Source organism: Ctenopharyngodon idella, chromosome 5 (genome assembly GCF_019924925.1).
Source record: "Ctenopharyngodon idella isolate HZGC_01 chromosome 5, HZGC01, whole genome shotgun sequence".
NCBI lineage: Eukaryota > Metazoa > Chordata > Actinopteri > Cypriniformes > Xenocyprididae > Ctenopharyngodon > Ctenopharyngodon idella.
In genome coordinates this window covers 5,227,022-5,371,200 of record NC_067224.1, presented here as the reverse complement: position 1 = coordinate 5,371,200, position 144,179 = coordinate 5,227,022, and the positions used below count along the sequence as shown (strand labels likewise).

Here is a 144,179-nt window from a genome sequence, read left to right as displayed (position 1 = left end):
TTACATGAAAAGTTAAATGTATGAATCAGTGAACTTAAACATTTCAAGTTACGACAATTAAAATGTATAAAATCTAGCAGTTCTGCTTACTTAAACTTTGAATTTTTTAACTTAAAAATTTTGAGGCAACTGATTTTGCCAACTTATTGGGGTTTGCTGGACATAAAAAAATATATACAGTATGTGTGTGTCCTTGTATACATGGTTGTTGAGTACATGATTGTGTATAATGAAATGGGTATTACAGCATAAACATGGTTACTTCCTGTGTCCTTGTAAACCCAATGGTTTAGAAAAAAACTGCTTTTTTTGTTTTGTTTTTTTAAATTCAATTAAAAAAAAAGGTTTTCTGTGATGGGTAGGTTTAGGGGTAGGGCGATAGAAAATATGGTTTGTACAGTATAAAAACCATTACGCCTATGGAATGTCCTCACAATTCACAAAAAAAAAAAAAAGTGTGTGTGTGTGTGTGTGTGTTAACATATGCCCCATCGTTAACATAGGCTAACATATGCCCCATCTGATTTCAATAAACAGTGGTCATCTGTCCATCTCTTTGTCACTGAGGTCTCCTGCCCCCAACAAGACTTTTACAACTTATACTTGCCCCTCCCACCCACCTTCTGCTGTCCCAGCAAAACTGGTCAATATTCTCATTCTGTTACCCCACTCTCCCATCTGAGCACACATTCCCTCAAAATACTCCCCCATAACCCCCTAAACCAACAATGGATCAATAAAGCTACACCACTCACACCACTCTGCCTCATATTACACACACACACACACACACACACACATACACACACTCCTATTCAAAGCCAAATCAATATCTACTCATCAATGTCCTGATATGTTTTTAACTCTTTTTGTCTGCAGAACCGCCTCCTGTCAATAGCCCTGCTCCCTATTCCCTGTCTGGCAAATATCACGCTGTGTCCTGGATTTGGTCGATTAAAGGTTTTGTTTAAATTCCGCCTGGAGAGGGACAGTCACTTAAATAACAATACAACCCCCCAAATAAGGGATTACTGCCATACTGGGAGTTTAACTCAGCACTATCCATGTTCGATTCTGTCCCTTTCATTTTAATACTTCCTAAAACAAGTTTTTCATACACCTTCATACATACTCATACATACTGTAATTTGCATAGTTTGTGCCACGGACATGAATGATACATCAAATCATGTGGTTTGTTGAGAAGAAATACAGTTACTTCACAAAAACCCAAATTCTTTGGCCCTGACACAAAATGACCAGCTAACATCATTTCACTAATCATATCATCAGCACATGGGAAAGTGTGAACGAGTACTAGTCGGGTGGAATCACTATCATTCTGATAGGATTATAAGAGCAGACTGATTGCTATAAAAGGTGGGCAGAAGTGCTTCCAATCATTGTGTTCTTGTGTCAGCAATGGTTACCTACAAAGAAAGATGTGCAGCCATCAAAGCATCAAAATGGCCTCACATGCTGCAAAGAATATTGTACCTGAAAGAATCATTTACAGGATCATCAAGAATTTCAAGGAGAGAGGTTGCAGTGAAGAAGGCTTCAGGATGTCACAAAATGTCCAGGACTGTCTCCTCCTCAGAAGTCAGCAACAGAGTCATGTCACCACCAGTGCAGAGCTTGCTCAAAATTGGCAGCAGGTAGGTTTAAGTGCATCTGCACGCACAGTGAGGCCAAGACTTTTGGACAACAGCCTGGTGTCAAGAATGGTAGCAAAGAAGCCACTTCTCTCCAAGAAAAACGTCAAGGACAGACTATAATTCTGCAGGAAGTACAAGGTTTGCACAGTAGAAGATTGGTGCAAAGTTAATTTCTCTAATGAAGCCCCCATCCGACTGTTTGGGACATCTGGAAAATCAACTGTCTGAACGCTACCATGAGTCCTGTGTTGTGTCAGCAGTGAAGCATCCTAAGACCATCCAGTGTGGGGTTGCTTTTCATCCAAAGGGACTGGCTCTCTCACAATTCTGCCCAAAACACTGCCATGAATAAAGAATGGTATCAAAATGTCCTCGAAGAGCAACTTCTCCCAACAACTTCTCTCAACAACTTCTTGTCCTCCAAGCACTAATAAGGCAAGAATGGATCGCCATCAGTCAGGATTTGGCCCCAGAAGCTGATATTCAGCATGCCAGAGTGAATTGCAGAGGTTATGAAGAAGAAGGGTCAATACTGTAAATAGTGACTTTTTGAATATATATTGAATATTTTTGCCAATAAAAGCCTTTAAAACATATGAAATGCTTATCATTGTTTTCCAGTATACCATAGAAACATGTTAACAAAATAATGTACAAATACTGAAGCAGCAAACTTTTCAAAACACAAAATTTATGTTGCTACCAACACTTTTGGCCACAGCTGTACAGTTTTTCACTGCTAATTCATCTGCCACTTGGTAGAAGCTAGTTAAATTAGGCTGATGCCATAGGAAGGTTGTCAAAAGCAATTATCCTTTATTAAATACAGGTTTTTTTACTGTGTTCCTGCAAGTCAATACTTGAGGGAATCTCATTTGACCAGTGATCATTTAAAGTGCCTGTATTTTAAAGGTTCCTAAGTTTGTTTTAGAGGTCACCTACAATGGTTTTACATGCATCTAAGGTCAAAAATACTTATATTCTCTCATAATATACGTTGCAGCATTGCCTCTTTTCTTACAGTGTCTGAAAGGATTTGGTCTCTCTAAACCCCTCATTTCTAAGCACCTACTCTGCTCTGATTGGTCAGATGAACCAGTCCGTTGTGATTGGTCCACCGCTTACAGTGTGTGTCGGAAATGAAACACCCATTACCATATCTGAATTTCAGATATTCCTCAGCAAATACAGTGATCCGAATAGTAGCGATGGCGTTGGTTTTACTGTAGTAATTCGAGCCAGAGTCCTCATCCTTTGGAAGTACATGTAAAGTGGAAAATCTTTTGCAGCGTAGAAAACAGCATTTTCTCAACATGCCCACAACATCAATCAAACCCTTCCAGAACTACAGTGTTTGACAATGAATACCATAGGCTGGCATTATGCAAATTTGTTGCAAACCTACATATGTTTGTGCAGTATGTAAAACTGGAATTACTGATGACTCATTTCAGGCAGTTCAGAATCACTTCTTTCATTTAAAAGACAATAACTCAATTTATTGTGCACTTTGATCTTTGAAACTTTGCAGACCTTTTACATTCACAAACAGCTATATAATTTGTATCTAGTTTGTATATAATTTGTAGCTATATAATTTGTATCTATTTGTATTTGTATACACTCCATGAAAGGTAATATCTCAAAAAGTATAATAACTTTAACATTTATTGTCATCTGAAATCTGAGATGTCAGAAATGCCAAACACTACAACTGTCCTCGATCTGATCTAGTTGCTTGGCACGAGTAAGAAAGTAACAGTATGTCAGAGTTAAAGAGAGAGCTCTGGTATTAGACTATTTAAGTGATTAACCTACTTTATTTTTCACAGCAGAAAACAACCTGGGTAACAAATTACAGTAAGCAGTTGTAAAGTACACATGTAAAGTTACATGATATTACAACCCATTAAACACAAGTACATGTTACCGAGATGTCTGTGAGAGAAAGTATCATCTGAAAAACATTGTATTCTAATTGAGCATCACATTTGTGTAAATACACATCTGAAACCTCTCATTTCATTTAAACGCAGCTAATACAATCTTGCGTCCCTGATATCGACTGTATTTTTAATGAAATCAGAGGACGTCAGTATGAATGGTAGGCCTATGTTATTATTGCTGAAGTTTGTCTTGTTTGCTAAATGAATTTTGTACAATAAGATAATAAACAGACAAGATTTCTCAAATCGATACTTATTTATGTGGTGAAAAGCTGTGTAATAAGTGGGACGATTGCACATTAAATGTCTGTCTTGATTGAACGTGTTCATTTGTCTTGCATTGGCTCAAAACTGCTAGAAACTGTTTTTCCTTGCGAAAGATTTTAGTTCAGTTAGCTAGTAAAATACTTCAACTCAAATCAATATTTTGTGTTTAATTATTTACTTATGTGGCAAGTAGCCATGTAATAAGCAGGATAATATACATCCAAATGGTTGTTATCGCAAAATAAACCCCTTCAGCGTGATATAAGACGCCTCCACTTTATTTTGTCATAACAATTGGCTGGATGTACATTATCCCTTACATAATAACCAGCATTAAATTACTATCAACCATTGACAAGAATTTAGAAAGTCTGCATTGCAACAACGGTACCCTAAACGAGTGCCTAGATAGCTAATGGAATCTCTATTAACCAGTTGTCTCCGTGGACTAGGTGACGTTAGCCATTTTCAGAGCAAGTTTTACATTTTGATGAAAAATTACAAAGACAATTTTTCCCTTTGGAATAACATACACTGATGAATCATTCACAGGAAATTGTTTCAAGAAAGTCAGTTGGGTCCATTTTGATTTCATGCTGACTTCAGTGAGAGAAACACTACAACATTAAAAAATGCTCAGTGACTGAGATGAGGCTTAAAAATCGATACTCATTCATAATGGTGTTGACACACAGCAAACACAGAGCATGATTTATTAATCTAAGGCTTGATAATATGACATGTCAAATCCATATCAGTGTTTGAGAACTGTTGACTAAGAAGAATCTAAATATTTAAAGGCTGCTCTTTCAGATCTCAGGAAAATTAGAGATCTCATGTTATGTTTCATTTAACCATGAATGTCGTCCCAGGTGTTTCTCCTAAAAATCCTTTAACAAAAAAATGTGTGTGCAAAAAGATTAATGTGCATAACAAAGCTCAATTAGATTTCTGACATCTTGACAAATCTGAGCATTGTTGCCATTGCTGAGACGGCTTTTGAAGCTTTAGAGGAGATAAGCGATATCACTGGGGTGGGTGGGAGGATGAGGTGGTCTCTAATGATAAAAACTAAGAAGCAAGAGGCTCCATTTAATCTTTATATGTAGTCTCTCTGCTATTTTGGAAAAAAGGATGAACTAAGGGATAGTAGAAGGTACTTTTGACAGGTTACTATATTCATAGCAGAGATTCACAGTACTTTCAGACCTACACTGTTTTCAAATCCTTTAGGACTTGTCAAACGGCTAAAGCGCTTCCATCTCTATTGACTAATTTAGAGGAATCCTATAAACGCTTGTCAGTGCTACCTAGCTTGACGACACCTCAATTAGCTCCTTAATCAGCACCCACAGCCTGACCTCCACTATCTTTAGCCTGTAATGATGGGATTTCTGAGAGTTAGGTTGCTACAAGTCAGCTTATTTGACTTCCTGACACCAGTCCAAAATCAACAGACGATGCTACAAAGAAGGCGAACGAAGAGTTCATCCTGCACATTCTTAAAAGTCCATCACATGGACTTACTTTCCAATCATTCAAGTGATGATGCAGACTATATTTTTACATTTTCTGAGGCTGTAACCACCATAGACCTTGAGGGGGATGCATCCGCTTTTGATATCTAGATTAGTAGTCAATATGGGTTTTTCAATGACCATTTCTTTAAACTTTACCTTAGGTATTCTGAGTAATTGTTATGCTGTTGCTGGTTCTGGGTGGCTGCTAGGTTGTTGCAAGGGTGGTCGACACAGCATTGCTATGCGATTCTTAAGGTGTTCTATGTGTAAACTTCTTCAACAAGCCACATAATTTTAGGTATCAGATTTGAGGTATACATGAGCAAGATTTCTGCAATCCACCTTATTCCTCACAAGCCTATGTAACCCCTCCTGTTTGAATCGCCGCTCTAAGCGGGACTCGAACCCAGATCCACTGGCATGGGAGTCGGGCTCTCTAACAAAGAGGCTTAAGACCGCAGTATCTAGACGCCAGAGCACCTCTTGAGATCAGAGGAGTGAGGTTTACACGCACAGCTCTTATGTCCGTTACACCTACTGTGTTTTGAATTATGGGTGGCACTTCCGGTTTGGTGAACTTCCATTCAAAAAGACTGAAACAAATCATTTCAAATCATAAGGTTGCCCTACAAATAAAGCTTATCTGCAAGTTTGACTGAATGAGCTGTCAATTTTCCTTCATGTTTTATTTTCAGACATCATGAGAATAACGTAACGCTTGGTTTTTCAACATGACATGTTTTAACAAGAATATCTATGGCAAGAGCTCTTTTCAGTCGCTGCATTCTTTTCCTCATGATTATTTACTTTTTTCCCTTTGCATTCCACTGTAATAGAATGAAAAAGGACAACATATACTGCACATTTGTGGCCCGTTCTTCCGATGTAATTTACAATATAACCCATTAATAATTCACTGGAATGCACGAAGAATCTCTCGTTTGTCTCCTCAAATCCTCACGTCTCTTTCAAGGTTTGTTTTCACAGGTAAATACAATTTATTATCTGTCAAAATGACGGAAATCACTTTGAAATAGTATCACGCAATGTTGAAGTTACTGAACATTTTTAATTAAGCCAACGTATGTTACATAATACAGATATATTGCTACAGTGATATTTTACTCGTCTGTGATTGCTGTAGAAAGAATCATGCTTTTGGGGTTATTCATGGTTTCTTAAATGAACCTTGTTGATGCTTTTACACTTTTAAATGCCCTTTTAATGTTCGATGGTTGAAGGATGAGTAGAATAATGTCTTCTCATTGTACCCAGTTTTAAAAAAAAACATATTATTGCATTCATAGAGCGAGCCTTTCATTGATTGTTTACAGCTTAACGGAAGTTACACCCATAATTCGCAATGGGGCATAGGAATAAGGTGGATATGATTTAAATATATCGCTAACATTAGCAATTTCTAGCAGCTAGCTGTTACTATGCATTTGTGGTAATTAGTTAGCACAAATGGTATCGTGGGGTTGTCTTGCCAATAGGGCGGTCTGTGGCATTTAGACCTGGGCCTGTGTCCAGTGAGACTGCCAGAAGGGATTGCAGCAGCTTTTCCAATTAAAGCCTGGCTACTACCCCTCTCGCCTCACCTTGGAATACACACAAAATAATGCTGAGAAATCCGTAAACAAAGACACACAGGACACAGTAAACGTATAAAGCTGAGAGAATTCGAAAACGACATGCACACAAACGCACATACTCAGATGTGGTATTAAAGACCAATCAAAGGTTTGATTACAAAAGCCTGTGTAGAATGTTGAGGCGACGCCCATGACTGAGGTGGCCCACAGATATTCCCCTCCCTGTTGTGCATTAGTGCTGATTTATGAGTCTGTTATTTGTCTAATCCTGTGGACCGTGTCCCTCTGAACCAGTAAAAAAAAGAGGGATTACATCCTTATTGTGGTCACACAAACACACTACACTCCTCGAGTGCTTTTTTACAGCCATCACTGGTGCAGAGGGGAATTGGGCCTGGTCCACAGCTGACACAAGGGCTCCTACACATCCACCCATCCAGCCATGACACGCAGAGATGACTCAAATGCACACTCATACACCAGAACCCAGCAACTGAGACGCACTGAATCAGCAAGATTCCTAGTGTCATCTAAACATGCCATTTCATGACAGTATGAGACAGCACCCCTACTGCTTTTAGGATATATTAAGTGAAAATTCTGACATCATTTATGTACATTACAGACCCTCATCTCATTAATATCAACCATTGTTCTTCCTTCCAAGGAAAACAAAATGAGATGTTTAGCAGAATGTCCAAACTGCTAGCTTTGCACAAATGACACATGAATGCTACAGCAAGGGTGATTTCAAAACAAATGGCATACATTTCGGTCTATTGTGTTGATTCAGGAGATATAAATATAGCATATAAATCATTTGGACTGCCTTTTTGGAGCTTGAAAGCCCCAGTCCCCATTCACTTTAATTTTCTGGAAAAGATCTGCTTGGACATATTTCCGCCTAACATCTCGTTTGGCGTTCCATGAGTAAGAAAGTCTTTGGATAAACTATTACTTTATAAAGAAAGCTGTAGTAATACCAGGGATTTTTTCCCAACAAAACCATGGTGGTTGTACCATGTAAAACCATCACTGCACCTACTTCTTTTGTAAGGGAAAGACCTCCAGTGAAGGTAGTCATAAGCCAGTCGTCTGATTGCCGTTTATTTTGTTTCATGATGACAGGTTCAAACTTTTCCCATTGTACCGTTGAGTTTTTCGCTGGTTAATAAATTCTGATGTCACACTGTGCTGCAGTGTATAGAGTCCAGTAACACATCACACTCTGAATCACACACAATGAGAAGGATAAAATTGGTCATAGTGAAAGCAAATGGTCTCCAGGGGCAAGTCCGTATACCCCACTCCCCCCATCCACCCGCCCAAAGTGCTCTGCGAGCCTGTTTCATTGTGTCTCTTTGGCACATGCTGCACTACAGCAAATTCAGGATGGGTCTTATACTTCACACTCACACACGCTGCAACCTCCTGAGTATTAGAGAAGAGTACCCTACAATTTGAATCTCCCAGAGACAATAAAGTTTCGCTCACATTTGCTCATCTGAATAGTTTAAAAAAAAAAAAAAACACACAATTTGGAATTAATCCAAAATTATCCTAATAGGAATTTCTTGTGAGATTATAAAATAACATATTTTAAATCAGATCTTTTAGAAGACATACCGTAGCTCCCAACAAGACTATTAGGATTCCTAATAGGATAAAATTTAAAAAATATTTTAAGGATTTTAAAACTCCTATAGCTTCCTTTGTGATTTCTCTTAACTGTCCAGTAACAAGACATCATTCCATTACAGTTGTAATAAAAATTACACATCTAACAGGACATAATATCTTAATTGATTCTTAAGAGGATTCTTTTTTGATCCCATTAGTAGAAATCCTGTACACATTCCTATATAATTTTTTGACAAGGGCAAACTGTTCCTGGTAAAACTCGAGAATGAAATATGAAATATATTATACTATTTTTTACTATTAGCCTATAATTTGGTTTATTATCATTTATGTTGATGTATTTTATAGGATATATATATATATATATATATATATATATATATATATATATATATATATATATATATAAATGCTGCCTCGAACCTTGAACCACCTGACTGTTCACCCACTAACATCCCCAAAAATCTGTCTCTATACTTCTGACATTAAAGTAACTCACTAAACGTTAGCATAACTACATGAAATACGTTTCGATCAACACGTTTTTCTTTTAAAGTAAAAGTCTACCGGCGTTTGACTTACCAGTGGTACAGTGCGCTGTTGCTGCTGCTGCTGCTGTGTGAGTGTGTGTGGGTGGGCGTGGATGCTGCAGGATCGCGCTGCGCTCCGTGTCTTTGTCTGCCGCTTCAGCTGCTGCTCTGCCTGCGATGCCTCCCTACCGGCACACCGCGCGGTCCTAGCGCCGCCCAACACACGCCCACTGAGTACAGTCGACGCCTACTGCAGGCTGCGTCCAGAAACATCTGCATTCATGTGTTAATACACTGTTAACGAGTCATAACCTCAACTTGAAGCCGAATGTGTTAGAGTTAAAGACGTAATTGACTGTTGACTACACAATTATTGATTATATACTTAATACTGCTCACTATTTTCAATCAATAGTTTGTGGAAAAGTATGTAAACATTTCACAAGAATGCTACATTGTGTGTTTAATTAAAAAAGTTCAGTTATCATCTTAATTGTTATTTGGAGTAATTTACCTAAAACGGCATGAGGGTGAGTGTAAATGAGTGTAAATAGACTTTTTTTTTAGTCTGTCACTTTAATAGAACTGCTAATGAGTCAACAGAACCTAACCTTGTAGTGGATTGCTCTGCAATCAATGTTCAGAATAGAATAATTACAGTGTACTGAAAATTAGCACATTGTGCGCCTATATATATTTGATTTTTCCTCTTGTGTGTATAAGAAATCGCCAGCAAAGCGACTTTAGTGACAAAAGAACTGACATCTTTTTTGAGATAAAGAACTGAAATGAGTTTGAAAGGAGCTACTATAAACATTTACATCATTACATCATTTCCTGTTTGCAACAATGGAAGAAACAAAGGGAGATTCTGGGGAAAACTGACAAAATTTTTATTCCTTGATCTAGTTTAAACCCATTTTTTGCATATTGGTTGCTATTTACCTTCATTTACATGAGCAATCCTGACAAAATTTGAATTCCTTGATCTAGTTTAGACCTATGTTTGCATACTGGCCACCTCAGTGAACTTGAGCGATATACTATGCTCATACCAAGCATCTTTTCACATTATTTTCAACACAGATAAATGCTTAAATTTCATGCCATTGATTTTTTTTTATTTGGTATTTTAGCACAGCTGAAATTCTGTATTCATCATCATCCAGCACCAGAACTTGTATATTTTGCAATACATTTAAAATTTGAATGACCAAGACAATTTGATCCAATTTTGATACTCGAGTTGCTTTATAAAATAGATATACATTACTTTGAATTGACCAACATTATTTTCCAGCACTGCCTTAACTCACCAGAGCTTCACAGGTTGCCACTGGAGTCCTCTTCCACTCCTCCATGACGACATCACAGAGCTGGTGGATGTTAGAGACTTTGCGCTCCTCCATCTTCTGTTTGAGGATGCCCCACAGATGCTCAATAGCGTTTAGGTCTGGAGACATGCTTGGCCAGTCCATCACCTTTACCCTCAGCTTCTTTAGCAAGGCAGTGGTCGTCTCGGAGGTGTGTTTGGGGTCGTTATCATATTGGAATACTGCCCTGCCGCCCAGTCTCGGAAGGTAGGGGATCATGCTCTGCTTCAGTATGTCACAGTACATGTTGGCATTCATGATTCCCTCAATGAACTGTAGCTCCCCAGTGCCGGCAGCACTCATGCAGCCCCAGACCATGACACTCCCACCACCATGCTTGACTGTAGTCAAGACACACTTGTCTTTGTACTCCTCACCTGGTTGCCTCCACACACGCTTGACACCATCTGAACCAAATAAGTTCATCATGGTCTCATCAGACCACAGGACATAGTTCCAGTAATCCATGTCTTTAGTCTGCTTGTCTTCAGCAAACTGTTTGCGGGCTTTCTTGTGCATAATCTTTAGAAGAGGCTTCCTTCTGGGACAACAGCCATGCAGACCAATTTGATGCAGTGTGCGGCGTATGGTCTGAGCACTGACAGGCTGACCCCCCACCCCTTCAACCTCTGCAGCAATGCCGGAAGCACTCATACGTCTATTTCCCAAACACAACCTCTGGATATGACGCTGAGCACGTGCACTCAACTTCTTTGGTCGACCATGGTGAGGCCTGTTCTGAGTGGAACCTGTCCTGTTAAACCGCTGTATGGTCTTGGCCACCGTGCTGCAGCTCAGTTTCAGGGTCTTGGCAATCTTCTTATAGCCTATGCCATCTTTATGTAGAGCAACAATTCTTTTTTTCAGATCCTCAGAGAGTTCTTTGCCATGAGGTGCCATGTTGAACTTCCAGTGACCAGTATGAGAGAGTGAGAGCGATAACACCAAATTTAATACACCTGCTCCCCATTCACACCTGAGACCTTGTAACACTAACGAGTCACATGACACCGGGGAGAGAAAATGGCTAATTGGGCCCAATTTGAACATTTTCACTTAGGGGTGTACTCACTTTTGTGGCCAGCGGTTTAGACATTAATGGCTGTGTGCTGAGTTATTTTGAGGGGACAGCAAATTTACACTGTTATACAAGCTGTACACTCACTACTTTACATTGTAGCAAAGTGTCATTTCTTCAGTGTTGTCACATGAAAAGATATAATAAAATATTTACAAAAGTCTGAGGGGTGTACTCACTTCTGTGAGATGCTGTACATTACTTTGAATTGATAAACTTACAAATAACAATATTACAGTAAAATATAAAATAAAACTAATCACTTTGTACATTGCATTAAACAGCATAAGAAATGTAACATTTGGCACAGAATGGCATGAAAAAATAATGAGATATTACAACAACAAAAGTGACTTATGTTTTCTTTGTCATGAACCGCATAACAATTGTTTTTATCTTTAATAAAGTATTGAAAGGACAATCTATGTCTACCACTGTATTGTCTATCTGGTAATAATTGGGTTTTAGAATTCATGAATAAGACTGTCTAGACATAGTAATTAGAAAGAAATCGCTTTAAAATCTAGTCAGTAATTAGTAACCAGTTACATTATTAGAGCAGCTTTCTGAATTCAACACTTTAGAAAATGTTTTTTATCATTATATCTACAGTACATTTACATGAGTTTTACCATTTTTAAAAAAATAAAATAAAAATACATTATGTAAAAATGCAATAAAAAGTTAACTTTGGCACCACCTAGATATTAATGTACTTTTATTTATTCAATTTTAAAAATGAATTTAGACTAGGCTGATATTTTTACATGTATGCCAGCACAAATACACCCATATACACTTGAAATCTTTTTTTTTTCTTTGAAGAGTCAGTAACTGTAAAACCTGCTGTGGGTTATAGGACACAGTCATTCATTGCTCATTGTACAGATCTATGACCACTTCAAAGATTCAAAGATTTGGACCAAAGAATTGAGCAAACACAAGTCCTGTGATGTGTCAAAACGATAATGCATAATAATGAAAGAAAATTAACTACGCAACATTATAACCTATAACCTGTCACATACACACACACACACACTTAACCATTTTAGTGACAACAACAGTCTGTGTGCACATTATTGGATTCATGCCAAGGTTAGCACAGTTGCTATTAGAAACCACAGTTGGATGACACACTCATTACTCATTATTTATGTCTACTGACAACACAAAAACTGTGTGACATTACTGAGTTTGAGTATGATGGGAATTAAGTAGCGCAACCCCAAAACATCATGGGCAGGTTTGTGTGTCTGCATGTGTCTCTAATATATGATGACAGTGTGTGTTTGTGATGAGAAAGACCATTCGCATCAGTTCCTGACTCTTGACCTACCTGTGCTTTAGAATTTTGTCATACCGACACACGCCTCAATAAAAATAATAGCCAAAAGAAGAGGCTTTGCCTATTCCAGCAATGTCATTCTGACACATGAAAGCTTATCCCCGTCCCTTCTAATGAGGTTTAATTGTCTCATCTTCTCTTGATTCACAATGAAAATAATGAAGAAGAACAGACAATAATGAACACACACTCACTGGACATATTTAAGCATTTAAGTGTGCTAATTATTTTGTGGCATGTCTAAGGCGGTGTTAAGATACAATTGTTTGAACTGGTGGTTTGCATTAAAATGATTTTATGAATTTTTTTTCTCTTAATTCCAGATGTAGCAATGGGATGATGTAGTTGGCTTGAAATGGGTTGTGTTAAACTCCATTTTTAGACATACGCTTGCAAACTTCCCTAAGTACTTGCCCTCTGGGAATCCCTGCCACCAGTTTGAAGTGCGTTCAATTTTATTTGGACAGACCCTAGATTAATTGTGGTCATTAATACCCACAAGTGATCAAGGGCTTAGAGCGTTTTATTTAAACACATAGCAAGGGTTCCATCAGTAGTGGGCAATCGTGTAATGTAAGCAATGAGCAATGATGTATATCCGAATAAACAAGACAGAGGGAAGTTAGAGGGCATAATAAAGTGGAGTTAAACACAGCCAAGTATGGCGCGTTTAAGTAACTAAATGGCAAATCATATACATTTTATGTGTAATTTATCTACAGTTTGTCATTCTCATGCTGCTACAAAGAATGATGGGAAATTTATTTATTTTTTCATGCAAGCCTGTCTCCTCACTAACTGGCTAAATGAAAAGTATTTTCAGGTAAGATTCATGGCTACTTTTAATCAATTAAACTGTACAGTGAGCAACTTAAATGTCATCAATAATAATTTGCTTCCACCATGATGATGTATTGACATGTCCCCAAAGTCGGGGCTCAAAGAAAACACAAAACAACACAAACCTCACACACTGTAAAAAGTAATACGCTATATCTACTCCATAAAATTTTGGCAACAGATTACAAGCAATATCATTAATTAAATTCAACAAATAGAATTGAGTTGGAATTAATCAAATTAATTCCGTAAATGTCCACCATTTAAAACGAGTAAAATTTAAACAAAAATATCTGAATAACAGACAGCATTGAAGACACTTGATGATAACAAGCAGAATCACTGAAGGAAAGACAAACACAAGGATTAACAGAGGTTTAGATGTTGATGTTGATTTTATTGAAAATGTTTGGTCGCCATTATGGTTATCAGTGTTTCATTTAGTTGGGCAATTTGACTATTTGCTTTTTATGTCAGTTTGTGGTTTTTGTAATGGTGCTAATTTTACACATTTTAAATAGTTGACTTTAGTATAAATATAGACTTTAATAGTATTGCTTGTAATCTGTTGCCACAATTAGATTGAGTCGATAGAGCGTATTACTTTATACAGTGCATGTTCCAAAGTGTGTCAGAACACAATTTATAACAAAATATGGGTTGCAGTCTCAAGGGTAACAGACATTAGTGTAAATTATCTTCTTCTGTGGTCAGTTTTCTCTTTCAGGTAAAGTACTATCATGGCAGAGCAGCAATTTAAAGACAGGTCTTGCTGAGCAAATTAGCAGTAAAGTTCAAATTAGCAGTCATCATTTACTCCACCCTCACGACGTTCTATATGACATTCTATATGACTTTCTTTTTTCTTGTAACACACACAAAAAAAGATTTTTTTACTGTTTTTTTTTTTTTTTTTCCCTCCATACATTGAAAGTCAATGAGGTCCAAAAACAACTGGATGAGTCAGAAAAAAATTACAGAAGTAACCTGTCTGGTAACAGGAGCTATTGTTTCTGCCACTGAATAAAAATAAAAAAGGTAATTGTGACTTTTTTATCTCACAGTTATGACTTTTTTTTTCTTGCAATTCTGAGTTTACATCTTGCAATTCTGACTTTGTTATCTCAAAATGGCTTGATATAAACTCGCAATTGCAAGAAATAAAGTCAGAATTGTCAGATATAAACTCACTTTTCTCAGAATTGCAAGTTTATATCATAATTCTGACTTTATAACATAATTGTTATAAAGTCAGAATTACGAGATATAAAGTCAGAATTGTGTGATATAAAGTCAAAATTGCGTGTTATAAAGTCAGAATTGTGAGATACATGCTTGCAATTCTGTTTTTTCTCAGAATTGTATTTGAGAATTGCGAGTTATAAAGTTAGAATTGTAAGTTATGAAGTCGGAATTGTGAGATATAAACTTGCAATTGTGAAGAAAAAAAAAGTCAGAATTGCTTTATAAAATTAAGGTTGAACCACTGTACTCACGTGTATTTTAACAATGTCTTTAGTACCTTTCTGGGCATTGAAAGTGGTAATTAAATTTCTGTCTATAGAGGGGTCAGAGAGCTCTCGGATTTCATCAAAAGTATCTTAATTTGTGTTAAGAAGATGAACGAAGGTCTTACGGGTGTGGAACGACATGAGGGTGAGTAATTAATGACAGAAATTTAATTTTTGGGTGAACTAACACTTTAACAACAGCATCAACTCTCTATGTTTACACAACAATGACGTACTAAAAACGGAAAAGATTTCCTTTGCTTTTTTTTCCATGTACAGATGACAACGTTGTCAAAATGATCCCCTTTCACAAGGATCCACAAAAATGATTAAAAAAAACGCTGTATTCAGCTGCCAGGAAATGGTCAGGAAATGGCCATTTACACAACGGTGTTGTGTAAATGACCCCTTAAAGGGCAAAGGCCCTTAGAACAGGCCACTTAAAATTCTTAAAAATATGTTTTATCGGCTGGAAAAAAATGATATCGTTACCATGTGTTGTATCGTTATATTTGTGGTGTGGACTTCCCTATTCTCATAGAATTACAAAGATTATTAAAACTGAATAGTTAGGTGATTGAGCCTTAAGATTAAAAACAACAAAAGCGAGCCACCCAAAGGTGTTTCAGTATGATATTATCTCTTTTCATAAACTACTCCTCATTTCTAGTGGCTCCAAAAGGTCTCTGTTGGATCTTCTGGGTGGGGCGATCTGTTTTTGGATGCCTCTCTCTGCCTCTTCAGTCTTCAGCTGTCCCTGCATTCTCAGCCTCTTGAACCCAGCTCATATCACACATTACTCTGATTCAAGCTGACCACAATCGCTATCACACTTCCACACAGCTGCTGCCCTCTCAATGAAAGTTGCTGATATTTCTTCCTGTAGCAAGGTACAAAATATTAATTGAATATTGATTGCATTTTCTAAAGACAATGTGATTGGTTCTAGGGTTTTGTGGGTGGTTACCAGGTTGTTGCTATGTTGTTCATATGGGTTTTTCACATGTGGCTCTGTGGTTACTAGGGCACTAGGTTGCAAGTTCCTGAGATGGGCGGTCCATAAACTTTAAACATGGCGGAGGGGAGAATGATTGCTGCTGTGACTGCTATTCTTTATTAGTTTTTTCCACAACAGCTACATCGCCTTGTTTTGTCTTTAAAGTAGTGCATATTTACAAATATGAATAATCATTTGAAGCATATTGTATGTTTTATACACAGTGAAAATAGCCTGTATTTGACCCAAAATTCCAGAATTGTCAGCGAGCGGACTATCTAGATAGCGTGATGAATGTTTATATGGTTGTCTATGAACGGGGCTCTAAATATAATTTTGTCTTTAATAAGATTTTCACAATAAATAGGAAAGAATAAATCTAGTGTCCTCCATGATTCCTGTTCTTTCCAACAACAAAGCACTTGAATGTGGCAAGCTCGTAATTACGACTTCAGAAGTGGGAAGTAGGAAATATCTGATAGCATGTGAAGGAAGCATTAGCATATTGCTATCAGTGCTGCCCCAACCCATGTCCACCCCTGAAAAACTCTGGCCACTACACTGGGCCCCTAATCCGTCGAGGCCATGTTAATTGTTTATATTTGACATAGAATAATATTTTAAGGTCTACAGATATTATCAGACTGTTTTTCTAAATATATCAGAGGCATGATTAATATATTCACGCTGTAATTACAATCTTTGGAAACAATGAATGTTTTTTTACAGTGCATGTGTAACGGGGGCCAGCTGATAAGGGCTGTGCAGTAACTCCCTCGATCTGGAAAAGTGCACTAGCGACTGATGTAGTCTGTAGTCCTCAGTGCCCCAGTTAATGTTTGAGCTCTTCTTAAAGCGGCCTGAGTGGAACCGATTGCATTGGTGCCATGACCCGAATGGTAGTTAGGTGTACAAAACATTTTTTAGGTAACTTAAATACTGTGCCTCTTGTGGTAACAACTAATTAATAATTAATTTTTATCCAAGTCAAACATTTAATATGATTATATCAGCCTTAACAATTTAGTTAGCATACATCAAAGGAAGTAATTTCCATGGGTCCAATGAGTTACCACCAGTTGCTATGCATTGCTAGGATGTTTTAAGTCAAAAGAGCACACCTCCTGATCCTGAGATATTTTTCTTTTAGCTTGTCTTTGTCAAATAAATGCAAACTGAAATATAGCTGCAAGCAGTACATAAGGAGCAGAGCACAAAACAGCCATGAGTTATGCAAGCATGGCTGGGAGCATCAGAACAACTGCAACAATGAGTAATTAAAGATATTTTTATATTATTTTATCTAAAAAAATATGAATATAATCAATAGTAATATTATTTAATTGCTTATGAATTTGACCATTATGTGGCACTGTTGTTGTTGTGTGAGGTGACAATGACAAATGCAAAGTTTGGTGTCAATATGCCAAAGCGTTGGAAAGTTACAGCCTCAGAGTCACATTGGCATCATGCCATCACATTTATTGATGCGTTATTTGAGAACGGTTCGGTCAATCAAAAAGATTTGAATGGCCTTTTGCCGGCGTGGTCTGAAGATGATTTGATCCGAATTTGGTGAAAATCGGACAAAGGATCTTGAAGGAGTTCAAAAAGTAGGTTTTCAATGAAATTCAAAATGGCAGACAGCAAGTTCGACCGACATTGCATAAATCGTTATTCTCGGTATGACTCAAGAAATCTATCAAGACAAGTTTCATTAAAATAGGCAAAAATAATCAAAAGTTATTATCATTTTTTGAAATTTTATTACACATTCTGACCAGAAAGTGGTGCTGTTCCAAAACTTTTTGAGTACCTTCAGGGCATGATCCCAATAATACATACAGAGTTTCGTAACAATACGCTAATGCGTTAGCAAAATATAGCATTTTACAACAAAATTCAAAATGGCTGACACACAAAATGGCCGATTTTGTTTCTAGACCTGATGATTAAAGAGTTATTAACATAAACATGAGTGCAAATTCATGTTGGTGGCACAAGAGGGATTGAATTGGAGACTCTAAATTTGCTGTGGTTAATAATCAGACTGTCCTTTATCTGTGTGCCAAATTTCATAACTTTCCCTCAAGCGGTTCTATGGGCTGCCATATACTCAAAAGCAAAAGAAGAAGAAGAAGAAGAAGAAGAAGAAGACATAGACGACTAATGGATATAATAGGTGCCCCTAATGATCCCTCCACCATTGTGGGCTGGCTGTACGTGATTGCAATGCCACAAGTCTCTATGAAATTCTGGTCTCATTTTTATCATCCACCAAATGAAAATTATGACTAAGTAGAAGAAGTAGAAGTAGAAGCAACTCTCTTAGGCTGCATTTCGATTGACAAGGATCCTACAAAGTGTTGACTGCTCCATACTCACTGAGCAGGGCATATCTGTTCACTTTATCTGACAAAATGCATTTATCTGCAACACCCTGCAACGCCATCAAGCAACTTGTGAAACTTGATGAAAAATGTGTATATTAGGACTTTCATGTATGATGACATATTATACTTAGGTAATTAAATGTACATATAATATTAATTACTATACTTTCAAATAAATAAATGGACATAATACATCCACATGTATTTATATAAATTATATAATATATTTAAATATAAATATTTAAATAAAGTGATAAATGTTTTAAAAATTAAGTGATAAATGGTCTGAATAACTGTGTTAACCATTGCATTTTGTGTGCTTTATACCTGCAAACAACTAACATTAAACAAACTCATTAAAAACATGGTGGACTGGGCATACAGTATATGTTCCCTACTATTGGGAATCTCACTTATGGCTTATGCTTTCACCATTAACTACATACAGACAATAGAGGAACAGTTGGGGGTAAAAGATTTAACCAGAATAAAGAGGACAGGGATTGAGGAAGTAAATACTTGAACAAAGGCGATGGGTTGGGGGGTTGAATAGAGGAAAAGAGGGGGGAGATTTGGATCTAAGGGTCTCAGCAGGCTCTCAGCAGGCTGTATGTCCTAAACGCAACACGTGCCACACTTCTTCCATAACCTCTGTTTCTAGACTACAGCCGGTTGCCCATCTCACTCCACAGTCTGCTGCCATTAGCATCAGTCTCACCGCTTAGCCTGATTCAACATGACAACTATGAGCTTTAAACACAACAGTGTGAATGCTTTAGTTTTACCACAATGGTTTATAGGAAGTATGAGATGTGTTGCATTTAAATTGCCTCGATTCTTTCTTGTGATTTTTTCTTTTCTTCTGACATACAGTAGGAAGGACATAAAAAGCTCAGTGGTTTCTCCTAGATAGAAATGAGATTAAAAAGAGATTACAATTTAGCACTTTAGTCTCAACAATGCCTCAAACTGTGCTCAGATTTGTTACCGCAGTCAAGTCAAAAGTCAAGATTTTATTATTAACTCAGACATTTCTCTGAGCTAAATGATGTGTGTCATTTTTATTTCTCCTAATGAATTTTGGGACAACCATTTGAGATAAGTCTCCTGAGCTTTGAAAGAGCAACCAAGCAATACAATTTTCCTTCCGGGAAATTTCTCATAAGAAAACCATCTTTAAAGGGGCCATGAACTGCATTTTTTTTTTTTTTAATTTATAAAGTTTCCTGAGGCGTTTGCCATATAATGTTAGCAGGGCTTGACAAATGCAGGTGGATTTCAGCAGTGGTGTGTAACACAGTCAGTCCTACTAGCCACTTTGGCAGGTTGAATTTTATATATACATTTTTCAATTTTATTCTTTTAAAATGGCATCTGAAATAATAAACGTAGTGTTGTCAAAAACATTGATTTTTCTTTACATATCAATACTGAAATCTTTTTGAATATCTTCTGAATATTGTTGGTGTTGCAGGGCTTAAATTTCGGCGAGGGACTGCGCGTATTGCACATAATACCCGCAGATTAGGCTTACACCCAAAGTGTGTGCACATCAAGCCACCTCTCAGTACTAAATTGAGTACTTTTTCACTGCTTATTGTGCTTAAACAGTCAAATACACAAAATAATGTCAAAAAATCGGTCTTGGTGAGTATTCACGTAAACAGTTATGTTTTACGTGAACAATATAATGGATCCGTGCATCAGGTCTTAAAGTGACAGCAGTCTAATAAACCTGCTGCCAAATTGTGAGATAACATTAAAGATATTTATATGGCAGTTTTTCCCCATGGTATCAATGTCAAAATTGTGGCCAGTGAAAATGCTGAGTGGCTAGTAACTTTGGAAAACCACTAGCCACAGTGGCTGATGAGCAAAAAAGTTAATGTCAAGCCCTGAATGTTAGTAGGTTTTTGAAATCAAAAACTGTCATGATTTAGAAACTTCCCTGATTTTCACTCTCTGATTTAAACACTGCTTAAAGGGGTGTGTCTCCTTTAAAACTTCAGTGTAAACGCTCTCTGTTATGTTTGGGTAACATCTTTTTATTTGAAATAGTCTAAGTATTACATCTTGAAAAGCATTCATTTTTAAAGCGTTATGTTTAGATCTACTCCCACTGCATAAAAGGTTGCAGCACTGAGCATTATAGCCGATCACAGTCTATTTAGCACACAAATGCACAAAGTGCGTCTGACTGTACACGAGTCCCTACTTTTGAAAAAGCACTGATCACAGATTAGGCATTAGAATTAACACGGTTACTTACATGTTACAGCATTACTGTCACATCCATATCTTTCCATAAAAGTCTCTTTGCAAAGCCTGCATCAAATTGCGACTGGTTTACCAAAGAATTCACAGTGAAATGAAAGAAAACAAACACATAATCCTCTACTGACACATTTACATAGTTGAAAATAAATTGCAACTTTTTGAAGATTAGGATCCTTAGGAAGGTAATGTTATTTAATGTTATGTTAATGTTATATATGTTACATACCATTTAATGTTATGTTACATAATGTCACGTTATGTTACTGTGCAGGCAGTCTTATGCTGATGTATTCATCTCTATTCCGTAAGTAGAAAACTAGTCATTTTGTCAGCTTGGTTTTAATAAAAGCTGTTTTTTGACTAACAAGGAAGTTTGGAATTTTGAAAATTACAATTATAATTATAGTACAATAACCTCTTATCAAAAGATCAATGAAAATTTGATTCATGACAATAATTATACTAAATGGAGATTAAATGCTTAAATTTCCTGCTTCCTCACCTTTTTTTTCTGAGAAAAACACGTTCTCACATGTAATCTCACATCAATTGTATAAGGTCACCGTGATTTTGCCATTTAAGATGTATTTTGTTGATCCTGGAACAACATTCCTGTCCAAAAATATAGTGCTAACCCTACCCCTAAACTTAACTCTACCCATAACTTATCCCTAAAATCAGAGGGAAATGATAGATTGCCTAAATGAGAATGGAGCAGAAGCCCCTAACCCTTGTTGTAAGCCTAAACTTGACATAAACAGCAAACTTGTTCCAGGATCATGTTGTACTTATTGAAATCACATTCACCAATTAGGTCACACTATACTCTTACCATTTATCAACAATATCTCGTTTGAATCTCTTTTTATAGTATCTCTTCTAATGCATTTCAGGTGAAACATCAGTGACAAAGCTGATACTTAAATGAGACATAACTGAGATCTCTAATAATAAGTCTCCTGCTTTGAAAGAGCACCTCAAGTCAAGTCGTTTGTTTTCATGGTTCAATATAATATATAATATTAATTAAACTTCTACCAACCCATGTGAATTAAAGACGACTGTAAAGGACAGACCTACAGCTGGTGTTTTTGGAAACATATGGAACCACCAGTATATAGACTGGTAGTGTATGTGCATGTGTGTGTTACTGTGGCGTCTGGTTAAGGAAGATATAAACAGATGATAGGAGGTGGCAGCAGATGTCTGGGCGGTGGGGTGTGGGCGACAGGAAAGAGAAAGAGAGAAAGAAAGAGAGAGAGAGAGAATAAGAGCTAAACAGGGAGGGGCAAACGAGAAACAGGAGGACATCCAGAGTGACAGAGCACCAGCATGAAGCAGCTGACCCAGACGCAGTGGCGCTCAGTCAGGTGTGCACAGTGCTCACTGCAGGAGCTGTGGAGCCCCCATATGGCAGACAGGACAAGTGATGCCACTTAAAATCAATTTAATACTCCATCTGTATATGACATTACAAAATATACATATGTGACACATGTTAAGATTTCCTTCAAAATCAAATTGCAGATTCGAGAGTATGGGTGGAAAGATCCTAATACAAAGTTACAAGGACATTTCACAGCCCACATGGTGCAAAGGGAAGTGATTTTTAATGTGAAGTGTCAGTTTGAACAAATGCAGACTGTCATTTTTGGCAAGGACAGAACTATGTCAGACTATATTGTTATTGCTGAATTGCACCAATACAAAATGTAAATAAATAATGTATATTTATAATCTATACTAAATTATAGTTCTATTGTCCTTGATTAAGGTGTACTGCCATTTGTACTGACAAGCATTTAGGGTAAACTCAAATATACTTTTATGTCATTTCTATTAAAACTTGTATGTCATTTTGTTCATTTTAGCTAATGTAAGCATTACTACGGTGGCCCAGTAGTGCACAACACAACAATATTTAAAAAGCAAACATAAGTTCACAACGCAATGGAATAAAGCCACAACACAATGAAATTGAGCCACAACAAAACGAAAATGCTCCCATCCACTAGGGGGCTCTCAGAGCTCAGTAAAGTTAGTTTTCCTTGCCAATGTTCTATAGAGTCGGCAGTGATTATTTTTAACAGTGTGTAACCACTGTATATCGACATGAAATATTAATTCAAAATCACCTACGTGCACATAGCTTCATATTTATACCTGTGAATGATTTGACGCGCTACCACGGCGCATGATGAAGGGAATGTCTACCAATTCTACCAAGTGGTTAAAACGTATAATTTGTATTCATTCAAATTACTTTTAACATTTAAAAACAGACGTGTTCAAATTCCAAGACTGTCGACTTTATAGAACACTGGCAAGGGAAACTAACTTTACCAAGCTCTGAGAGCCCCCAAGTGGTCAGGAGCATTTCCGTTGCTTTGTGGCTTGTTTCTGTTGTGTTGTGAACTTATGTTTGCCTTTTTAATTTCGTTGTGTTATGCACTACTGGGCCACCGTACGTTACTATTTCTAAACAAAATTTTTCAAAAAAAAGATGTGTATGCTACGGTTTAAATTCATCATGAGCTCAAATCTGATCCTATTTACTTATGAATTATTAGTTTGTGTGTGTATGTGTGTGTGTGAGTGTGTGTATATATATATATATATATATATATATATATATAATACATGAATTCAAATACTTTTAGGGTCACTGTATGTAGGTTTCTGTCATTTTACATACTCATTCTCACTTTTACATTCTCTATCTTTGACACATTTGCGCACATACAAATAAGCACACATATGAGGATGCTGAGTCATATTTCCTGGAAAGGATGATCGGCTCATGAGGATGGGATAAAGGGGAACATACCAACCATTCTGAGACTCTTACCGACAAATGAGTGTTCAGGAAAACAGCTGTGTCTACTTTGTTTATATATGCTTGTACTGTATGATAGATCGAGTGTAATAAAGTCTCATTGCACGTTATTATGTGAACTCTCTGTGTGAACACACACTCTTTGCTGTTTCAAATAAAGCCCTGTGGACTTTAAACAGAATAGATATATTTTATCATATCACTATCAGATGATATGATAAAACCATGGTATGGAAAGATTACCACCATAATTATATGCTAGATACTTCAAAACATACAATAGTTTTACCACGGTATGCCAAAGTCAAACAGTACTTTTTGATATTATTATTATTATTTACATTTATTTAATAGATTAATCAAACAATATATCATAATATATATATATATATATATAGTTTTGATTGCACAGGGAATTGATTAAATCATGAAAAGTGGTCTCTATGTGGCAATTGTTTGGTGAGACAGAAAAATGAGTGACGTCAGATGAAAAATGAGAGGCGAAATGAGTTAATATACTGTATTTTGGTGAATGATTATAAAAGCAAACTTTTTTTCTTTGTAATAATATGCACTGATGAATATCCACGACTATTAACTAATGAAGGGGTGTGGTGGGCAACTTCACAGGGAATAATGAAAAATGAGAACAGGAAAGGGATGAAGGCACGGAGGGGGAGGTTAAACGAAAGACATGACCTGGATTTCTTTTATCTGCTGTTCCATTGTCATGGTTACGGGACGCAGAGTGTCTTTTGTGTGGATCGAAATGAAGGTTTGCGGGAGAGAGCAACCGTTTAATGAGAGATCTCTGGAAAACCATGACAAAACACAAAGCATAGGTTCATGTGTAATGAAATCTTCAGGTGTTTTTCTCCTTTCCTCTTTTCTATTCCCATAATGTACCTAAGGAAATACCATGGTATTATGTGTTCAAAAACATGGTATAACCATGGTATTATATCCAAAAATGGTAGAACCATGGTGCTTTGTGTTACTTGATTTCTTTCTCCAGAGTCCTTGATATGTTATAATCAGTGCTGGCATTGAAGGGAAGAGTACTCGACCCACCCTGTGCTGTGCCCATGCTGTGTGGCTGGCATTACCACAGGCTTAACTAGAGTGTGTGTGTGTGTATGTATGTGTGTGTGTGTGTGTGTGTGTGTGTGTGTGTGTGTGTGTGTGTGTGTGTGTGTGTGTGTGGCAGGCAGACTGTGTGTCCTCCTTCTTGAAGCATGTCAGGTCTGTCTGAGAGACTCTAATTTAGCCAAGAATAAAAGCGTCTCTCTGAGATTAAAGGCAATTAACACAGCAAAGGAAACTGTCCCTCATTTAAACACTCATTGCCATTGTTAGAGCAGGTGTTTACCAGATTCACTAGTCATGCATGGCTTTTAGCTCTCATTTTACTTGATGATGACCATACTTGGGAAAAAAAATTAAGTATAAGAGGTTGTAAATGGATAGGCAAAGGACAATGGCAGAATCCAGACCCCATGAAATTGTGTTTTGTGGCTTTTAGTCCATGTCTGTTTGTTTTTAAGGCCTTTTGCTGGAGTTATATGAACCAGAGTAAATTTTGAGCAGAAATATGGTTTTAAAACACAATCATATAACATTTTTTGTTCATTCCAACAGTTTGATGAAATAACATTTTTTGGAAGCAACAGTTAAATCACAAATACTGGCTATTACTGTTAACTTTTTTTGTATTATTTTTTATTTATTCATACGGTATAATAACAATATGTGCTCACAGGGTTGGAAAGAGTGCTTGAGGCAAAAATGCCACCTGAATGAATAAAAATGCCCCCAAAATTTAAGATATGGAGGAGTAAGGAGCAAGTTACTGGTATGATGCTGTGTGTGAACAAAGAATAAGATTATCGGTATGAGGTTTGGACCAATCATAAAGCTCTGTCATGTAAACATGCGCTAAACAGACGTCTAAACTTATACTTTTAACTTTTGCAGTAAAATACTGTTAAATATACCAATTTTAGAAGTAAAAAAGAATATATTAGCTTATAATTTACAGTGAAAAGCCATCTACATTCCCAGAATTCCCTGTGTGACACTATAGATTTGATAGTTTTTCATTTTAATCATGTTTCTTCTTAGTTTTTTGTTATCAACTTTGTACATTAGGGTTTTATGTTATATTTTATGTTGTTAAAATAATGTTTATTGCACTATTTTCGAGTCACATTGTCACTATTGGTTAGAGAGAGTCACACGAATACAAGGAGTAACAAAAACTTTCTTAAAAGAGCAGAATCCACAAGAGAACACGTAGGAGATAACTATGAAATAATTGACAACCAAATAAAACATTGACAACACGGAACAATGAACTGAATGAACTGAGAGCTTAAATACAGACAGAGAGTAATCAACGGTAAAACAGAACAGATGTGTAAATTAATTAACAACCAAAGAAACTAACGATGACCAGGAACTAAGGCAAAACGAGTACAGGATCACAGTGAAAACAGTTACACATGTGTGTTACCACGATTGTGTTTTGTATTTGTGTGTATGACACTGCACACCTTAGGCCTATATATTTAAACTTATCTCAGCTTGTGGAAAAGCTACTTGTAATGAACTTTGATTCATCATGTGGCTTTCTCTTTGTAAGTATATGGTAAAGGTACAAAACAGATTTTAGTAGCAGAGTAGCCTTGCTAATGTAGTAGAAAGTGGCTTTTGTATTGGATTGCTTTTGGAGTGTAACATTGTACCGATATAATTTATTGAAGCTCTATCAGTTTGACTGGTCATTACACATGAACACACACACACACACAGAGAGAGAAGAGAGAGAGAGAGAGAGAGAGAGAGAGAGAGAGCAGATTGTGAAACGGCATATCTGTGAGATCAGCAAATTTCAGAACAGATTTTGGGCTAATGCTAATGCACAGTTTAGCTGCGCACAGACATTATAAACGCACAATCTTGGGGAATCTAGGGCAACGCATCTCAACTTACATCCACAAATATTAGTGCAATAAGAGTTCAACCATCAGGGATTTTGGCTCAGGCAGAGAATGGGAAAACATAGTATGCAGAATGTGAGTAGGGGATAACGTGTGTGTTTAAAACTTCATGCTAGGTTGTTATTAGTGCTGTACAGTGTTAAAACCATTACTGTCATTTTCTCTAATAAAAACAAGGTTTATTCCAAGCTCTAAAGCAGACAGTGGAGAAAGAAAGATTGAAAAAGAAAAACTACATTTCCAGAGTTAATGTGATTGGGGCGTAGCCTGCCAGTGCTAAGTGTTGTGTAGTTGCTAACCCAGCTAACAGGGAATGTTCTCAGAACTTTGACTAAGGTTCTGGCATTGTTCCCTCAAAGTTATGTGCAAACATTCCTCTAGTAATTCTTTCAGTCAAAGGTTAAACTCAAATGTAATATTTAGTGAAAGGGTTTGTTCATCTAAGCAATATTACTAGTGATGCTAGTCTTAGCATGCACCATTCATTTAGGAAATGTCTGGGTCCCTCATTTGTGTGTGTGTGTGTGTGTGTGTGTGTGTGTACATACAGACTTGTTTTTTTTTTATTATTAAAAAAGAAAGTCATTTAAAAAAACACTTCAAAGTGCTCTGAAAAAAGAATGATCTTTACAGACAATGACAATGGCATTGCCATTTTCAGTTTAAAGTCACACAGACGTAGCAAATACACACAGACACAAATACATACGTCATACAGAATGCATGAGAGAGCACTTACAAAACCTTCAGAATCTGACTTCATCATACACAAACATGTGTTGTGCATTGAAACTTCACATGGTCATACAGTTACTTTGAACCCTTGAACAAAAGTTGACATGGATGGCTTAAACAGAGTATAGCAAAGTGTTTGTGGTCCGTGGCATCGTTTAAGCATTCAAGATCAAAAAGACCACAGGATAATTGTACTGGACTTCTTGTGCCCATTCATTTATGTGTTCAAACATAACCTGTACAGATTATGTTTGCCTTGTATCAAAGTCCTTTTGACTATCATATAATTTGGAACAATCAAGCATTTCCTGAGGTAGTGGGAAACTTGTGGTCTCTGCCTCTGCAGTGTCTGCGTGATGCAAATGTGTAGTTCCTGGTAGGATGAAGGACATAAAGGAATATTTTTAGTGGATTTTACGTTCCTCCTGGAATTTCTTTTAGTAACTAATTAGTAGCTAATGCTGAAAGGATCCTAATGTGAACAAATTGAATCCTCTAAAAAATCAGATCCTACTGGATACAACTTGGATATTGTTTAAAGTTTATCAGAACGCTGCCTGTATTGTATTGTATTAGAGATGCCAGAGTTATAAAATCCTGAAACATATATATGCTTTCCTATTATGTCCTACAAGAGCATTTATCCTGTGGAATCATAGTCCTGTTGGAAACTACTACATAACATAGCTATCTAATTTATATGCAGTGTTGAAATCCTTTAAGAAAAATCCCATTATAATTCTTTAGAACTAATTCCAAAATAAAATTATTACGTTGTTAAATTAGTATGTTGTTAACATCAGACACAATGGTGAAGATGCCATCCTGTGGGGAACTCCCTATTTCACTCCACAACTGTGAATCACACATGACCCCCTGTGGACAGAATTGGTATGAACTTTTAGGGCTTGAATTTCTGCCACAATCAGAGCTTTAGTGCACTATAATATTCTTGATATTGCAATGTCAAGAAAAAAGGGCATTATAAAATTAACAAAAACAGTTAGAATTTAGAAACTTTATTGCGAGACTGGATGAATGTGCTCGTTGTGTACTTTCCTTTAGAACTTCAATTAAGCTAAAAGCCTTTGAAACTGCAGGTTTGAATCCTCTCTTTGCCAGATTCTTCCCTCTATTCTCTGAGTAAACGAAGGGCTAAAGCTGTGGTCACAGTAGTAGACATTGGGCGTGCAAAATTTATTCGGACACCACAACTAACAGGATATGATGTAACTCTCAATTACTTAGTTTCTAACAAATAATGAATAAATAATTCAATCAATTCAAAATGTGAAATGCACAATCTACTTAAAGGGATAGTTCACCCAAAAATGAAATTTCTGTCATTACTCATCCTCATGTCGTTCCAGTCCCATAAGACTCGTTCATCTTCGGAACACAAATGAAGATATTTTGATGAAATCTGAGAGCTTTCTGTCCCTCCAATGACTATGCAACTAGCACTATCAAGCCACAGAAAGGTAGTTAAAGACACAATAAAATAGTTGTTCACAAAAAACATAATTTACCACTTTATTTACAAAATATTAATCTCCAACGCTCATTCACGAGAGCACCACGACTCGCACGTGCGGGGTGGGGGTGGGGTGGGGTGGGGGTGCTTTGGGGGCTCGAGCCTCTGCCCTTTTTCAAAATTAATCAAAAGTGCCCCTCTCAGACAAATATCAATAATAATATTGTGGTCAATAAAACAAATGCATTTGAATTATAATTAACATGACAATGTGTACAATAGTAATTAATCGCTCAAAAGTCGGAAAATTCCTGTTTATTTTTTACATATTTGTCAGTCTGAGGCGTTGCCATAAGGCGTTGCTATGGGTTGTGTGCGTTTTGATTGGCTGACTGACTTTCCACACTCTCTCTGTTCGAAACCTTAGGCTCTCGAGCCATATATGGTTCTTTCACTGAGTGCCTATGACTCGACGGAAGAAATTGATTATTTTTTCATCAATAATCAAAGCTAGTGTGTTGATTTAATTCAAAAATCTATATATTAGCCTATATATTTTAAAATATTACATAATTCATCAATGCCCGTTTGTCATGTATAATACACCAAGCAATCGTGATCTGGCACAAGAAGTTCAAATTTCATTGGACGATGTGAAGTAGAGTGGTAATTTTCCGTTCTAATTTATAAATGGTTAAACATTTGTCTTGTTTTATAAATCAAATTGCATCGCTGACGCATATTGTAACTGACTACAAAGCCACTGCACAAAACCATGCAGCACCAAAAGTCACATTAATGGTAAGTAGCATTCAAATCATTTAGTGTATTTATGTATATTGATACACCGTTTACTATTTGATGAAACTAGCCTATCATAGTTAATGAAGCCCGAATGCGTGAAGTGTAGGCTGGCGAAATGGTGACGTGAAAGGACTTTATTATTATTACCATTTTTGATAATTAGCAGCATTTTGAAATTGTGCTACTTAATATTGTTTTTATGACCTGCTGTGATACTTTTTTTCAGGATTCTATGATGAATAAAAATTTAAAGATAACAGCTTTTTTGTTTTTTTGTTTTTTCAAAATAGAAATATTTTCTAACAATATAAATCTTTACTATTACTTTTTATTAATTAATTAACACATCCCTGCTGAATAAAAGTATTAATTTCTTTCAAAAAAGAAAGAAAGAAAAAATACTGACCTCAAACTTTTGAATGGTAGTGTATAATGTTACAAAAAAAGTTATATTTTAAATAAATGCTGTTCCTTTTTTACTTTGTACTCATCAAAGTATCCTGAAAAAAAGTCTCACAGGTTATAAAAATAGGTTTATTAAAATAGAAAACCATTATTTTTAACTGAAATGATATTTCACAATATTACTGTTTTTTTCTGTATTTTTGATCAAATAAATGCAGGCTTGATGAGCATAAGAGACTTATTGCAAAAACATAAAATAGTAATGTATCTAAACTTTTGACACACACACACACATATATATATATATATACACACATATATACAGTGCTCAGCGTAAATGAGTACACCCCCTTTTAAAAAAACATTTTAAACAATATCTCAATGAACACAAAAACAATTTCCAAAATGTTGACAAGACTAAGTTTAATATAACATCTGTTTAACTTATAACATTAAAGTAAGGTTAATAATATAACTTAGATTACACAACAAGAACTACTACATCTAGTATTTGTATGGCCTCCATGATTTTTAATAACAGCACCGAGTCTTCTAGGCATGGAATGAACAAGTTGGCAACATTTTGCAACATCTATCTTTTTCCATTCTTCAAGAATGACCTCTTTTAGAGACTGGATGCTGGATGGAGAGTGATGCTCAACTTGTCTCTTCAGAATTCCCCATAGGTGTTCGATTTGGTTCAGATCAGGAGCCACTGAATCACTTTCACCCTGTTCTTCTTCAGAAATGTGTTTAGGATCATTGTCATGTTGGAAAAGTGCACGACGACCAAGGGCACGGAGTAAAGGTAGCATCTTCTCTTTCAGTATAGAGCAGTACATCTGTGAATTCATGATGCCATCAATGAAATGCAGCTCCCGACACCAGCAGCACTCATGCAGCCCCACATAAGGACACTGCCACCACCATGTTTCACTGAAGGCACCATGCATTTTTCTTTGTATTCCTCACCTTTGCGACACCATACAGTTTTGAAGCCATCAGTTCCAAAAACATTTATCTTGGTCTCATCACTCCAGAGTATAGAGTCCCAGTAGTCTTCATCTTTGTCAGCATGGGCCCTGGCAAACTCTAGGCGGGCTTTTTTGTGCCTGGGCTTTAGGAGAGGCTTCTTTCGTGGACGGCACCCATGCATGCCATTCCTCTGCAGTATATGCTGAATTGTGTCACGGGAAATAGTCACCCCAGTTTGACTTTCTACTTCTTTGGATAACTGCAGTGAACTTGCATGCTGATTTTCTTCAATCCTTCTCATCAGAAGATGCTTCTGTCAAGGTGTTAATTTCCGTGGACGACCTGGATGTCTCTGTGAGATGGTTGCAGATCCATCTTTTTTCAATTTTTGTACCACTTTTGCTACAGTATTCTGACTGATAAGTAAAGCTTTGCTGATCTTCTTGTAGCCTTCATTTTTCTGGTGTAAAGAAATTATTTTCTTGTGATATTTCTCTTCCATGTGGTGCCATTGCTGACAGCATGAAATGGGAAGGGGTTTTAACTTTTAAAGGGTTTAACTTTCTCAATTCTACCCCTTACCCCTTTCCCCTACCCCTTCATTTTGCGTGTTCACGTGTCTCGATTCTCTTTTGGCTGGAGTGGTAGGGGTAAGGGGAAGGGCCAGATAGCCCTTCAAACGAAGATTTTTCGGGACCACACTTCGAACGAAGGGGTATGAGAAATTTCCCTGCATACACCGACTACCGTGCTGCTAGAATGCATGTAGTGATCATGGTAGTGATATTTCCAAACAGGATCGGTCACTTGTGTGTTACCTGGCTGCCAGCTTGCTAAAAGCGCTATTTGAATAATGTGAACACAACTGAATAATACAGTTAAAAGAAATATCTGTCATCCTTCATAGCGCAGTCACTATTTACATATTGTATCGTCTGTAAACTCTTGCGTTACCAAGGCAACAACTGACTCGTTTGTATTACATTGCAAAGAGCTCTGTTATCGCAGCACCACAGTAGAAAAAAAAACCATATCCGTACCGGCCGGCTCAGCACGGAATGAAACTTGGCCCGATGGAAGAGCGGCTCCACCAGTCTTGTACATTCTGTATCGTCTTGAGAAACTGAAGGCTCATATGTTTTCGAACTGAAACCGAGCGCCGTTTTCTTACGTCCAAAATACAGCGCAAAACGTAGGGAGTGAATAATCTGTTAAATGTGCTCGCGCCTGATTTCTGTTGATATGCGCACTTCATTGCTGTTCATACTGGTTAAATGTTACAGGACACTAATAAAAGAAACTAGGTATGATGACGTGTGTAATGGTGTAGTAGTGGTGTCCCATTTCTTAGGGGAATATTTTCACCCCTACACCTTGCCACTCTGTTTGAAGGGGCAAGGGGAAGGGCGAAGGGGTAGGCGAAGAGGTATAAAAGAGAATTGGGACTGGGCCTTAGACTCACCTGTGGTTGAATTCTTGTTAAATTGGACATTTGTAGTCTAAAATTTAGCTTTGCTCCAGAGACTTTCAGTGGGGTGTACTCATTTTTGCATCACCCTAATTGGAGTAAAACTGAAAATTTTGTTCTCTAAGTTATATTATTATTGTTTTTGTGTTCATTGAGATATTGTTTAAAATGTTACTTTTCAAAGGGAGTGTACTCATTTATGCTGAGCACTGTATATATATATATATATATATATATAGTGCACAGCATAAATGAGTACACCCCCTCTGAAACTTCTGAAAGTCAGCAATTACTCAATTACTTAAAAGACATGTTAGGGTTCTTTAGGGATATAATGTTCCAGCAAGTCTGCTTAATCAATTATCAAAGAAGCATGTCAAAATTATTCAGGAAAATAAGATTTTCTTATCAAGGTGATAAAATGTTGTGTAGCAAAAATGAGTACACCCTCCTAAAAGTTACTATATAAAACAAAATAAAAATTTTCTGGTGTTTTCTGTAGGTTTAAGGCAATGTTTGATCAACAGGTAAGTATATTGAACCAAAACATTTAAAGAGAAATAATTTCTTGACAATTAAAAGTGTTATATAGCCCACTGAATCATTCTCAGACTTAATGCTGACAACAATGGAAGCACTTGGGAGAGAACTGTCGGGAGACTTATTTCTTAGCACAAAAGAGGACAGTGCTACAAGAGGATTACCAAATCATTGTTTTAAGTGTGAAATTATAGCAAAAGTAACACAGAAATTCAAAAACAATGGACTTGTGACAAGGCCCCTGAAATAATAAGGCCTTTATTTTAAGCTTTCATTTAGTGATGAGGGATTTTTTTGCTAGACAAAGAGCAGGAGAAATACCAAGCGAGTGTCTCAGAGCCAGCAAAAGCTATGAAAAGAGTGACTGTTTATCTCACAGAGTAAGATGCAGCCTGCAAAAATGACATGCATGGTTGTTGTTCTCACTGGAACTACCCACTGTAGCCAAAGCACAATAAAGTCAGTTAGCCATTCTGGGAATCAATACTCTTGTCTTATGAGACCAAATCAATCATTTTGGATCTAATAGCATCCAAAATGTTATGGTGTTGCTAGAGGAGGAGTACAGTGAGAAGTGCCTGGTTCCCACAGTAAAGTTCAGTGGTACTAAAGCTCTTATATAGGGATGTATGAGTGCTGAAGGTATGAGGGAGTTGTGCTTTATCAATGCTGTCATGAATTCCCACACCACTGTGTAATTTAATACACAAACTTGAAACAGAAGATGTTACCCTTTCCTCATTCCCTGCATTGTTGGGCATTTTTTCAACATGACAATGAGAATATGCATTCTCCCAAGGTGAAAAACCTTCTGTGGACATGTATTTCACTCAATCTTAACACTCTTGAGCGCCTGTGGGGGATTCTGTAGAGACGAGTTGAACAACACTCCCCATTAAAGATCAGGGCATCTAATGAGCTCATCATCCAGGAGTTAAACAGGACAGATGTGACAATTTGTCATGAACTTGTACACTCCGTGCCAAGAAGGGTCAGAGCAGTATATTCAAAATTATGGAGGGCATACTAAGTACTAGAATATTATACATTTGTTGAATTAAATCTAGGGTGTACTCATTTCTGCAATCCTTAATTTAAACTAAATTGGCTAATTTACTTATTTTATGGCTATTAATGACATATATTTCTCAGTTTTTATTATGTATATGTTTAAAACATTTTAGTTTTGCCATCTTTCAATGAATTGTATTAGTGATCATAAAGAAAATACATCTTTTGCATTTGTTCAGAGGGGGTGTACTCATTTATGCTGTGCACTGTATATATTTATTTATTTTTACATTGCCCCTTTTTTACATTTGAGCCCCTGACCCTGAGGAACTCTCTGCACGTCTCTGTTGACGCCAAACATTGTTTGCACACAAAAAAATAAAAAAATAAAACAGCAACATAATTTACCACTTTATTTTCAAAATATTAATCTAGCGTTCAAGCAACAAAGCACTCACATCGCTTCATAAAACTCAAGTTAAACCAATTGGGTCACATGGATTACTTTTTTCTTTACAACCTCTCTGGGGCTTGAAAGTGTCAGTTATGTATGGCTGTCAATGGAGGGACAGAAAGCTCTCAGATTTCAATAAAAAGATCTTCATTTGTGTTCCGAATGCCTTACAGGTTTCGAACAACATGATTAATGACAGAATTTTCATTTTTGGGTGAACTAACCATTTAACTTTTGCACAACACTAACCTGCCACTTTAATGTTTACTCTTCAAAATTAGCCTAGAGTTCACCTCATTACGTCTTGTCTTGGTCACACATCTTATCATTATACAATTCTACAAGTCAGAATTCACAAAACTTGAATTAACACAAAACTCATAAGCAGAGGTTATATTTTGGTTTTTTATTTTTTGCCTTTTAACTACCTTTTTGTCTTCAATAAAACCATTTAAATACTCCTGGTGGTGTGACAAATACTTTCTTAAAGGGACAAATTTTAGTACTTTCACAAAAAACATATGTTGACAGCTACCCAAGTACCGAGTCCTTGTGTGACGTTTTCCGACAGAGAATTTAGAAAACTTTAAAATGTTTGAAAGAGTGAATGAAGGAGACACACAATGTCGTCCATACAATAAATTTTAGTGTTGTTGTAATTGTGAGAGCCAGAAAGAATTTCAAAGCTGTGAAAATGTGCCCATCACAGTATAAAACATTTAAAAATTCTCAGAAAGCAATTACATATAAAACAGGAAATGGCAATAGAAAGTTATTTTCAGCTGGTACAATCAGAAACAGAGAATGCAGGGCATATAGTAGCACTGAAAGTCTGCAACAAATACTCAGCAAAGAATCTCATACATGGGTCCATCTGTGCAAGTAGATAAGACAATGCAGTGATAGACAATGAAGAACTTAGTTACAGTACAGTGAATTACTACAGTTTTAAAGACATTGAGAAATGTCTCCATCATCCAGGCATTTCACCTAAGAAAAAAGCTAGGGAGACACTGCAATAATTCTGTACAAACACTGTGTAATTGTTGTGAATATGAGCAATAGTTCAGACAGAAATGATTCTGTCTTTATTCACCCTCCAAACCTCTTTAGTGCACACAAAAAAATGTGTTGTAAAGAATGTTCACGCTGCTATTTTCTATACTTTGAAAGTAAATGGGAACTGGGGTTGTTACATAGCAAAAAGCATCAAAAGAACATCAATTATCCATATAACTGAATACAATAGCTTTGTGTGAGGAACAGAAATTGGTGTTGTAATTAACTGAAAACGCTCGCTTCTGCACATTGTTGCACCAAGTTTTACAACAGCGATGGCAAGTGTCTTTGGTTCCTGAATGTCTTGCAGAAGAAGAAAACAGGTTTGGAACTAAATAAAGGTGAGTAAATGATGACAGTTCATTTTTGGATGAAATGTTCACTATGTGAAAAGATAGGAAATTAAATATTACACTGAAGATTTTGATATAAATTGCACACACACTAACAGTTTAAAATCAAGAAAAATCAATACATTTAACTTAATGAATAAATATAATTGAAGTAAATGGAAAAGGTTGAAAAATAAACAGGAAGAGATCTAAGGTGCAGAAACATACTCTATGCAAGTTCACAAAACGAATGCTTCATTGAAAGTATGCAGTGTTCATACTAGGACCGTTCACACAGAATGCTTTTTTCCATTCCACTGCACTACTTTTCCATTGTTTTTCTATGTAAACACGTGCTAGACGGACATGTTTGCTGTTGCGGAAAAGGTCTTCTCTCTTTGCCAAATAATATCTCAAGTCAAGAAGTTCCAGATGCCAAAGATCAGACTTTATTGGTCCAGTCAACAAAGCCAAGATGCCAGCTGATCACATAACAATCTCAATTGTAACTCGCTTTTATACAGGCCTTTAACAAGCATTTTTTTCCTTAATTTGGTTGCAACAAACCTCACCAAAAGGTGGCAGATCAAACACCTGTGCCATTCAGGTAACTAGCTGGGAGCATGTCAGCAGCTGACAAGTGTGTGCTATTGTATTTACTAAATCAGCAAGAGTAGAGAAAATATCAAAGAAGGAGGTATGTGCGGCTGCTGAATCCGCACATTTCACAGAGCTGTTGTTCTGCCATGACAGTAGCTGACCTGAAAGAAAAAACTCACTGTAAATAACCATGTACATGTCAAAGCTGTGGCAGATGGTATATATTGCTCTGATTAATGAACTGAATCTACCTCTTATAATTCAGAAAACTTGCACAGAGGAGCGTTTGCGTTCACAGGCATACAGTATGTTTCAGCTCTAAATCTCTAAGGCTCTTTCACAGCAGTCACACTGGATAGATTTCCTCAATACAGCTTTATACAGAGCATAGATCAGACAACACCATGCTTATTTATTTCAAAAGCTTTTCAAACATATTACAGATAAAGGAAAATATTTATATCTGCAAATGAATACAAAAAATCAATCACTGATACATAATTGATAAAAGAACATTTAATTTACAGTGAAGGATATTAGAATCTTTCTCTCTCCTTCAGTGTGTGTCTTTGTCTTTGTGTCCTTGTTGCTTCAGCAGCATTTAAAGCACTATAATGATCATTTAAACTGTAAAACTACCCCCACAACCATCGTCAAACTGAAGCTACAAGACCTTAGAGAACTAGAGAGCTCTGTCATCTCTTTTTCCTCAAACACTGTATGCAACACCTACGCATATTCACTCTTTTTCACTTTTTTTTCCACAAAGCAAAATGTCTAAGGCATCTTGAATGCATACATGGGTGAATCTCATCTTCATGGCTATATTTCATCCTAGGGGAAAAATATAGGCCTGGTTTCACAGACAGGGCTTAGCCTAAGCCAGGATATTTTAAGATATGTCAGTACAAGTCAGTTAAAACAGCTCAAACATGCATTTTAGTCTAGGACTAGCTTAAGCCTTGTCTGTGAAACCGGGGGCATAGCGTGTTTATTTACTATAGATTATTTGACTAAAATAAATTAATGTTCAGGTCATATTATATATATAAAAAAACTGTTTATAATAAGGAAAATGAGCCTTTTATGTATAGTAATATATAGACCTTATGTGCCAGAGAAACAAGTGTGCAGCCATCTTTAGGATTTTGTGTATGAACGTTTTTTTCAGGTAGATCTATATAATTTTATGGCATCACTGTTGAAAAGTAATTAGCTGCTTAAGTGGATTTACTTATTGTAGAATTAACTAAAGTTTTCATGAGCATTGTAATGTTTGAAGCTGATGTCATCACAAACGTCAGTAGACCACAAAGATTTTAAGAGACCAGTTCATTCATAAATCCGTAAGATCTTACCTTCATGATGTGGAAATACAAACTGGAAGATAAAACACAACAAACGCAAAAAAGGGGTGGGGCTACATAAGGTCTATAAAACAGAGCATCCGGAAGAACTTTTTTATTTTAAAGTAGTTCTTTGAGTTAAAGCTTATTCACACCAAATTAAAAATAAAGATTTTGTTAAAAAAAATCAGAGTCCACACCACAAACAACTATAACGATTACGACGCAGAGGAATCTCTTTCAAAACGATTTTTTTTTTCCAGCTGATGAACGATAAAAACATTGACAGCCAATCAGAATCCATCCTGCTTTAAAGAGCTTGAGCATTTAAAGCAACAGACAACAAAACTGTATTGGATGCTAGTTTTGTTCTTGGTGTGAACAGCCTTTAAAGTAGCCTACACAGTTCTATATTCCCACAATTTTTTTTAAATCTGTCTGTGACGGTGAGCTGCATTTACATGCGGGATAGAAATGGTGGCTAGCAGACAAAAAGCATTAATTTAATTTGCATTAATATGATTAGATATCGCAAATGTAATTAAGAGATTTAGATAATAGTCAGTTATGTTCTAAGTGAGAGTAAACAATTTTCAGAAACTATCAATGAGGATATGATCAAGTGTTTTAAGTGAAAAATATCCAGTTGCCAAAGCGTCTGATGTAAGTTTAACATGTTCTGAATTTAATTAGCAGTCATTGAAATGACGATGTGGAGAAAAATAGGGTATGGCTTTCATTTGAATTAGTAACGTCTCTGCTCTCAGGCAGAATTACAATATTGTGATGTCATTCCTTACTGTGGTTGAAAATTATACTGTGGAAGAGATTTTGGTTGAAAATTACTTGCATTGTGGTTAAGGTTTTGGTCATATCACCCACCTCTAAGTAATTTAATCAGAGAGCTGCTTGAAAGTCAACACATGGTTTGCAGTGTGTGTGTTTACTCACTACTCCTAATGTGTGTGCACTAACTTGTATGGGTAAACGCAGAGGACAAATTCTGAGCATGGGTTACTATACTTGGCCTTCATGTCATGTCACTGTCATGTCATAATGCTTTAATCCCCCAGTGAGCAAGCCAGAGGCGACAGTGGCAGGAAACGAAAAACTCCATTTTAGTGGTAACAGGAGAAAAAAGAAAAAGAAAAACCTTTGGGAGATCATCAGGGGAGCCAGTTCTCCTTTTGGCTAAACAATTCAAACAACGTCAACATAAACAATAACAACAAGAGAATTTTAGGCTCGAACCTATGCGGTGAATGTAGATTATGTTTCAGTGTGAGGAAAAGAAAAAAGAACAGTATATTGTGTCATAACAGTGAAATACATTTGCAAAGAACAAGAGCAATTATACATCTTGGCGGTGGCAGTGTTTGTTTGAACCCAATTTAATTCATGCTAATTTAACAAAAAAAATGCTTGTATCAGCATAGGATGGCTTTAATTATTGTACAGTAAAATATAATTTTTCCATATTAATGGTCCTACAATAGGCTTAATTTTGTTTACACAAAATATAATTTATTTTCTTTTTTCATTATGGGATGAAATATGACCCAGATATTTTTTTTTTCTCCATGAGATTCACCCATATACACACTCATATTCACATACTCTACTCAGAACTGGACAAACAGAATGGAATTACAATATTACATTTGAGATGATAAATTAATATACTCCAATAGCAGTTGTTTTGCAATCGAAAATTTTGTCAAACACACACAAACAGACCTTCCACACAAGTTAGTGGCAAATGAGGGTTGGATGAGATCAGTCAGCAGAATAGACGGATACTTCGCTCCCACCCTGAGAAAGGGAAAGAGAAAGAGGGATGCTAAACCAGGCACACTCTCAATCAATTAGCTTTCATGCGCTGGAGAGCACCAAGGGCAGTTCCATTAGCTCAGAAGCATTTCTATCCCCATACAAACACACGCCACCCACTCTCCTGTAACAACACGCTTGTTTGAATATTCAATTCACACAGGCTCACCTTAATTAAGCATTTCATTAGCACATAAGACGCAGAGTGATTCAATATGATACAGGGGTACACCTGTGTTTCTAATGGCTGTCAGATTTAGTATGCTGCATAATAACAAGCCAACTGAGCATCATCATGTTTTGCACTGTTTGCTTCAAACCTTACATTAGTGTTTGGGTTAATACCTGTTTTTATAATGCCACACTGAAAATATGCAGTTGTGACCATAAAGTGCTATTTATGTTCACTGATGTAACCCATTGTAGTCAGGTTGACTTGATTCAAACTGATGAATATCATTTTACTCAAATAAAACCAGTTCATGTATCTATGATTTAAAAATGAATGCTTAAAAAAGAAAGATTTGTGTTCTGTAGAAAAGTTAGAAATAACACATATTCTGCTGTGCTGAGAGTTTGTTAATATATAAATAATTAAGAAAAGCACCAAACCACAAATTGCGTTTGAACACAAGAGGCTCATTCTGACATTATTTCCAAAATTAATGAGTGCTTCCTTGCAAATATTCTGGATAATGTTCAGGTTCTCAAAATGATTTCAGACTAATCTCCCTGCTGAGAGTACGCAATTCAGATCTCAGATCAGCATACAATCCAAATATTAATAAAATCCTAACATTACTGACTCAATATTGGACCAAAAAGCCCCAGGAGGTCAGCCATGAGCATTTGGTTTGTTGCCCAGGGACATTTGAGCTCATTTACCAGGTCTGTCCTGCCCTTCAGCGTACGTCTCTGAATAGGCACTAATTTGACCGTCTGAATTTGTTTGGCCTTTTCTCTCTTATGGAGCATGACCATTTTCTCCCCCATTCAATTTGCATACTTCTTATGAGTTGGGGATTTTTTGAGATATTTTTGAAACAATAAAAATCTATACTTGCAAATTATGTAATACCAAAAGAAGTGCAAATCCCACCCTGCAGCCGATTCAAAAGATTGTATTGGTCATTGGTCAAGCTATTTTGACAGGTGACTGTGTGACTGAGTTGACCAATAAATCGTCTCGGCAGAAGTATTAAGTCATCCGGAAAAAAAAAAAAAAAAATAGGCGGAAATTCCCTGGATGACCCACTACTTCCACTGAGATTCTGGAGTATGCATTTGATGGACACATTATTATTCCATGAGGCAAGGAGAATCATGAATGGTAGGTAAGAGATGCAACTGACACAGTAGGTCACATGACAAAGCCAACATGTAGTACATGATTGCATTCATACTACACACATTTATATTTTATGCCATGCCTACTTGATGTTGTTTTGTTATTTGGACTTTTAGTTTGCTTATGTTCTGCTTATGTCCTGTGCTTCCACGTTACATTAGCCTATATAAAACATACTTTTGTAATAATCGCAAAACAAGTTCATAATTAAATGTAGGCCTAAGTCTACTTCAGGCCTATATGAATTCAGACACATCAACACATTCTTATTATGGTATTATGATGATAGGCCTATATCTGGTCAAATTTTTATAACATCTTTTTCAGATGTCATCCAAAATTTTATTTATGTAATTTCGTTACCCTGAATTTTTGTAAAGACATTGCTCTTTGAACGTGTCCCTCTCAGTCTGTCATTTAAAAATTATAATAATAATAAAAATTACATAGCCTACTGCAAAGAAGATGCACTGAAACAGATACCGGCTTTTGATATATCGATTAAAAAAAATGTTTACCATCAAACACTTAACATGTGTAACTAGCCATGTGTACGCCATAGCTGACTCCCACTATAGCAGTTCATGTAGGCTATTATATACTGTTAATGCATGTATGCAGCGAATAAAACAAATTCACAGCAATGTAACGCCAGCATAGGATAGACCAAATGTTATTAAAAATACATATAACAAGTGAAAGAAATGTCAAAATCTGTTTAACCAGTCAACAATTAAATTATCGGTTATATTTAAAAACGATAGTGAGACGTCTGGATCCACATCATCAGACAGCGCGTAACTCTACCTCAGGAAACATCTCCGTTTGCCCCGCGCTCTCCACGTCTGACGGTAACGGGGCGATTGTGTGCTTCATCCGGTAAAGCATCACAATCATTAGGGCCAGAAGAAACAGCAGCAAACACACAAAAAGTCCAAGATATGTGGATAAACTCGGCAGTTTGGGGTCCGGACGTCCTATGTGCGCCACGGTGGTGGTCCAAATCGGTTCCTCGGTTGACCCATTTTGCAAAAGTCTAGGCAAATCGTCAGGTGTGGGCGTGAAAAAGTTCCTCCAAATGATTCGCTCGTCTATCATGTTGAAAGAAGGATATAGTCTGTTTAGGGTATAAAAATGCAGGCTACTGAAATCACTTCAGAGCTATTTCCAGTTATTGTCTTCCCATGTTGTTGTAGCAAAAATGCAACCCTGCGCGAATTCAGCGTAAGTCGCAGATGTCGATAGCATCATCTTGGAGTATCCAGGAAGAAAAGACAGATGTGTGTGTGGTCACGTCGTGAGTGAAAGAAGCGTCTGTTTGTCGCGCGAGAGAGTGACAGAGCGTGTATTTTCACAACGCACGTTATTTATAAGCATTAAACGTTATCGCTTCCACGCAATTTCAGTTTGCTTCACCTTAGCCATAACAAGTAAATGAATTGTCGTTTTAAAACCGCGCCTTTCTCTGGTTGTCTCACAAACGTTTAACAGTTCATGAAGACACGACACCGCTTGATGTAAATGTCAGTAATGACCTTGCGCCTGTTGGTGATACCGCAGGCTTGTTATGCATCTTAAATAAAGACAGCCTAATGTCTCTCATCTCTCAAGTCCTCCAGTCGATTGAATCACACCGATACGTACCGCTAAATACCAACGGCATCAAGCTTTCCTTGACCCTCGGCTGTTTGTAGTAGCAATCTATTAACAAAAGAGTGTGCTCGTACACTAATGCCAATCCCTCGAGACTGTTGCTTTCTAATAGCAATCCTTTCCTAAATCGCAATCCATACTACGACATGTTTTACGCACAGTAAAAACTTTTAATTATAAATCTTTTAACGATGAATTCTTTAATCCCACACAGCATTACAGTCAATAGTGGATTACGTAATAAACACAACAATAAGTTTTCGTGCTGATTTTATGGATAGATAGATAGATGCACTGTAGAGAGATGTCAGCTTACATTCGAAATTCCTTCTGGGTTTCTTTTATGGCATTTTTTAAACTCATAACAAAGAGAATTTAATCAAATCCACTGTATGTGCCATGGTGAGTGTGGGCAGAAGAGAATATTTTTTTTACGAAAAAAAGATGACTGTTTTTTCTTATTGCCTTCCCAGAAAAAAGCACCTTCTTACAATACCTATATAACTGTGAAAACAATGACACATAATGAGAAAGAAAAAAAAAAGAATGAAATGTCACGTCCATCTTGTTCAGCTCAGGGAAACATGTCTGTATGATGGCGTACAATTCCAATTGAAAAGCTAAGCATGATTAGGTATATGTAGTGTCATAGTTGATGTTGATTTTGTTTCCTGTTGTTTCAACTAATAACAGCAGTCTAATAATGAACACAAAGTAAACTAGCCATCTTAATATGAGGTTACTAAAAAAAAGGTTACATGGTGGTCTATATTGTAATGGTGTTATGCATGGATGATGAAAGAGAGATTTGAAATGGTGATCTATTGCAGCAGTATTATTCCACAAAACACAATATTCCAAAAGGCAACAGAGAACACAAACGTAGTGTAAACAGCTTGCGTTAAAACAAAGACAATAACTGACCAAGAATTGAGACGTTATTTACTACTTTTACACTACTACTATGAGTGTGTGTGTTTGTGTGTGTGTGTGTAAGCAATAAGGTACGAGAGGCTGTGCTGTATCGTGAATAAGTCACGGCTGAAGAGCGTTGTTAGGCACGACGCGAAGCGGTTACCACACAATACAAATATTAAAGCCAGAAATATGTATCAATGCAACTTTCAATGTAAACTTTTTATAAAACCCTTCCTTCCGCCGGAACAAATAGTACCTGATCGTGAACAGCATTTTCACACCATTAGATGGCAGCAAAGACTGTCTTTATGAGTGTGTCAGTCAGTAGCGAAGACTTTTACACTGAAAAAGACTGAATTGTTGTGAACACAGAACAAGACACAACTGACAAATGCACTGTAAAACTCAATAAGTTCAGAATACTCAAAACATTTGAGGAAACTTATTACCTCAAAACATTTAAGTTAACTAACTTATTTTTTTTAAGTTGGTAGAACTTAATTTTTTTGTGACAAGTGGGGCGGGGCCGAGAGCCGTGGAGGTGGAGCAAGGCCAGTGTGGTGCACAGGTGTCTCTCATTAACAATCACATCACTGGCATTCCTTCGCTCCCACGGTTCTCAGCCTCGCCCCACTCAAGTACGTATAGTTAATTTACATAAACATCACATTCAGATCTTGGTTAAATGTTAGTTAGCAAAAAACACATGCTATTATAACTATCAAAGAGACTGTCAATATATACTTGCATGTATGTAATCAAACAACATACAGTATATGTGGTCTTAAAAGTTTTTATCAATGTGTTATGTTGTCAATCCCAACATAACACAACATTAAACACTAACTTATGTCTCCCTGTGTTAATCTTATGCAAAAACACACAAAATAACACTTAATTTCAACATTTATACAGTCTGATGCAAAGCATGCTGGGAATTAGAAATCTGCTGCAACTCAACTCAATCATATTAAGTTAGTGCCATAGTGCCATGGGCAAAACAATTTAGTTTACTTGAAATATGTCAGTGCTGTGAACTCAAAAGTAAAAGAAAGTTTTAAATACTCATAACAGTTAATTTAACTGAATTAATTTGTTTAATTTAAGTTTGTCCTACTCAAACGAATTAAGTATTTTGAGCGTTAGGGTTTACAGTGTGCTTTGACTAGTGTTGTCAGTCAAGGGAAAACCTCTTAACTGTTAAAAGGACAAGATGATACATCGGACATTTAAACAGATTTTTTACAGGACAGGACTGACCTGAAGGAAAATGTTAAATCTGAATGCAGGTAATAAACTCACTTGATCTCTTTCTTACAATACTCTTCTACATAATACAGTAAGCTTCAATGAACAATATCAATTGAGAACATGGAGTTTATGTTGCTAAGAGTGGTTGCTAAGGGTGTTGTGTAGTGATACACACAACAGTAGGGTGAAGCGGTCATAGCCGTGTTTTATTGTGACTAAAACACAGCTATTCACCAATCAGAATCAAGGACAGGAACTAACCGTTATATAAATACTTTATATAGGTGGCCTTAACTGCTATGTACTTATATTTCAATTAATCATTTGATACCTTGCACTTCTTATTGTGTACATAAATGTTTTACATTGTACTTATATTTAAAAAAAATATCTGCATGTAATTAATTTCTCTAATTACATTTATAATTACACTGTTGACCCATCTCTTACACCTTAACCCACCCTTAAACTTACCCATACCAACAAACCTGTCCCTAACCTTACCATACAAAGTAGTTACAGACACCTTATATAAAGTGGGACCATATATATATATATATATATATATATATATATTCTTGGTGGTTGCTAGGGCATTGCAAAGTGATTTGTATGGTGGTTATAGGTGTTAATTAGGTGTTTGCTTCGACACAGTATATATGGGTCTGGTGATATGGCAGTATATGAAAATCTTTGCTCATATATCACCCGGCAGGCAAAAATCTTAAATTATTTAAATATATGCTTTCCTCCTTTTCCTCAAGTCATGCAATTTGTGTACCATTCATATCCATCAGGGCAGTAGATAGGAATTCTGGTTAGTCAACTTGCTCCTGAACCTTCAGACTGGAATAATAATGTCATCCCCCCAACCATCATGCACACATATATGCACCCCTTGGATCACTTTTTCTTTTTACCCCTATAGCTAATCCTGACGTTCGTAGCATAACATTCATTGCCTCAGCAAGCACCATTAATTATAGTATACAGACACATGTGGCAGACTTGTATGAGTGTAGACAGATGAACTGTGAAAGACTGTGGAATGGCAATTATGCTAACAAGTCAGACCTGGAGACAGGATGAGTAAACAGGGAGGCGGTAGGCAGATGGCAGGGCAAGCAAGGAATGTCCAGTTCAGACATGTGAACAGAATCTATTTGCATTTGCATGTGTGTTTGTGTGCATGCATGCGCATGTGTATGTAGAAGTGTTGTTGCTTAAATGTGAGTGTCTCTGTGCCTGTGTGTGTGCTTGTGCATTTCTGATGATGCTCTGTTCCGGTGCTCAGCTGCTGGTGCAGCATGGGATCTTTAAAAGGCTCATTCTGTCTCTCTCTTTATAAATCATCAATGCTTTGATTTCCCCCTCCAAAAGCTTTTCCTATCTCTTTCTTCCTTCTTTCCAGACACTCCCATATCTCTTTCTGACATGCCATGGTATCAGCAAAGGGCAGAGCTAATTATGGCTGGATGAAGTTCACATGGTGTGTATCATGACTGAAGACGCCAACCTACTTAACATGCACAGTTTTATGTTGATGATCAATCCTTGTTTTGATTAAAATATTCATGTTACAAGCCTATCAAATCTTAGAAAAATGCAGGTCCGCGGTAACGTTTGTAACACACTTTCAGGTCAGAAGAGACATACAGTAAGTGTAATTCCACACAGTGCACTTACGATTCTGACAGCAGTGTTTTATTTTTAGCACCTACATAAAAGTCACTTGGAGACCCAGAGACGCATAAAATGCGGTTTCTTGGTAGGTTAATTCGTAGCTCTCAAAATGTGTTTGGCCATTTTTAAAAATAGAATCAGACATGCGAGTCCCAATGGTGTTTGGCTTCAAACCTTCATTCACAGCTTGCTGTTGAAATGCTAATGAGATTTTTATTTCTAATGCTATTTTTTAGTCCATTTCTATATAGCTACATACCTTACAAGGATAGTTCACAGAAAAATGAAAATCTTGTCTTCATTAATTCACCCTCCAATCAAACAGGCTTTATAAGAATGAGAAATTGATTGAATTTAAATCATTTAAATAATTAATTTGTCATCATTTAAACTTTTGCCATCTGCAGCTTTGTCATAAACATCATTGAACGATACAGGATTAGCCTGCCATTATTTAGCCTTGTTATTAAACATAGAAAATATGAAATACTCTAATAACTGCAACCAAAAATCTCAACCAGTTTTGTGTGATTATGTTTCCCTTTAAAATCACTCTACTCTGAGACTATACCCTCTGAAATAAAAAATTAAAATCTAAAAGCAATGTTTATAGAACAGTTCCAGAGGAATGGTTCCCAAAGAAACAAATAACCAATTGGGAATCATACACTAAGGTCAGGGACATCATTACAGTTTGTTTTTGGTAACACTATAGTTTAGGGTCCAGTTCTCACTATTACCTAGTTGCTTATTAGCATATGGCTGTTTATTAGTACTAAAGTATATTAGTACTAAGTATAAAGCACATAGTAATGCCTTATTCTGCATGACCATTTTCTACATCTCTTAATCCTAAACAATACCTAAACTTAACAACTAACTATTAATAAGCAGTAAGTAGTTTATAGAGGCAAAAGTCATAGTTAATAGTTAGTTAATAGTGAGAATTGAACCCTAATCTAAAGTGTGGCCTTGTTTTTGTTTTTTTATTTATCTAATTAAATATATGGACATACCTATAAAGACACACCTAAGGCATGTTTACATGTAAAATATGGTGCTTTTCTCTGGATATCAAATGAGAAATGCTAATAAGCTAATGCTGATCAAAAAATACATTCAAACGACAAAAATACAGTTAATTACTGTACATAATTTCATACAAATTCCCAGCATGCACATGCAAACATGTCTTTTACTTTATTTTACAGTATGTGTACTTACAGTGCCAAGAAAGTACTGGTGATAAGGTAAGGTTTAGGGGTAGGTTCAGGGTTAGTACCTAGTTATAACCCAGTTATTGTAATTGCTAATATATATAAGTACTATATACTATAATAATAATAATAATTATATTATTACTAATTATTATATAGTAATAAGTACTATATAATAAATACTATATACTATAATAAGGACTGTAAAATAAAGTGCTACCTCTTTAATTATTCATTCAGTGTACCAAAACAATCAACATTTATAGTCCCAGAAACAAAAGTAGCAATAACTAAACATTATAAATGAACATTAAAAATCACAAGATGTTTGAAGCCATTGGAAAATACTCTATAAACACATACCTATGACCTCATTACCTCTGTATTATAAAATGGATAGTTCCGGTCCTTGATTCTGATTGCACTGTAAAAAATCAAAAGTTGAGAAAACTTAAAAGTTTAAGGCAACAAACTTCAGCAGATTTTTGAGTTTTCTCATCTTGTTTTTGTAGATTACTTGTTTTTGTAGTTGAGAAAACTAAAAAATCTGCTGATGTTTGTTGCCTTAAACTTTTAAGGTTTCTCAACTTTTGATTTTTTTACAGTGTGGTTGAGCTACGTTTAAAGCTGTTGTAAACATACAACTGTTATAGATATTAAAATAGATATTTTTATGGACTAACCATTTTATAAAAACAATAAGCCGCATGAAGCCGCGGTTTACAGTGGATTTAGAACAGCTAAGGGGGTTTTACGAAATCCACTCTATGTGGTACATAACAGCTCCCCTTACCTGTTCTAAATTCACTGTAAACCACTGCTTTTTTGGGGCTTATTGCTTTATTATTGTGCCTCTGTGTCTGTTATGTGTTGCTTGGCAACCATTCTGCTTAACATGCTGAAGAACTGCTCGGTGGAAATATTATTTATCAACAAATTATTCTTTTTTTTTTTGCTGTGTGTTTATTTAGTAACCATTTTATAAAAGCAATAAGCCCAGTGAAGCCATGGTTTACAGTGATTTTATAACAGCTAAGGGGCATTGTTAAATCGCTGTAAACCAAAGCTTATCAAGGCTTATTGCTTTAATAAACATACACCATCCAGTTATTTATGTCATGAACCTGCAGATGGCAAAATTTTAAATGGCAATATTAAATCATTCATGTTTAATTCAAAGTCAGAGAACTTCTTGTTTATTCTTTTATGGAGCATATTTGATTTGGTTTACTTTTAAATGGTAATTAATGCATTAACTTTTCTTATTGCATTCTATTTTCATAAAAGATTTACCATATGTTGTTGATAATGCTAATATAGTTATGTATGCAGATGATTCTACAGTGTTTTCTGCAGCACATACATCAGCTGAGCATCAGAAAAACTTAAATGATGAGCTGCAAACAATTACTCAGTGGGTTCGAATTAATAAATTAATTTTAAAATTAGGAAAATCTAAATCTAGCATTTTTAGTTATAAAAATAATGTTACTAAGGCTGCTGACTTGAATTTATTTATTGATGGGATTCCAGTGGAACAAGTAACAAATGTTAAGTTGCTGGGTGTGAAACTTGTGAAACAATATACTGTCCTGGTCTGAACATATAGATCATATAGTAATCAAGCATTATGGGAAAAGGTATAAGACTGTGTTTTATTGTGGCTCTGTTGCTTGGAATGGTTCCCATAAATATAGGAAAGAATAATTGCACATTTGTGTTTTGAAGAAAATGTGAAGATATGCTTATAAATATCTAGATGTATGTTTTATGTGCTGCTACTGCTAAGATGTATAGTTTTGTGATGCGATTAGTGTAAATGTGTTTTTTTTTTTTTTCCATACACATCATTATTTTAATTTAAATTTTTATTTTGATCTTTAAACAAAATATCTTCCCCTCCGTCTTACAGCTTCATCTCTTCTCTCCTCTGATGATGCATTTACTGGTGCGAGGGCGGGGCAACCTGTCACTCACATGAAATCGACCAATAGCAAACCACAACCAATTCCCAATGGACAAAATCAAGTCCTGCCCTACATTTTTTTCCTGTTTGAGAAGCTGTTTCACTTGGATATATGTCACAAAAGAGAAAGATAACTGTCATTAATCAAGCATGAATCCATGATTCCAGTCATAGTTAAGGTTAGTTCATTATTCATTCTTAATTAGTTTATGCCTTCACTAATCATTAGTTCATGTTTAAGTATTTTCTGGTCCATACAATGAAAGTCAATGGTCCAGTGTTGTTTTGGACTTTCAGTGAACGGACAAAAACAGCTCTTCAGAATAATTTCTGGAACGACATGAGTGTGAGTAAATAAGCTGTAACCTTTACTAGACTTACCCACCAAATTTGTATGCGTTATTTCTTCTGACTGATCAGGCTTATGTTTTTCACACAGTGGATGATCAAAATTCCCCTAAACTTATATTGACAGAATGTCTTTGATTTCAAACTCTAAGTATCACGCACATACAAGGCTTTTTTACTGCTGCCTACTTATCTGCTGTCTATATAGCTTGTATAACCTTCAAACTCAAAGCTTTTTGAACCTTTTTTTTTTTTTTTTACTTCCAGGCAAGGCTTTGTCAAGCAGCATTCCATGTTTAAAAGACATTCTATTCAAATCAGTGTCAACTAGAAAAAGGCATCTTCTATAATTTAAGGCTATTTAACGTTGTTGTTTTTTTTCAAGAATCATTGAAAGTCAGCATGAAACTAAAATTGTGATAGTCTCAATCAACTCCCTATAGCTTCCTATAGGTCATGAATCAGTATATCGTGTACACAAATTCGGACATTGTGGGACAGTAAGGCTCACTAAATTGAGACACTGATAGTGACATGACAAAGTTTTTATTGTACAACATCACTACTGGTGTTTATGAACAACAGCTGACATTATTTTTTTACGTTATTTGAAGTACATTATGATAAATATGTTGCTTGTTACATACACATTAATAATTTCAGCTGTAAATAAATTATAAATGTTAGCTAGATTATGTCCATTACTTGTCTAACGATGTATGTTTATGCTGAAATGTAATGAAATAATGGTTGTATTTTAAAAAACATCTATTGCGTGTGATTATGTGTGGCGAGTTGGCTCACGTGATTTATTTTTCGTGCTTCAGAATTTCCAGTAAGGGAACATAGTGAGCATCAATGCTCCCTGGTTTTCATGGTGCACTGTGGGACTTTTTAGGGAGCGAACATTTCAGTGCACTGGAAGGATTCTGCGAGAATTAGTTTTGTCAGTTGAGGATTGATTGGATCATTGTTTTTTGTTAATTGAAGTGATCTCATGTGAGTAACAGGTCGCTGGAGAGGAGGGTTTATTGCCCATCCCTCACACCAGTAGAGGGCACATTAATAATAATAATAATAATGCAACCAATTAGTTTACAATAAACAATGCAATATTCCATAAAAAAATTGCATTTCATGGAGACATGGTGAAACAGTAAAAATACAAAACAATTCATAAACACAAAAATATCAAACAATTGCTGATAACTGAAATGGTAAATGACAAATTACATAAAATTCTAACATAAAACTTGTGTAACATGGTTGAAAGCAGGGAGAGAAAGGAGGGAGAGCAGGATCCAAATGCAGAGTATATTTAACAAAGATAAAAGTATAAACTAAACTCAAAACATCAGTAAAACATGGAACATTAAAACAGAACTGAGATCACCAACGAGACGGCCATGCATGTCTTGTATAGGCTGATCGTTTTGCTTCTTAAGACCTAATGTATCGTCAGGAATCGCGGGCATTCATTTTGTTTTGTATTTTTAAATTCCAAAGTGAAGACACTCATTGAATTCCTTTAGGCTATATGAATCAAAGGACCACGGTTTCAGCTAAAAATATTCTTTACTGTTCCACCAAATAAAAATCACCTAGCCAACATCTTGGATGGCCTGAGGGTGAGTAAATTAACAGCAAATTTTCATTTTTGGGTGAACTATTCCTTTAAGCCTTGTCTGAGAAACCCGGGGACAGGATAATAGACTAACAAGACACACCTGGACACAATCAGGGAACTAATCGAGAAGAAAACTAAAAAGTGACTACAAAATGTGGCATAGGAAACAGGAACAGACAGGACAGAATACAACATAAAAGTCCAAATAACAAGAACGCAAGGTAGCCTACACAAAACTGAGAACATGTAACAACTTGGCTAAACCTGACATTTCTGAAAATGTCTTAAAAAGTTCAGCAAATGTGGAGCATTGTGGGACAAAAAAAAAAAAAAAAAATGTTTGACATCATCATAGGTCACCCAACACCCAACATCTACTGTCTGTAATTGAAAATCCCCTGTCCAAAAAAAAAAAAAAATTATATATATATATATATACACACACACAGGTGCATCTCAATAAATTAGAATATCATGAAATTTTTTTTTCTTTAATTTAATTCAAAAAGTAAAACTTAAATATATTCTAGATTTATTAGACATAAAGTAAAATATTTCCAGACTTTTTTGTTTTCGTTTTGATGATTACAGCTTGCTGCTCATCAAAATCAAAAAATCAGTATCTCAAATTATTAGAATATTTAATTTCAAGTTCTTTTAAATTAACATTCTCAGGGTATAAATACTGGGTTTAGGTCAGTAATCCCAACAGCAGTCATGGGGATATCTGCTGACTTGACAGTTGTCCAGAAGACGATCATCAAGACCCTCTACAATGAGGGTAAGCCACAGAGGGTCATTGCTGAAAGAGCTGCTGCGCTAAAGCATATTCATGGAAAGTTGACTGGAAGGAAAAAGTGTGGTAGAAAAATGTGTACAAGTGAAAGGAATGACCGCAGACTTGAGAAGATTGTCAGGCGAAGCCGATTTAAGAATTTAGGAGAGCTTCAAAAGGAGTGGACTGAAGCTGGAGTCAGTGCATCAAGAGCCACCACACACAGACGTCTTCAGGAAATGGGCTACAACTGTCACATTCCACGTACCAAGCCACTTCTGAACCAAAGACAACATCAGAAGCGTCTTACCTGGGCTAAGGAGAAAAAGAACTGGACTGTTGCTCAGTGGTCCAAAGTCCTCTTTTCAGATGAAAGTAAATTTTGCATTTCATTTGGAAATCATGGTCCCAGAGTCTGGAGGAAGAGTGGAGAGGTACAGAAACCATGTTGCTTGAAGTCCAGTGTAAAGTTTCCACAGTCAGTGATGATTTGGGCTGCCATGTCACCTGCTGGTGTTGGTCCACTGTGTTTTCTGAAGTCCACAGTCAATGCAGCCATCTACCAGGAAATTTTAGAGCACTTCATGCTTCCTTCTGCTGACCAGCAGGATTCCAGCAGGATTGGCACCTGCCCACACTGCCAAAGGTACCAAAGGCTGGTTCAATGACCATGGTGTTACTGTGCTTGATTGGCCAGCAAACTCGCCTGACCTGAACCCCATAGAGAATCTATGGGGTATTGTCAAGAGGAAGATGAGAGACACCAGGCCCAACAATGCAGATGACCTGAAGGCTGCTATCAAAGCAACCTGGGCTTCCATTACACCTGAGCAGTGCCACAGACTGATTGCCTCCATGCCACGCCGCACTGAGTATTGTAGTGTATTGAGTGCATAGAAATGAACATACTTTTCAGAAGCCTGACATTTCTGTTTAAAATGTCCTTTTTTTTATTGATCTTATGAAGTATTCTAATTTGTTTAGATAGTTAATTGGTGGGTTTTTGTTAAATGTGAGCCAAAATCATCACAATTAAAAGAACCAAAGACTTAAAGTACTTCAGTCTGTGTACATTGAATTTATTTAATACACAAGTTCCACAATTTGAGTTGAATTACTGAAATAAATGAACTTTTCCACGACATTCTAATTTATTGAGATGCACCTGTATAAGTTGATTGTATATATGTTAAATTTACTAAATATTTACTAAAATCACTGTCCAAGTTCAAGTGAAAAGCAGTGCCTAACTAATTAAAAGTCCAACACAAAAATTGCATCAAATATTGCTTAAACATTTTCATTTGAATTGTAGTATTGTGTTCTTGTTTACCCAACAGCTAAAAAAAAAACATGTTTTATAGTTCTGGTATTTGGGGAAACAAACTTTTTTTTTTTTTTTTTTTTTACTTTTAACATTGTAGCCCACTGTAGTTACTACTATATAGCCTTTTTGCCCCATCTAACCCTAACTGACGTTCCATGATGAAACCTGTAAGACTATATTGTTTGAGGATCGTTTGCATTATACATAGCCTATATGGGTGTTTATCTATATAAACGTTTCCCTTGACTTCACATCCATCTCCTCAGGATGTTTGGTGTTTTTCTTTATTGGTCGTTGGGTGGCGCGTTGCTCTGTGCGCAGAGCTTTTCAAGTGCTCGGAAAAGTGACATAGGCACGCAGAGCTCAACTCTTTACAGACCGACAAACTTTCACTGCCGAAGTACGAGCGCTACACCGCTGCTGCCTCTTGGTACTCCCCATCCCAACGCGAGTGAGCGAGACCCGAGACAGTCTGCTATGAGAAAATGTCCGTGAATGAAGTATACGTGTTCCGGCCGTTCAAACTGATCGCTCTTCTCTGCGTGTTTCTCGCACTTTGCCTGGACATTGTCGCGCTGCTGAGCCCCGCGTGGGTGACGGCGGATGGCTACGCGCTGTCGCTATGGGAGTCATGCAGGGAGATCGAGACCGACTGGAGCTGCATCTCCACCCTCAAGTCTGGTAAGCAGCCCGGTGCCCTTACCAGTGTTTTGAAGGAGAGAAATGCTATGGGGATTGTGTATAATTAATTAATAGCCATTATTATAAACAGCTATAATATAACTATACGATTGCTGTTGATGGTGTTCAAGCTGTAAACATTGATTTTACGGTTTGGGGAAGAGCCGTTGACAAACAAACAAATACAAATAAATAAATAAACAAAAACTTCGACAGCAACAATTATTGTTTGATTCTTATTGACGTCACACATCGCATTTTGTAGTCATTTGCTTTGTTTGTCTGCACGTGAACACATAACCACATAGGCTAGATGGTTAAAATAGCAGAAAAAAAACGAAGCTGAGAAAATATTAAAGCCCCACAGACTCCAGATATGTCCAAAACAAGCCCATAATAGCCTATGTGGTGATCGGCGTTTCACTTCTGAAAATAACAATTTTGTCGCAATTTGATATGAGAAATGTGCGGAATTTACGGCGGTGAACGTCACAGATGACTAGATCAAACAATGGGTCATTGTTAGTTGGTTCAGTTGCTCTATTTTAGACACCTAGGCTGCCGGAGTTCATATGCTTTTTTTTCTTCTGCTTGGGCGCACTATAAATGAGCCCAAGTCTTTCTACTCGTACCCGAGCTCCACCATAATCATCTGGAAAAGACAGATGTGTTGCCATCCCTTTACACCCTTCTGTTGTACGAGTTTATCTTCATGTTGATGAGCAATTACTCACCATCTGGGAGGTTTCGCGACTCCCGTGTGCTTTGTGATGGGGTGGGCGTGTTCCTCACCATTGTTGTCTAGCTGGCAGGAATGTCTTTGTTTTCATGCTTTTTTGGGGGGGACGTTTTGGAAACCAAATACACCATGATGTGCTAACGTTCAATAAGGCATTAGTTCATTGGAATATAGTTCACCAAAAAAAAAAAAAAAAAGAAAAAAAAAATCTTTTAAAGGGTTAGTTCACCGAAAAATGAAAATTCTGTCATTTAGCTACTCACCCTCATTTGAAGATGTTTTTTTTTTTTTTAATGAAGAACTTTTCAATGAAATCTGAGCTTTCTGTCCCTCCATTGACAGCTATGTAACTACCAATTTGATGCTTAAAAAAATTCATGAAGAGATCGTAAAACTAATCCATATGAATTGAGTGGTTTAGTCCAAATTTTCTGAAGAGACACAATCTATTTATGTAATGAACATATTTCAGTTAGGTGAACTAACACTTTAATCTAACCACAATGTTTTTGCAACACAAAAGGAGACATTTTGAAGACTGCAGGTGTGCATATCTCTTGTCCGTGCATTTACAATGAATGGAATACAAGCAGTGTTGGGGCTAATGCATTACAAGTAATGTGAGTTATGTAATCAGATTACTTTTTTCAAGTAGCGAGTAAAGTAATGTATTACTTTTAAATTTACAACAAAATATCTGGGTTATTTTTTTAAATAAGTATTGCAAGTTATTTTGTTTTCCTATTTATTGACTGACAGCTCTCCTGTCCCCATGTTGAGAGAAATCTTATGTGTAAACATGATGGTTATTGTAGTTCCAGGCTAAAGTGAACATGAATGTATGAATGAATACATGAATGAAACATCTCACTTGCACAAAAACAGATTCAGTATTCATCGAAATTAATAAAAACAGTGAAATCCACACTCATAATATGCAAACCTGCAATAATTAAATGTTAAATGGTAAAAATATAATTTATATTCATTAAAGCTGCAGTCCGTAAGTTTTTGTCGCCTCTTTGTCGCCATCTCTGTTTGAAACCTGCAAATGCAGTTGTTTGCGGAATTATCATCTTTACGTGGGTTGTGCCTTCTCACGACTCCTCAGCGTGGATGAATCTAATGTTTGCTGTCAGTCACTGCACCGGTGTGGATACTGTACTTCGGAATCACGGATTGTAGTCTTGAAGTATAATCAAAGTAAGAATTTTCACTGGAAAATGTCATCTGAACAAGTAAGTAACATGTCTGCCACTTTTGTTCTGACCAACAGAGAAAAAAAGCATTACAATAAACCGCGCTACCAGTGGTGATTAAATCTAACGATCGCTTAGCTCGGATCACGTCAAACTGTGCAAATTATTATTGTTATACTTTGTTCTCAAATTGTTAATCTTAACAGCATCAGCATTGCGTGACTATGTGTATTTAGTGTGTATTAGCGTTACCTGTAGATTTCAATTTCTGTACAGTCTAATCTCTAACGTTAATTTGTCATACCATACAATCCGCCATCCAAATGATAAGTTTAATTATTGCAGCTGCTGTGAGAAAAGGCTATAAATGATGATGTGATATAGCCTACTAGCTGGGACTCGTTCTTTATATATAAACAGACGTGACACAAAGATGCAAAGACAAACGGCTGCATGCTCGAATTTCCCGCGAAAGTACCACACGAATTAGAAAACATTATTACAAGCTTACCGTTGTGAATCGGGCTATGGTAAGGAGATAGTTTTGAACACTGGCTGGTTATGTACTTGCTCAAAAACTGATTTTGGATCATTTTTAACCAAAAAAAGTTATAGACAGCAGCTTTAACCAATGTCTTTGCTGCTGATCTTCAATGATCCCATTCAACCATACTAATAAGTAAAAATAACTTTAGATAAACATCACATTTGTGTTTCATTTTTATTGCTGAAGTAAGTGTCAAACTTTCTTCCCCTGTGTCCTGTTTTCTGTGATCCAAAATGGCAGCACAGCTGAAAGGTTTGTTTGAGCTGCGCCCTCTACTGTACAGATGTGAATTTGCATTTCCTTCAGCCTGAGGCTTATTCATTTCATTTTTGGTATGAACAGGCCTTTACATTTGCCAAAGATAGAACTTGTGTGTTTTCTGTTATTTAAGCAAGCCCAGTCCAGGTGAGGAAAAAGTAATCAAAATGAACACAACACATTTCTTTCCATAAAAAGTAACTTAGTAACACAATTAGTCACTGATTTAGGGAGCAACACAATATTGTAAAGCATTACTTTTAAAAGTAACTTTCCCCAACACTGAATGTTTAATTTGACTTCTGTGGTAAATTTTAAGTCTTCAGAAGACCAGGGGCCAGTTGCATAAACTTAGACACTATACTAAGACTGTGTCTTAAGAACTAGTTTGAACAGCTTACAGTTAACCAAGGGGTAATCAATGTTATTTTCCAATTCAAATTACACCAATCTACCTTTTTATGTAACGGACTTTAAAAAATTAGGACCACTCTTCAAGAAAAACATTAGTGTCTTAACTTTTAAGACTAGTCTAAGTGGTTTATGCAACCGGCCCCAGGCCATTATTTACTGAAGACCTTGGCATTCTCCTCAGAAAGGTAATGAGAAAAGTAGTGTATGATTCGTGAAGGGAGTGTTCTTTTGGGTTTTTTTGCACTGAATCATTTGGTTCAGTTCATAAACCCAGTCTGAATAATTCATTCAGGAATCAGACTAATCTGGATCAAGTTCCTCAGCTTAATAGTATGATTCAGCAAATAAATTAACAGCTCACAGGAAATGGATATAATCTTAACAGCTCACAGGAAGGGGATATAATCAGTTGGATAACAATGTAAATTTCAGTCTGTTCCTCACACAGAGCTATTATATGTCTTAAGGAGACTTATAATGCATGAGTCATAGACCACTTTTATACTTTTATGGTACTGCTGCTTCCTTATTTTAAAGTTTAAATGTCCTCCATTCATTGTAATTGCAATGAAATTGCAGTCTTCAAAATTTCTAACTGCTTATTGAGGAACAAAGTCATACAGGTTTGGAATGACATCAGGATGAGTAAATGAATTAGAATTTTCATTTTTGGGTGAGCTTTTCTTATTTCAGGCCTATTTACGTCACATCAAGTTCAATTTGCAGTGAACCAGATCTGAAATTGAAACAGGACATTCCAGTGGCCAGTGCATACCACACCACTGTTGAGAATACATTTGCAAGCAGTATAGAAAAAGATAGAAACTTTAAGACACAGGGTTTCTTCTTGTTTTCTGTGCTGCTGTGCTGCAGTTTGGTCCCTGGCATGTCTTGAAACAGTTCTTTGGTGCATTCTCTCTCTTATGTTCTCTCTGTCTGGCTCTCTTGTTGTCCTTCTGGCACACACTGCTGAGAAAGATGGCAATCTCTGAAGAATCCCAGAGCAGCTTCTGATGATAATGAGCCTACAGCAGGCTCCACACAGGGAATGGAGGGTGTGCAAGAGTGTGGAAGAGAACCCTAGAGATGCTTTCTGTGGGAATATGGCTATATTGCTATAGTCCATATTTCTCTCTGTCTTCATCATCTTTTATCATTAGCCTATCTCTCAGTACAGATCTGTCCTAAGGGGAAGCTTGAGGATACACTCTTAAAACTTAGACTGGATGGGGTTGGTGTGTGTATTGTGGGACAGAGATAAGAGGATTTCTTGTGAGAAAGACACGCACACACATATTTGATGATTTTTGTAAGGATTGTCTTTAACGTCATACCTGTTTGCAACCCAGTTTAGCTTTGCAATGTTGTATTTGTGAGTGAAACTTGATATTCAAAGGGAAAGATGTAATGCAGACATGATTTTAATCCATCAATAATTGTTGGGTTGTGAAATCAAACCATCACACACCAGAATAGAGCCAGACTGAATGCAAATTTGCTTAAACAATGCCTATGTGTTTGTGCTTAATTTGAGGATACACCTGTTTCTTACTTTGTGATTCATTCATGTAGGTCATTTAATGTTCTTTTTTAACTTAGTGTGGTGACCCCTACCACTCAAACCCATGGGCACATTCACAAAACAGAATGTTCTAGAAAGAACTTGAATTGAAATAGAACAGATGGGCATTGGGGTCCAAAAGCCTGAGACCACTACAAATGCTTCTAGTCTCAATTGTAGACAATGACTGGAATACACCTCTTTTGTGATGAGCATGTTTTAATAGGGGCTTTCGCACTGGAGGAACCTTTTCATAGTTCCTAGAACTATTGGCTGAAGTACCCGGATTTTGCCGTGTTCGCACCGCAGGAACAAGGAACAATTTAAGTTCTGGGAACTCCTTTTGGGGGAACTAAATAAGCTTCTACTTCAGAGCAGGGTCTAAACCAGCACTATATGAACATACATGTAAGTGTATGTTGATTGGCCAAACGTATGCAAAACACCGGCACCCACCATTTTTAAAAAAGCCATGTACACAGAAAACAATGATAGATGGACCTCTCCAGTTAAGGAGAAAATCCAACGCAACTTTGAGGGGACCAAGCGAAACATTATGTATTTCTGCTTAGCTAGTGACATTTGACATCAACCACACGGCTAATACGCTAATACTTTTTCATATACTGTCTTCTTTTTTGTATAATAGTTCATATCAAACAAATCGTAAACTAATGAAGACAGAGAATATGAGCGTTTATGAAATTCAGAAAACTTAAAAAGTAGTTTAACATAATCTACAGCTGCATGATTCTGGATAAATTGAGAATCGTATTTTTTTTTTTTTTTTTTTTTTTTTTTTTTTAAATAGAGATCAGTTCTTCCATGATTCTGAACAGACAAATTAAGGTTCATGTTTATATTTACATATAAACATTCATCAAGTCACACATAAGTTGTGGTAAACGGAAGCTCAAGCATCATGTTCGCTTGACGTGTGAGAACCAATAAGGGTAATTCTCGTGTGTTACGCAGCACGTTTGAGCTTCCATAAGAACCAATGAGGTTTGTTCTCGTGTCAAGCAGGTTTGGTTGAGCTTCTGATTATGTTCGCTGTTTAAAAATAAAACTAAGTCTGTTCATCATATAAAGCGATCGAGTCTCTTCAGAAAATTTGGACTAAACCACTCAATTCATATGGATTAGTTTTACAATCTCTTTATGAACTTTTTGAAGTGTCAAAGTGTCAGTTGTGTCAATGGAGGGACAGAAATCTCTCAGATTTCATCAAAAATATCTTCATTTGTGTTCTAAAGTCTTACAGGTTTGGAAAGACATGAGGGTGAGGAATTAATGACAGAAATTTTTATTTTTGTGTGAACTAACCCTTTAACTGCTGTTTTCTCACCGCTGTCACTTTTGTTGTGTGTTTATTTTGTTATTGAGAGAAAAGCGTGCAGTACATATTTACAGTTTCATCTAAATGCCTCTCTCAGCAGTGTGTGCGGTGTCGGGATGTTCCCTAACAGTATATCGCTGCAAAGGTATTTCAAGCTTCTTTTTACCCCTAAACAAAAAACTAAAAAGAATGGTGCTGAGTATATCGGGGACTTAAATTTCTCATATTTGAATGGCAAAAAGTGATTGAAATTTAAACTTCACAATTATTGTGTTATATGTCAAATAATTGAGATTAAATCAAATAACCGTGATCAGACGATAATTGCGACAGGCCTATTGACTTCCCAAAAACCCAGTTAATAATTCATAATATTCCTTAAAAAGACTTTTTGTAATTTTAATAATTATCAAGATTTGCACACTGACATTAGGAAAAAATTAGGAAAAGTTCGAAAACAAGGTGAATGAAATCGGAGTCTCTTCCCTCGAAATCTGATCACAGGTGGTCACAAGAGATTCATTTGATGCACATGATGTAATGACCAGGTGTAAAACCTGACTCTCCTTGACCACTTGTGATTGTATCACTCCAGACGTTAATACCAGGTGTAAACAGGGACGCAAGGGTAATGACTTTTCTTTGTTTAACAATTTATTTGAAATTAATTTATTTACTTAAGTTTTATTTTTAAATCCCAGATTTTCAGTCTCAGATTTTTGGATCCCACTATGTGTGATTTAATTCTTTAGTGTGTGATTTTACTAAATTAATATGAGCTCATGCAGGAGTGTGTGAAAGTTTTGATCCTGCATTATATTCTTACACTATAGAGGATTTTATTGGGGTAAGACTTGCTCGTCTTTGCGAACAGGATTAGGTTTAGTCACAGTGTGGTTTAGTTCTGAATCAGACTCTGTGGACTGAGCTTAATCTGTGTTCTGGAAACTGGTCCTGTCTGTAACAAACTAACACAGGCTGATGATAATCAAATGATGATATTGCAAATCAGACAGCTAGTATATCAGTCCTTAATGCATATAAATGATAGTCCAGTTTCTGAAAATGTCTAACTACATAGTAAGGTTATATGGAATAGTTCCATCCCATTTATTGTCATCATTTACTTGCCTTTATATCAACTTCAATTCCATATGACTTTCTCTCCTCCATGAAACAGATGACCAAGTTTGAATATGTGTGAGTGCAATTGAGATTTGAGAGCTACAGTGAAGGGCCTAATGATTTTTTCCACTAAATAATAGATCAGCATCAATAACACTTTATAATACTTTTCATTAATCACTGTTTTCTGCAGACCTGCTTTATAGATGAAATGAACTAATTTAATAATTGATGGTCTTTGCAATGGAACTGAATCAACACTGAACTGATTTCAGCTGAACAATGACACCATTTTCTTTTTAGAGCTGCTGTACAGATGAAATAAACTCTGTTTGGTTCATTGAATAATTTTCCTGTAATCATTGTAAAGCTGCTTTGAAACAATCTGTATTGTATAAAGCGCTATATAAATAGACTTAAGTCATTAAAGGGGACATATCATGAAAATCAGACTTTTTACATGTTTACATGCTATAATCGGGTCCCTGGTGCATCAACCAACCCAGAAAACGTGAAAACAGACAACTGTGTAACTTTGTTTAGGTAAGCTTTTCTCTGCAAGAATGTGAAAAGATGAGCCGTTCAGATTTCACTCCCCTAGTGACATAGGAAGGGGATCTTATTATAATATTACCGCCCCTTAATCTGCACATTTCCACCCACGCCGCCGCCATTCACAAGCGAGGCAAAGCTGCAGATGAAGAAAATGTCAATATTTTTAAATAATGCAATGTGTTTCTCCGGTTCAGGCAGCTCCACTTTCCGTGTGCTTTCCCTTAGCCTCCATAAGCTCTATACCTTTATGCTAGCACAAACAGAAGTTGTGTTTGACAGAAATGTATCTGTGTTACTTATCACTGACCCACACAACAGCTTAGACTAACATTACTAATGTGATGTCATTTTACACCGGGCTGCTTCACAAACGAGGGTCAATTCAATGCTGGATTTGCACAAAAGATTACCATGACAGCACATGCTAGTCGATGAGTTGAATCAACTCCACAGCAACTACATACATTTATCCACTAACCATTCAGAAACGTCCAGTTTAATTCTATAAGTTGTAACTTCTTCCTGAGTCTCTCCATCAGTGCCCGACTCCGGTTTGAACAATATAAGGCTGAACACAGTTTTGGCTGCGTGAGATTCTCCAGCTTTGTTGTTGTTGAGCAACCAAAGCGTGAGCTGTTAAAGCCCCGCCCTCTTTTAGAAAGTGGGCCAGAAGCAGCAGCTCATTTGCATTTAAAGGGACACACACAAAAACTGTGTGTTTTTGCTCACACCCTAATAGGGGCAAATTTGACAAGCTATAATAAATGATCTGTGGGGTATTTTGATCTGAAACTTCACATTCTGGGGACACCAGAGACTTATATTACATCTTGTAAAAAGGGGCATAATTAAGTAAAACAAACACTATCTCATAATGCTTAAAAATATCTGAATTTGTTTTGTAGAAAACTGCAGCATGAACATTCTTCAAAATACCCGTTTTTGCATTCCACTTAAGAAAAACATGGTTTTGAATCATATGGTGGTGTGTTAATAGTTTTTGGATGGAACTATTTTCTTAACTGATGTTCATTAAGCTGCTCACTAATCTGCATAAACTCACACTCATCACAATTAAATGAAGAGACTCTAAAGCCAGACTCCTAATTTTTTAGTACTTACTGAATATAAATGATGAACTACTTTATATAAAGATCTAATATAAAGACCAAAGTAAAGTTTTGTTGTAAGGTTGATCTGTTCCTTGTCCACATAGGCAGTAAGAAGAGCTGGGTGGAGCTCATGTTGAAGGCATCTCAGAACTCTTTTTACTTGCTCTCACTCTGGTTCTTTTCCATTTTACATGGTGTTTTTAGAGAACAGGGCTCAATGCATAATCAATGACATAGATACCCTGGGAAAACCCTTGTCTTTTCTGTCTCTCACACTCACGCTGATGATTGGCTGTTGTGACTGATGGTGCTTGTGTTACGGGTTATATTGAGCTCACTGCTCTTTTCTGGCACAACTCATTAAAAACACAACACCCAGGAGGACACAAATGAATAAAGTGCTTAGAGATATCAGAGAGTGTGTGTTTAAAGTAAATGTATGTAGGTGCATGTGTTTATGTGTGAGTGAGACACACACAATCCTTGAACCCCTGAGAGATTATTGAAAAAGGATCAAATTAAGGGCTAATTTACTCTGAGTGCCTTTCTTGTCTTATTTGGGGCAAGAGAAGTGGGATTAGACTTGAGTGGAATTATGGAAGAAAAAAAAAACTATTGAAGAGAATGTGTGTGTGAGAGAGAGAAGGGTGGCATAAGCTTTATGCCTAGTGTGATAAAACATTTCACCAGTGTATTATGCCAGCATTCTCACAGTAACTGTCCAGCACACTCAAAACAACATATGCCTAACAGCAGAAAGTAGTGTGTTGTGTGCCGTGTATTAGTTTGTGCTCTGTTCGGTAAAAAAAAAAAAAAAAATCAAAGTTTAAGTTCTCCGAATTTCAACCCGCTTTGTATTGTTACAATGTCTGTAGTATATGTAAATGAACATAATTTACTCTTTTTCTATGTTATCTGGACCGAGAAATTCCTTTTTATTTGGAAGCAAAAATCCACCGGATGACACAAAATGCGACAGATTCAGGGCTTTCCTGAAAATCACAGATTATACTTTGTGTTTTTGTATCCCCACCCACGGACGGTCAGATCAACAGAGGGTTATTAACAAAACAGTTACTGTATGAGTACGTTTATCACTACCAACAACATCATAGTAAAAATACAATGGCAACAGTCTTCTTACCAGTACACAACAGCATTTGGCTTTGGAGGGTTGGGAAGAAGGTGCCCCCCCTTTCCTCTTCTTCCTAATTAACTGACGTAATGGCAGTTTCATTCAGTTCTTTCCCCTCCATTTGGCCAAAAACACATAGTTATCTAGTTTAAAATGGAAACTACAAACACAGGTTTTTTCAGATTTCAGACAGTGGTGTTCTCTTCATGTTTACAATTCTTTGCTGCCATTAGCCACCGGTCGATACAAGTCAACACCATTGTGACTAAAAGTTTGCTAAGAAGTATTTCCTACTCAATCAATGTATCCAATGGTCAAGCCTATCCAGTAGGAGCAGAATGGGAGTGGCTTTGGACGGCAACATACCCATTGCATTATGGGTGTTGAAGATTTCCTACCTATTTAGCAAAAGAGAAGACAACATCCCCTTTTCTCTAGTCAGATTTTAACAATTAAAAAAACAAAAAACAAAAAAAAAAACACCTTTCTACTGCATAAGCAGCCAAGTTTATTGAAAATGCCATTTTTCCAGCAGAGACTTACCCGTTTAAGTAATAATGATTGCTCATATTAACCAATTTAATCTCATATATTTATATTTGCTGAGATTATGACAGACCAAAGCATTAAGTAGACACTAATGACTTTAGAATTCAGCATATAATTTTATTTCCATATCACTAATCTACAGTAACACTCCATTTTCACATGGATGCATTCTTGTATTCTGTCTGCAATGCATTTTAATTGCTTTCTAAATGCTAGTCTTTGCAAACATGCAGGCGTCTTTTAAAAGGCATGTTAAAAACGTGACCTCTGCATTCTGTTCTATTCCATTGCACTAGCGAACGATAGAATGATACTATCAAGGACAGATTGTAGTCTCATGAGGTTCCAAGGCACTAACCCTTCTCTTATTGCCCCATACATGGATTTTGTGAGTAATCTAATTGCATCACTAACAACATACTGTACAAATGTGTTCAGAAGCCACATTCATGCTGAGGAAGTGCCTTGGATAAATAACATTATCATTTTGTCTATCATTATCAGTTTTACTTGCATAGTACTTTTTCTTTGGCTGTCTGGTCACTTTAGAGCCCTCTTCTCACGGCCCCTGGCAGTCATCGGCCCTGGGGCACTGGCCCCATTTATCCAGCCATAACCCATTTATAGTACAAATGCAACAACATAGCAGCTTGGCATTAATATTAAATGTGCGTTCACAGATATTTATTGCATTTATAGTGGTTTTACAGTGATCCATGTGAACTGTTTTGCAGACAGGTTTCACTAGAATCAATTGAACTCTGTTTAAATGGTCTTTAAATGGATCTTTACCAAAGGCTTTAGTGAAAAAGCTGCCTAAATGTGAAATTGCCTTTGTCCAGCTATGTCAACACACATTTAATTGGTTGTGACGCTTGTCCTACACCTCTAAAGGTGAAGAACATTTTCAAATGCCTCTTAGTTCACATGGGTGTTAAATGAGTGTTTGGGGGGAAAGGATGGAACATTGCCATTTGGCAGACAGAGGCAAGTGTAAATATAATGTCATTTCCTCCCATCTGTTTGCTTAATGGCCTCTATGGGGTTTAGATTGTTTGACTCTGCTTAGTGTTAATCTCATTCACTCTAAGACAAAGTGTTACAAATGACCGACACATTTTCACCTTAAAACTATTCACATCAAGCTTAGAAAAAAGTGAACAAACACGAACAAAGGTGAACCATGCTTCATTCTTTTAAATACAAATTAGTGGTTAATCACCAAGCAAATGTTCACATTCAATGCAGAAGGGTCCTTTGTTTCCATTTAATAGCTTGTTGCTTTGAGAATTTGCATTCTGTGTGAATTGCCCTTTAGAATTGTGTATTTGCCTTGCTTAAAGAGATGAAAATGAAAAAATTGAGTCATTATTTACTCACCCTGTTGTTCTAATGCTTTATGCCCTTTTTTCTTTTTCAGACCAAAAAAGTAGAAATTAAAAAAAGTCCTGCAGTGAACAGCGACCTTCTTCAAGCGTTTATGATAAAAAATAATCCCATGTGACTCCTAGCATATATTCAAAGTGTTCTGAGGGCAAACAGTATGGGGTTTGGTGAAAAACAAACTAAAATTTAATCTGTTAATATTTAGTGAAAATCCTGACTGTGGGCGTTGGTCTTGTATGCATAGAACCCTCTCCAGACACACTGAAAAAGAATCACCATTTGCTATTTGTTTATTTTACTCACAGAACTTGACACACACACACACACACACACACACACACATATATAATATATATATATATATATAAAATATATATATATATATATATATATATATATATATATATATATATATATATATATATCATGACATCTCTCTGAAGTGTTTTAGCATGGTAATGCATTTGAATTGTATTTGGTCTTGGCGGAATAAATCTGCTACGCTGCTGACCTGAAATGATGAAGCGTGGTTCTGACATTGGCATGCATCGGAAATCAGCCCGCACACACTCAGCGTAGAAATCAAAAAGAATGCCCTTACAAATATTGAAGTATCGTTGGATATTTCAAGCAAAGAATGTCTAATTCATTTTAACTCTTCCTAAATCTGCGATGCTTTGACACTGTATTCTCACATTAACTATTTAAACCACTTGCTGCTGCTGCTGCTGCTCCTGTATAGACATGTTAAAGGATTAGTTCACTTCTGAATTAAATTTCTTGATAATTTACTCACCCCCATGTCATCCAAGATGTTCATGTCTTTCTTTCTTCAGACAAAAAACAGGTTTTTGAGGAAAAAATTCCAGGATTTTTCTCCATATAGTGGACTTCACCGGGGTACAACGGGTTGAAGGTCCAAATTGCAGTTTCAGTGCAGCTTCAAAGCACTCTACATGATCCCAGACTAGGAATAAGGGTGTTATCTAGTGAAACAATGTCATTTTCTAAAAAGTTTTTTAAATGTATATACTTTTTAACCACAAGTGCCCTTCTTGCACTAGCTCTGCGATGCGCCACGCATTACGTAATCACGTTAGAAAGGTCACGCGTGGCGTAAAATCTTCAAAATCGCCTGAAATTGTTGTTTTAAGCGTTGTTAAAGGGCGTTCGGCTTAATCTTTGCACGTTCGCTTTGTAGACACTGGATCGGTACTTCCGCTTATGTCACGCGTGACCTTTCTGGCGGATCGCAGAGCAGTGCAAGACGAGAATTTGTGGTTAAAAAGTATATACATTTTTGTTTTCTTTTAGAAAATGTCAGATCGTTTCGCTAGATAAGACCCTTACTCCTCGTCTGGGATCGTGTAGAGCCCTTTGAAGCTGCACTGAAACTGACATTTGGACCTTCAACCCGTTGAAGTCCACTATATGGAGAAAAATCCTGAAATGTTTTCCTCAAAAACCTTAATTTCTTTTCAACTGCAGAAAGAAAGACGAACATCTTGGATGACATGGGGGTGAGAAAATTATCAGGAAATTTGAATTCTGAAGTGAACTAATCCTTTAACGTAAACACTGCTTGTATAATTTACTCCTATCTCAAATGCAAGACAGTAAAAACATGACGCTCGGTTTTAGAACTTGTACGTTTGCTAGTTTAGAAATTAAAATTTGATGAGCGCAATAATGCACAGAGATGAGGAGTACAGGCTTTGTTTTGAGTAAACGCTTAAATGATGAATAACTTAAAACGATCATGTCAATTATGTGTGGTATGTCAGGCTTTCTTGCAGTCTCTTTGTGTGCATGTGTCAACAAAGCGACTGTGATTCAGGCGCCTACACACTAGAGAATACTGCAAATCTATTGATAGCTGGACGCAATTTCAGGAGGACCAAAAGCAATGACCTGTGCACAGGGCCCAGAATGCCTATTGACGGTCCTGAAAGCCAGTGGCTAATGACCAACATTATTAGTTGCCTGCAGCAAGATTGAGTCACATTTGCGAGTGATTTATTAGCATTGTAGAGGGTTGGCATGAATGTGCGTTCATTAAAGAGTGCGTAAGAGCAATAGCAGGCCTACACTCTGGTTCGTCCAGGAAAAGCTGATGAGAGTACTATTTTGAGAAATCAAAATGAGTAAAAATATGCTTAATAATAAATAAAATTTCAGGTTTGTTTTTTCACAAAACCCTATTGTTTGCCCTCAAAACACAGCAGGAATATATTGCATGAATCCCAAGAGATCGTTCGGTGATACATTTCCTTCCTTTTTTAAAGCTTGAAACTGGGCACAGTTCACTGGCATTATATGGATGAGTGCATTTCTCTGTTTGTGGTCCAGAAAAGAAAGGAGGACTGAATTTTCATGTTTGGAACTCTCTAACTCTCATATTATACAGTTAAGAGTATGTCAGTAGTAAATGATCTCTTAACCAATAATTTTCTGTGTGTCCCTCTCTTTCAGACTGGCAGATAGCGACGCTGATATTGCTATTAGCCGGGGCATCTGTGACATTAGTGGCATTTCTAATCGCGCTGATCTCTTTGTGTAAAGGCACACACAGGAAGCACTATCGTATGGTTGCAGTGTTCCTCTTCTCAGCAGGTAAGACACCCACATTCACATCTTGCTGGAATACAATGCCTTTGGTCACAACAAGCCTTAGTTTATATTTAATCTCTACTTATTTTTCCCTTTTTTAATTATACATTTATAATAATAATGTATTATAATACTTATTTATATTTATTTTAATTTTGAATTATTATAATAAAAATTATAGAAGAAAAATGTTGAGGTAAAACCTGTTAGGTAAATGCACAAGTGTGATGCATAAACATTTGGTTGATTTTATAGTAAATATCATATCGTCGCTGTCAGGCGGAAACCTTGTATTTCCATATTTTTTTTCAGAAATTTTGGATTTTTTTCATAAATTATTACTATTTGTCATTTTTTGCAAATATTTAACCAACGAAAAGTATTCAAAAGAGCTTGTGACTAAACCTCATAACTCCATTGGATCGTCAAACTGTCAGTCAAACTTCATAACTCCACAACGCCTCTATTGTGAATGAAGTGCTGCAGACAGTTAGGAGCGTCTCTGCTTATTTGCAATGCAAGAGTAAATAAAGAACTGGTTCTTTGAATAAGTACAGCAGTTTCTTTATTTAAGAGACATGGTAATATTTTATGTATTTGAGGAGCAGAGAAGAGTGTCTTGCATTTGTTGTGTGTCGAGTCATAGCCAGTACTGCCTTAAATAGCCTGTGTGAAGCACTTCATCTTTAATAACATGAGATTTTGGCCAAATGACAGAAAAAAACTGAGCGCCCACATAGCTACAATAAACTTTATAAGCTGTAAGTTGATGAAAACGTAATGCGATGCACTTACTGCCTCAGATGCGGCCATTCTAACGATGGACAAAACACGTATGTCCGATATTCGTTGGTCAGAAACCTCATAACTCCATTTAAACTTGATTTTGGTAAAATGTTAACAATATAATGTAGTATCGTCAAAAGTACTGACCGCGATACCAAGTCGGTACTGAAATTTTCCAGTATTGACTTGCATGGTGTGTGTGTGTGTATATACATGTATACGCCCGACAGCGATATGATATGATTAACTTTGCATATTTATTTTCTGTGATTTATCAAAAACAGGGCAATGACAGAAATTAACTTTCCAATTAAGGGCCAATATTTGATCTCCTAAATTGAATTCCAGGGGCTTTTTCCTAACCATATTAAGTGTATGCATCATCTTAGAGGTGACATGAATGCATTTACACTGTAATTGCAACTGAATAAGTAATGTTATCAGATTGTTTTAAATATAAAATCTTGAATATAGAAACATTGGTAACACTTTATTTTAGGGTGTTTTAACTAGTTGCTTATTAGCATGCATATTACTAGCACATTAGCTATTTATTAGTAATTATTAAGCACATATTAATGTCTTATTCTGCATGACCTTATTCTACATTCTTAATCCTACCCAATACCTAAACTTAACAACTACCTTACTAACTATTAATAAGCAGTACATTAGGAGTTTATTGAGGGAAAAGTCGTAGTTAATAGTGAATACATGTTCCCTATTCTAAAGTGTTACCGAAACATTAAATGATATAAAAAATTTATATTTTATCTACTTTATCTACTAGTTTATCTACTTATAATTTGAAAGAAACTGTTGCCATATACCGATTGCAGAAAACTAATTTAAATGCAGTTGATGCCAAACTAATCAACTTAATCGGGTTAACAAAACATAATTGTATATTTTTGTGTTTTTCCTCAAATAAAAACAATTTTTAAAAAAATCCACGGAAAACATGTTCTCATACAAAGTATATGCTACATTATCTGCAACATAGATTAAAAGCGTACTGTAGCTAAAGTAACATTACAAAGAATCAGAGAATTATTTTCAGTGAGCAGAGTCTCGTGGTGCCATCCCAAGGAGGGATAAAATCACTTTCCAGAACATTTTCATTCACTGTTCCTTGCTGGTGGAATGATCTTCCTACCCCTATTCAGACAGCTGAATCCCTGATAATAATTAAGAAATGGCTGAAAACTCCTCTCTTACATTTAACTGCATCCTGCTGACATAAAAAAAAATCTTCTATGCTTTTACTACTACTTATATCCTTAGCTAGTTTGAAACTTTGTATTGCTAAGACTTCTCGTGTTACTGCCTCCTTAAGATGGAATTGCTTGTTGTATTTGTTAGTCTCTTTGGAAAAAGCATCTGCTAAATGAATAAATGTAAATTTGCATTTTAAATCAAATTTACTTTTAAAACTACACCTATTGTGGTGTTTCCTACTTGTCGTCGATTTTGTCACCACACACCACTGACATGCAGGTCACTGCCTTTTACATTCGTGTCCAGTTGGGTTCAAAAATAATTGCTGTCAGGTCACACTCGGATTTAATTTCATCGGGTCTGTCTCGGGTCAGGTTTTTCTCTTTAAAATATTTATTGGGTTCAGGTAAGTGGGTTGGGTGCAGACCTTATGACCCTTGAGAGTATAAATCACTATCCAGTTTCACTGCCTGGAAAACGACAGCATGAACATTCTGCAAAATATATCCTTGTAATATATGTTCCATGGAAGAAAGTTTGGAACGACATCAAGCTGAGTATACGATGACAGAATGTTTATTTGCTTGACGAATTATTCAAGCATGTATTTAGCAATTAAAAGGGCAGAACAGAATCTGAGGGTTAAAGAAAGGGAGGATGTGAGAGAAATTCCTTCCTCTTTCTGTTTTTCCCACCAACCACTTACTTAATGCATGAAGAAATGTGTTCCCACACCAAAAACCACCCTCTCCCCTCCTCTCTTTTCCCAGCCCTGACTTTCTCATTCAGGAGTCTGCCATACTCTGTTAGCTCTGGGTGGATTCTGGCAGTGTGAGGATTATCCTTATATGAGAGTGCAGGGAAAAGATAGAGAGAGAATAGAGAGGTTAAGGATTTTAAAAGCTGCTTCTGATGTGCCTTGAGCAACGTCTCCAGTGGCTTTGACTTCTAATGCCAGAAAATTACCTTCAGAAACAGCCGACTCTACATCAAATAAAATATGCTCTAGATGAGAGCGGCAGCTCCCATGAAACCCCATGAACTAGCTATTATATCAGAGTGTGTGTGTGGATCTGAATTTGCACTTCAGGAATGCATGTTCCATGTGAGAAATCACATGCTGTTCCAGAACCTCCGTTAGTTTAATCATAACAATGGGGTAATGGTACGGGGCAGAGGACATAAGCAATCTGATCTGAGGTCAGCACTCTGTTATACTCACTAGAGTGCTAACAGAGTACAAAATATTTTTTTTTTTTGCCCCACAAAAACATTCAAGGTCATACCAGCCATGAAATTATATTTCGTTCAACATATTTTTACTCAAGGTTACACTTTATTTTGTTGGTCCACTTTAAACTTTCTACTAACTACAAGTAACTTTGTAACTACATGTAAACTAACTCTCATTAGAATATTAGTAGACTGTTAGGTTAGGGTTAGGGTTATCAGAATAAGTTGACATGTAGCTGCAAAGTTACTTATAGTCAGTAGAATGTCTGTTGGTGGAGCATCAAAATAAAGTCAGACTGACAGCAGAAGGTCTGGACTCCATAGCAGCTTTCATTGGCCAAGGCCCACCCAGAGGCCATCTGACTGACATGTAAAGCAACCAATCACAGATTGTTTTGTTCTACATCGTGTTTAGGGGTGTGAAAATGTAACGTTGGTGTCCCTACAATAACAGACTGGTGTGTAGAACTCTTGAACGTATTTTGAAGAATCTATGCCGCAAACTTTATATACTTCATACTTTTGAAAATCCAGAGTTTCGTTGATCCTAATAAGAGCTCATTGTCACAGTTGTAAACACGACAGCTTGCTTCTTCCATGAGGGAGTTTGTCGTCCTGACAGCTTTGTTTCCAGGCGGACCGTTACAGAATGCGACACGCACGTCTCCTCGAAATCCTGTAGAATTCAACTAATCATTTGACAACCTCGAAACTCCTGAAGTGTTTCCAATTTTGTGTGCCAAATGTATCAGACGTTTAGCCAACGGTACATGCATGGGCATGACGTCTGAGGCTGAGACTAACCTAATACTACAGTCTACTACTACTCTGAGTGTTACTCATAGTTAGTAGAATGTCTAAAGTGGACAATCGAAATAAAGTGTTACTGAAAAAATAATTTAGTTAAAGGATTAGTTCACTTTAAAATGAAAATTACCCCATGATTTACTCACCCTCAAGCCATCCTAGGTGTTTATGACTTTCTTCTTTCAGACGAATACAATCAGAGTTAAAACCACCTGTTTGAAGCTCAAGAAAGTGCATCCATCCATCATAAATGTACTCCACATGGCTCCGGGGGGGTTAATAAAGGCCTTCTGAAGTGAAGCGATGCATTTGTGAAAATGTATAGTTAGAAAAATATCTATATTTAACAAGTTATAAAGTAAAGTAAAAATAACTGTAATGCCTCTCACAGTTCAAAACACTTACGCTACTTCCTACACCTTTGCGTCAGTTATGCTTTTTTCGTAAGTTGAATACGGAAGGCGGTCTGACGTGTTAATATATGGATATTTTTCTTACACAAACGCATCGCTTCAGAAGGCCTTTATTAACCCCCCGGAGCCACTTGGAGTATGTTTAGGATGGATGGATGGATGTATTCTTTTGAGATTCACACAGGTGGTTTCCATGCACTGCCATTATAAAGCAGTGTTAATATAACTCCGATTGTATTCGTCTGAAAAAAGAAAGTCATATACACCTAGGATGGCTTGAGGGTGAGTAAATCATACGGTAATTTTCATTTTTAAACTGAACTAATCCTTTAACAAAACAATTTAACTAATATTGTTTCTGTAAAGCTTCATTTTGATAGTCCAACCTGAACTAACCTGAACCCTACCACCTTACCCTACCACTAGTTGTAAAGTTACTTATAGTTATTATAATGTCTAAAGTGGACCACAAAATAAAGTAACCATTTTTTTTTCTTTTGTTTGTTTTATTAGTTTTATTCAGTGTACATTTCCTGTTGTCTCTATGTTCCTAAATTTATCATTATCTGATAGTTGTACATTTATATACAACATGTTCTCCCTTTAAATGGCTAGCTAAAAGGTTAGCTTTACTGTAAGTGTTCAGTAGTAGCTTGTAGCTTGGCAAAGTGCAGTTTCAATGTATATTCCCCAACACTGGTTTTAAGAATGCCTTATGATCCAATTGCTGGAAATCTTATCCATCAACCAACTGGAAAATAACATTTCATGTATTTGCTGTTTTATTTACTCTCATTCGGCTCTTGGCAAGTGTTAATTTTGGACCAGGAGTACAGCTGTTCTCAGTGGTACCACACTCACTGTTTACACATGCATATGTGTTTGAAACGGCTGAGAAAAAAATCTGCTTTACTTGCCAACAGTCTTTTGACATTATGTAAGACATTTCCTCTTATGTAAGACAATTCTCCTCACTGGTGCACATGATGCTCTCAGCTGTCTAGGAAAACAGAGGGAAATAGATGGAAAGATGAATCTAGTTTTTTCAGACTGATGAGAATAGAGTATACTCTTAAAAATAAAGGTTCCCAAAGAGGGTTTTTGCAGCAATGCCATAGAAGAACCATTTTTGGTTCCCCAAAGAACCTTTCAGAAGGTTAAAAGGACCATGTTTTTCTTAGTGTGACGAACATTTTAAAAATCTAAAAGAACCCTTCTCCACCATAAAGAACCTTTTGTGGAATGGAAATGTTTCATGGATGTTTAAGGTTCTTCTTGGAACCATTAATGCCAATAAAGAACCTTTATTTTTATGAGTGTAGAGAAAGAATCTGCCTGAATGGCAGTTTGATATATCGTTTACTCCTGCTGTCCAGTCAACTTTTCCATGTCTCTCTCTCATACTCTCCATCTCCTAACTTGTTGGAGCTGTGGATTAGTGCAGTGGTTTTCAATCCTGGCCCTGGGCACTCACCTCTCTGCACATTTTGTTTCGCTTAAGATCCTGATGTATTCAAGCAAAACAGAACAACTGGTGTAATATCTTTTAGAACAAAATCAGGCCACAATGAAGTTTGCCAGAAACTTGCCAGAAAAGTTTGTTCCGGCTGGTAAACTTTGTTGTGAAATTCTTTGTTGTGGAAATCTTCTCCAGTTCAGTGTGTCGAAGTTACACCATGTCATAACCAGACACAATGCTGTGACATGTGATAAATGGTTTCTATTCCATGTTAATCAGAGTTTTTGTCCTAAAAAGCAATACACAACGAGCGACAGGATTCTACTTTAGAAATGACTTCTATTTCTGCATCATTACTGCTGGAACAACAACATACAAAGTATGGCAATTATAATCTCAGGTACTGATTATGTGCTTCATTTAATATTAAACGAATTTAATGTGACTTTGAATACACTTTTGCGTGACTTTTATAGCCATGCTGAAAGCGACAATGAATAATTCAAAGAACGTTCAAACTGTGAACTCAGTATGCATTCTATGACCAAGATTGTTTCACTCGGTATGTATTTTTTAATAACGTTAAAATGATTTGTGTACTTTTATTGACTTTTTTTATGCACATTTCATTTCGAGTGCAGTGCTCTTGCACAGAGAGCTCCGCCCATACTCTCTTCTGATTGGTTGTGATATATTATTTTGTCATGTCTCGTAGTTGCGTCTTGTCTGGTGTGGACAGACAAATTGCTTGTCACTGGAATCTTAATGCATCGCATCTGGTTAAGACGCATTTTAGACATGAGCAATTAGTAGGAGTAAAAGTTATAATTCTAATTGGATGCAACAGTGACACTAAACTTTCATGTTTAATATTGTAAAGCTTTCTTTAAGGGCATGTTCACACTCTGGTGTGATTGCTCTGTTAGTGCGGTTCATTAGAATAAACGCTGCCATCCGAACCCTGGTGTGCACTAAACAAGCAGACTCTGGTGTGGACCAAAGTAATCTAAGTGAACAAAAAATGCTTAGGTTTCTTTAGGTTTGGTCTTAAAAATGACAGAGTAAACGATAAGCAAACCAGGACTAAATGTATCGTTTTCTTTTTTGGTCTGGACCCAAAAGGGAACCGAACTACAAGTGTGAACTAACCCTAAAGCAATCTGTTGTATAAAGTGCTATATAAATAACATGATGTGACTTGACTTAACTGGAGTGCTGAATTGTGGAACTGTTTTCTTTTTGGTTTGAAGTAAATTAATCACATGCTAAACAGTCCATAATGTAAACCGCTGGGAGAACACAGACTGTTTTCATTCACTGTATTGCATTAAAAAGTCAAAGATTTTTAATCTTTCCCCAATTCTTGTGCCATGACTGTGGGGCCGAAAACATTTATGACATAACCATGCACATTTTCTAGACCAAATCATTCTAGCGTTTAAAGGATTAGTTCACTTTCAAATTAAAATTTCCTGAAAATGTACTTACCCCCATGTCATCCAAGATGTTCAAATCTTTCTTTCTTCAGTTGAAAACAAATTAAGGTTTTTGAAGAAAACATCCCAGGATTTTTGTCCATATAGTGGACTTCAACAGTTACCACCGGGTTGAAGGTCCAAAATGCAGTTTCAAAGGGCTCTACACGATCCCAGCCAAAGAATAAGGGTCTTATCTAGCAAAACGATTGGTCATTTTCTTAAAAAAAAAAAAAAAAAAAAAAAAAAAAATATATATATATATATATATATATATATACTTTTTAACCACAAATGCTCGTCTTGCACTAGCCTTCTTCATCTTCTTCTTCTTCTTCTTCTTCTTCTTCTTCTTCTTGTACTACTGCACTCCACAGGTCAAAGTTTGAACTAATTCTTATGTACTTGTTCTAGCATATAGTATAAGAATTTAATTCAAACAGTAATACAATTAGCAGCATCCACACTGCCAGAATTCCGGAATTCAACAAGAAGAAGAAGAAGAGAGCTAGTGCAAGATGAGCATTTGTGGGTAATAAGTATAGAGATGTTTTTTTTTTTTTTTTTTTTTTTTTTTTTTTTTAAGAAAATGACAGATCGTTTCATTAGATAAGACCCTTATTCCTCGTCTGGGATTGTGTAGAGCTCTTTGAAGCTGTATTGAAACTGAAATTTGGACCTTCCACCCGGTGAACCCCACTGAAGTCCAAAGGATTGAAAACCACTGGTCTTGTGGCCAGTGCACATGCTCTGACAGGATGAACAGTGATGCTTATATGGAAAACGTGTAATCCACATCTCATTGGTTTTCTATATGAAGGCCAATCCACACCTGATGGCAATAGATAATTCATCAGGTTTGGTTGGATCAGTTTGTTACCCCCGTTGGCATCTATCGGCTCTCTTTTCGCCAATTGAATGTTGAATCGCCATTTGTCGGAGAATGTCTGAGAAGTGATGTACTGTAATCTGGTGGCTGTCAGCATTAGTCAGTGCAGTGTAAATTGGCCTTTATATTGTAAATAAAAATATGCAAAGGCCAAAAAAGATATGTGTCTGTATTTATTAATTTTAAATACTTTTCTGAATATATTTAATATTAATATAATTCATCTCATATAATCTTCTAAAATTCAAGTTTAAATAAAGTGAAAAGATGAGACATGCGGTTGATATGTAGTGACTCTGGTTGTTGTTATATAGCTGCATTTTCTTCACCAGCTGTAATTGCTTTCCGGCCTTATGTGGATAAAAGTCTACTTATGGAGCCAGGCAGGCAGTCATTAAAATGTGTATGTGTGTTGATTCTGTACCCATGGGCCTGAGATAGTTTTCTGTGCAAAAAAGAAAGGAAGCTTAATTTTTGTAACAAACTTGGAAATGTACACGCTCACAGACACAGATTCATTTGTTTATTAGGAAGAAAACAGATGTATCCGAAAGGTCAGAATTTCCAACTTCTTACTTAGAAGAGTGCTGTGAATGCCAACTTGACTTCTAACTTGGAAACTTGGAAGACTTTGCCGAGATGCAGATGTATGATGTCACATGAACATGGAACAGCCAGGGAGATGTACACAGCTGAAGTAAAAATGGACTTTTAAGCACATAAAATGCATCATAAAGTCAACATTTCCACATTACTTCATAATAAAACCAGTTCAGCTAAGACTGCTATGTTAAACACTGTGCACCTAGTGTTTTGATTTGCCTCATTTCTGCTGTTTATCTTTCATGACTCTTCAGCACTTTGTGTCCTTTATTCACTCCACCCACACACTAACACACACTCATTAACTTGCTACATACCTAAATTATTTTCTTACACACAAAAGTATATCTGCTCTACAGTAGCTAAAATACACACATACAACTATGCACAAACCAATTTTCCACCAGTGTTTGTCACCATGAATGAGACTATAATGAGCACATTCTGTATGCATTGGGTGGCGACATACATAGTTACTTTATAAAGAAGTGTGCTAACACTTTACAGTAAGGTTCCATTTGTTAACATAAGATATTGTTGTTATCATGGAGTACCATGCAAAGAAACTTCTAAAGCATCTAATTTAATGATAATTTCAACAACTATTATCATAAAAAGTTGTATCTGTTAATATTAACTAACATTAACAAAGATTAATAAATGCTGTAGCAAATATTTTGCTCATTAATGCAACTAATGGGACCTTATTGTAAAGTGTTACCGTGTGCTTTTCTGAATCCAAACGGGTTAGTTTCAGTTGTATCTGACCCAGACAAATGTAACCATGACACTTGTGTAATTAAATATTTATTGCTATACTTCCGTCCTATTTATAGGCTATCTGTGAAGTCTACTGGTGGATTGTGAGCAGTGTAGAAAGCACACCTGATGAATTGAGCTGAATCTGGTCAACCTAACATCTTTTCACAGAATTTATTTTAGTTGGTGGTGAGCAATAACTGGTGCGTAGTTTCCTCTTTATCCTCCGTGTAATCTCCCTTAAGATGAAGTCATTTCACAAGGCACTGTTATTGAATGGAACATATCCCAGAACATTTTAGTCACAAACCTTATCCCTGCCCTTTTTGGAAAAACAGGATGCGAATGAAAGCATGTATATTTCTGGAGGAACAGCATTACAAATAGAGGAATGTGTCCCATAACAGTTTCGGCATTCCATGCATTTGGTAGGGGAAGTGAAGTTGGGCTTTAATATCCTGTTCTGAAATAAAATGTGAGGTAAATATTCTCAAAAGCATGATATTGATCTCTCTGTTCTTTTTCCTGTGGTACTGCATCAGTGGGTGGGAATGATGCCAATTTAGATAACTGACATCCATGAATGAATTGAAACATACTGTTCTCAACAGGTCTTTTTTAATTTCAACCTTGTTTATGACCAGGTTATGACCATGTGATTTAAATATTAATCTAAGTACCATAGATTATTATGGTTTTTATTTGATTTGGGACACTAGAATGAGTCTTTCCAATCTTACTAATTTTTGTTTGCAATTCATCTTCCCAACCTAGAAATGATTTTACTTTCCCTTAACAGCTTTTCAAATTATTTAATAATTATGTGACAATTATTCCATGGTGTGTATTAATTACAATCTCATTTATGTACTAGCTGTCTCCAACAAAACGTGAACTTTACAAATGTTGGCAAATCCAGCAGCTAGTTCTTCATTCTGAGTTGTGCTGCCTATGGACTTATTAAAAACCTGTGCACTCTGACTCCTGGAAATATCATAAAGCCAGCCAGTTAGACTGGAAGTTGAATTTATATGCGCAGTATGTATCAGACAATCTGAGTCTGAGACCAAGTCCTTGAGAATAGGATTGTTCCAGTTTGTTTGGCTTGGAATGTTGGAATGTCCACCCAACCCCTTCAAAGAATGTAAATGTAAGTTTTTATTAGGGTAATGCTGAAAGAAACATGAACACCATGTATTTTTGTTACATTACTGTCTCCTATCCTAGCTTAATATGCAGTAATATGAAGTGAGCCAATTGCAGATTGATTTACTGAGTTTCTGTGGCTCTTTCAAGACATTGATCTGGGGTGCATTTTCTGTACAACAACATAACTCACTGTTTAACCCTTTCACGTGTAAGTTTAAAAAATTCTAGCTCAGGGGTTACCAAACACATTCCTGGAGCCTCCTCAACACTGCACTCCTCAACGTCTCCTTAATCAAACACACCTGATTCAGATCATCAGCTCATTAGTAGAGACTCCAAGACCTGAAATGAGTGTGTCAGCTAAAGGAGACATGCAAAATGTGCAGTGCTGGGGAGGCTCCAGGAATGTGTTTGGGAACCCCTGTTCTAGCTGATCTAGCTTTTTTTTTTTTTTTAAGGAGACCATTATTTTAGAACATTTGCTCTCGTTTTTATTTTGTTTTTCCTTTGTTTTGTCGTATAAAAACCTTTATAAATGATCTTTATCTTGATCTATAACGCCACCATCTTATTTTGCGCCGCAGTTCAGAGAGTCCCGTCAGTCGAATTTACAGCACGTGAATTCATCAGTTTCTCCCGAAATACATGTAAGTGGCCAGTGAACTGGGATAATAATAGAGTAAACCTTATAGTCACTTAGGCCCATTATGTGTCTGATATGAATAAATGTCGGCAAATTATATTTGAATGGATTGTTATTGCTGCTTCTACTGATGTCTGACATCAGTGAGTATTTTACAGACTCTAAATGTATTGTTTTACGAGTGCTTATGTGTATTTAAATGTCTGAAACCTTAAAAAAAACATAATGTGGTTGAAAACACTGCATAGTTATATGGCGAGCGTGTCCGTCAAAGAGCGAAAGCACAGTTTGAATCTGACAGTTATGTGACGCCATTGAACATTCTAAATCCCGCTTGTGGGACCGCACCGCTCAAAAGGTTAACTCCCATAGTAATAATCATTTGAATTACCTAGGCTAGTCACTGTTTTCCGAAACCGTTGTTTGAAGTTGAACCACATTGGTTCAGAAGTTTAAAACTGTCATTAATGATGTTGTGCAGGTGCTGAAGTAATAACTTCGGACCAACGTTAAATCAAGTGTCTTTTACTTCTAATATTCAAAGTAATCATTTTTATTACAATGACTAATTATGTACATACATGTATTGTACTTATATTTAAAAATGTCTGCATGTAATTATAGCTATGTAGTTACATCTATAATTACGCAGTTGACCCTTCCTTTACACCTTAACCCACCCTTAAACCTACCCGTACCACTAAACCTGTCGCTAACCTTACCCATATCCCACCTCTATAGCAGCAAAAGTGTTTTGCAATACAACATGAAGACAATAAGTGCATTGTACCTAACAATTCATTTTTTGACATAAGTATATGGGTCAATGACATGACAGGTCATTTTTTTTGTCCAAAGGCCTTAATAATAATAAAAAACCAAGATATGAAATCCAAAGTATGTAAGGTAGTACAACTAGATCTCTTTTATTGAATCCAAAAGGTTTTAATTATATTTTGCTACATATAAAGGTATTTTAAAGATTTTGAAGTGTCAAAAGGTCATTCGGTTTAACCGTCCAAAGGCCAATACAGCCATTTCATTTGTGATTAAAAAAATCTTAAAATGTAATAAATGTATGTATTTTTTATTATGGCATGATTTTATAACATCATATATCAACACAGTGCAAAATGGTATTAAAATTATGTGTAGAAGTCGTTGCTTTGTTATGAGAAAGAATGTCCGGAAAAATGAATTTCATTGATGTTGTAACAATTCGGAGTAACCAATATAAAGGGACCATTTTGGATCAAGTCATGCAGTCAATAACATGTGACAGGATAGGACATCATTCAGACACCTGCAAAGGACCACATGGTCATGAAGCAAAGTAACTAAGTCTCTTTGAACTATTTGAAAAATTCATGTTTTCACTTGTCCTGAAACATCAGGTCATTTGGTACAACCGCTATAAAACATGGAAAATGTTGTAATATTTTAATGTTTTATTGTCCTTTTGCTAACTAGCTAGCAAGCTAATTAGCTAGCTATCTAGATATCAGCCTGTTAGCATTATTTGAAAATATTGTCATTCGGTAAAACCGAAATTTTGGTTAAACTGAATGACTTTTTTGGTGACAAATTTTGTCCATCTTGTAAAAAAATGACAAAAAGCAGTGTTAACTGATCATAGAAACCACATAATCTCATTGTTAACACTTAATAAAACTTCAAAATGAATTATATGACCATTATGGGGTTTTTTTTACACTTTTAAAAACCCTATTCATCAATGACCCATTTAGTAGTTTAAAGACATCTAATATAAAGTGGGAACTGCTAATGAATCAAGAATTAATTTCAGATTATTATAACTAATTTACAGCAGAAAGCTGTTTATTTGGAGAAATTTGCATGAAGAAAAACAAGGAATTCCCATTTACGTGCACATTGTATGAGATGTATGTACTCAGCTAGAGATGGACTTTTTGAGATTTTGGGAAAAACTGAATCATTGAACTATGCTGGTAATGCTGTAACTTGTGAAATGCCCGGCACAACAACATTGGCTCAACCAATGGTATAAATTTGGTGGAAGGGCATTCTGTTTGGTCAAGCAGTGCAGATGTGTCAAGCTATGATGTTGATCTGAAAGCAGCGTGTTATTCTGAGATTGAGTTAGTCTGTGGTTTCATTAGCATATTTATATGAAACATATTCATAGGAGCTTTACGGTATATTACTTGACAGCATCAAGAAGCTGTTTCAGTCTCGCACAGAGAAGCAGAGGAGTGTGAGGAGACCCTGAGGGAATGAGCCTCTGTGTGTGTGTGTGTGTGTGTGTGTGTGAGAGAGTGTGTGTGTCATGCTGGCAGGTCTTCTACACATACTGCGCCAGACCCTGCAGCATGGTATGGTAGCATGCACAATTTCTCTTATTAATTTGTTGTTTACAGAGGGAGACATGCTAACTCAAACAGCATTGCTTTGAGTTCTGTCCCCTGTTTATTTGATTGACATGATCCCCTCTTGTTGTAACCTTTCTGGCTGATTGCTTATTAGTGCTACTATCAGTGTCATTATTGCTCATACTTAGGCTTCGGCATTACACAAACCTCCAACCCAAAGAATTAAACATTGACAGACATGTGGGTAATTTACATTTACATTTATGCATTTGGTAGACATTTTTATCCAAAGCACCTTGCATTGCATTAATTAAATTATGAATTAATTAATTAATTAAAATATGCTTTCATATATTTGAGAATACATTAAAATCTATGTTGCAGTTATAATACACCTCTTCTATGATTGTGTTTTTAATTTCTGACCTGGAAATTATTATTTATTTTATTATTTATTTATTTATTTATTTATTTTTGTGGCATAAAGGTAAAAAATGCCAGGGTGATTAAAACTGTTCTGGTATCGAAATGGATAAAAAAGGAACACTTTTTTTTATTATTAATCCTGAAAAGTTTTCACACTGCTTGAATGCTTAAATATTTTTAAAAAAATGTTTGTATGCTAAATAAGTAATCTGGTGCACCCAACCTGCAGTATGTGCAGAAAATAGAGAAGAATTTAGAGAAGCCTCCTGCACACCCTCAAGGCCAACAAGTCTCTTATGCCAAATTTACACTGCAAAGGTGGCACAGAAGTGCTTCTTAAGTGGTAATTAGGTGTCTTTACACAGACTGTTTAGTGCTGCTCAGGTGGCATAAATGCATTTACACAACAATTTTAAGTGCATATTGTTATACTAGGGGCTAGTGTTGTCAAAAGTACCGACTGCAATACCAAGTCGGCATTGAAATTTTAAAAATCTGACGCTTTGAGCACTGTTTAGCGGATTCATAAACACCTGATTGGCCTTTGTGTTCACACGCTAATCAGAAATGTCAGTGATTGGCTACAATGATCAACGCACGGGAGCGTTTGAAAGCTCACGGAAGTGTTTGAATTTGAAAGCGGGAGACGCAGATAGACGCCTGCTTTCAAATGCTTCTGTGTGTATCTGTGTAAGCACTCGGTGAAGAGCGTCATTGATGACTATTTACAGCATGTTTTTGAAGCGTTGATCATTGTAGCCAATCACAGACATATCTGATGAGTGCATGAACATAAAGGCCAATCAGAGGTGTTTACGAATCCACTCAAAGCGTCATGTTTTTAAAATTTCAGTACCAGCTTGGTATCACGGTCGGTACTTTTGACAACACTGCTAGGGGCTGAGATGGGTCAGAGCAGACATAATTTAGTCAGATTTTTTTGCTGCATTGCGTCTTTATACAGAATTTTGAGAGCAGCCTTAATTCAGCGGTGTAAAGACGGCTTTAAAGTATTGGATAATTAGACCTTTTTCATGATAAGGAAAGGTAATTTCGTTGTATAATGTCGTGTGGTGGGTATTTGTAAAAAAAAAACTTTTCACCTTGAAAATTACGTGCAGATGGCACACACCTCTATCTCTCACTTGCACCAGATGCCCACAAATCAGTTAGCACCTCATACTTGCATTTGTTAAATCGAGACTTGACTACTGTAACAGAACTTTGGCTGACTTACCAAAAAGCTCTATCAAATACGTAGTAAGAATTTAGAATGCATCTGCAACATTGTTGAGGCATACAAGACTAAGGAATCATATCACTCCGGCACTTAAATTACCTCACACACTACCTGTGTCTTACAGAATTGATTTTAAAATCCTGTTATTGTTTTTAAATGTCTTCATGGTATTGCTCCTGCATACCTTAGCAATAATATTACTAAATATAATCCTGCTAGATCACTCAGGTCATCTAACGGTAGCTTGCTTGTATCGAAAGCATGGCTAAAAAGATAGAAGTCAGCACTGCTGTTAGGCCTACAGTTTGGTTAAGTAACTGTATTACTTGGCAAAAGAATTGTTCATTGTGTATTGTATTAAGGATGACCTGTTATTCTTTTTTTTTTTTTTTTTTTTTTTTTTTTTTTACATTTTCAACTTTCTTTCATGTGTAATGTTGCAATTTGAGCATGAAAAATGTCTGCAAAGTTACAAAGCACAAGGTCACTCCAAAGAAAGATATCCTCTATATCATTGTGCACTGTTTCTGAACTCCCTGAAGTGCAAAACTTGCAAAACAAAGTATCAAACTTGAACTTTGTAATGCGCTGAAATGCGAAACTTCTTCACATGAGCTTGCTTTTCCTGTCTGCAGCATTTGTTTGTGTATGAATGGAAGTCAATGTAATATAAAGTGTAGTGTGGCCGTCTATTTATGCATTTATTCTGATATGTTGTTTTTTTCTCTTGCAGTGGTCCTCCAGGCATGTGCTCTGGTTCTCTACCCGATCAAATTCATCGATGGCAAAGTCTTGCAAACGTATCACGAGTTCAACTGGGGCTACGGGTTGGGCTGGGGCGCCACCATCTTCATGCTGGGAGGAGGAATCCTATTATGCCTTAGAACAGACATGTATGAAGATGCCATGTACTAAGACAATACATGATCATGCTCACTCAGTAGACTCAAACACTATGCCTGTCAAAGCAAGTAACCAATGTCTATTACATCAAGAACAGGATACCCACATGCAGCACACTCACAACACATACAAACATAGGCTACGTTCCAACCCCATGTTATGAGAATTCATAAGTATTGAATGAGAATTGTGACTGAAACTGACTGAAAATGTATGATTTGTAGGTAAAACATCATGAATATCCCCTCCCTAAACCTAACCCTCAGGGGGGAAGAGACCATACAAATTCATATGAATTTGCAACCAAATATTTGTCATGGGACTGTGTTGGCTGCTTCCCAATGCACATGCTTATGCTATGCGTTGTTTGCGTTTGTGCACTCTTTAAAATAAAAGTTCTTTATTGGCATCTATAGTTCCATGAAGAAAGTTTAACATCCATGGAACCTTTCATTCCACAAAAGGTTATAGTTGAAAAGGGTTCTTCAGATTATTAAAGTATTCTTCACACTAAGAAAAACATGATTCTTTTAAGAACTGTTCACTGAAAGGTTCTTTGGGGAACCAAAAATGGTTCTGCTATGGCATCACTTTTGGAACATTTATTTTTAAGAGTGCTAAATTCTTTTTTCTACTTAACTTTAGGTTTATACATTGAAAAACAGCTATTGTTGCTTCAACCTTGACAGTTTTCTTCAACTGAAACTCTCAAATGAGAGTCATCACAAACGCCTCTGTTTCCATTGTGTGCTGATAAACTTTGAAAATCTAGAAACTAGAAAGAGTATGCAGTCACAGCACCCTTTACTCTTTAAAAAAAGGTTCTTTATTGTCATCTATAGCTCCATGAAGAACGTTTAACATCCATGGAACCTTTCCATTCCACAAAAGGTTCTTTATGATTCTTTTAAAATGATTCTTTTAAAAACTGTTCACTAAAAGGTTCTTTGGGGAGCCAAAAAATGGTTCTTCTATGGCATCGCTATGAAATCCCCCTTTTAAAACCTATATTTTTAAGAGTGTTGGTACTAATTTTATACAATTTTCATTGTACTGTGATTTGGGACATTCTAATTTAGGACAGACAGTATGCGAATTGGGATGCAGCCATATACAAGTACACACGATCTAGCATATTATATATACAAGTACACACACTCTAACACATTACTCTGTTACTCATGTACAGAGTGTGAAGACCTAAAATGAGCATGATGGATTGTTGTTACAAGCTTCAGAACGGATGATGTATGAAGACCAACTGTGTGAACTGGACTGCAAGAATTCAGAGTGTTGAAATTAAATGTCCTGATGGATGTTTTAAGAGATGGGTTTGTGCCATACCCACTTGGTTTGGCCCTTTTTAACCTTTCAGCAGCATATCCCATGGATCTCCTTCAATAAGGAAGGAAAAGTAATGGAGCAAGTTCTCGAGGGATTGTTTTCTTTATGAAAAAGGTATCCAGTATATATAGTTGCTTTTACCATTTTGTATATTTCTTGTGTTGCGCTATATGATAGAGAACATATCATCTTGTTAATGTGTTTATAGTATTAAGATGTTTGGATTTGAAGGATATATATTTTATGTCATGTTGTTTGATATTTGCTGTTTTTAAAATACTAACTAGATTTTGGAGAGAAGACCTTTACTGGGGCTTTACAGCTCAAACATATCAGTTTCCTTTCTCCGTTTTAAAATAGAACAATAAAACATACTGTTGAAAAAAGCAGACTCAACTCGTAATTGACTCTAATTGTTTCATGGTTCAGTGCACTACTATAAGCATAAAAATACAGCACAAACAAATGTTGATTTATTAACTTTTTAATGATACTTTTCTGTATTGAATGAAATGTGATCATATTTAGTATCAACATTCACTTTCACACAAATTGGTTAAATTTAACATGATTACAGCTATCCAAAATAAATCAATGACAAGTTACTTTTTGTGATATTTACAATAGTTCAACAGCAGAATAACAGTCTAAGGTCACAAATATAGACAGTGAATCCAGTTTCGGATTCAGATCATCTCTGGGTAAACTACAAAAATGCGAATTTGTGAAAACAGTGATGTCATGCGCATTCAAGTTCAGTCTATAGGCACGCAGTGTTTCTTTACGAAGTGACATTGCCAACTACTGGCCTGGCAGCAGAATACATTGGGGTTTTCCGTTTTTGGTACATCATTGTCATGTAAACGTATATACTCTAAGAATTTTATGCAACTGGCCTTGCCAGTATATATGGAAGCCCGCTTTCTGCCTCTTTTAAGTTCATAGTTATGTAGTTAGTTATCTTAATACATTTCAGTGTTTGATTCTAAGGACATTTTGTTACTTTTATACAGTAAAATATATGATACAGTTTTGGGTTGCCTATTGTGGCCCATTCCACAAACCCAGTTTGAATGGTTACCAATGTATTTTAGTATACACATATAAATACAAGCTTTAGAATATACAAACCTGTCCTGGAGTTCCCCCACCACTGCACATTCTGTATGTCTCCCTCATCGGACACAGTCACACCCAATTCAAGTCTTGCAGTCTCTACTTATGAGCTGATGACATGAATCAAGCGTGTCAGATGAGGGAGACACACTAAATGTGCAGTGGTGGGGGGTCCCCAGGACAGGTTTGAGAAGCACTGCTCTAGAAGGTCAGGCTGTCACTTCCCCCACCACTGGTTCCCACATCCTGGAATAGCCACTGTTAAAGGAATGTAACACTCCAAATATAAAAGGGCCATTTATATAGCAGGTGTTGGGGTGAGGATGTGGTTAGTCTGAAGTAACAAACTTACACTGTTTTCCTCTTAATTTTTCTTCCCTTTCTTTGTGAGAAAAGATGAAACATTATCTTACCTGAACAACTTTATGAAGTACAGAAAGTGAAAAACTGCCATCCAGTTACAAGTGAGATCCAAAAATGGGTACATAAAGGCTGAAGCTTCAAGCGGGTGCTGTAATAAGCTCCACAGGATGAGCTGCCAGGATATTGATAGTGCTTCTTCAGGCCGTCTAATAGCATTCTATTGTAGTGGACAAAAGCAGCACAAATAGTGGAATGAAACAACAGCATATTAATCATTTGCTCGCAGCATAATTATGAGAGCCTCCCCTCATATGAACCCAGCAGCCTTACTGCCGCTAAACCTCAGAAAACTGCAGCTGGATCAAAATGATTATATATTAAAATTAGTGGTCAAATAGATTAATTGCCTCTAACATAAAAATGTATAAATATATAATGTGTGTATATATACGTATTATATATTGCACATAATATAAACACATATATAATGGAAATGTTCATTACGGGAACGTTATTTTTGAGTGTTCCCTGAACGTTCTGAAACAAGTAGTAACGTTTAGACGAATGTCCAACTAAAACGTCAGAATAAAACATGTCAAAATCGCTCCATGAACAATGTATAAACAATGTTTTTATGCTAACGTTTTGAGAACATTATTAAAGACCAGATAACTCTGAACGAACATTCTATTAATGTTAAAAAACGTTTGTTCATGACTTTGAGAGAACCTTGACAGAGCTTTCTGAGATATATATACAGCATCTCACAGAAGTGAGTACACCCCTCAGATTTTTGTAAATATTTTATTATATCTTTTCATGTGACAACACTGAAGAAATGACACTTTGCTACAATGTAAAGTAGTGAGTGTACAGCTTGTATAACAGTGTAAATTTGCTCAAAATAACTCAACACACAGCCATCAATGGCTGTGTGTTAAACCGCTGGCCACAAAAGTGACTACACCCCTAAGTGAAAATGTCCAAATTGGGCCCAATTAGCCATTTTCTCTCCCTGGTGTCATGTGACTCGTTAGTGTTACAAGGTCTCAGGTGTGAATGGGGAGCAGGTGTGTTAAATTTGGTGTTATCGCTCTCACTCTCTCATACTGGTCACTGGAAGTTCAACATAGGATTGCCAAGACCCTGAAACTGAGCTGCAGTGTATATATATATATATATACAACCTTTTATGTTAGCTATTCACAACATATTACACAACATATTGTATCACATTGCTTAAATACAACCCATAATAGAAATTTTACTTCAGTGAGTTTTTGCTGTGAAGAGGAATTGGATGTATTGATGTGGAACAATTCACGCAGTGAATTTAAATTTATGACAATACAAAACTATTTTCTTACAGAGAGTAGGACATCTGACATAAGAAGAGAGAAAAAAAAAACAGCAGTACTTCAAAGCTCATTTCCCCTCTAAATCAACTGTGATAAACAATCCCATGGCAGAGGAAAGAAAACTATATGCTAAATGTAGCATTATTAGTCACATGCAGTGCACCGTCAGGCCTGTGATGGTTGAAGTGTGACTGAGGTGGTGCTGGAGTTTTCCGAGCTGAATGAAATGGCTCACTAGGTACATTTTCCTGTGGTTTCACAGACTCATTCACCATCACCAACTAGTCTCAGTCGCACACTAAGATGGGCTGGTTTAAAATGATCTCCATACATATTTACACGGTTGAGGGAAAACAGTAATGGCATTCATACAGCTAGGCTGGGAGTTAGGAATGAAAAGAGAAAAATACACAGTCAGAGAGAATAAATAAAACATGCGAGTAACAGACAGAATGAGAGCAATGAAAAACTAAAGGAGGTAGATGGAGTGTGGGAATAAAACTTTGAGGTTGGATAAGGCCAGATTTCAACACTGAGCCTCTATTTTAGCCTGTGCCCAGCTGAAGAACACTGTTCACTCACCTTTTATCTTATGAGAGTGTGTTCTCTTTGAGCGAAGGCATGTGAAACATTTATTGTCTGGAGTTGTGGTTCAATGCCATTGCAGTTCTTGGCTCTATTCATGATGGAATGTTTTCATTAGTTAAACAGATAGTTCAACCCAAAAAGAAAATACTGACATTACTTACTCTCATGTCACTCCAAACACATGATTTTTGAAAGTCCAAACTACAATTTTTCATACAACAAAGGCATAGTCAGAAGTCACTGACAAGGTCTAAAAAGGTCTTTAAAAAAAAAAAAAAAAGAAAAGTTAAATTTAATTTGACTTGCATTCCAGGGTTTAAATGTGAATAAGAATTGAGAGCTATGGCTAAGGTGAAGTAACAACTTAAATTTTAAACTTACCCTCTAAAGTCTTGACCCTCCTGGAAAAAAATAAACCATCTTAAACTGGTTTGCTGGTCTTCGTTGCTCTGTTAGCTGGTTTTAGAGGGGTTTTGGGCACTTTCAAACTATTCAGGCAGGAAGAACAGTTAGCTGCCCAGTTGAACACCATCTTGACCAGTCTGGAGACTGTCAAATTAGCTTTTAGGCTGGTTTTTCAGCATGTGAAATATAGCACACAAGCCATATGGAATACTTTTACAGCTCCTTAATAAAAGTCATGTGATTTTTAAATGAAATAAAGATGAGTAAATAATGTTTGGGAGTACGGTTTTTAATAGCATTATTCTTACTGTTAATCGTTTCAGCTAAATCCACCTATGGACATTTTACTTAGTACCCTATAGCTCCGCTAACAAAAATATGTTCTAAGAACGTTTTATCGACGTTCCAATTAAGTTATTAAAACATTATTTCTGAATGTTCTCTGAGCATTCAAAACATCCAGTTTTTTTTTTTTTTTTTTTTTTAATGTTTTAAAAACGTTTTTTCTTGGTTATGCGAACCTTAAAGGAACATTCCTTTTGATCATTCTTCAAACATATGGGGATATTAATTTTGAATGTTCCCTGAATGTTCTGAAACAGGCAGTCACATTTAAAAACATTAGGCGATCATCGAACTAAAACATTTCAGGAAGAAACACTCCATGAACACAATGTATAAACAATGTTTGGTAACACTTTATTTTAGGGTCTTTTAACTAGTTGCTTATTAGCATGCATATTACTAGTATATTGGCTATTTATTAGTACTTATTAAGCACATATTAATGTCTTATTCTGCATGACCTTATTCTACATTCTTAATCCTACCCAATACCTAAACTTAACAACTACCTTACTAACTATTAATAAGCAGTAAATTAGGAGTTTATTGAGGGAAAAGTCGTAGTTAATAGTTTATATGTGTTCCCTATACTAAAGTGTTACCCAATGTTTTTGTGCTTATGTTTTGAGAACATTATTAAAGACCAAATAACTCTGAACTAATGTTCTGTTAACGTTACTGGAAGAACACTTGTTCATATGAGAGAACCTTGACAGAACTTTCTGAGAACGTTCCTTGTTAGGTGAGAGTATGGAAGCTTGTTTGAGTCTATATCTCACAATTCTGACTTTATTTCTTGCAATTCCAAGTTCATAACTCACAATTCTGAGAAAAAAAAAATATATAAAATGTGAGATATAAACTTGGTATTGCGAGACAAAAAAGTCAGATTTTTGAGATATAATCTCGCAATTAAAAAAAGGTAATTGCAACTTTTTATCTCACAATTCTGATTTTTTTTATATCAGAATTGTTGAGATATAAACTCACAATTACCTTATAAAGTCCGATATATGATAGATAAACTCACAACTGTGAGAAAAAGATAAGAATTATGAGATAAAAAGTCACAATTAGCTTCCATACAGATAATAAATATTTTTTTTTTTACAGTGTATCCCTTTGCGTTCAATTCTGTGACAGCTAAACATAAATTCTGTCTGAAAGTTAATCTCAGTATTTTAAAAGTGAATCAAGTCAATTTAGTTGTTTCACCGGCCAATGCATCACTCTATACCAGGGGTGGCGAAACATCAGTCCTGGAGAGCCACAGTCCTAAAAAGTTTTGCTTCAACCCTAATCAAACACACCTGAACAAGCCAATCAAGGTCTGAAGGGTTACTAGGGTCCTGTCCAAAATGGCACACTTCTATGCAGTTTCGGTCTTGTGGACTTACAATGGCTGCTGCGTGCGCGCGTCCGTTAAGTTCACGAGACCGTAGGGTGTCCAATTTATCAATTTTAGGCTTCAGAAGGGTGCTCGTGAGCGCCCAGTTTGTGGCTGATATGCGCCCACAATGCGCACTTTTGCTGAGCCCTGCACTGGTGTGAGCTCCACGGCAGACTTCTTCCCGACAGTCAAAGCGGCGTTACGTCATGAAAGTGCGGACACATAGGAAGACCCACAGGTGTTTAGGGTGTCATTTGGGACAGGGCCTAGGAAGCTACACGCAGGTGAGTTTTAGGCTGTGTCCCATATGGCAGCCTAAACCCTCACGGTCTTCCTCTGAGTCCGCACTTATGTGACGTAATGCTGCTTTGACTACCATCCTCTTTGATCAAGTCCTCTGCGTAGCTCGCAGACTTGCGGGCTCAGCAGAAGTGCGCATCGAGGGCGCATAGCGGCTGCAAAGGGGGCGCTTCGCGAGCTACCTTCTGAAACCTAAAATGATGAATGGGACACTCTACGGTCTTGTAGACTTAACGGACACGCGCACGCAGTGGTCAAGCAAGTCCACAAGACCGAAAGTGCACATGAAGTGCGCCATTTGGGACGTGCTGGAGTTTGCCACCCCTGCTCTATACTGACACCTATTGGTGCGGAAGAAGCATCATAGTTTTTTTTTTTTTTTTAAGGTGGGGAATAGTTACTAAATGCACCTTCTTCATACTTCTATAATCTCAGATAACTGTTGTACCTATCTATGATTCTGACATATGAAAGTCTCACAAAAACTGTGAGCTATAACAGTGTTCAGACATCAGCAGGTACTGTCAGTATAAACATTTAACTTTAGTTAATATAACTGTCAGTGAGGCAGAGAACAGAGAGACTGGATAGTATTTCTGATCTCAGATCCATCAGTTGTCCTGGGCCTTTAAATTTTAATGGAATTGTGTGCCCAGTGCCATGCCAGATGCCAGTCTTCTTCGCCCTGCATTACTCTCTGCATCACTGCGGGCCAACCTACCCGAGCCGATGGGACACCAGCTGTGACCCACACCACAGATCTGGGTCAGAAAGGAACCAGTTTAGAAAGCTGAAAATGTTGTTGTAGCTTTCTGTTGAAGTTACATAATAATAATAATAATAAATAATGAAATATTTTACTTAAAATATTTGGCCTAAGACACTGTAATAGGATAAAATAATAAATATAATTAACCAAAAATGATTCAATTGGATTCAGTCTCTATCTTTCTTTCTCCTTCCCCTCCTTGTGTGATAGTTTCATATCTCCTAAAATAAATTGTTCCTGCTTGGAAGGAGTTTCATTGTACAGTTTTTTTTTTTTTATGTTTCTCAGTTTGATAAAAGGTCCATCCCAGCAGGAATCATTTCAAACAACAGATGGGTATTTGGGCTTTTCCTCAAATACACTCACTGTGTCCGTGTCCATCTGGATGCACGTGAGTGCTCACAATCAATAAACTACTATTTCAAGCTGTGACCTACAGAGAATCTCCAAACTTCTGTGCTTTAGTTCACAAACAATGACAAAAGAAGCAGTGAAGGGAGAAGCAGATGGACCAAGGTACAAGGATTTTAATTTAGTTTGGTATCAGTTAATCTGACTTGAAAAGCAGAGCATTGCCATGTTGATTTGACTCTTTGCATTAATGTATTCCATTAACATTTGTAAAAAAAAAAAAAATGTTCGGCCTGAGAAAACCGCACCAAACATGGTGAGTGTGTGTTAGAAATCAGGAATGGTGAGAGAACATTGTGCTTGGTACATTTTTCATCTTCAAAACAAACATGGGTCAGCCGGGACTGCCGCACATCTCGTCTAACTAATGCGCGCTTCCCATAATTTTTACGGGTTAGGTCAGTAGGCGGAGAGTAGACGGTGTTTTATGGCTGTTCGACCACATGAGCGTTTACATGTTTACATGAAAGCAATCCGGTCGAATGTGTTTTGACTTCCTCTGGAAGTGGTTGAAAGTGGACAAGCTCAAAACACACCCGATTTGCAACTGTATTTTGCGTTTTTAGTATTTTGGGAAATCTGACAGCAGATTAGGCTACAGTTTGACAAATAAGAACTCACTCCACATAGGCCGACTCATTCCTTTATCTTCTCTTTTTCTCTTAGAAGAGATTCAAGGGACTAGGCAAGAAAGTTGCCTTGGAGACATGTAAGAGTGTGTGACAGTGAGATAGAAAGGCACAAAGAAAGAGAGGGAGAGCCTAGTGTGTGAGAGAGTGTGTGTGTGTGTGTGTAAGGTGTGTAAGACAGCCTGTAGTGTATGTGGTTCATGTATTTATAGTATCAGTAAATGGGGCCTGTCAGTATCCCCTCTAGACTTTTTTAAGATTATAAGAGATCAAAAATGTTTTGATGATGAACTTCTAATAAATCAGACTCAATAGCGTTTAATCAGAGCATATTTGAATCGAGATCAGCTATTTTGATTCCTTGTTTGCAGTGTGTGTGTGCTAAACCAAATATCATATCTGTATTATTCCTTACGCTGCATGCTTGAAAATCCACTGAAACCAGCAGAAGGTGGTAGATGTGTTAAGGAACATCTTACGTGATTTCTAACTAGTCCAAGCTGGTAATTAATTTGTCCAAGGTCAGGGCCTAAACAATAGACACAGAGGAGGATTCAAGATCTTAAAGCTGGTAAATCTAAATAAGTCATAAATTAAACTGTAATGCCCTGTAAAAGCTGATGGCAAATCTGTATATGATTAAACAATTTTGTTTCCATTAATTCTGTTTCCAAACAGCATGGCTATAAAACACATGTGGTACGTTACGTTAGTTAGCATTTTTATGACGCCTCTCTCTTGGAACAAAGACTGAGTTGATGTTAAACCGCCATCTAGCGGTCAAAGGAGACATGACAGCAATTCGTTTTAAAACTATTCTGAGACCGGAGTAAGTTGTCACACTTTTTTCACACTCAATTTTCAGGTGCGTTTTAATTTTTGATAGTCAGTTTAGGTATAGACACGTGCCTCAAAGGTTTAACTACAGAATTCTACGAACATTTACCTTCATTGTTTAGGAAAAAATACAGTGCATGGAACATGAAATGTATATATCGAGGGTAAACTGTCGCAAAGAGAACTTTTTCCTCTCCTGTATTTATTTATTTTATTTATTTTTTAACTTTTTGTTGTATGGAGAATTGTAAAATTTCCCTAATATCATAAAAACCTTATGAAAAAACTATTTTATACAAGTAGTTCATGCATTAACTAACAATGAGAAATATATTTGTTATTCATTTTTAATAAAAATACAACTGTTCATTGTTAGATCATGTTAGCCCAGGTCCATTAAATATTAACAGATACAATTTTTGATTTTCATAATGTATTAGTAAATGTTTAGAAGTATTTTTTTATCCTTAAACTAATGTACAGTAGTCAACTAATGTTAACTAATGAAACCTTATTGTAAAGTGTTCCCGTATATGTGTTATTTTAAGTTATTGCAGGGACCAGTCTGATTTACAGTACAGTAGCTGACTTCAGGTCATTTACTATGCTTGTGGGGACATTCATAAGATTTTTTTGTTTATTATTATTTATTATTATTATATTTTTTTAACTGCACAAAGCAGGTTGGTTCCAGCTTTGGCACCACATTTCTAGCCTCTTTGAAGAAATGATTAATCATAGTACATAAAATGGCATCCAGATTTGTATTATTATTATCCAAAATTGAATATTTTGCATATGACAAGTAACAATTATTTTGCATATGACAAATAAGTCAATTTCCAAATGTTTTTGTTCTTCAAATATTTATTGTTCATTTTACATTTATCACAAGGAACAGTCAAACATGACTAAAATATGTTAATATATATAGATGTTGATGTGTAAAGACATTGACATATTTTATTAAGACAGAGTGAAAAAGCAAAAGACATTTTTGTAAGACCCTAATTTAAAGCACAAAATCCCAGTTAAATAGATTCTGCATATACAGTACTTGGTAGATATGCACAACATTGCAGAATTATTTTCCACCATGTTAATACCCTTATGTATTTCATAAAATGGAGTATATTTTAAATATATTATATAAGAATCACACATAAAATAACGTTTGTGAATGCAAAGACAAATTAAAAATGCATTGCAATACCGTCATCTCTGATCTTAAAGGGATAGTTCACCTCAGTATGATTGTTTACTCATCTTTATGTCATTCCAAACCTGTTTGCATTTCTTATATCTGAGTGTTTTGTTGTTGTTGTTACTGTACAGTGAAAGTCAGGGAGATCCGAAACATTGCATGGACAGTTGAAATATTAAAATAAGTTAATAAGTTAAATTATAAATCAATAATCTGCCCCATAATCATAATTTGTGTGAAAAGGAATAAAAGTTGTGATTTGTAGGCCTATGTATAGGTATGTTTTTGTAGTGCTGCAAAAATGTACGCAGAGGCACGTTTTCCCATGAGCCCATGTTGGAATTTGCATTATTTCAGATGAACTATCCCTTTAAGCCAGACGTTATTTACTATTTGTCCTATTACATACTATGTGTATTGTAAATAAAATAATATCTATAATTTAAAAACGAAATGGTTCGTAACTGTATGCAAATGATGAACACCCAGTACTATATAGCTTCATATCTAAGATAAAAATAATCTGTAGCCTCTAAGGCACTCTCAAATGGAAAAAGGCAAAGGTCTCACATGTAACATGGTAAAACGTTTGAATGACCAGACATGGGAAAAAGAAAGACACATTTAATAATGGTTTCGGATGCATGTCAGTTTGATATTCAATGAGTCTTCAGATATCTTCATCCAGATGTGCTCACCTCAACTGTAAGAAATGGACAGACAGCTTTAGTTGATGAATAATATCATCATCGTAATAAAAACTAATCACAAGCCTATCAACTAGTTTCCTTTGATGACTAAAGTACACAATAACTTTTTGAAAAAATGATCTATAACAAATAACATAATTTTTGAAGGATCCAAGGATTCTTAATAGCAACATGTGTAGCTTCAAGAGAGCAACCATACACCTGTGCTGTTTTTTCTTTTATTCATTTATCATTTATTTTTTATCATATTTTTATTTTATATTTTTATAGCTAATTATTTCAGTTATTTCCTTGCTCTTGAAGTACTTATTGTTTAATGTTATGATTGTGTGCTTTCAAGAGGTATTTGTCTTCTTGAGTTGTCTCCAATTTAAGGTTTTTAATGTCACAGGTTAGTAATTTTCCACTGCTTTTCTTTTAGTATAATAACACTTGTTGGATTTGTGCTTGTCACACAAAGTACAGGATAAACTCCAGTTCAGAAGTTTTATGAAGTAGCGATGAAGCTCAGATGAAGTTTGAGCATTGAAACATACGCAACAAAGGTTATTCAATAAAACCAGCTACACTGCATTTTTTAGCATCACTTTATCTCCTGCTTCCTGCTATTTCACGGCTTCCTCTGTCAATCTGTCAGGCTGATAGAAGACTTTTAGTTGGTACCAGAAAAAAATAGTTTTGTAAACTGATTTTAGGCATTAGACAAGACTCGCTGTTAAAGGAACACTCCACTTTTTTTTTGAAAATAGGCTCATTTTCCAACTCCCCTAGAGTTAAACAGTTGAGTTTTACCGTTTTCGAATCCATTCAGCTGATATCCGGGTCTGGCGGTACCACTTTTAGCATAGCTTAGCATAGTTCATTGAATCTGATTAGACCATTAGCATTTCGCTCAAAAATGACCAAAGAGTTTCGATATTTTTCCCATTTAAAACTTTACTCTTCTGTAGTTACATTGTGTACTAAGACCGACGGAAAATGAAAAGTTGTGATTTTCTAGGCCAATATGGCTAGGAACTATACTCTCATTCCAGCGTAATAATCAAGGAACTTTGCTGCCGTACCATGGGTGCAGCAGGCGCAATGATATTACGCAGCGCCTGTGACCCCCTGCTTGCACAGGGAGCGTGCCTTGCAACCATGGAGACATTTGTGAGAGGCGCTGCGTAATATCATTCTGTAACTACAGAAGAGTCAAGTTTTAAATAGGAAAAATATCGAAACTCTTTGGTCATTTTTGTGCAAGATGCTAACGGTCTAATCAAATTCAATGAACTATGCTAAGCTATGCTAAAAGTGGTTCCGCCAGACACGGAGAACGGCTGAATGGATTCGAAAACGGTAAAACTCAACTGTTTAACTCTAGGGGAGTTGGAAAATGAGCCTATTTTCAAAAAAAGTGGAGTGTTCCTTTAACTGCTTTTGAGTATTAGACAAAACTGTTTTAGATACCATACAAAATAGACAGGATCTGGTAAAGAGACTGGATTACTACCTCTAAAGGGAACAGTCCCTAAATAAAGCTTAGGTGTCTAACATCGGTCTGTTTCTAATGAATTTTGGAGTAACAAAGTTGTGTGTGTGTGTGTGTGTGTGTGTGTGTGTGTGTGTGTTACTATCTGCGTCTGCCCTCTCAGTAGTATTGGGCACTAGCATTGAAACTATTAGTTGCTACTTATTGCAGTGGCAATATGATTAATAAAGTAATAAATCTCTTAAGTGGCAGAACTATTTACTGGAATCAAATCAGCTTACTAACAGGTTAGTGTGGACACCATTGTAACGATATAATCACTTATTCACTTCACTTCTCAGTGGTTTAATTGTTGTTTCTTGAATATCTGTCAATGAATCAACAGTGCCAGTTGGCTGTGATGATTGATTGTACACATGGCTTTGCATTACTGCAAAATGTTACTACTAAAAAAAAAATTACTATTCATTTATAAATTCACTTATATCTATAAAAGACATCTCCATGCAAAATATGAAAACCCCTCAAAGTCAATATGTAAACCTACATAGATGCTAACAAATGGAAAATTGTGTAACATTTACAAAAAGAGTGTTACCGTGCTTTTGGGTGGGATGTTGGGTTTTTGTGCAAGAGCTGGTTTCTTCATTAGAGTGGGTTTTGAGGGTTTGGGGGAGGACGGGCCAGCAGTCACATTTGGAGAGGCTGCCAGGCCGTTGTCCTGAGCCAGTTGTTCTAGAGGGACACCTGCTATCACATAGTGTTTCTTCCTCAGTTCACCCAAACGCAGGCGCTCATTTTCCAACATGGTCTCAAGCTCTAGAACCTTCACCTGGGAGAGGAAATAAAAAGCAAGGTTATATTATATTCATTGTGTTTATCTGCAGAAGTGATGCTTGGTTTCAGGTACTTAACACTAGCATTCATATTGGGGTGTTTTGTACAGATTTTTAAGAGTGAAATTCAAGCACTTTTCCTAAAAGTGTCCTTAACCCTTTAAGCCCTGAAGGCATTTTTAGAGTTGTTTTTTTCTTTTACTGAGTGACATGCACAAAAGTAAAGACTCATAATTCCAAAACTATAGCAAGGACAGTCAAAACGTGGGTATCTTTTCATAGAAAACCTTTTAAATTTTTAAACTACATTTGGACAGTCTCATGCTGAGAAACTGCTGATAAAAGACAAAAAAATAATTATACATATTTTTCTCATTTGATATGCAATAACTCAGGAAGAAAATAAGGTAGGAGGGAATTTTTAATTTTTTTTTTTTGGTTAGGTGCCTCTACATGTGAGCTGCATCTGGATCAAATTTTGTGCATAAAGTAATCAAAAGTCACAGCATTTTGGAACCAAGGTAGCCTTTTTGTTTATCCCTTGACACCTGGAAGCCATTTTTAAAATTGTTCCTCTGCGAGGAATATTTTGTGATCGACGCAAGAGATTATGTTGATTTTGGACTTATTTCAATCAGGAGCATCCGCTGTTAATAATGATTTTTTGCCTTTTTCTACGATCTATGCATGTTTCATGAAGTTACAAGTGAAAACGCCATGTGAAAGCTACATTTCATTTTACTAAGCTATGTGCGCCTGTGGAGTTTTATGTGTTGTAACTCCGTGAGGAATATCTCATGATCGACACAAGGCAGTAGTTTTGAAAAATGTTATTCTTTTTGTAGCTAGGTGGTGCCCAGGGGGGGCTACTCCATTTTAGAGAGACTTAAGGTTTAAGGGGTTAATTCAAACACCCTTTCTCTCTGATCTCTCTATTTGACTTTTAGCCTTTCATTTACAATCAATTTATTGCAGTTTCAAAATATAGAGTAACATGATTGCTAGGACACCAGAACTTATTAACCCCCCACTGTGAATGAATGAATGAGGCATTTATATAGTGCTTTCCTATGTACAACTGTACACCCAAAGCACTTTACAATCATATCAGGGGTCTCTCCTCATCCACCATCAGTGTGCAGCATCCACTTGGATGATGCGACGGCACCCACAGTACAACGGCGCCAGTGCGCTCACCACACACACCAGCTGTAGGTGGAGAGGAGAGAGAGTGAAAGAGCCAATTGAGTGGATGGGGATTATTAGGAGGCCGTGATTGGTAAGGGCCTATGGAGGGAATTTGGCCAGGACACCGGGGGTTACACCCCTACTCTTTACGAGAAGTGCCATGGGATTTTTAATGACCACAGAGAGTCAGGACCTCGGTTTAACGTCTCATCCGAAGGACGGTGCTTGTTACAGTACAGTGTCCCCGTCACTATACTGGGGCGTTAGGACCCACACAGACCACAGGGTGAGCACCCCCTGCTGGCCTCACTAACACCTCTTCCAGCAGCTACCTGGTTTTCCCAGGAGGTCTCCGATCCAGGTACTAACCAGGCTCAGCCCTGCTTAGCTTCAGTGGGCAACCAGTCTTGGGCTACAGGGTGATATGGCTGCTGGCCAGGCATAGCATTGCACATCAGTAGAGCACATTTCAACAAACTGCACAAGACCGTTATAAATTGACACTAAATACCTGAAGCAGCTGGAGGTCAACTTAGTGGTGTATACTAAATCACATAAGAGAATCAAACCCATGACCTTGGCATTATATATTATATGACTTCATGTTTCGAACGAAATTACGTCAACACGTCAAGGAAATCTGTGCTTATCTAGCCACTTTACGGGGACTTTAATGGTATTCATTATCATTATGTTGGCTTGACAAAGCATGGCAATAGCTGACCGACCGCTATCACTGTTTCAGTGAAAGTGTCATGTCAATCAAAAGTTCAGTGCCACAAGGCTTAGTCCTAGGGTCCTCTGCTTTTCACCTTGTATAATAGCTGTGCTGTCAGAACTAGAGTGTGTAAGCTGTCCTTACTGCTCTTTTTTTTTAATCTCCCAACAAAGAGGCTTGCTCTATAACTTGCTCTCATCTAGACTGCTCTGCAGCTCTTTGGTGTCAGAGTGTTTTGTGTGCTCTCACCTGCTCTCTGTTTCCCTGTCGGGCTCTCAGTCTGTTCAGTCTTGTGACAACGTGTGGCTCATGCCATCTCTCTGCCCAGTGATGCTCACTAGAGCTCAATCACTCTTTGGTTTATCATGCCTGGCTTTGATCTGGTGTACTACTCTATCTATGAGTGAGATTGCCCCATTTTTATTTGTTTGCTGTTTCAGGCTGCTCCCTCCTAACAATCTCTGCCTGTTACTGACCTTGTTCTTGCTTCATCCCTAGATTAACGCTGTGTGTGGACTGATCTCCTGGAGCTGACCTCTGCCTGTCTGACTACTATCATCATCCCCTGCTGAGCCGACCGAACGCACAGCTCGAGATACAATCCTCATTACAGACTTATGCTATGCAGAAGCCATCCAAAACTCCACTGACATCAGATATGGTGATGCATTAGATTTACTTTAATGCGGTGCATTTCGGATCACTGACTTTATGTTAAACAGGTCAGATTGGTTAGGGTGTGGGTTTACCAAACATAACGCATACAGAGCTTGGGTTTCCTGTCCTAAAGAGCTCATTATGAGAGGCATAGCAAATTGCCTAGACATCAGGAATCAAAGGAGTGGCTTGATCAAGTGGTGGATCAGCTGGTATAAAATGCAGCAGCTAGAGTGCTTACTAGAATCAATAAGTATGATCATATCAGCACATTAGGATAACTTTTGTTCCCCAACACTACTCCCTTACAGAAAAAGTATGTCAAGCCATATATGCACATAAACATCATCTTTACAATTTCATTAAGCATGTGACAAAAAAAGCTTGTTAAAACAAACCTGTGACTCCATTTCTTCTTTTTTGAGCTTAATCAGAGACATGCCAGAGAAGTCCATGGTGTCTTTATGTGCAAGAGAAGAAAAAATTAATTGTGTGAATAAAACATTGTCATAGAATCACTATATATTTTTTATTGAAGAGAAGCAGGAGGAACCATGACCCAAAAGCCCCTGTAACATTACACTTACCCTTATCCTCGATCTGTTCCAGCCCGGTCTTGGTGGACGCCACCACGTTAGCAGCCATCTCATTAACATGACGCGAGGCCTGCTGAAGAACGCCGAGCTTCTTACTGCCGCGGTCAGCTTTCACCTGTAGATGAAAAGGCAAAGATGTGAGGCAGTGCCTCAAAACATTCAGATAATAATAAAATGATAAAAAACAATTGACAGAGCAGAGATAAAACAAAGCAAATTTGACAAAATATGAAACACAATAGTTTGTGCAGGGCTCCAGACTGCAACAAAATGGTAAAGACAACACAGACAACACTATTATGGACCCTTTTTACATTTCTGGGTTTGAAACGCAGGGCAAACTTCTTTTGAGGCACATTGGAGACCACAGAAAATAATTATAATAAATATTGTGTTCCCATTTGCAAAACAAAAAAAATGCACTATTGCGTTTCCATGACTATGCACAAGAGGAAAAAATGAGAGATGGATTTTACAATTTAGTCTCTCCCTCTGTAACAACACCCTATCGCAGCAGTGTTTACTTTTTGTGTGTGTGTATATAATTTAATGCCAGGGTAATATAACGCAAAAGCATAATGTAATAAATGTGCATTAGAGCTGCACAATTCTGGTTAAATTAAGAATCACTTTAAAAAAAAATGTGATTAATATATTAATAGACACTTTTGAATGCATTAGAAAATTATTACACAGTTAATGCAGCGTAAATTTTTTTCTGATTGCGTTTGATTCTTTGCCCTATATATTTATATATGACATTCCGATATAAAAGTGTAACCTTGGAGGCTGCAACAAGCTGTGCAGTACTAGCAGCGATCTCGTGAGAGCAGACGATCAACTCCTCATACTTCCCAGTTTGCAACACCACTTTATCAGCAGAATCACTGTTGGAAAGGGAAAGCGCACATTCATTAACAAACAAAAAAAATTGATCATACATTGTATCATAGCTCTCGAACATGTAGCAAAAATACATACACCATCTGTGTTGCACCCCATCCCACAGCTTTGGAGGCAGAAATAAGACCCTCTGTCCAGCGAGAGTTACGAGCGTAAAACTCTTTCACCGAAGCTGCGCCCTAGAAAGATAAATACCAGCAATGCATGTTGAGGTTTCATTCAGGTAACACAAAGACACACAAGCTCATACACATTCACACAACAATCACATGTATATCAATACAAATAAAACCAAAGATTTTTCTTTAGAAATTACACATGCACAAAATGCATGGTATCAGAAACAGACTTAATATTTTAAGGTTTTAAAACTTAATTTCAGTCTGTATTATCAAATAGAACTCCATCTAACTTTAAAGTGCAATTTAAATCACCAAGGGCAACATAAGAATAAAACAATAATGGCAAGGATAATAATAATAATAATCATTTTAACAACACTTTACCCTTCCACTCTCCACAATCTCCTTTTGCAGGTCTGTGGATGCCAACACCAGAAGACGAATTGCCTGCAGGATTTTAACATTCAAATAATATATAAATGATACACACTAACTTTATTTTACAGTGTCCTTGTTATACATATTACATGTACTTACTACTGTAATAACAGTAAAGTATGCATATTTACAAACACTATCCCTATAGTAAGCACATGGTTAATTAATATTACTCAGTACTTATTTGTGTAACACACAGTAACAAGGACACCTTAAAATAAAGTACACAACAGATAGAACAAGTTTGTTTTATTCACTGAATAAACACTTCACTAGCTATGTTTCCATTCAAAGTTGCGCAAAATTGGAATATCACATAAAACATTTATACACAAAAACGACAAGCATCGTTTCCATCCCATATGTTCAAGAGAACAAAATCGTCCTGGGAAACGAACATTTGAGATGCTGTGCAGTGAAACTGATCCGCTGGTTAGTCCAGCTATCCAATTACATCCTCTGCTGAAGCAAAGTCATGTGAGTTTTTGTTGTGCATCGAGGGATTTATTCGGTAAATGTCGTCGTAGTTTATGCGGGTCTTCTTATCAGATAAAAAAAAAAAAAAAAAAAAATTATCTGCCTCAATTGAGAGCATTTTTAGAACTTATGCGCATTGGCATTCCATCCAGCGTTTTTTCCCCCCGCGATATCCCAAAATTTAAGCTGTATGGAAACATATCTACTGATGTAAATAGAACACCAAATATTAAATTCAAGCATCTATGATTCCATATGTTCTTATCTTACCTTCATAAGGTCAGTGCAGTCATTTAGGATTCTTGAAGAAAAATATGAAGAGAGAAAATAAATGCATTTAAATGGAAACATGCAAGCATTCTGTATATTAAATGAGTTACTGTATCAACTGGTTCCAGGCATAAAAATCACAGACCTTTCATTGACCTCCAGTTGGACACCAGTTGCATCCTTCCTGGTCTTACTCATCATTTCCTATACAGCCAAACAATTAAAATCAAGATCAAAACAAAAGATATACTATACTATACTAATACCCTCAATGCCTCAATAACAAAGCCTTAAAATTAATGTGAATATGAACTGAATATGCACCTCTGTGACCCAGTGTCAACACAAATACTAACATAACACTTCATGAATCTATAAATCAATAACAGGGCTGTGTACATGTCTGTGGTTATTTTTACTCACATCTATTCTCCTAACAGCCTCCTCAATAGCAGCAGAGGTAGCAGCCATTTCTTTATCCACCATGTCGCCCAGCTCGTCCTTACCAACATCTAGTCCTTTTGGCCTCAGATCCTGAAAAAGGAAAAGAAAATAATGCAAGATATAGAAGTTGGAGTAAAAGAATGATTGAGACATTAATTGTATAAGCATTTAAATATGAATATAAAATACTGTGTACTTGTTTGGGTGGTATAGATCTCAATATTTGTCATTTGTCAATATTTGTGTAAATGGCCACTGTTCATGCCAGAAACTGAACGCACATCTGTTATACTGTATCCAGTGTAGACAGCATCGGTGATTGAAATGGGTTCTATTAGCTTTTGACGCAGCGCAACGCTCACATCAAGTGTAGGTAAATGTCCGCTGTTAAGCGACCAGTGGGCGGGGCCTATGGTGCAATGATGTAAAACTATTCATTGATGTCTTGCTCTGGAGGAAGTCATATGTAAATGTATTTGCCTGTCTGATGTCACAAATCACACAATATTCAAAATGAGCTGTTTTTGGAGCTTGATTAAATAAATGCTTTGTTTGTAATGAGAAGGACGTTTTAAGCTATGAAACTGGCAGGATGTTTTTATGGTACAAAGACCTCTTATATGTCAAAAGATCAAGGCAAATTTGATTTCTTATGTCATGACCACTTTAAGAAAACTGCTGCCTGTGTAGAGTGTTCCATTTCAGTAAGAAGTATGCCGAAAGTAGCTGCCTATATAGACAGCAGACAGCAAAGCAGCACATTATGTTTTGGAATGGAGCTTGAGTGTTTGCTTTGTAACTTCTCACCTGTGCTATTCTAAGAATCTTCTGCACTGCAGCTTGAATCGAGGTAGGATCAGCCCCCTTTAGAGATGCTTTTGACTTAAGATTCCTAAGATACTGCAGGCTCTGGGTGGCACAACTCTTACAGTGCTCTGTCAAACCTATAAATAAACACACATATACACATACGCTGACACAAATTTACACCTTAGGCAGTTCTACAAGAGGAAATCTCATGAAAATATGTCCAGGTTCACATTTTACCCCACTAGTATCTAAAAGCTTTTGGATCATGGGGACCATTTTGAGTCTGACCTCTGTCATCTCCTGTCCAACTCTACCTCTCTCAAACCTACTTTTAAAGGGATAGCTCACCCCAAAAAATGAAAATGTTGTCATCATTTACTCACCCTCAAGTTATTCCAAACCTGTATGAATTTCTTTCTTCTGCTGAACACAAAATAAATTATTTTGAAGAATGTTGGTAACCAGTTGATGGGCCCCATTAACTTCCATAGTATTATTATTATTTCCATATTATGGAAGCCCATCAACCCTTTGGTTACCAACATTCTTCAAAATATCTTTTTTTGTGTGTGTGTTCAGCAGAAGAAAGAATACAGGTTTGGAACAACTTGAGGGTGAGTAAATGATGACAAAATTTTCACTTTTGGGTGAACTATCCCTTTGAGTCTATACTACTTACCAATAAATAAGATAAGGCAAAAAGGATATCTGGAATGATTCAATACATCTCAATGACTTACAATAACATAATAAATCCATACTGGCAGCAAAAGCAAGGGAAATTATATGAATGAACATATTAACAAATTAAAATATTGACAATAACCTGAAACCTTGATATCAATTATATGATATATGAGACCTTGATTTATGATTGTATCAGCACGCCCTAATAAAATAATATACAATTTAAATAAAATATTATTTTCACATAATTATTGCAATACAGTTATGAGTTGAGGAGGATATGCTTTAATTGCCATGAAATAATGTTTTGCTGCAAAAACAGTCCTCTTAATGTTAAAATGAACTATGATATTTCATTCTCTAATATATTAATTATGAATATAATATAATATAATATAATATAATATAATATAATATAATATAATATAATATAATATAATATAATTCTTTTGATTTTGGAGCAAAATGTCACCTGAACATGTTTTTGACAGTAAATCTGCACATAACAAAACCATAATCCATGGTAACACAGCTGTGGGTTTGTGCATATGTAAGTGTTTTCCACAAAGTGCAAGCTTTATAAGTGAGTGCTCTTACGGTCAGCTTGGTCAGTAGGGGCCATGTGTGCCGTCGCACTTCCATTGGTTATTGTGTCAGCAGCAAGATGAGAAAACTTGGTAAGAGCCCTAACCAGACCCCCAGCATCTGAACCAAAAAAAACAGGAAATAACATACAAGCATCAATAAAGAATTTGCAAACATATACAAAAACAAAACTGAGAGTTGAGTGAGAGACAGAACATACCCCTCATACTCTTCACATACTCAGAGTGGCCCGTCTGCACCTTATCAATGGAGCCGAGCGTGGCCTCTGCTCGGCTAATGAGGTAATCTAGTGACAGTCAATTTGAGGATGTTTTAATAAAATCATGCAGATCATCCACTTAATAAAAATGTAAATAATTGTTTGATAAAGTTTTTTAGGGATGAGTAGCAGTACCTGGGGAGCTGGAACAGCTGATGTGCAGAGGGTCGTCTAGTGTAGCGACAGCGTCCTGAATGATGTTCTCGGCCTCAGTGACTGTCGCCTGCAGCAGTGTGAACTGCTCATCCAACAACTTCTGCTGCAGCTGCTCCTCATGACTCAACTACAAACACATTGCACAAAAGTTACCTTTGCACCGTGCTGCTATATGTGTATAAAGCTACAGTGACCCCAAAATAGGGATGTCAATTTTCAGGAATTTTAATATTGGATTTTCATTAAAATTGTTACATTTAATACTGCAAAACAAATGTGGAGAAAATATCATATTCACGTAGTGGCGTTGGCTGCAACAGCACATGTATCCGTACCGAACCAAAGGGATACAGGGCTACGAATGATTATATTTCTTGCTTATAACCTCCAAATAGTTTGACCAAAAATCATGAGATTGGTCTCGATAGATTCCGTACAGCATACTGTACCAAATTGATCAATACATAATTTTCCCATGTCAACCATTTTGGAATCAGTGGTTAATATATATATAAATACTGTTATTTACAAAAGCACTGACATATTTTTACGAAACTTGGAATGTGTAACTTGGTGACGTTATAATACAACAAAACATTAAATTGGCTCTGACTAAAGAACCAATGGTCTGACTGTCCAAAATTTGCATGCAGTGTTTTTGTCTAACTTGTCAAAATATCATAGTTCATGATGACAGTCGTGTATCTTGAGAAACATGCCCGCCACTCTGAGCTGCATCCGAAATCATATACTTCCCAACTAAATAGTAGGCAAAAACAGTATGTGACAAAAGTAGTATGTCCGAATTCACAGTACTCATAAAAGAGTAGACAAAAACTACCCAAATGACCTACTACCAAAAGTATACTTCTGGCGAGATTCTTAAGTGTACATACTATGGACACTTTACTATCCCATGAGGCCACAGGAGAGGATTTGTGAATGGCAGTGAAGCGACGCATCTGACGCTGGTAGGTCACATGATAATGGACTAAATTAAATTCAGGATTAAATTCATACTACACACATTCATAATAATATTTTATATATATATATATGCAACACTTTGGCATATCTAGTATGTGTCATCAGCGTCATGTCTTGAAGTTACTCAAAAAGTTTCAGGACAGCGCCACCTTGTGGTCAAAAATGGCAATAGCTGTTGATTAATTTTGCCTATTGTCAGGAAAAGGAAAAATGGTATTGGTGCACCCCTAATTGCTAGGCAGGGCATTTCTAGGCAGTTGATAAGATTATATGGGTGATATTAAGGTGTTCTAGGATAGACAGTTACAGAAACATTGTCAGATAAACAACACACAGTCTTTCTCCTTTGTTTAATGATTGTGAGGAAATATTTTATTTATCCTACAGAAAACAATTGTAGAAGTAGTCTGAATACTATAAAAGTAAGATGTGTTTTGAAGGCCTCATGGCCAACATGACTGTGAGAGTAGTCACACGGGAAAGAATGGGATTTGAACTGAAGTTGCTTGCAGTTGGCAGCTGCACTTATAGTAAGTTGCTTCTTTGGTTACCCTTACAAAGAGTACAAGATTAATGAAGTAACTGTAGCGAAAGAGTTCAGGAGTACTGGGGAGATTCCAAGAAAAGAAAGGGAGAGATCAAATAAGATCATTGGTTAAAACTGTATGAAAGTGTGAATTGTGAGTGAGATGGTCAGATGTTCTGCAGGCTTATTTTGATTTCTGGAACTCTGCCTCCTGAGCTTCATTTGCAAGAAAGAGAAGACTTTTCTCCATGACAATTGCTTTGTGTCTTTTTCAGTTTTGCAGTTGTAGAGTGGGTATTACCCTCTTCACTAAAATAGTGTAGATATGGCACATTGTAAGCAAAATCCCACACTAAAATTTACTTCACCCTTTCCGAACTAATCTGTTTCTAGCGCAAGTAAGCAAATAAAAATTAAAATCAGAATAATTTTTTTTTTTTTGGGTTGGTCGATTTTTAAATCATTAAAAAAAGAGGATGCAACGCTGTAAGGTTTTTTCCATCTCCAATAGATAGGTAGATAAATAGATGCAGTTGCTTTTTGTGGGGAGTTGCCAAATGGTTTCAGTGGCATTCTGGGTTGCTAAGGTGTTCTGAGTGGGCGGTCACTAGCAGTTCATGTTGTGCTCTATACAATATAAACTATGACTTGGATAAAAAAAAAAAAAAAAAAAAAAAAAAAAAAAAAATGCAGTGAATTTGGCACAATATAGATCAATCCAAGTCTTCTTCATTAGCATAACCCATAACCCTACCTTCTCTTTGAGTTTGCTTTGTAGTTCTCCGAGCTCCTTGATGGTCCTGTCTCGCTCCTGCTGTAGAGTACACTCTTTCAGCTGAGCTTCCTTCTTCAGGGAGGATAGCTCGGCCTCTTTCTTACTCATAGATTGTGTTAGCCTATCCTTTTCTGCCAGAAGTGCAGCCATGGAGCTGTTCAGCTGTTCACCTGTCTGAAGGAAACACAGCAAATAAAAAAATATTGAATTTTTAAAAAGAATTTACAGCATAAACAGTTTCTGTTTTTTTGCTATGCCAATGTACTAGACAAAAAGAAAAAAAGAAAAGAAAAAGTAATCCAATCTCATTCAACAAATGCTCTGAAACATCTCGGTTACATACGTAACCCTGCTTCTCTAGTAGTGAACGAGACCCTGATTCAGTAACTGACACTATGGGAACACCCTCCAGGTGTGACGATTGTCTGAAGCCTGCATAGAATAATGGCAGTTATAATGGCATTGACTGATGGTACAAGCCTTGTCCTCTAAGTGCCAGTTACTTAAAAAGATGCGCCCACAACATCACTCCTCAGATTTTTAAGAAGAACACTGAATACAGTAACAAAGGAACACTATAACCCAGCGTCTTACTAGAGAGTGACTACCGGATTATAAGACCATGAAAAAACATATGTACAGACTAATCGGACAAAATGGACTGACGACTGTTCAAGCAGATAAAATCTGGTAACCGGGACTGAAGTCAACTTTCAAACTATAAAATCTGATAAAAGTGTGAAGAAAGGGCCAGCCTGCTGCCACACAAATATCCTCTAAATACACACCCTTAATTAAAGGTGCAGTAAGCAATTTCTGAGAAACACTGTTGATATTTGAAATCGACACCCAAACAAACACACCCCTCCCTTCATTGTTTACCCCCAAACTAGCGAACACACTATGCAACAGAGGCAACCACTAACAGCTAGCGAAAGCTGTAATTTAACAACAACAGCATACCTTTGTTCTGTGAAACAGCACAATGTTACTCATGTATACAGTAGTAACAAAGCAACCTGGACATACTGTACAGTTTCAGGCCTTCCCACTCTCTGACGTCTCTCCTAAAGCTCTTGCCTGATTGTAACCCTTCTTCTTCCAATAATAGTTTTCCACTTGTTATGAGTTAGCTGTAGTAATCCAATGGAGAACGCAAAAAGACGATGAGACAGAACAAACAAGTGACTCATGAACAACAAAAAAACAAAAAAAAAAAAAAAACAGTCGGAGATCATCCAGGTAACCACACACAATATTAAGAATCAATGGTTCACAAACTTTTGAACTGGGTCATTTTAATAAATTCAGCTATGTTTTTGTCTTATGGATTATATGTAAACATCTTTTCTGTAAAATATCTTACTCAGGACAGTACTAAATAAAAAATGACATGCATTTTGTATGATCTCTCTTATTTTGTTAAAATTTTGCACATTTTCACAGATTCTGCAAGTGGTTCACATACTTTTTCTTGCAACTGTATATACACCCCTATTGCTGATTGGCTACAGGCAGTGTTAATTTCAATGACGAATAATTTGTCATTATTTCGTCAACATTTTTTCACAGACGAAAACGAGACGAAAATAAAAACCAGTTTTGAATGACAAAAACTACAGTATGATGAAAATCTATTGACATTTTGGTCAACTAATAAAAGCGCAACTAAAATGTTAGGGAGGGACAATTTGGGAAGAGATCCAGTCAGCAATGATGTCCTGCGTGGTAGATGTGCACATTTGAATTGTAACGTGCTGATCTACCCGGTGGGACATAAGTTGGCATACACTTGCTGCATGTCTCATAAAACGTTTAAAAACAAACATATGGGAGAAAAAGAAGAGCAGACATATGCATAAATCTGAAAAAGCATGATGACACAAAAGAAGTCTATATGGTATGGTTTTCTGTGCGTGCACACCCAAAGTGCACAACCGTGCACACAGAAAGCCGTCTCTCAGACAGTGTGCGAGTACTGAATCGAGCTCTCTTTTGCATTTTTTCGCACCTGAACGGACAAATACACACAACATTATGTAAAAATGTCAATCTTTGTTATGTCTTAAGAAAGTGTAAATAGTTGTATCAGATGTGCATCAGTGTATTGGATCCCAGCATTTGGTCTTAAAGTGACAGCAGCCTAATAAACCTGCTGCCATTAATATTAATCAAACAACAAAAGACAGATAAAAATCACTCTTTAATAGCTTTAGTAAAGATTAATTATATTTAAATTATACAAATAAATATGTCTGCTTGAAAGAATAATGTTGTATACAAGTTGTTATAAAGAATGCATATATCATTCATTGAAAATAAGACTATATGTTCTGCTTTAGGAGAAGTGGTTTTATTTAATTTTAAGATCTTTTTTTTTTTATAAGTCACAGCAGTTAAATCTGTGTCTGTATTGCATGTTCAAATTTTAATAGCATTCATATTAGCAGGTTAACAGATGGTTTCACCAGGAGTATATATAATGAGTTTGGAAATTTTAGAGAAATTCTTAATTAATGCATTACCATTTAACTAAATCCATTAGATTTTAGTTGACTGAATCTACTGTAGATTTAGTCAAATAAAATTGTATGATATTTAGTTGACTAAAACTAGACTAGACAATTCAGATGACTAAAATATGACTAAAACTAAATGGCATTTTAGTCATAAAGACTATGACTAAATCTAAATCAGCAACACCCTTGTTGCAGCCAATAAAACAAACAACTAATAGATCAGATTTACGCCACTGGCATTATGTGGTCATCATAAATCCATAACACTCTAACAGGACAAAGTCTGAGCAATCTCTTTTTCTCCTGCAAAGGGTGGGGAAGAGAACAACTGCAACACCACAACCTGAGATCAGAATAAAGTGGAAGCAACCTTAAGTAGGTAACCTAGCTTTGGTGGCAACAAAACCTTCACCAGACCGGGTGCAGAATACATACAGGATGAGCGCACAGATAAGGTGAGCTGAAAAATTGTAACGTGTACTCTAGTAACATTTACAGTAATCTGATGAATTGATACAGAGTTACAGAGTGAGAGAAAGAAAATTACAAACAGATGAAATACTGAATTCAACAAGACATCAATGGCACATAATAAAATTTAAACAGAATGCAAATATGATTCAAACACAAGTCTGTGTATACTGTGTATACGTGTGAGTGAAATGCTAACCTGTCCGTGACTATGGTTACGTGTAGTGGAACAGAGCTAAGGAAATGCATCCTGAAAGTTATATTAATATTAGATACAATACCTTCTCAGAGGTCTGTAATGAACTCTTGACTTTTTGGATCTCTGCATTCTTCGCTTCAAGCTCCCTCCTCAGCCTGTCCATATCAAACTTTTGTTCTTCAAACTAAAGCAACAAGATGAAGTGTTACAATCAGTCCTTGGGGGCTGTTACAGTTCAAGTGAAGGAAGACTTGTGTGCACACTTACCTTCATGTCTGATTCTTGTTTGACTCTATCTACCTCAAAGGCTAACTGTTGCTTAGTTCGTTCAATTTCCTCTTGAGTCTGTTGTGTGGCTGACAGCATCTTTACTGTATCCGCACTCTAAAAAAGATAAAGGACACATTCACAACTGCATATCCTTTAAACATGCACATATACAAATGTGCACAAATTCTATTTAATACAGGCATATACCAGTTGATTTATTCAGATTTCCAGAAAACCGAATAATCAATTTATTTGAAACAAATGCAAACTAAGATAATATCTGTGTTATCGCATATACACACATATAAGTACACTGTATTCTTTGTCATACCTTTCGGAGGAGTTCGGCATGGTTGGCAACCAGTTCAGCATGCTTTTCCTTCAGTTTATTATACCGCTGCTCTGTTGCTTGGGATCTTTCTATATATGAGAAAGTCATCAGCATCAGTTGCCACATTTTTGTTTAAGAATCTTTTTGTGCTCACTTTCTTACTAACTCACTTTCTGCCTCAACAAAGTTCATCTGAATGCTCTCATGTTCAGTGTTGCGACGGCGAATGGCCTCTAGCTCCATGCGTAGTTGCTCATTCTCCACCAGGGTGCGCTGCTTCTGCATGCGCTGCTCCTCCAGTTCTGCCTCAAGACTGTTGATCTGCGACTTGAGCTGTGTGATATAGCGCTGAGCCTGAACACAGGGCAAAGGTGGTATAGTAGAGCAAAAGGGACAGGAAAAAAAAAAAAAAAAAAAAAAAAAAAAACCACAACGGTGAGATTATAGCACATATTCCAGTGCACAAAATTTGATGAATGTTCCAGTTACTTTTTCCAGTACACTGGAAGAGGATAGTGGCTTGCTCTCAAGCTTCAAAAAGGAAGCAAAAGTCAAGGCAGTTTTAGGCAGAGGCTATTTGCACTAAGTGAAAATAGTATTTTCTTTGCACTAAAAGTAAAGAGTTGTTAGATGCTATGTATACTTAGTGCAAGTACTTGCAGATACTATTTGTACTTCAGAGTAACGAGGCAGTCGTGACCTAATGGGTTAGAGATTCAGACTGGTAACCAATACCGCATCTCAATACCAGCAGGAAATGACTGAGGTGCCTTTGAGCAAGGCACCTAATCCCCAATCGCTCCCCGGGCGGCACTGCAAAATGGCAACCCACTGCTCACTGCACACCCACTGAGTGTGTGTCCACGGTTTGCAGTGTGTGTGTGTGTGTGTGTGTGTGTGTGTGTGTGTGTGTGTGTGTGTGTGTGTAACTACTCACTTCTCCAAATGTGTGTGCACTTGGATGGGTTAAATACAGAGGACAAATTCTGAATATGAGTTACCATACTTGGCCTTCACATGTCACTTCCACATTCCACATTTATTGGGACCTTACTTGTCTCTAAAGCCCTCCCCTACACCTAACCCTACCAGTTAAACACTTTATTCCCCACTATTAAATACCTGTTAGGCAATTTTAAAAATATTTTCTTTATTTTTTATTTAAAATAAATGGCGTCTCTCTAAGTTAATATGCAATGAGAATAGGGAGAATGAATTTAAATAAACGAGGATTGGAACTCGGTTGATCACGTCAAAAGCTAATGCAGCCTTGTCTTACTCTCCATGTAACTGCTCCTGTTACCAGATGGGTTTATTTTGCAATTTTGTCTGGCTCATTCAGACAATGAGCCAGAGTAATGTAAATAATGTAAAAGTAATGTAAATAGCCTCTGCCAACATGGCAGGCTATTTGCACTTTGTGTAAATAGACACTGCGTTATAATGAATTAAAGGTTTAGTTCACCGAAAAATGAAATTTCTGGAATTTTGTTCAACACCTGTAAGATCTTCAATCTTCGGAACACAAATTAAGATATTTTGATGAAATCCGAGAGGTTTTTTTATCCTCCATTGAAAGCAACAAAATTACCACATTCAATGTCCAGAATAGTAGTAAAGATATCGTTAAAATAGTCAACGTGACTACAGTGGTTCAACCTTAATGTTATGAAGCAAAGAGAATACTTTTTATACTCAAAAACAAAACAAAAATAACGACTTCATTCAACAAAGACAAATTCGTCTCTCCCTGTCTCTCCTCTGCTACGCTATATTCGTTGCAGCTTCCAGGTTCTAGTCCGAATGGCGGCTCAGTATTGGCCGATGCCTCTTCGTGTGAGCTGGCGTTCATACGTAAACACATGGAAACCTAGCACTGTGCCAACTGCGTAACAGACTGACAGGGAAGAGGACAAATTGTTGAATAAAGTCATTATTTCTGTTTTGTTTTTGCGCACAAAAAGTATTCTCGTCGCTTCATAACATTAAGGTTGAACCACTGTAGTCACGTGGACAATTTTAACGATGTCTTTACTACTTCTCTGGACACTGAATGTGGTAATTTCGTTGCTTTCAATGGAGGATAAAAAAAACCTCTTAGTTTTAATCAAAAATATCTTAATTTGAGTTTCGAAGATGAACTAAGGTCTTAGAGGTGTGGAACAACATGAGGGTGAGTAATTAATGACAGAAATTTCATTTTTGGGTGAACTAACCCTTTAATATCTTCAAGACTTATAGTTGCATTTAGCAGATTAGAGCTGGGCAAAAAATATATTTGACATTTTGCGATGATATAAACAATCAAGCAGTTGAGATTTGCAACATATAGTATAAACTGTAGATTGGACTGATTAATTTGTTATGTGGTGATATTGAGGATTATGAAACCAGAATTGCCTATTCTGCAATTCTTTCATATTATTTTTGGATTACTCTTTGCCTGACCCCTGACTGTTTATTGATATTTGTGTTTCTTGTTTCTACATATTGAAAAGATACGTTTTTAGCTGAGTCTTGAAGGTAGGCAAAGATGATAACCAGTATAAATAAAATATATTCAAAATTTGAAGGAGACTTGAACTACACCACTGGGGCCATTTATACATAGTACCGTACTAGTTTAAAAATTATGATATCAAGGCAAGTCTAGGTGCCACTCTTCTCAGATGTTAGTCTGGAGTCTTGTTTCATCTCAAAGACTATTCCAATTTCAAAGGTTTAAATGTTTGAAAATAATTTGGACCGTGTCTCACCTCTCCTTTGATCTTCTCAAGCTCAGCTTGCAGCAATTCAATGTCTCGTTTCAGTTGTTCAATTTGGAGGTCTCTGTGTTACAGAAAAAGTACAGAGTACAGTACAAGTACATACTGTAGACATACAGAATGTCTTTAAAATAAACTTTCCACAACTATCACAAAATGTCTCTTTCATAATTCCCCATAAAAAACAAATTATTTATGGTATGATTATCAACAATAACCTACCTATCATCGAATCCATTATTAGGTGGTCCAAAGGCCTGGTCAAATATATCACTCTTAAAAAAACAAAACAGGACACATTTAAGAAGTTGAATAAATAGAAGCCGAGAAATTCAAGAAAGGGTCATGCTACATTTTCTATAAACTTTGACGTTACACAAAAACATCTCTGTGCCAACACAATTAAAGAGCTTTACAACTCTTGCAACTGTTTTTTACTCAACAACCTATCTATATCATCATGGATCATTGGGTTCCGCTTGCAAGTACCTGTGGCTGAGATGCCATGCTAGGCTGCGCTTCGCTAACGTCTATCAGAGGCTCGGGTTCATCCTCTTCCGGCTCCTCAAGCTCCTCTTCATCTGGGATGACAACCATGGGTTTAACATGCTCTGCCAGAGCAGAGGCCCGAAGAAAGTTGGGTGGAGTCTTAAATAAAAAAGGGTTTTGAAAATACATAATCAGAATCATAATGCTGACACGGAATAAGGATGTATTTGTAAGTGTGATCCATATGTGTTAATAAGATAAACGGAATTCAAAAATAGTTTCCTTACATCAGGCAGTCTAGGTATTTGGATGAGCCTCTTGAAGTATAGCATGTCTCGTGCTTTATTAAGGAATGTTTTGAGGCTGAAAAATAATGATAATTAATAATCATATAAACTGTATATAAGAAAAGAAAATCCATCTCCATGTGGTACTTTAAAAATCCTTGAGGCAACATGTAAACATAATATGTAAATATATATCACTCTATCAAGGAAAATGTGTTACATGTAGATACAATCTTTTTCATAATTTGTTGGGTTGATTTGGTTTAAACAGTTGATCACAAAATAAATAAATAAATAAAACTTAAATTATACAAATTTAGTGATCATTTTTTTTTATTCCACCCACCTTTGCCCACCACTGTCTGATTGAGCCAGGCAAAATTACAAAAGAAACCCATTCATTAACAAAAGCAGTGGCGTGGACAGCAAGGATAGCGGATATAGTTTGAATCCACCTATTTCATTCAAATTTGCTTCAAAAATGAATATAAAACTTGATCATAAATGTTGTTGTCCATACAACTTGTGCACTACATAAATATTCTGAAGCCATTCTTTGTATGAAAAATGTAAATCATTATTCACTGATAATCTTCTGTGCAAAAAGATCAGACTCTCTTTGTATATTCTGGTCCATATGGAAATGGTTTAATCACATATTTTTATATAATAACAAGAGTTTATAAACAATTAAAGAGGCTATTACTGTATCTGTACCTGGAGGTGTAAGGTGTTTTTTATGTATGTGTGTGTATGTATGTATGCATGTATCTACAGTCAAACCAAAATTTATTCAGACACCTTGAACATTTCATTCATTAATACAGTTTATTCACTATAGTTTAAAAAAAAAAAAAAAAAAAATGGTAATAAAATATGACAATATCTCAAAGTTAAACTGTGTCAGAAAAAAATAATCTTAATTATGTCAGATAACACTTAAGCAAAACATGGTCAGGTCAAAGTGTCTGAATAATTTTTGGTTCTAAATGATCAATTTTACTGGTAGTCCACTGTATGAAGAATTTTTGGGTATAATATGTACAGTTTACTTTATTTTGCTATCCTCACTTACATAAATGAACTATAGTGTCCTGCACCCACTAGTAAAAATATATAAAAAATGTCTGAATAATTTTTGGTTTGACTGTATATGTATGTATGTGTGTGTGTGTGTGTGTGTGTGTGTGTGTGTGTGTGTGTGTGTGTGTGTGTGTGTGTGTGTTTTGTTTATTGATTGATTGATTGATTGATTGATTGATTGTTCTTATTGTTGCATGGGCATGAAAAGGAGAGCTAAGGCGGATTTACTGTGAATAACACCACAAATTCCTGGCTGTTTCTTACAGAAAGCTATCATATGACTTCAGAATACTTGGGAATATAGCATTTTATACATTTTAGACACTTTTATGGTGATTTTGCACCCTTTTGCAGTTTGAAAGCTTTTGTCCTCATTCATTGTAACTGCACAGAAAAGAACGACAAACCTTCTGAACTTCTTTTGTGTTTCACAGAAAGAGGAAAGTCATACAGGTTCAAAACAACATGAGGGTGAGTAAACGATCACAGAAATAACATTTTTTGGGTGAATTTGAAGTGACAGCTGTTTAATCAACCATGATTTTAGCCACATGTAACATTTTCTTTCCCATTTCCTGAAAATACTTTTCCCAATGATTAAAGACATGGAAATATGCCCCCTCGCTGCTATGTTAATATAAAATGTTGTACACTTAAAAACCCAAGCATTTTTGGTGAATCATATAGTGAATATAGAATGTTACAGACAAAATAAAAATGTATTTTTTTATCTAATATGAAAATGACTGAATGTACCTCTGGAACTGTTCATGGAAGCGTTCACGATGTCCCTGGAGTGTGTCTGCTGGTAAACCTGTCAGCAAAAAAGAACCAGAGTATCAACAACCAGCTCCAGAAGTGCAATTATGGTGCAATTTCAGCATTTGTTAGAAATGCATTAATGTTAAAGTCACATTGTGACTATTATTAGCTGGTTTTGATTTTGATTTACAAATTACAAATGTCAATTTTGAAAACTAAAAATTTTCATAAACTGTAGAAATGCCAACATGACTTAACTGCCTCATTGGTAACTGTGTATACAAATTTTTAAGAAGCTTGATTATGATTTGATTAAGACATTTACAACTTTTTTCTTTGTCAATCAGCTTTTAGTATTATCAGTGGAATTAGTCGCTACAGTAGCACTCAAGCTCTTACAGGCGTGCAGTTTGAAGAGCAGTTTGACGGTGTAGTGGTACAGGTGACTGCAGTCCTGGATGACTTGGATGAGCGGTGCTAGTTTACACTGGCCTGACGTCAGTGTGGAGATTGCAATAGACATGTTGAGCTGGCGGAGCACTACGAATACAAAGAATACAGAGTAAAATAACCTAGCACCAGATTATGCAGTTTTTTTTTTCATATATGTCAAACACAGAAGACAGTAACCTCCATGACATAATCGAAACCAAAAGGTAGGAGCAATAAACAGAAATGTTTAGGGATTTAAAATGCACATGCCAACCCAGGTGAAAAAAAAGTATACTTCCATAATGTACTTAAAGTGCCCTATTTTCGTGTGCTAATTTTGTGCTTAGTATACTAAAAGTTCTTCTTTAGTACCTCTTAAGATAATCTTAAGAACATCTAAATGTACTTAACGGTGCTATTTTGAGACACCATGAAATATAAACTAAATTGTGCTTTTAATATACTATCCCTGTATTTAAAAAATGTATTTGGTTACCACTTATAGTATACTTGAACCCATAGTGTACTACAAGTGGTAACTAAATACATTTTTTAAATACAGGGATAGTATATTAAAAGCACAATTTAGTTTATATTTCATGGGGTCTCAAAATAGCACAGTTGAGTACACTTAAACATTCTTAAGATTATGTTAAGAAGTACTAAAGAAGAATTTTTAGTATATTAAGTACAAAATTAGTGCGCGAAAATAGAGCACTTTAAGTACATTATAGAAATGTACTTTTTTCACCTGGGAAGTTATCAGAAATAAAAGTTTTATATATGTTGGTTTTATATGCTTTCATGCTTATTAAAACTTTTATACCATTTTCAAAATTAAAAAAAACAAAAAACAAAAAACAAGTATTCAATGTATGTACCATATTCAAAGCCATATTGTTTTAAAGCATCTTTACAGAAAATCATGACTTAATGTCTTAAAGACACAATAGGAAACAACTTTGAACTAACAAATCATGCAACAAAATAATATAAAAAAGTTTTTTTTTCTTAAAATCATTATTTAAAATATTATATTTAGATATATTCTTTTTTATGATTTTATATATGTTACATGTTATGTATGATTATGTATGATAGCCCCAACAGGAAAATTACCAGAATTACTTTTCCAGTGTGGTATCAAAATCTGACTCCTGACTCAAAATCTGATAGAGATCACTCAGGTAGCAGCCTCCCCACTGAATGAACCAATCAGAAGCAAGGAAGTCCAAATTTCACAGGGAGTAAGATTATGGTACAACACAGATGTGCTGTTCACACAAGCAACTTTTTACCGGTAAGATACCCTTCACACATCAGTACCAAAATACTGGTAATCTCTGTGATGTCAATCATCAGAAATGACCTTTAAACGCTGAGCCGTTTTCCTCATCCACTTGGATAAGAAGTGCTTTAGTTTCACCATCTGTCCAATTTGACCCATTTTTTTTTTTTATTTTTTATTTTTTATTCTGAGTGACAGGCGTAAGGAGATGATCACAAATGCAGTTTTGCTCTTAAAACCACGATACACATAATAATTATTATATTATTGCAGTTACTATAGTACACAATAACTGCAAAACCACAGCACTGATGAATGGAGACGTGAGACGCGGCACAACGCTCAGACATCCATCTAGCACGTTTCCATTGAAAAACAATTAAAAGCAGCAAAACTTACCGTAAACAGCTCTGACAGAGCTTTATGATTGGCCCAAAGAAGACTTGTTATGTCAGCGTGTCCTGATGTTGTACATGCTCATATTGTTAATACTGTTCTTTGTTCACACACAGCATGACACCAGTAATTTGCTGGTAATGTTACAACTTCACATACAGGGAAATTGCCAGAACTCATTTACCGGTATTTTTTAAAAGGTCCTTTTCACAACATGATTATTTATGGCTAACCAGGATGAGATTAGATATGGACATTATCAGGCAAGGAGTTGCCACTTCCTAATCAGCGCATTTCGGTATAATAACAGGATATGTAAACAAAACTTTTTCATTACACCTCATTGTCCTTAGATGATTTGAGGTTGGATTTCTGAAAACACTGAATTCTATTCAGAATTTAATCTCTTTATTGTTAATGTACATGTACAATGAGATTGAGGTGTCTGAAATTGTGGTTGAAAGGAGTTGTGGGATAATGGGAGGTAGAGTACAAAGTTGGATGTTGACGGAAGCCATCTTGTGGATACGAAATGAAAGAAAACACCATAAACTGAACACTCACCAGCTTCTGCTAATCGTAGCTCTGCGTCCATGTAATCAAACACCTCTACTGTGAGCTGGAACCTGGAGCAGGAAGCAGAGAGAAACCCTTTTAGAAGTTAACGTCTTAAAGTAAGGCAACATACATTCACCGGCCACTTTATTAGGTAAACCTTGCTAGTACCGGGTTGGACCCCCTTTTGCCTTCAGAACTGCCTTAATTCTTCGAGGCATAGATTCAACAAGGTGCTGGAAACATTCCTCAGAGATTTTGGTCCATATTGACATGATTGCATCACACAAATCATGCAGATTTGTCGGCTACCCATCCATGATGCAAATCTCCTGTTCCACCACATCCCAAAGCTGCTCTATTGGATTGAGATCTGGTGACTGTTGAGGCCATTTGAGTAAAGTGAACTCATTGTCATGTTCAAAAAATGAGTTTAAGATGATTAAAGCTTTGTGACATGGTGCATTACACTGCTAGCAGTAGCCATCAGAAGATGTGTACACTGTGGTCATAAAGGGATGGACATGGTCAGCAACAATACTCAGGTAGGCTGTGATGTGCCAAGAAAATATCCCACACACCAATACACCACCAGCAGCAGCAGCCTGAACCATTGATACAAGGCAGGATGGATCCATGTTGCTTTCATGTTGAATTCTGACCCTATCATCTGAATGTCGCAGCAGAAATCGAGGCTCATCAAACCAGGCACTGATTTTTCAGTCTATTATTGTCCAATTTGGGTGAGTCTGTGAATTGTAGCCACAGTTTCCTGTTCTTAGCTAATAGGAGTGGCACCGGTGTGTCTTCTGCTGCTGTAGTCCATCTGCTTCAAGATTCGACATGTTTTGTGCGTTCAGAGATGCTCTTCTGAACCTCATTTGTAACAAGTGGTTATTTGAGTTACTGTTGCCTTTCTATCAGCTCGAATCAGTCTGGCCATTCTCCTCTGACCTCTGGAATCAACAAGACATTTTCGCCCACAGAACTGAAAAATCGAACCATTCTCTGTAAACCCTAGAGATGGATGTGCGTGAAAATCCCAGCAGATCAGCAGTTTCTGAAATACTCAGACCAGCCCATCTGGCACCAACAACCATGCCACATTCAAAGTCAATTAAATCACCTTTTTTCCTTATTCTGATGCTCAGTTTGAACTTCATCAGATCGTCTTGACCATGTCTACATGCCTAAATGCACTGACTTGCTGACATGTGATTGGCTGATTAGATATTTGCGTTAACAAGCAGTTGAACAGGTGTACCTAACAAAGTGGCAGGTGACAGTGGGAATTATAAGATCACTCACTAAATACATGCACAATAATGATCAAACTACAGCCGATTGTGTAGTCCAGCTACAGTCTTGTATCTGCTACAATCTGTCTGTCTAAATATACATGTATAATTGCTAGGCAAAGCCAACAGAATTATTGGTTTAGTCCGACTGAAATCAAACTTTGTAAATGCACATACTGGCATAAGTTTTGGTGCTAAATATATGAGTTACAGGTATAGTGCATTCAGTATTCAGATCTTTTCATTTTTCCACATTTTATTATGTTGCAGCCTTTTGATAAAATTTATGAACTTTTTACATCAATATATATACTTCATACCTCATAATGACAAAGCAAAAACCAGATTTGTGATAACTGCCTTTTTTATTATTGTATTTTCTAGCAGATTCAAACAAAAAATCCTAAACTAAGATGAAAGATTTTAAAGATTTTTAAGGTTTTGTTGTGTAAAATATTTTAAAAGAAAAAAAGAAAAAAAAGAGCAAGCTATATCTTTTTCTTTTTTTTTTTTTTTTTTTTTTTTTAGCTATTCACTCCTCATCTGGATAGAATGGAATTTCTCACACGGCTGACATCATTATGTTAGCCATGTGGGACATTCCATCACAGGCCTCAAAATCTCTCAAAACAAACTGGTGCACCTCTACATTAGCCAGCATGTTTTACAACATTTAACTGGAGAGGTTTTTTTATTTATTTAAGTATTTATTTTTGTTGGACTTTATCGTTCAATAAAGGTTCTGTTAAATAACTTTGCTCTTGGCTCTTCAGTGTCCAAAACTGTCAATAAAGCATAATGTTTCTCTTTTAAAACCACCGAAAATGTGTTTGGGAATGAATAGAAGTAGCTTGTAATTTTATCTAGTAAAGTGCTTACACTTGTTAGGCCAGCAGTAAGCAGTAGAAGAACCTCATATTGACTTTCTATTCCTCAAAGAATTCTGAAAAAAATGTATCATGACTGTTTTCAACATTTATAATAAGAATCATTATTAATAATTGGAGTACCAATAATAATTGGAGACCTAATGTAGGGGTCCTGTAGTGCAAAGTCTGAAAGGATATTGTTGCCAAGACATAATACAGAAGAAATAAAAATAGAGTAAATGGAAATCCACGTACACATTATTGATGTCTGTTCCCGCTGTACGCTCCAGGAGTTCATCTGAGGCCTCTAGACTGGCTGGAATTTCAGAATGCTGCAAAGAGAGCACAGAGAAACTCATTTCAACTAAGTGGGACTATCCTTATGTTCACACTGGAATCCAAAGTGCTACTTGGTGAAATTGCGATAGATACAAATTCTATTTTTAAAAGTTATTCACATGAGCTTTTACATTTGGCTCATAACAAGACACCCTTCCCTGGCATGTTCATGAGGGAAAAACAAAACAAAAAATAAAATAAAAAGAAGAGTGCTTTTCCCCGTTTTTGAACTGTCACCATTGGCATTTAATGGAACAAGGATTGCTAAAGTCGACCGATTTGACTAATCAAACTTATCTCTGTGTAAAAGTAAAATAATGATGCTGCTATCTTTTTAAAGTCATTTTCTACCCCCTGTAATTTGGCTCTAAACCTCCGGTAAAAAAATGTCATTTTGACGTCTACAAAATGGTGGATTATTCTGTAAATATTCATTCATGGCATTTCATATTTTGGCTTTTTTCTTCATTTTTGTATTTCTTTCACCAGAAAAAAAAAAAAAAATCAAAATATTTAGCCAGGGACCTTAGGTGCTTGGCTCCTAATGCTAAAAAAACACCCAAAATACATATGCACAACATTAAATTGACATCATATTTTTGAGTTTATTTGCAACAGAAGTACCTGAGGTACATATCAGCTTATACAGAAGGGCCCAACACACTATCATGGCAATTCATGGCAATTGGCAAATTGGTGGCTAATTCATATGAATTTGTACAATGCGTACATTTCTGCATGATTAGTTTATGGGTGGACTCATACATTTTTGTACACATTCATACAAAATCTTCACCTAAATAGTTACGTTTTCTCATGAGATTGGGTTGGAAGGCCTTTGAATGTTGTCTTGGACAAATAAGAGACTTGAAGTCAAAAAGGTTTAGAACCACTGACCTGAAATAATGGCTGTCAAATGTGGAAAATATGTTATGTGCTTAATGTGAATATATTAAAATTTACCTTTGTGTGAAACTCCATCTTGGTGCAGAGAAGTTTGGAATGTAGAGAAACCAGCTGTCCATACCCATGTCTGTCCCGTGTGTTACTCTGAAGAGACAATAATTAAAACTTTTCTTTTTTTTCCTGAATGTTGAATTCAGGGATTAATAACTAATAAAGGGATAAATAAACATTGACTTACCCAGAGTAACCCTGTCTCAGCAATGTTGCTGTAATGTCTCATGCAGTCTTGTAAGGTCTGGTAAGAGTGAATAAGACAATGAACAATACAGTCTGCTCCAAGAACAAAAGACATTAGGCTGATTTGGGATGCCGAATATTTTGCCTTTTGAATATAGACGAGTAGGCAGCTGATTTACTTCTCATAGTAAACCAACAATCTATGTAAGTAAAGGAAAACTATGTGATCACGTTTTTCGGATGGGATGACACACAAGGTAAGCGTTTGAATAGGTAAGGTAAGAAATTTTGTACACTGGGGTCAGCAACGTTGTTGACATTAAGTGTCATTTTTTATTTTTCTTGTCATATTCTGTACACTGCAACCTAAATATATAACCAATGTTTTGGCCAGGAAATATTATTAATAGGGCTGTCGATTTAACACATTCATTCAATTAATTAGTTATGGAAAAATAACGTGTTAAAATAATTTATTGCATTTAATGCCGCCCCTGACCTATGTAGTTCATCTTATATTTCATACAGTCGATTGATGAACAGGATGCAGGGCAACTCCTCACTGTGTGATGTAGCCTAGTATAGAATGCAGTTATATACCCCTAAAATTCAAGATAACAGGGCAAAAAATGCCCCTGTATGAGTTTTTGTCTTACATCATATGATATAGTTATGCAATATCACATGAGTGGTGTTTTTATCCTGAATAGCTCAAGTGCAAATGAGATATTGATTTTGCAATGAATAAGAAGTTAATATTGTGAAATATTTTACACACAGTATTTTCTGTTTTTGCAATTATCTTTTGGGGTAATTACTCATCCAAATTTAATGTGTGATTATTTTGCGATTAATTAGATTAATTAATCGGCACATTATGCAATTAGATTAAAAAATTTTATCACTTGAGAGCCCTAATAATTCATATTAATAAATTAAATATAAAGTTTTAGTTATATATTAATTATATGGTTAAATGCATGACTTTTAAGACATGTGACAACTGGTCCCAACCAGACATTTATGAAAAATACCCTTGTCCTGAGAACACACTTCAACCTTTCTGTTACAATCTACCTTTATGAGAAAATGAAAAATGATTGCTGAGAAAGACAAACAAAAATAGATGAATAAAAGCATGCTTACATTTCGGTGACCGTCACGCAAGATTTTGTGTAATACATGGCAGAACTTCCAGCTAAGGATGGCGCTGCTTGGCAACGGCAGACCAACGGCATATGACCAGAAGGTATAGGCCCCCTTCTCTCTGTGAGTTCCCAAAATAATTCCTGTTCGTGCCTTTAAGGAAAAGATCTCCAGCACAATTGATGTCACATTTTGTAAGTTAGTGCTGCTAATAATAATGTTTAAAGACTGATATCTAGACTTACCACAATGTCATAACTTTCACACCAGTATGGTATAAATGTTCAAACTGATTATTAGTGCTGATTGGAGGCTAGATGGTGCTATGAGGTAATTTTGCTACACAATAACTACTATATGAAAAGTATCTGGTCCTGTACACATGAGAGTTGGCAAGATTGCTGCGTACCATGTATGATGCTCTTTAGGCGACTATATTATTGCCCTTTAGGTGACTATGATAATTAATTAAGGCTATTCTATTCGTTAGGACAGTGGTTCCCAAACTGGGGTACACAAGCTAACAGAGGGGTACGCAAACAAGTGCTGAGTTTTGCCTTTCATTTAATTCTAACCCAACTCAAAATAACATTAAAAGTGATCATGTATTTCTAATCAAAATGACACCTCTAGTTAAAAAAACAGGAAAATGGGGTTTACATTTAATAGGGTGAGAAAAAATTTGCATTCATAAAGGTAAAAAATGCACCTGAAAATCTATTTAAGGGGGCAAATATTGTCCCCAAATGGAAAGGATTTGATTGCAGTCAAAGTGAAAGAGAGGGGGTACGCAGAAGGATGACTGTAAAAACTTTGGGAACCACTGCGTTAGGATATTGATACAAGAACTGCTGTTGTCAAGTAAGTTTCATTCGTGTTTCCCCCTGTAAATCGGAATAAAACCAGTATCATTCCTCATACAGAGTATAACGGCTGCATAAACTGCAAACACTAGTCTTAAAAGTTAGACATCAATCTTTTTGTCTTTAAGACTGTTCATAACTTTTTTAAATCAGTTACATAAAAATACAGATTGGCCTAATTTGATATAGAAAAGTAAGACTGAATCCCCCTTGACTAACTGCTAGTGGGTCATACTAGATCTTAAAACACCATCTTAACATAAAGGCAATGTTTATGCAACCGGCACCTGGTCTTCATCCAGACAATGATATACGACAAGCATTAACAGCATTATCAGACAGCAATGTTCTACTGAACTAACACAGAACTTCAGACCTGATTGCAGTACTACTCCTTATCCTCTTATGAAGGGTTCAGTTGACCTACCTGGTTGGATAATAGTTGAATAAACAATAATAAGATGTCTGAATTAAGGATACTGCGTGCATGTTTCTCCTTCAGAGGCGTCTCTGTGGAATTGATGGCCTTACTGATACTGCTGAGCTAAAAAGGAAAGGAAAGAGAAACACAAACAATTACTATGCAAGTTTTTTAAGCATTGTGACTTGAGATTGATACAGGCCTTTTTGTTTGTTTGTTTGTTTGTTAAAGGAATAGGTAACCCAAAAATTTAAATTATGTAATTATTTATTCATCCTCATGTCCTTTTTTAAACTGATTTTTCAAAGTCTCCGTGTCACTAAAATACAAAAATGGTAAACTAAAAACATTAGGCATGGTATCTTGTCATTATGTGAAGGCTCCATAGAAAAACAACAACAAAAACTCAATTTTATTATGTTCTTATTCAGAACAGTGTAATTCTGTTTTAAATATCATTTTCATGATAATGCTTGGCTCCATCAGTGTTTCCTGAACATGCTTTCTTCTGCTTATGTGGACTGTCTGAACATATAATAATAATAATAGATCTAGCACTAAACTACTGACACTGGTTCCTGCCAAGGAGCTCTAAGACACTAAACTCTAAAAGAGCCTTCTTCCATTAGCATCCCCATTTATTGTAATGGCATTTGTTTGGTTAGCACAGCACAGGCTCCTCGATTGCTCATATAGACCTTAGTCAGGTTAGACTCCATACTGAATTTAACAGGGATGAAAACAAGGCTGTGAGAGACCGACATAGCCCAATGTCTTAACAATGGCACGCACTGTATGCCTATTAACGTCCTAGATCATGTAATTTTCACAACTAACAACATTCAAAACTGTTTGATTACTTTTTTGGGAAAGATGTTACGTCAGCTAAACAATCGGTCTGTTGTTAAACAACAGTACAATCCATTGAACGCACTGCACTTCCATCCCTCACAGCCTCGTTTTCTTTCCTGTCAAAAAATGAATTAAACATAAATATTAGTGCCAGAATGTGTAGTTTGAGTAATCAATAGACAAAACCACAATACAAGTAACAGTTATGCATATGCCTTGTTAATAAACTTATCCCCGGTTTCACAGACAAGGTTTAAGCTAGTCCTAGACTAAAATGCATGTTTGAGCCGTTTTAACTGAACACAACATGCACTGACATATCTTAAAATATGTCAGTGTCATTGTTTTGTCTCAAGATGCACACCAGTAATGTGTTTTTCTAGTGAAAGTTTATAAAAGCTACTTAAATGCCTTAATTGAACTAAGGCCTAATCCTGGCTTAGGCTAAGCCCTGTCTGTGAAACCGGGCCTTTAAGTTTATTTACCTTAAGACAGTTAAGCCGGGGACACACTTAACGATTGTAAGGCCGATTATGAATGTAATTTGATACTTACGACTGATCAAGCCCAAACGCGCTGAGTCAGAGCCAGTTGCGTTCAGTCAGTGTTTGTTTAAATTCCATGTGTAAGTATTTAAATCGGCTTCAGTCGATGGAAACAGTCTTTGTGTGTTGAGCTCAGTCTTTGAATGTTTTAGATAGTCGTTAAGTGTGTCCCCGGCTTTACCCAACTCTGAGTTAGCTACATTAAACTGTACGCCTATTCTATGATTTTTGTTTATTTTCAGATTAATCTTACATGATTAAGACATTATACTACAGTGCTGTTGAATGCTAGAATCTGATTGGTTTACAAACTTTCTAAGGTGTGCAATTATTTTCAGGGAAACGCACGGGTAAAGTAGTTCCAGGCAGGTCTTGACCGCATTACATGTCCATATCACTTCGCCAAATGATTTCAGATATTTCAAAAGTCCTTACAGCCTACAACAGCAAAAGAACCAAAACCCACAACGACACTGACCAAGCAAATAAAAATAGTAAACAATAGGATAAAAACAACAAATTATTTCCATGTTTTTTGCCAGAAAATTACACTTTTTTATGCATGGAAAGCACATAATCTCCTTCTCCTGCTCTCACTCCCACTGAACCGCACACACATACAGTACACGGAAAACGGACACACACTTGCACAGCATTGTCAGCGCTGCTCTGATGATTTTATTAGTAAAATAGTTCAAAGCTACATTACATTTATCACTAGCGAGGAAATAACAGTGTTGTTCTTGAAGCAGATAAACTTACAGTTTCAGTATTAGTAGATTAGTAGTAGTTGCTGCCGAACACAGGTAATTCACATATGCTTAATCTCTCTCTCTCTCTCTCTCTCTCTCTCTCTCTCTCGCTCTCTCTCTCTCTCTCATAACTACATTAATAACTGCATTATTCTGCTATCAATGACTCAAGCCTCTGTTACTAGCTTAACAATGATGTTTTGGAATTAGCAACAGAGGCGTGGGATGAGATGTGTAAGAAATTAGTCCACACAAGCATTTTCAGGACAAAAACCTGACAAATGTCTTGAAATACAAACTCTGAACAATGTCTTGAGGTGTGGTAACTGTTGTTAAATAAGGAATAATTGACTCCAGTTCATTGAATTATTAGATAATAATGCATACCTGAGGTGTAACAGCCACTCTGCTTCGCATTAACACGGCCCGTTGTCAATTATTCCTTATTTAACAATAGGCAATTATAGGAATTATTAAACAGAAATAAATTACTAGATAACTGCATAACCACTTTTTACTGCTGAAGCTGCTGCCATTTTGAGTGTTTCATCACATTGCAGCGCTATATGGTACAAGTTGTAGTGGTAGAGATTACAAGTTGTAAATACAAGTTCTACAAGTAATTTCAACATGCTGTGAACACATATTTTGTTCTGGGATCAGGTGTCAAATAATATGCTGTGGCACAGCAGAAAACATGTCTTCTATGTCTTCTCAACATACTCACCACCAAAATTAAATATAATCCAAATTATGAAAGCAATTTTACACTAGATACACCTTTGTATGGCAAAAGGTACAGGTTTAAAAGGTTTAAAGCTGCACATTGTATGGTTTAAAACAAAAAAATATTGAAGAAAATCTTTACCGCTCTTAATAAATTAACCACTCTTTATCACTGGATCACTAATAATGTGCAGCCATGTCTCCTACATGATACTACTACTAATAACAATTATCTTCATTACATTAATTGAATAATAATTATTATACACTCGTTACATAGGCTACTTGAGAAAAAAAAAAAAAAAAAAAATTATATATATATATATATGAATGAATTATTGACATATTCTTTCTCAGATCGGCTAGGACAGAAAAAGAAAAAGAAACTTTGACAACTTAATGTCACGTTTGGAAGATGTTTTACAAAAGCACAAAACAGAAGCTCAGAATTCAATGTGCATTCCTTTGAATGTTGGTCTGTGGCTCATTAATGTGCAAGTGAGATTGTGCTGGTCAGCCCCAAAACTGGGAGAACAAAATGAAGGCAACGGACAGCACAAAGAGCAGATTGTGCAGAACAAAGCATGTCAGCCCGAGGAATTGGGTTGGTGAGGTGCCAAACGCTGGCACACAATCTTAGACAGATGGTCTGCCTATTGGCTAACTTTCATAACAGACCCTGTTTTGGGGGATCCTTCCCTCTATGGTACAACTCAGGGCTAGTCAATTTTGTACCTGGAGGGTCACTTCTTGCAGGGTTTATTCTCTGTCTAAAATCGCATACTGAGTAGGTAGTATATTTGATTAAAAACCTATAACCTTGTGACTGTTAAAAAAAAAAAAAAAAAAAAAAGTATTTTATAAAGTATGCATACATGTATACACTGGAGAAAAAGCAGTGTTAATGTGAAATTATCCTAGTTTCATAACATTTAATGAAAATGGCTACTGATGATGAATTATATATATATATATATATATATATATATGGTAACAAGAGAAGGTTTTCCACCGTCAGGCCAGCTGATTCTAGTTATATTTCCACTTGAGCTTGGATCCGGCTCGGCACAGCACTGTTACAAACCATTCTCGGCCCGGAATTCTCAGCATGGTTGGCAAACATGGTTTGTGTAACAAAACCAGCCCAATTGCTATTCAAAACCTGCCCAATCATGGTCAAAACTAACCCAATCATGTTCCAGAGGGTTCCCCGATAAAAAAATGTGTTCTGGGGTGTAAAAATCGAGTTCTAGGGTGGAGTCACTTCAACCCATGGACTAAAAAAAACCCTGCAGAAGCAGTTTAAAGTAGCCAAATTCCTGAAAACTGCAGACTTGGCAACACTGGTGTGAACCAGTCGCACATCGATGCGATGTGTTAACGGTCGTGTCCAGTGTAGACATGGTGTAATAGTCGATCAAATCAACAAGAAAAGGCTTAGTTGACCAAGCTATATATGTGTGCTTGAGCGCTTAATTTATACTTTAATTTACATTATTATGGTATAGTATTTCTCTGTAATGTAGAACAATGTGACATACTGTATATTTTTTCTTAGCCCTGAAACTATTTTCTGATGCCACACCCCCATATTTAAGTAATTCAATTAATATCATAAACGTGCGACTAGTCGGGGACAGCCCTAATTATTATTATTCTTATTATTATTATTAAAAAAGGATGGTGAATCCCAAATTTATTTGACTGGACAACTGGAATATCATTATTATTATTATTAGTTTCCCAAGGAGCAAGAAGCCATGTGAATAGAAATCATATTTATGATTGTTAAACTAATGCAAATATTAGAAAAAAAAAAAAAAATAAATAAATAAATAAATATATATATATATATAACGTTTATATATTTAATTTTGTATAACTATTATATGATATTATACTTACTTTTAGTGCATAATTATCAAAAGTGGTAATGTAATAAAAGGCCATTTCACATTTTGTGTGTTCTTTACCTAACACACACACACACACACACACACACACACACAAAAAATCGTATTCATTACATGCATTGATGAGAATAAATTGAACACTACCAGTAATATGACTTCTGCTAATGCATGGTGAGTGCTTTGTCTTCACAGATATTTTAAGAGAAGCAATTCAGTTGCAAATGAGACAAACCACAGATCTAGATCGTTTCACAAATGCAAATTCGTACAGACAGACTGCAAAGAACAACACTGTCACAGCTGTGTGGCAATCTAACATAGAAGACACTGGAGAATCTCAGGAGAGTAACAACTTACACTTCACACATATACTAAGATGATGACCGACCATGAATTGGGTGGTATTCCAGAAAGCAGGTTATGTGACATACCTGGGTATGTTTGAGAGCAAGGAAGTGAATAACCACAACTTTTGGATCCAAAAACGTACCAAAAACGTAAAAAGGTACCTTTCTGGGCATGTAAGTAAGCCATAGCAACTTACTCTCTGAACATATTATGTTCCAGGGTTAGTTTGCTGAAGAGGTAATCAGATGCACAGATGCATGTTATAGAATTAATATAGGTATATTAATGTAACTAAATTTGTTATATAGTTACATATATGTATATATATGTATAAGGAAACCAAGGAAACTAACAAGGGAACTAACAAGGGAATTAACAAGACTAAACTGATAGGAAACACAGGCACATGAATAAAAACACAAGAACACTGAACATAACCCTGACAGATAATTGTTGTGTTTCTTTTTCTTTTTTCTTTCTTTCTTTTTTTCCTTTTATCTATTTTTATCTTTGAAATGGCTAAACACTGCAAACAGATCCAGAGCAGAAAATGTATCATTTTAAGAGAAAAGCTCCATTTGGAGGATTTAAGCTCTTGACTTCTGGCCACAAGCAGAAAAGATAGTGGAGGATTGTTATTACTGCAAGATAATGGAAATGTCAAATAATATATAAAAAAAAAAAAAAAAAAAAACATAACAAGCAGAAGATTGTTTTTAATTAACCAAGAGAAGCAGAAATCATTATAATGATTAATCGTACAGCCCTACTTAAATGTCTGGTTTGTTTAGCGCTATCAGTTTTGATATTGTGTCTGGATGCTAGATGCTAGTTGCTTTCACAGGAAGACCATCAGCTGTGCTACAGAAAGCTGGCAGAAACACTTAACCCTAAAACAGACAACGTGAACCATGAGTCACATAGTTTTTTTATTGTCTTGTTTGGGGCATAAGAAAGATTTTTTCATCAAATCCTTTTATCATTTATCATAGTCTGGCCTGTCTTGAGTATACTGGTCACATGATTTGTTTCAAGTTTTCTGTGATCAATTAGTCAGCCTGACCTAAATCCAACATGAGTGCCATTGGTGCAGGACATTCAGATTTTGTGAAAAGTAAATATATATTAATCTTAGTTTTTTTTTTTTTTTTTTTTTTCGAAAAAAATGCGAAACAACTGCTAATATTAATTGTGAGCATTGTCTTAAGATGTTGAAAAAGAAAATTAAGATATGTTGCTCATGCTGTTATTTACCGCATTTTGAAAAGTATGTAACTCCTGAGTCACGTTGCCTATTTAGGGTATAAAAAAAGGATTATCCACAATATTGACAATGAATGGTGTTTCAAGGTAAACTGGGCTCCCTGTACTGGTCATTGCATTATTGCGAATTCCGGGGTGATGAGTGAGAGGTGGGTTGTGGGTGGTGTAAGGGCCAGTAGAAATCTCGTTCCAGGACTGGGGCCCCTAGGGAAGACCCTTATAAACCCTCCAGGCCTCTGGGCCCACTGTACACAGTAGAGGGGCAGGGTTTAACTCTAACCCTGATCAAACACACCCGAAACACAAACAAATCTTACCAAAGTCTTCAGGATAACTTAGAAAAGGAGGAGGTAAACAGGGAGCCCAGTTTACCTTGAAACACCATTCATTGTCAATACTGTGGATAATCCTTTTTTATACCCTAAACAGGCAATGTGACTCAGGAGTAACAACTCATAAATTCCAAACTACATCAAATATTTCAAAAATTCCTTTGGATATGTTTTCTTAAAACCAGATGATATAAAAAATGACATGAAATAATTTTTTGCTGATCATTTTCCAGTCTTGCCTGTTTAAGGGTTGAGTAAAAAGTTGCTATGGAATCAATACGCCATCTCGTCACACTGGTTTAAACTGGCAGGTTTTTACCATAGTTATGTATACGTAGATACCGCATTCGACTGCTCCAGACATGTTGATGTGTCCGCCATCTTGGAACGGTTAACATGACGCTGTTCATCACTCACACTGACAAATCAATGAATTTTAAATGTCACAGAATTGTGCAGCCTACGGCTGTAAAAACCACCAAGCTAAAAATTCCACATGAAACTTGATCCTTGAGGTGAGAACGTATTGGTTTGTGGTTTTATGTATAACTCAATATGCAATATTGTATCCATATGAAAAATTATCACATTAATGACAAACTAAATGCTGTGAAAATCATCTGGTAATGTCTATTTCAGATATAGATATTCATACGCATAAATAACTAGGTTGTAGATGCAGTCAACTTGCTCTCAAGTGTTCAAAGACCAGATTTGACCGTTCCAATATGGTGGACGGCTTACGTAAAGCTTGTTTCCAAAATAAAAAAAGGCAATCTCACAATTCTGACTTTTTTTCTTGCATTTGCGAGTTTATATCTTTCAAGTATTGAAAGTTATTGTAGTTAAAAGTTCAGACTTTATAAGTTCAAGTCATGAGATTTAAACTAGCAAGAAAAATGTCAGAATCGCAAGTTTATTTTTCTCAAATTTGTGTTTTTTGCAATTGCTAGTTTAAATCTCATGATTTGAAGTTATAAAGTCTGTACTCTTAAGAAGAGTACATGCACCGCCAGATTTTTAACCGTGTGTTCTTCTTTGAATTAGCTTGTTAGCTTATTCACAAGGTGGCAACCGAGCCCTGGGGGTGTCAATTCACAAGGTAGTCGAAGAAAACGTGCATAAACAGAACAGACCGGAATGTATGCAAGCTACAGCGACAATGGAGGCCTATATAGACAACAGATTGTGCGAAAGGTTAAAAAGTATGCTCAGTTGTACAACATGAAAGAATACAAATATATACATGTGTTGTAACTCGTGGCGAGAGATTGCTGAAACTGTGCATGCGTTGAACACCTGTGCACACATACGTCAAGTATACTTTGCAAGGCTATGCATTCGCGTAAAAAAAAACGAAGTACACCCAGGGCTTCATGCTTTTTTTGCATTTTTAACTTTATTTGGTATATGAAAAGTTCTGCAAAGTTACAAAACACAAAGTCACTCCAAATTCCCAGTAAGCACTGTTTCTGAACTCCCAGAAATGCCTTGACTGTTGTCTTGATTTTTTTTTCCGGTAACAAACATGTCACAATATTCTCATTTAAATAATTCCCGCCTCATGGCATACACACACACACACACACACACACACACACACACACAAATATATAATAATAATAAATAAATAAATAAACTGAGCAATTCCAAGAGAATTCTACCCTAAAAAGGGGAGAGGCCTGGTTGAGTTGCGTTAGTAGTGTTTTGAAACTCGCGGTTTTGGTAAGGCCATGATAACAATCACCACACGCTGGTCTAGCCGACCAATCAGAGCACACTGTGCTTTTCAGAAGGAGGAGCTACATAGACACAGGAACTTAAAGTGTTACTGACAGACTAGGGCTGTATTCCATTCCAAATTTTTTTGCCCTTCACTCGCTAACTTACCACCGTCTCGTGGACTCGGATGTGCTTCATTGCTTACGTTGCATGAGTGCCCACTACTGGCGGAACCCGTGCATAAGGTTTAAATGAAACGCATTAAGCCCTTGATCACTTTGAATTCACTATGGTGCTGATTTATTATTTAAACCCCTTTTGTACTTATGAATTTGTTTTATGCACCATTCTATATGCTTATAAGTTGTTGAAGAAAATATATAAAAACCCTATAGGTATATGAGCTGTTGGAGAAAAATAAAATTACACAAATGAAACAAAATATCAATAGTATAAACTTTGACTGTGAACATAAGGTAGCTACAAGTATTGAATCTCAACATAATTAATACTATTATGCTATATTATTAGAATAGAATATTATTAATACTACTATTCTCAAATAATTAATATATCATACACTATCATACACTTCAGTTAAGCGAAATCTGCTGTGACGTTACAATCAAGTTGAATTGTGGGATACAGAGCTGCTTGAAGTGTACATCAGAGTAGACTCACTCCCTCAGTCAAAATCAAGGGGACGAGGGTCTGTCCATATAAACTTCTCTCGCCCCCCTCACGAAATAGAAAGCACTTAAAATTGGCAGCAGGGATTCCCCCGAGGGGAAGTGCTTAGGGAAGTTTGTGAGTGTGTGTTTACAATTGGAGCGGAACACAGCCTAGGAAGAGAGGTGCTGCAACAATGGAAAATATGTGAAAAATTCAAGCATGAAAACCTATTCTAGTAGACCCCAAAAACAAAATCAAGACTTTGTAAAAGGGCGTAATATGGCCTCTTTAATTTAATTAAACCAATAAAATGGAAAACATAGAATCTGGAGGAAAAAAAGAAGGGGTTACTACATTTTACATTAAACAATTCCAGAGCATGAAATTTAACTCCATTTGCCCATTAACAAAGATAAAGTAATTTTAAAAACATGTCCCTGGAAGACTGTTTCGCATGCTTCTCATTTTGCCTACTGTCTTTTTGTGTCACCAAATAGATAGTAAGAACAGGTAACCAAGTCACTGAACACTGAAGGAAATCTGAGCCAGATCTGGGTTTGCCCTTCCTGCTCTCAGTGAATAGAATAACCTACTTAATAAAAAGGACGACTATGTGAAACTGAGGTACAAGAACACTGCCAAAACACTTCATACTACTGACAGACGACTTCATACAGATTTTCCTACATTTTCATTTCAACTGCTTTTTTATTTAGCCACATCCAAAGCCATTATAAAACAGCCTGACAAACACACACACACACACACACACACAGTGCAATCTATTTTAATGTACTGTTGTTTGGCAACCATAAACAACCAACGGTCGTTATATTACTAATGTAATATATTACTTGCCTTTCATCATATTGCTGTTGTTGTGTTTTTAAAGCCCAAATAATCTGCTTTGTGTTGATTAAGGACACCTTAGTAAAATTGCTATAATGTATGGCCTCTTGTGCCATATTTTTTATGTTGTCACAGTTACTGTTTGTTTTTGTTTTAGGGCTTGTGTGTGAATATCCTCTTCAGTAGCATTACTAAAATATTAATGACACAATAATACTTTAAGCAAAACAAATGTGTTATCATTAGCTCAGCAGTGTACAATACACCCTGTTCTTTCAAGGTAACTTCCTCTGCATGCACACTCCTGAAGCAAGGACATCTCTTTCTCTCTTTTGGCTGCTCCCACTAGAGGACACCACAGCGGATCATCCACATATTTATCTGGCACATTTTATGCCGGATGCCCCTCCTGACGCAACCTACACTGACTCGTGCAAGGACATCCCTATGATAGGCTGACATATATTCACCACCTCTGAATACTCTCTTTACAGAGAGATAACACAAAGACACTAGGTTGCTTGGCAACATTTGTCAATGCAGGGCGACCCAACTCACGCGAGAGCTTACAGCGGACTGACGCAAAACACACAGGGCTGGAAAGTAAACAGACTGAACTATGTGGCGTATTTGACAAGTCAGTGAGAAAAGAACATAGATCTTTTGTGTGAGAATGTTTCTGGTGTTTTGTGCGAGCATTTAAATGAACAGTTCCATTAAAAAGTAAAGGTCTGCTAATCATTTAGGCCCAGTTTTTTAAAAAGTTTAATGTGGATCCGAATTATCTAGATTGGGAAATCCCATGTTTTGCTATTAAGGTAATCCATATTACTTTTGTTCCAGTTTTTCAAAGAAACATTGGATTGGATCACGCCGATCCAGATTTCCAGAGCTCTAAATGGGAGTATCAAAATATTGGCTACTAGCTTTGTAAAGAACAACAGGTAGAAAAATCAGCAATGGTTCACTTTTTTTAACTGAACAGACTGAAAGCAGCACAATTAAATGATATAAACATCCCCTTCTATTTGCAGTCTCTTTTAAACAGTTAGGCCGCTCATCTGACCCGCACCAAATAAATAAAAATATACATGCAATAAGGGGTGCAATTGATAGAAACTACCTTTGACTGGTTCATCTCTTTATTTTTGACAGCTGGATAATTTTACAAGGACAAAATCTCAATTGTTTTTAACTTTACTTACTATACTGCAATGCAATAGCCTACTGTTACATTTGAACAAATGAAGTGCAAAATATAAATGTGTACATTTACTACATAATACAAACACTGCAATTTTTACCAAGTTTTAAATTTTGTACCTTACATTAATCCTGAATCCACCCTTCTGCTGGGATCAGGATAATCCAGATTTTTGGAAACAAAAGTATTCCAATCTTACTAAAGTGTTTTAAACAACACATACTGAGGGTTTGATCCAGATCAAAACCAAGATTGGATTACATGATCTAATCCGATCTCAAAAGCTTTTTATTTTCTTTTGAACAACCCATTTTCAAGATTTGAGCCAATCCGATAATCAAAATTCTTTTGAACAACTGGGCCTTAGTGATTACACAAGGAGATGTTAGACAGAATGACAAAAGTTGCAGTGAAAGTGGATGGTGACTGAGGCTGACATCTCATTGTGTGATCACCAAGGCCCAATCTGCATAACATCTATTTTTGTGCAACATGAAAGACAAAAAGTTATACATGTTATAATAATTTGGGGTGAACTATCCCTTTGAATTACATACGTTACTGGAAGCACACAAGTGTTCTGAAAATATTTAATGGCTTAATTTTGTTTTTTGTAAGAGAATTATCACAAAACTACTAATTAACTGGGTAACACTTTATTCCAGCGGCCCACATTCTACTGACTATAAAGTAACTTTGCAACTACATGTCAACTACTGTTCATTAGAGTATTAGTAGACTGTCTGCTTAATATCTGCTAACACTTTATTTTGATGATCCATCAACAGACATTCTACTGACTATAAGTAACTTTACAACTACACATCAACTTTCCCTAACCTAACAGTCTAATTCAGTCTACTAATATTCTAAGGAGAGTTAGTTGACATGTAGTTGTAAATGTCTAAATGTCTAAAGTGGACCACCAAAATAAAGTGTAACCATTACTGATATCTCAAGTCACTCAGTACTGACAGTTCCTCACCATTTTCAACCAGCAACAACTATATGTGTGGAGGTCAAACCAAATGGGTAGGAGAAGAACCTGCAAAACCAGGTTCTTGGGCCTGCATAACTAAAGGAAAAAATGCAGCCCTTTAACATCACATGATTTCTGTGGTAATGTGAAAATTATCATTACTATTGTAAGACCAACATGAAACATTGAATTAAAATAACAAATAATAAACTAATTTATGGACGTACCACAGTGAACATTAATATTTATTTATTTTTAATTTGCTTATAAACTTACACAATTACTTCCATGATAGAAATATATATTATTCAACTTATTTGGTGGAACTGTTCAAAATGCTAGTGACCGGGAAAACTGACAACTGAAATGCTATTGACTACAGATTAGTATTGACAGAGGTGAAAAAGAAAAGATAATGAAACAGGAAGAACTTGTCAAGCCACTTACAATAGACCTTTAAAAACCTAAACCATATATAATCGGCAAGCAAAGGTTGAGTAATACTAGACAGAGATACAAACTTTCGTGGCCTCAAGAGTTTGATTTTAAACAGCCAGAACAGAAGATATTTTCTTTTCCTTCTCAATATGCAATAAATAAATAAATAAATAAATAATCAGTGAATCATACGTTTTTTCCCCCCCCTTTATTCTAAGTTTTCTGTTTAATTCCCTTTAAAGGTTCCTAATTATGAATATAGGCCTAATACTGCAATATATTACCAGGCCTTCAGATTTTTTTTTTTTTTTACTAGGAAGATAAACATCAGCCTGTCCATTTAAATTTGTGTATGATTATTATCGATGTTATTTGTGTGTGTGTGTGTGTATATATATAATATATATATATATATATATATATATATATATATATATATATATATATATAGGCAAAGAATAGAGAAAGGTGTGACGGTAGTTTGCTAAATCTAAAGAAACTACAAAGACCAATCTATGGCATAAATCCAATGGTCACTACAAACTATTGCATTTTACTTTGATATACAATTTACGTCCCCATTTATTTTTACTCTGACAGGGCATATAAGCAGCGCAAATCATATAAGCCTGTCAGAGAGTCCATGAAGTAGTCAAAAACGAACAATAATCATTGCCAACAGAATAACATATGTTAAGATCACGTGCTGGATCTGGCGTTCTTATCATTTTGCAGGTACAGTAACGTAGTTGTATGGACAGGTTCACCGAGTCCCCGGATGACGCTATGTCAAACACAAACTGGTCTTGTCAGTTGTTTGAAAACCTTTTGTTTCGTTTTAGCAAGTTTATCACTTAAGCGAGAATCGTTAAAAAAAAAAGTACACCTGTATGTTTTAACGGCTGATATTTCTGGAAACACGCTATTACTGCAATAGTGTAGATGAGAAGTGCCTACGCAAGCTGTGTTTGTAATCGTGCATCCACAATCATGTATTCTGCTGGTTCGAGTGTTCATATTATGTCGTAAAATGTAGTCAATGCTAGCACTATATCCACATGATAACGGTAACCATTAGCATCGTAACAAGATATCAACTATTCATAGGTTGCCATACCTGCTGTTTTTCGAAATGCTCTCTCTCGGCTCCTAAAATCGTTTCCGTCCTTTTGCTTTTAACCCGCGAAGGCACCTGTCGTATTGAATTCATCCTTTATACAGCTCTCGGGTTTTGTGGTTAACCAATAGTTCCCTATCGTGTAATGCTCCAAGTATCCGTCGTTTGACAATCCAGTGTGGCTGTGGGCTTTATTTTCTTGCGTGTTATCAGGAACACCGCGACGCTAAGTAGGACATGGAGGAAAAACCTGTTCTGGCTTCGTGGCTTGCCGGTTTGAGTCGTACTACAGCATTGCTGTGGGAGGAGTAATAATTGCGCGTTTTAATAATGCCTAAATTCACATTCGGTCACAAGAGTTCACATATATATAATGTGATAATTCGTCAGAGGTACCACCTTTGCGTCATACGCGTTATATACAGTACACAACACGAATACACCCTCTCTGAAACCTAAATTCAGCTGTTCCTATTTATAATATATTGTGGTTCCTATACAGGTCTGGTTTATGAGTTATCAGAAAGTCAATATTAATTAGGAAAATAAGAGTTTATCATCGAAGTGATAACATTTATTGCAAAAATAAGTACACTGGGCTACTTCCAAAAAGTTAGGACCAGGAAAATGTCAAGCTAGTCAGAGCTGGCAAAAGCTAAGAAAAGATAAACAGTTTTAAAGTCACCATAAATATCAGAATTTACAATTCCATTTTTTTATGGAATATTGAGTATTTATTATAGCCTAAATGATTTATTCATGCACATCATTATATATTTTCTTAAAATCATGTGCCCTGCTAATCTTCAATAAACTTTCCCTCCTACTCACAGTGACATCTTTCTTATCTGATGACATTTTTCCACGTGAGGGCGGGACAAACAGGCCCACATACATTGATGTACTTAGAATTATGTCATATAATTGAACTGTGTAAATCTCTGTGTAAAAAAGACAGATTATCATTTTATTTATTTATTTTTTTTTTTAGTGTAAATTGCAGAATATATAAATGGCTTAAACTTCCAGATTGAGTCAGCTTTACTGTATGGATGTTTCTGTACCTTCTGTACCACTGTGTTTTTAATCATCAAGCCTAACAGACTTTTTTTGAGCAGTGAAATTATTTGGTCCCACTTTATAGTAGGTGTCTACTAACTACTATGTACTAACATTTAAATTAGCCATGATATTATGCATTTATTATGTAGCCTACATACATGTTTTTAAATTGTTCTTGTTTTTAAAAAATCTATAATTACATTGTCGACCCTTCCCTTACACCTTAAAGGGTTAGTTCACCCAAAAATGAAAATTATACTATGATTTACTCACCCTCAAGCCATCCTAGGTGTACATGACTATCTTCTTTCAGACGAACACAATCAGAGATATATTTAAAAATATCCTTGCTCCTCCCAGCTTTATAATGGTAGTGATCCATACAGCTCCAGGGGGTTAATAAAGGCCTTCTGAAGCGAAGCAATGGGTTTTTGTAAGAAAAATATATACATTTAAAACTTTATAAAGTAAAATAACTAGCTTCCAGCAGAAGGCTGTACACATTGATTTGCGGTGAAAGAGTAACCCCTGACCTGACGTATGATGTAATGACAAACGTGGAAGCACAGAGGATAGAGCGAAACAAAACACAAAATGTCGGAGGATTTCGATATGAGAGAAGAGGAGTTTGAGTTTGTTGCACAGCCCTATTTGTTTGATACTCCTACATCCTGTGTCATACATCACATCTGAAAGAAGATAGTCTTGAAGTTGGCTTGAGGGTGAGTAAATCATGGGATAATTTTCATTTTTGGGTGAACTATCCCTTTAAGCCACCCATAAACCAACCCATGTTATCCTAAGATAAAGCAAAATTAAATGTCATCCAAAAAATGCGATGTTAAACCAATAAGCAAACTGTAATGTTCTCTTTCATTCAAAAAAAATCTTCATGTGTAATTGAAGCCGGCCTGCAATTCCATCTCCTCAGTAGAACTGAAAGACATACTAGATTCAGGTGTATACACTTCTTTATGGGAATATAAGGAACTGATAGATTAAAGTTCAAAGTACCACTAAAGCAGCAGTGTACAGTATATGTGCTTCTTTCAGAGAGGATTGGAATCAACAGAATGAGATCTTTCTTGGACATTCTCAAAAGATTACGAGACATTTTTTTCTGGGAAATTAAATGAAATGGGAATGAAAGTTTACACAATTATTAGTCACAGGGAGTGTGGAGTGGTGTTGTGCATCTACATTCCTCACAGTATTCTATCTAACAACTGTTAAAAATATAACAACTGGCATCTAGTTATGGT

At 36.3% G+C, this 144,179-nt stretch overlaps 3 protein-coding genes across 3 annotated transcripts in view; 1 reads left to right on the top strand and 2 right to left on the bottom strand.

The window, feature by feature from the left end:
- Window positions 1–9,368, bottom strand: part of LOC127513433 (neuronal migration protein doublecortin-like) — a 59,363-nt gene extending 49,995 nt beyond the window's left edge. The window contains exon 1 of the mRNA XM_051895193.1: window positions 9,210–9,368. The gene's annotated coding sequence lies outside the window, so the exon portion shown is untranslated. The remainder of the gene's footprint in view (window positions 1–9,209) is intronic.
- A 44,910-nt stretch (window positions 9,369–54,278) lies between these two features.
- Window positions 54,279–87,252, top strand: LOC127512797 (transmembrane protein 47-like). The gene is made up of 3 exons (XM_051894112.1): window positions 54,279–54,636; window positions 69,028–69,168; window positions 85,350–87,252. The coding sequence occupies exons 1-3, from the start codon at window positions 54,441–54,443 to the stop codon at window positions 85,529–85,531; spliced, it is 519 nt and encodes a 172-aa protein (XP_051750072.1). The 5' UTR covers window positions 54,279–54,440; the 3' UTR covers window positions 85,532–87,252.
- An 8,969-nt stretch (window positions 87,253–96,221) lies between these two features.
- On the bottom strand, window positions 96,222–142,213 carry hip1rb (huntingtin interacting protein 1 related b). The gene is made up of 32 exons (XM_051894111.1): window positions 141,856–142,213; window positions 128,203–128,266; window positions 126,860–127,002; window positions 125,715–125,771; window positions 125,534–125,620; window positions 124,487–124,563; window positions 122,074–122,135; window positions 119,793–119,933; window positions 119,388–119,445; window positions 117,549–117,624; window positions 117,262–117,420; window positions 116,995–117,047; window positions 116,764–116,836; window positions 114,178–114,361; window positions 114,008–114,096; window positions 113,674–113,790; window positions 113,489–113,590; window positions 110,197–110,391; window positions 107,909–108,056; window positions 107,714–107,800; window positions 107,506–107,613; window positions 106,219–106,355; window positions 105,391–105,501; window positions 105,113–105,171; window positions 104,968–104,998; window positions 104,167–104,229; window positions 103,739–103,839; window positions 103,539–103,644; window positions 102,749–102,872; window positions 102,560–102,621; window positions 99,361–99,594; window positions 96,222–97,281 (listed from the first exon to the last, which is right to left on the bottom strand). Exons 1-32 carry the CDS (start codon window positions 141,946–141,948, stop codon window positions 97,273–97,275), a joined length of 3,210 nt encoding a protein of 1,069 aa, XP_051750071.1. The 5' UTR covers window positions 141,949–142,213; the 3' UTR covers window positions 96,222–97,272.
- Between the last annotated feature and the right edge of the window lie 1,966 nt (window positions 142,214–144,179).

Excerpts from the sequence above, each read along its gene's own strand:
- LOC127512797 (XM_051894112.1), top strand. The coding sequence starts at position 54,441 with ATGTCCGTGAATGAAGTATACGTGTTCCGGCCGTTCAAACTGATCGCT. Across the intron at positions 54,637-69,027 it reads CATCTCCACCCTCAAGTCTG|ACTGGCAGATAGCGACGCTG; the intron begins GTAAGCAGCCCG and ends CCTCTCTTTCAG. Across the intron at positions 69,169-85,349 it reads AGTGTTCCTCTTCTCAGCAG|TGGTCCTCCAGGCATGTGCT; the intron begins GTAAGACACCCA and ends TTTCTCTTGCAG.
- hip1rb (XM_051894111.1), bottom strand. The coding sequence starts at position 141,948 with ATGAATTCAATACGACAGGTGCCTTCGCGGGTTAAAAGCAAAAGGACG. Across the intron at positions 125,621-125,714 it reads CTGAGACAGGGTTACTCTGG|AGTAACACACGGGACAGACA; the intron begins GTAAGTCAATGT and ends TTGTCTCTTCAG. Across the intron at positions 113,591-113,673 it reads AACAAGAATCAGACATGAAG|TTTGAAGAACAAAAGTTTGA; the intron begins GTAAGTGTGCAC and ends TTGTTGCTTTAG.